Source organism: Cavia porcellus, unplaced genomic scaffold (genome assembly GCF_034190915.1).
Source record: "Cavia porcellus strain 051 isolate PalLab524CR breed Dunkin Hartley unplaced genomic scaffold, mCavPor4.1 scaffold_25, whole genome shotgun sequence".
Lineage (NCBI taxonomy): Eukaryota > Metazoa > Chordata > Mammalia > Rodentia > Caviidae > Cavia > Cavia porcellus.
Genome location: NW_026947508.1, coordinates 20,205,445 through 20,347,709, shown reverse-complemented (window position 1 = coordinate 20,347,709; position 142,265 = coordinate 20,205,445). Strand labels below are relative to the sequence as shown.

Genomic DNA, 142,265 nt, shown 5'->3' with positions numbered 1-142,265 from the left:
CTTAGAGATTAGCCTATTTAAGGAAGTGAAAGATCTCAACAATGAAAACTACAGTACTCTGAAAAAGAAGGAAAAGGATATCAGAAAATCCAAAGAGACCCTGTTCCTCGATAGGCAGAACCACTATAGTCAAAATGGCCATATTTCCAAAACTGTTATACAGGTTTAACACAAATACCAATCAAAATATTAATAGTATTCTTTTTTTGTACCAGGGATCAAATTCATGACCTTGCACTTGCCAGGCAGGCACTTGTGCCACTGAGATAAATCCCTTGCCTCAATAGTATTCTTCACAGAAGTAGAGAAAGCAATCCTGACATTCACACAGAACCAGAAGAGACCTAGAATAACAAAAACAATTCTGAGCCAGAAGGGCAAGGCAGCGGATATCACAATACATTTCAAAGTGATTGTGAAGTGATATCACAATATCACTTCAAGTTATATTACAAAGCTACAGTGATAAAAACAGTATAGACCAGGCATGGTGATGCATGCCTGTAATCCCAGCACTCAGGAGATTGAGGTAGGAGGATTGCTATGAGTCCCAGGCCATCCTATAACTACAACAGCAAGTTTAAGACCAGCCTACACAATATAGCAAGACACTCAAAAAAACAAAAACAGGGGCTGGGGATTTAGCTCAGTGGCATAAGCGCCTGCCTTGCAAGCAGGCAGTTGTGAGTTCAATCCCCGGTACCGATAAAAAGGAAAAAGACAAAAAGAAAAAACCAGACCAAAAAACAAACAAACAAACAAACAACAACAAAAACTCCACAGCTCGGTATTAGGGAAAAAACTCCAGAAACAAAAAAATGAACAAAGAGACTTGTGGACCAATGGAACAGAATAGAGGGTGCAGAAACAACCCCTGATCAAGGGGTCAAATACTTTCAGTAGAGGAAGCCAGCCTCTTTAACAAATAGTGCTGGGAAAACTGACTATCCAACTAATCCTAGACCTATATCTCTCACCATGCACTAAACAAAAATAAAAATGGATCAAAGGGGCTGGGGATTTAGCTCAGCGGCATAAGCACCTGCCTTGTAAGCAGGCAGTCATGAGTTTGATTCCTGGTACCGATTAAAAAAAATCAATAAATAATACTGAAAGGGCTTCAGGGAAAAAGTAACCTTTCTTCATTGTTGGTGGGCTTGTAAAACGGTAAAAGTATAGAAATCAGTCGTAGGAAAGCCTCAAAAAATTAAAAATAGTAGCCATGCTATTATTATGGGCACATGCCCATGATCCCAGCACTCAGGAGGCTGATGCAGGAGAATGTCTGAGAGTTCAAGGACAGCCTAGGGTAGTGAGTTCAAAGCCAGTCTAAACTATAAAACAAGACCCTGTCTAAAAAATCCAAATAAATAAGTAAATATTCCATCAGTTATTTCTCTTCTAAGTATCTTCCTGAAAAAGTTAAAAATATCATATTACAGCAACACATGCATACCCATGTTTATAGCAGCACAGTATATAACAGTTAAATCTTCAAAGCAGTTTACATGTCCATCAACAGATGAACAGATAAAGAAAGTGTGGTATTTATATATAATGGAGTACCACTCTTCTGCAAAGAAAAACTTGAGTCATTTGTAGAAAAATGGATGTACCTGGAGACCATAATGTCAAGTGAAGTAAATCAGACACATATGCTTAAATATGGCATGATTTCTCTTACATGAGAAACTTAATATATACACACAGTGCAAAATAATAGAAAATAGGAAAAAATAAAGAAAAAGGTAAAAAGTTATTGTAATCTGGCATAGACAATGTATTTTTCTTTAATAATAAATCAACCATAGTTTTCATACTTTTTAAACTTTTAAAACTTTTTGGTTCCGGGCTGGGGATTTAGCTCAGCGGCATAAGCACTTACCTTGCAAGCAGGCAGTCGTGAGTTCGATCCCTGGTACCGATAAAAAGGAAAAAGACCAAAAAAAAAAAAAAACCTTTTTGGTTCTTTTATAATACCACAGCTTAAAGCAAACAAACAGTGCAACTACACAAAAATTTTTTCTTTATATCCTTATGCTAGGCTGGATGTGGTGGCACATGCCTATAGTCTCAGCATTTAGGAGGCAGAAGCAGGAAGATCTCTACAAATTCAAGGCTAGCCTGGATTACATAGTGAATTCAAGGTCAGCTTGAACTATATAATAAGACCCTGTCTCAAAAAACATTAAATAAATAAAATAAGTATATCATATACCCTTATTCTATAATTTTTTCAATTTTTAATTTTTCTACTTTTTTTTGTACCTACAGTTGAATGTGTGACCTCATGCTTGCTGGGCAGGTTCTGTTCTCCTAAGCTATACCCACAACCCTCTAGAATTTTTTTTTTTTTTTTTTTTTTTTTTTTTTTTTTTTTTTTTTTTTTTGGTACCAGGGATCAAACTCACGACCTTGCACTTGCCAGGCAAGTGTTTATATTGCTGAGCTAAATCCCCGGCCCTAGAATTTTTTAATTAAAAACTAAGACACACATATATACTCACAAACCTAAGACACAAACACACACATACATATTAGCCTAGCTTTTACAGGGTCAAGATAATTAAAATGTCTTCCATTTCCACATCTTGTCCCATTGAGAAGCTCCAGGGGGGAGCTGTCACCTCCTATAAAAACAGTACCTTCTTCTGGACTTTCCCCAAGGGACGTACCTGAGGCTCTTCTTGTCATCCTTCTCACAAGCACATCCACAGTGGTTTGCTTGATGTGGGGTTTTTTTGTCATAATATATATATTTTTTTAATTTATTTATTTTTTAAATTTTATTTAAGGAGAAAAAGAAAAAAAAGCAGAAAAAGGGTACAAGGTATACAGAATTTCAGAAAAAAACAGTAGGAAATCACTAGTTAATGGATTACATATTGTCATCTTAGAAATATTTGTTCATGTTACAGAATTAAAGTATATAAAGTGGACATTCAAACGGTGAGACTGCAAACAGTTCTGTTCAATGATCCAACAAAACTCAGTAATATCATTGTCTATCTTATACACTTAAATATACATGCAGTTATATCGTTTAGAGCACTTTCTTTTCCTCTCTTTTGTACAATGACTATTACACATTTTGGGTTCCATTACTCCCACAGTTCTTATTACTTTCCTTGAAAGAGAGTAAAACCAAATGTTACATAACAGAACAGAGTCAGTCAAATCAAAAGGGTGGACATAATAGATAATGTAAAAACATAATACAAGGTGATCAACAATGGTTACCATAATGCCTCTTGCTATCTTAAAAGAATTGCCTATATCATCAGTTATAATAAAATTGAACAAAATAGTAAAGAACGAAACAACAAAACCAAAACATTGGAGACATTGCAGGTCTTCAAAAGTAGGTAATAGTCAACCAGAATGGGCATCATAATGAATCCCACTATCTTCACAGCTGTTGCCTAAACTTTCGAACCTGGTACTATCAAGCAAAACAGAATAGAGGAACATCAGTCAAAACAAGATGGTGAGAGCAATACAGGGCTTCAAATCAAGTTAATAGAAAATCAAAGTGGGTTACTATAATATATCCTGCTATTTTTTATTTATTTTTCCCTTAATTAAAAGGATAAAAATAAAAAAGTAAATAATAAAATGGAGATTGAGATAAAAGAGGGCATAACAACAAAACAGCGCAGATCAAAACATAACCATTTAAGCAAAATAGTGTTTCACCACAAGAAAAACCTGACATAAAAGTAATTACCATATTGTCTCCTTCCTTGAAATCTTTGAGTATAACTTCGTATACTGTAGCATCAAATATATCAAAACAATGTAAAACCATTCAAGAGAATGACAGTATTACAGGGTATTTAGAATCAACTAACAGAAAATGAACAATGGTTTCTGTATAATCTTCTTGTCTATAAAAGTTATTGTGTACATTATCACATATAATAAAATCCAATAAGATACAACATGTTAAGACCTATGGAGACAGAAGAACAAAAGCTTGATGGGACTTCAAAACAAGATGATATTAAATCGGCATTACCTATTATGACGTCATTTTCTCCAAAATAGCTGTTCCTACCATCCAATCTTTTCTGCCTCATTTCTGTTGAGATATTTTTCTGTCATTAGTTGTCAGTTTGTCTTCTTCATTTTGTTTTCTGTTCCATTCATTGTGGCTTCTCTGCCACTATTTCTGGAATCTTGGTATTTTTTTTAGAATATCCTGCAGTATTCTCTGTAAAGTTGAATTGGTGGTTGCATATTCCCTTAGTTCCTCTTTATCCTGGAAGCACCTTGTTTTTCCATCAATTTCTAGGGATAGTTGTGCAGGATATATCAATCTTGGCTGGAGGTTATCATATTTCAAAGCTTGAATTATTTCCCCCTGCGCTCTTCGTGATTTGATGGCTTGTGCCGAGAAGTCTGCTGTAATTCTGATGGGTGTTCCCTTGGAAGTGATTTGTTTCTTGTCTCTGATGGCTTTTAATATTTGGTTCTTATATTGGATTTCTGGCATTTTGATTATTACATGCCTGGGTGTAGCTCTGTTTGGGTTGTAGGTGGCTGGGGTCCTGTATGCTTCATACATCTGAGTATCTTTACCTTTTGCTAAATTAGGGAAATTCTCCTGGATTATTTCTGCGAGTTGCTTTTGTAGTTCATTTGTTTGTGTCCCTACCTCTTCTTTCATGTTCTTAATTCTTAAGTTATAGATCCTCTTATCATCTTCTAGCCTTTGTATTATTGTTGTTTGTTTTTGTTATTTTTAAGAAGTTTTTCATTTCATGCTCCCATATTACAAATCTGCTCTCCAGTTCAGATAATCCATCCTTAGTGTCTTTCAAGCTGTTATGCCAGTTTTCAATAGAGTTTTTAGTTTCCTGATAATCTCTTTGAACCTGCTTCACGTATTCTATGTTTTCTCTATTTTCTTGATCAAAGAATTCTGCCCATTTTTTCTGTTCTTCCATTCTACCATCTGTTTTTTCTTGGGTGGTGCTTAGCATTTCTCTAACTATTCTGCTTATGTCTTGCTTCAGGTCATTAATAATTTCATTCCTGAATTTGTCTATGAGGCTCTGGAGATAGTGCTTTATGTCTATTGGTGCTGTGTCTGCTATTGCATGTTTCTCAGGATTGGGGGCCGAAGAGCCTTTCTTGTTGCTCCCTCTTCCCATATTCTTTGTTCCTTATATACAAGCATATATAGGAGGCCCAGCTTCCTTCCCTGTCAGCCACAGTCTGTTTGAATTGTGCTGGCTAGGTTTTCCGGCCCACCGGAGCATACCAGGGAGATACAGACCAGGCAGCCTATGTGGGGCCTGCCCCTCCAAATCAACCTACCAAACGCTTCACTGCTAGGGTGCACCTCCAGGCGCTGGGACCTGGGTTGTGCTAGCCTACTGGGTCTCAGCCAGCGGCATCACGCAGCTAGGCACTGCCCACCAATCCCGCTTGAGAGGGGGATATGTGACTGAAGTCACTGCAGCACCCTGTTTCGGCAAGTCTGCCTGGTCCCAGAATGTCCTCTGTTGGAGCCTCCTAGACCGTGGAAGTGTCCCCATTTCCCTCACTCACTGCAGGTCGATGCACAGCTCCCCACCTGTCCTGCTCTCAACTCTGTTCACTGATTCCCGTTCTCAGAGTTTTCACGCGTCTCTCTTCCTGCTGAGCCAATTCAGATGCAGCAGCAGCAGGAAACCCAAATCGCTGCTTCCAATGGCATGGGCTCCAGCTTCCATGCTGAGGCTTTATCTGTTCCTGTTTCAGCCCCAGGATTGCATTCCCAGTTGGTTTCTCTCAGCCCAGTTCATTATGGGTCAGCAGGGTATATCTCCTCTTGCTTAGGATTCCTCACTCTGCACCATTCCTGGATTCTAAGCTGGGTCTTTCAGAGAGCCTCCGTAGCTGCTGCTATCTGTCTGCCATGTTCTCCCGGAAATTGTCATACTACATTTAATATCAGCAGATAATGCATTGTGAATATTCTTTTCCATTAATGAAAACCTTTCAGTATAAGTGTCCATGTTTTTAAGCTTTTTTTTAAAAAAATCCATTTTATTCAAACATAAAATCAAAGAAAAAAAACTACAACAGACTTTTATTTATTTTTTTTTATTTTTTAATTTTTTTTTTAATACAACAGACTTTTAAAGTACATCAATCTGGGGTTAACAATGGTACATACATTGCACATTGTCATCCCCAAATCATTCACACAGAGTACAAGACATCTGCCTTCAATTGTCCAAATAATACCAGTACAAATCTTTCTCTTCAGTGAACTCAGAGAAATCTGTAGTATAACTATTTTAACTATTTTTATGTACATGTTTTTTCTTTCATTTTGTCACTTTAATGAAACAATACAATGTTTGCACATGTGTGTTTTATTTCACTAATGAGTATGTTCTCAAGATGCATCCATTTACCTATAAAAGCAACCAGTTTATCATTCTTTAGGGATGGATAGTACTCTATTGTATAAAAATACTACATCTTTTTTATCCATTCCTCAGTCAATGGGCATTTAGGTTGTTTCCAAGATCTGGCTATTATAAACTGTGCTGCTATAAACATAGGTGCACACATATCACTCTGGTATGATGTTTTTAATTCTTTTGGGAAGATACCCAGAAGGGGAAACACTAGGTCGAATGAGACCTCAAATCCTACTTTTTTGAGGAATTCCCACACTGATTTCCACAATGGTTGCACCAGTCTGCATTCCCACCAGTAGTGGAGGAGGGTTCCTTTTTCCCCACAGCCCCTCTAGCATTTGTTATTTGTCGATTTCTTAATACTAGCCATTCTTTTCTGGAGTGTGGTGAAATCTCAGTGTTGTTTTAATTTGCATCTCTCAAATGACCAGTGCTGTTGAATATTTTTTCACGTATGTATTTGCTGCTTGTACTTTTTGATACGGGAAGTGGGTGTTCATCCCAGATGCCCATTTTTGTATTGTGTCTTTCAATCTGGGGGGATTGATTTTTTTTAGTTCTTCATACATTCTTGATATCAATTCTTTATCTGAGGAACAGCTGGCAAACATTTTCTCCCACATTGTGGGTTGTTTCTCTACTCTGTTGGTGGTTTCTCTTGCTGTGCTTTTCAGTAGGATGAGATCCCATGTGTTGATTCTTTGTGATAAGTCTTGTGCAATCTGAGTTTTATTTACAAAATCTTTGCTTACACCAGTGTCTTCAAGTGTTTTACCTACTCTATCTTCCAGCAGATTTAAGTTTTCTGTTTTAATATTAAGATCTTTAATCCATTCTGATTTTAGCTTAGTACATGGTAAAAGATATGGGTCCAGTTTTAATCTTTGGCATGTGGAAAGCCAGTTTCTCCAATACCATTAATTAAAGAGACTATCTTTCTTCTAGTGAATGTGGTTGGCACCTTTGTCAAACATAAGGTAGCTTAGTGTGTCTGCAGTTATTTTTGTATCTTTTAATCTATTCCATTGATCTTTTCGGTTTTGGTGCCGGGATCAAACTTACAACCTAGCATTTGCCAAGCAGGCATTTACACCATTGAGCTAAACCACCAGCCTTCATGTCTTTTTTTTTTCCCAGTATCACCCTGTTTTTTTTTATCATAGTAGGTTTATAGAATAATTTCAAGTCAGGGATTGTAATGCCCACTGTCTTGTCCTTGTTGCCCAGCATCACATTTGCTATTCCATCACATTTGCTATCACAAATGCTATTCCATTTGTTCTTCTGATTCCAGATGAATTTTAGGATTGTTTTCTCTAATTCTGTGAGATATGCTATTGAAATTTTGATTGGAATTGCATTGAAACTGTGTAACAGTTTTGGAAGTATGGCCATTTTCACTATATTGGTTTTTCCCATCCAAGAGCACAGGATATCTCTCTATTTTCTAATATCCTCTGTAATCTCCTTTTTCAGAGTACTATAGTTTTCAATGTAAAGGTCTTTTACATCTTTCATTAGATTGATTCTTAGGTATTTCATTTTATGGGATGCTATTGTAGAAGGTATTGTTTCACTGTTTTCTCTCTCAGTGAGTTTGTTATTCATGTACAAGAAGGCTACTGGTTTTTGAGTGTTGTCTTTGTAACCAGCTACATTACTAAATTTGCTTTTTTAAAAAAATTTTTGCTTATTAAGTCTAGAAGTATTTTGGTGGGAGTTTTTGGGATCTTCTAAATAAAGTATTATGTCATCTGTAAATAATGATAGTTTAACTTTTTCTTTCCTATCTTTATTACTTTTACTTCTTTCTCTGTTGAGTTGTTCTGGCTAAAGTTTCCAGGACTATGTTGAGTAAGACTGGAGATTGGGGACATCCTTGTCTTGTTTCTGATTTCAGAGTGAAAGCTTTCAGTTTTTGTCCATTTAGTAGGATGTTAGCCAAACATAGGTGGTTTATCATAGATGGCTTTTATCAGATTGAGATAAAGACTATCTATTTCAATTTTCTGCTAGGGTTTTATCATGAATAGGTTCTGGACTTTGTCAAAAGCTTTTTCTGCATCTGTTGAGATGATCATATGATTATTCTTCTTGGCTCTGTTAATATGATGTATTACATTTATGGACTTATGTATGTTGAACCATTGCTGCATCCCTGGGATGAATCCACTTGATCAGGTTTGACAATTTGCTGCAGTCTGTTTGCCAGTGTCTTACTGAGGATTTCTGCGCCAATGGTCATTAGAGATTCTATTCTCCATTCTATTTATTAGTTGGGTTCTTCTCTGGTTTTGGAAATCAGAGTAGTAATGCTTGCTTACAGGAATAAATTTGGGAGTATTGCTTCCCTTGCAATTTCATTAAAGAGTTTGACAAGTAGGGGTGTTAGGTCTTCACTAAATTTCTTGTAGCATTTAGTAGTGAATCCATCAGGGCTTGGGCTTTTCTTTGTTGACAGGTTTTTAAATACATCTTTAATTTCATTTATTGATATTTGGTTATTTAGGATTTTTATATCTTGTTGATTCAGCTTTAGTAATTCATATGTATCTAGGAATCTGTCCATATCTTCTGTATTTTCCATCTTATTAGAATACAAGTTTTCGGGGGCTGGGGATTTGGCTCAGCGGCATAAGTGCCTGCCTTGCAAGCAGGCAGTCGTGAGTTCGATCCCTGGTACCGATAAAAAGGAAAAAGACCAAAAAAAAAAGTACAAACAGAATACAAGTTTTCAAAGTAGGCATAGATGATCTGCTGGATTTCTTACACTTTTTTTTCTTTTTATTGGTACCGGGGATCGAACTCACGACCGCCTGCTTGCAAGGCAGGTGCTTATGTCGCTGAGCTAAATCCCTAGCCCCAATCTGCTGGATTTCTACAGGGTCTGTTGTGATTTCACCCTTTTCATTCCTAATTGCATGGATTTGAGTCTTTTCTTTTTTTTCTTTCTTTTTTTGGTAAGGTTGGCTAAGGGTTTGTCAAATTTAGTTAAACTTTCAAAGAACTAGCTCTTTGATTCATTGATTCTCTGTATTGTTTTTTAGTCTCCAGTGTGTTAATTTCTGCTTTGAGCTTTATAATTTCCTCCCTTGTATGAGCTTTTGGGTTAGCCTGCTCTTCTTTTTTCTAGAAGCTCGAGGTTCAACATTAAGTTATTTATATGCACTTGATCTGTTTTCCTGATATGGGCATTTACTGCTATTAATTTCCCTCTTAAGATTGCTTTCATTGAGTTCCACAAGTTCCAATATGTTGTACTGTCATTATCATTCAACTGTAAAAACTGTCTCATTCCTTCTTGAATTTCATCTGTGACTCATTGGTTTGTTCAGTAGCATGCTATTTAATTTCCATGAGTTTATGAAGTTCTTGTGTTTTTTTTTTTTTTTTTTTTTTGCATGGCTTTCCAATTTCACTGCACTGTGGTCTGACAGTATGCATGGGGTAATTTCAATTCCTTTACGTTTACTTAAGCATGTTCTATCAGTACATGGTCTATTTTGAACAATGTCCCATGTGCAGCTGAGAAGAACATGTATTATGATATTGTGGGGTGGAACACTCTATAGACATCTACTAGTCCATTTGCTCAAAAGTTTGATTTAGTTCTATTTCATTATTGACTTCTTGTCTAGTTGATCTGTCTTTTGTGAGAGTGAGGTATTGAGGTCTTCCAATACAATTGTATTAGGGCTTATATGATTTTTCATGGATGAACTGGTATTTGTTGCATATATATTTATGATTGTTATCTCCTCTTCATGGATTTTTCCCTTTACAAGGATGTAGTGACCTTCTTTATCTCTCTTAATGAGGCTTGGCTTTAAATTCACTTTGCTAACAGAATAGCTACTCCTTCTTTTTTCTGGATTCCTGTTGCAGGGAGTATTGCATCCTTTGACTTTCAGTCTATGAATTTCTTTTTTTAATTAAGTGTGTTTCTTATATGCAGCATATTGTTGGATCTTGCTTCTTGGTCCATTCTGCCAGTCTGTGTCTTTCAACTGGTGAATTAACATTGGGCTGGGGGTTCCTAGAAAGCACAAGGTCATGAGTTTGTTTCCTAGTACAAAAAAAAAAAAAAGAGCTCATAAACATTGATGGTTAAAAATGATATGTATTGACTTATCCTTGTCATGTTATTTTCCTGTTGATGGTGCTCCCTCTTTTTTTCCTTCCCTCTAATTGTTTGCCTTTCCTTGTGGATTCCTTCTGTTAGGATTCATGGAGCTGTAGTCCTTATTATCTCTTCTAGAATGTCCTTCAGAACATTTTTGGAGTTTGGTGTCATAAATTTCCTTAGATGATCTTTGTCATGGAAGTATCTTATCCCTTCATCAAGTTTGAAAGATAGTTTTGTGAGGTGCATCAATCTGAGTTGAAAGTTGTTTTCCTTTAGAATTTGGAGTACTTTACTCCAAGTTCTCCTTGATCTGAGAGTTTGTGCTGAGAAGTCAGCTGTGATTCTGATGGCTTTCCTTTGTAGGTAACTTGCTTCTTTTCCCTAACAGCTTTTAAGATTTTATTCTTGTGCTGAATTTCTGGAATCTTAACTATGATATGCCTGGCTATAGATCTTTTTTGATCATTGCTAACTGGAGTTCTATACGCCTCACTTATTTGTGTGTCAACTTCTTTTTCTCTACCAGGAAAGTTTTCTGTCACAATGTCTGTGAAGATGTTTTTAATGTCATTTGTGGTATCTCCTGCTTGTTCATTGACTCCAGTGAATCTTAAGTTATTATTCTTTGTATTATCTGGCAGCTTCTGGATTGATATCTCTTGTTCCCTTGCTACTTTTTTTTTTTTTTTTTTGGTCTTTTTCCTTTTTTTTATCAGTAACCGGGATCGACCTCATGACTGCCTGCTTGCAAGGCAGGCGCTTATGCCGCTGAGCTAAATCCCCAGCCCCTCCCTTGCTACTTTTAAGAAATCTTTTTCCTAGTCACTAACTGCAAGCTTGTCTTCAATATCTGAGATCTGTTCTCACATTGGCCTAATCTGCTTCAAATACTTTCAATGGAGCTTTAACTCTCCTGTATATCTGCTTGAATCTGCTTTATGGATTCCATTTGTTTCCTATGCTGTACTTCCATAATTTATTTTCTACTTTTTTGTCTGTGTCTGCTGTAATATGGCCAAGCATGGTGTGTATTTTGGTCATCTCTGTAGTTATCTGAGAGACTGTTTCTGATTTCATTTTTTTCATTTTCATTCAATTGCTTTGTTGTTATCACTTCAGAAGGATCTAGAGGGGGGCTTTCAGATTGTCCTACCTCATTGACCCCTGGGTTTGCCCTTGGGGAACTGGATGTCTGGGGTTGCACCTTTTTTTTTTTTTTTGGCTTTTTCTTTTTTTAATCGGTACCAGGGATCAAACTCACGACCACCTGCTTGCAAGGCAGGTGCTTATGCTGCTGAGCTAAATCCCCAGTCCCTGTACCTTCTTTAAGTGCCTTCTCATTTCTTTCTTTCTTTCTTTTTTTTTTTTTTTTTTGTTTTTTTTGTTTTTGGTACCAGAGATGGAATTCACAACCTTGCGCTTGCCAGGCAAGCACTTGTGCCGCTGAGCTAAATCCCTGGACGCGCCTTCTCATTTCTTTTCTTGTTTAGTTTAATTCCTGGGGTGGTGCTTGTTAAGTTGCCTATGGTGGGTTACTTTATTGGTAGTATTTAGGACACTTAGGTGATGATTACTTCTCTGAGATATATTCCAGGTATAGCTGTTGGAAGATCTTATCTCTTCAGTTTGTTGGAGATGAGAAGTGTTTGCTCATTTGGCATAGTCCCTGGTTCTTGGCACTGTGTCACAGTATTTTCTGTGACCCTTAGTTAATCTCAGCCATGGAATATCAGGGCCAACAACTGTTTAGAACAATTATGTCAATTTTGGCTGTAGTGATACCAACAGCGTCAAATGCAGGCTAAAAACAATAAATTGAGCTAATCCTTAATTTGCTACTTTTAACCATATGAACTAGATTTGTGATTATACAACAAAATGTAAAACCAACCAGATAATTATATGCAATATGTAAGTCTGTAATGTGCCAATTTTGCCTTTGGGGTTGAAAATTTAAAATGGATTAAGGAGATAAAGAGAAGTGGGAAAAGAGAAAGATTACAAGTAAGGTTAGAGAGCAAAGTTGGGTCCTACCAACTTGGGGAAATGGGTGCAGAAGACTGAAGGAAAGAAAAGAAAGGTAGAAGAAATAAAAGGTAGAACAAAATAGAACCACACCCACAAAACGGTTAGGAACCACTCTCACATTCATTTAAAAAAAGAGAGAAAGAGAAAAAAAAAAAACTGAACAACAACAAAATAAAATAAAATAAAATAATCCATTTCCAGGATTTTCTCTGGGTTCACTAGTAGCCTGTGGAGACAGAGTCCCAAATCATGCCACTGTATTTCAACAAGCCAGCAGTTGCTTTATGGTGGAGCAGTAGATGGCCTTAGCAGGCCTGTTCCAAGACCAGACTCACTGGGCTCACTGCAGTTCAAGCAATTTCCACAGGTTTGTGCCCAACTAGGAGATGCCTGAAGAAGCTGGCAACAGTTTTGGTTCCAGGGCTATCCAGCCCGACTCCAAAATGGCTCCTGGCCAATCACTCTCTCCCGCAGGAGGGCTGACTCTTCTGCCCTCACCCCCAACCAGTGCAATCCTCCAGGTCCTCAGCTCCCCTCCACTGCTGTATCTCTCTGCAGAGGCCTTTGAGGTCACCAACCGCCACCATTACCATGACCGTGTGTCCTCAGGTTCCAAGAGCTCCTCTTGCGCAGTGAGTCTGGCTCCAGACAAGGTGCTGCCAGCTACTGTGGCCTTCCTGTTCGTTGAAGTTTAACTCTCTCTGTAGGCTTCAATTCACTTTTCAGATTGTTCCTTGGTCCAGGGGACCCACTTCCTTCCTTTTTGTCTTCCTCACAGTGCTCTATTCCGGCGTCTGGACGGTGACTCACAGAAAGGCTGTTTACTCTGATGCTTACCATTCCGCCATCTTCCCAGAAGTCCGGTTTTAAAACTTTTTAAGGGGTTTGTTGAGGTCTGCAAAAATTTCTACCAACTCCTTCACTGAATTTTTGGATTGGGTTCTTTTCAACTTCTTAAGTTTCCTTTCTTTTGCCTCTTCAACTATGAGGACATGACCTCATTGTTATGCTCTATGTTTATCGCCCTAGTAACCATGTACCTGGAGCACCACCACACTGTTATAAATTTGTTATAAATTAACTGACTGGTCGTCATGTATGCATCGTTCCCCGCCCCCGCCCCCTCCACTTAGTAACCTGTTTGCTGTCAACTTTTGTTCCCCTTGTAAGAGACAAATGATGGTGTGTCAACCATTGTTCCCTTTATGAGAGACAAATGTTCCTGGAATTGGCAGACCAAGGGCTATGCTAATGTTTTCTTTTTCTTTCTTTCTTTTTTTTTTTGGTGCCGGGGATTGAACTCATGACCTTGCACTTGCCAGGCAGGTGCTTATGCTGCTGAACTAAATCCCCGGCCAGACCAAGGGCTATGAATTGGCTAACCACCCACTGTGAAATGCCTCTGACCTCAAGCAAAAGAGAACAAAGGCTCACCTTGTTTCTGTTTCTCATCACTATGTACTTAATGATCAATGAGCTAATCATAAATAAACTATAAAAATCAGTCAAAATTCTAACTCAGTTTGCAAATTCCATCTGCACTGTGTCGCTGGGCCAGCTAAACAAAAAGCGCTTCTATTAAAAAAGAAGTCGTCTTGCCCTATTTATCATGGGGGGGGGGCTTGCCCCGTTTTTCATCATGGGGCCTTGTTTTTTGGGGGGGAGGGGTTACAACATTCATCCACACCTCAAAGCTGTTTGCCATCTCAATCACAGTCTTGATTTTTGCAAACTTCTCATCCTTGGCAAATCTCTGAAGTCTTGGATGAACCCTTGGAGTGCCTTTTTCCAGATATACTTGGTAACATTACCCCAAACCCAGGCAAGATTATTTACAATCATGCATGTTATATTCCTTCCAGAATGTGGTTAGCATCTTTCCAGTATCTCTCTCAGTTGTAACAACCTGGGCAAAGGTCCTCTTTGGGCATAAAAACTGCTCTAACTCCTTGATTCATTGGGTGGACCAGAGACATAGGAAGAATATAATTTTAATATTGGGATAAAGATCACCCATAAAAGGAGGATATACAGAAATAGTATCAACAAGAAGCAGACCTTGGGCGGGGACATAGCTCAATGGTACAGTGCTTTCTTAGCCATACTAAAAAAATTAAAAAGATGTAAAGTATATTATTTCACTGGCCTTGTTTTCTTTTATTCTTTCGTTTTGCTTTGAGGCAGTCTCGATATGTAGTCCAGGCTGGCCTTGAACTCATGGTGATTCTCCTGCCTCAGACTTCGGAGCGCTGTGATTAAAGGCATGTGGCACCAGGCCCAGCTCTTTCTTGGTTTTTATGTTAGCTGTTTCTGCTCTTTCCTCTCAGCAGCAGTTAGCTACTGTATACTCTGCATGGTATGCAATGATCCCAGTTTAGCTTGTCCTTTGGGGACCTCCTGTCCTCTGGTTTAGATCTACAGTAGAGTCTGTACAGCCTAATGCTGTTTCTACCATACCTAGTTTGAAGGGAAAGTGAGATGGGGATGGGATTTTTAATAATTAAAAGATAAAGCCCGGCTGGTGGTGGACACCTGTAATCCTAGCACTGAGGAGGCTGACGGTTGCCATGAGTTCAAGGCCAGCCTGGACTGCATAGCAAGACCCTATCTCAGAAAAACAAAATATAAATGAATAAATAAAGAAAAAATAAAACTTTTTTGTTATGGGACTTGTAGGAGTTGCAAAATAATTTTATTTATTTATTTTTTTGACACAAGGTCTTACTATATAATGCAGCTGATCTTGAACTCTCTTATGTAGTCCAGGCTATAGCCTCAAATTCTCAGTGATCTTTCTGCCTCAGCCTCCCAAGTACTGAGATTACAGGTGTGTGCCACCATACTTAGCTTGTAAGATTTTTTAAATTATGTATTATTATGTTACAGAAAGGTATTGCAGTACTTTACTTTTTAAATTTAGTTTAAATGTAATAGTTTTATTTAATGTTCTAATCAAAGAATTCTATAAAACGTAAGGACAAAATACACAGTACATAGGCTATAGCAACCCTTAAAAGCCTACATTGTTTGTATGTCTGTCTGTTCTGATTCTAGAAAGGATTTACAGACAATCCTCTATAGCAGAGTTCTCAAACTTTGAGAAAAGGTGTAAAATATAATAAGAAATACAAAAGGGGGGCTGGGGATTTAGCTCAGTGGCATAAGCACCTGCCTTGCAAGCAGGCAGTCGTGAGTTCGATCCCTGGTACCGATAAAAAAGGAAAAAGACAAAAAAAAAAAAAAGAAAGAAAGAAATACAAAAGCAGGGTATGACAAATGTAAACTGGAATAGAACATCAAGACTAAGGACCTACCTGAATGACTGAACTAAAATTTTGGCTTTGAGCTCCCTTGTGGCAAAGTGAAAAAGGGTTTAGTCAGTTAATTCTTTTTTTTTTTTTTTGTCTTTTTCCTTTTTATCAGTACCAGGGATCGAACTCATGACTGCCTGCTTGCAAGGCAGGTGCTTATGCTGCTGAGCTAAATCCCCAGCCCAGCTTTAGTATCTCTAAAAGGAATAGTTGATGCAGGTGAGTTGTTACCTGTGAACAATATTTTCTTTTCTCTTTTTTTTTTTTTGAGACATGGTCTACGTAGCCCAGACTGGCCTCAAACTCATGGCAACCCTATTGCCTCAGCCTCCTGAGTGCTGGGTTTACAAGCAAGTAGCACAGATTTCTATGTCTTAGTCACTTTCCCATCACTGAGACACAATGTCTGACAACCACAACATAAAGAGAAGACTTTTATTTTGGCTCATAGTTTCAGCCCATGGTCAGCTAGTTCCAAAGCAGAGGGACATGGCAGAGGAAAAGGTGTTCAACTCCAGGCAGCTATGAGAAAGAAGGAGCCATAACCTTTCAGGTCACATCCCCAGTGACCCACCTCTTCTACCCAGGCTCCAGCTCCTGAGAGCACTTTCAGCTACAATGAATACAATGCCTCAGGATCCAACCATCTTTCAAAACCCCACCTGTGAACACATGAGATGGGGCGGGGGCAGAATTCTAGATCTAAACCATAACAGTCTATATCAGGAAAACCTTGTAAACATTAGTGTGTAAAGTATTTTCTTACAAATCAGACTTTGTATCTGCCCTCTTGTATAGTGCTGAGACTAGGTCCTAGTGATGATCCGGTTGCAGCAAAGGATGGTCTGGGTGAAAGGAGAAGGGTGAGTTTTTGCATGGTGTATCTTCTGTTGCATGGGAGTATTATGTGTTTTTCAAGCAAAAACAAGCTGATCTCCTCATAAAAAGAGGATGAAATGCTCCCTCTAGCATGGGAAGCTAAGATGAAGTCAAAGATTTTCATCTTTGTTTGAGACAAATCAGGTGTCTCTACTTCAAGTTTCAGGGTCCTATTCCTTCACAATCATAGGAAAGACTGGACTCAACTGATGTAATTCTGCAGTAGGCCCAATTTTTCTGTTTTATTCATAGCAAGAAATTAGAGGGGGTTTGTTTTTGTTTTTATTTTATGGATAGCACAGAAGCTCTGAGTCCTCTGACCATGACTTAAGCTGAGAATCTAAAGATCTGAGCTTGTCATTTTCTTTCTGCAAGGTCTTTGATGTAACCAGAAGAATCTACCCTATATCATAGCCCTACTGTTACTGTTATTGCTTTAACAGGCAAGTGCAACAACCACCTGGGCCCCCAAGGCACTTGCTTTAGTTAGCAGTTCATTGTAAGCAACCACAGGCGGTGATCTGATTATGATGCTGCAACATTCCCTGAATTGATAGTATTATACTTCTCATTGGCAAGGAGCTCAACACATTCAATCCAGTGACACAACAAAGCCAATTTCCTAATCTTGTCTTTTGGAGTCTCTTTCTCACTACTCCTAATACCAAATTCTGTATTGGTCAGGGTCTAATCAATATGACAGAAACCATACAAATTATTGAGAGATAATTTAATATAAAGAATAGTTAAACTGAGTGTGGTGATGCACACTTGTAATCCTAGCACTCAAGAAGCCTGAGGCAAAAGGACTGCATATTTGAGACCAGCTTGGGTAATTTAGCAATCTCTGGAAACTCTATCTCAAAAAACAGTGCTGGGGATTAGCTCAATGTGAAGGCTTGAGTTCAACCTCAGTGGGGGTCCCACCACCACCATGATGGTTAATTAGGTGGATGTTATGACCCATATCTATAATCCCAGCTACTCAGGAGGCTGAGGCAGGAGGACTGAAAGTTGAGGCCAGCCTGGGCAACTTATTGAGACCCTATTCCAAAATAGAAAATAAGAAGGGCTCGGGTACATAGCTTAGTGGTACAGCCTCTGAGTTCAATTTCCAATACCAAAGGCGGGGGGGGGGGGGAGGATTGGTTAACTAAGCGTAAAGTTGTTAACAATAACACATAATTAGAAGGGTAAAAATTCCTGAATATTCTGGAGGTAGTAGACTGCAAAAAGCATTTGTAATTCCTTGGCCTAGGAGAATGACAGAAAGGTTTTAAAATTAGTAAAACTACAAAACCTAGGGAGACTCAGCAGAGCTGACACTCAAACCTGAGTCTGGGGCTAGGGTTTAGTATCTCAGAGCTTGGAGGTAGAACCAGACATCTGAGGACCAGATGGTACCCAGCTGGTGTCTCTGAGTGGAGAGTGATGCAGCTGGTTCTGCAACTGGAAAATAAACTTTAAAAGTGTTTTTTTCTGCTGCTAAAAGCAGGACCTGCCAGTGTGCAGGGGTGTTACTAAGGCAGTTCTCACAGGAACAGGAAACAAACTGGTCTCTTCCTCCTCTGGCTACACTACTTCCCTCTAGTGGCGCTGCTGACTCATAACGCCTAACACAAAGTCAGTTTGAGAGCAGAAATACGATGTGCACAGTTTCAGCTCCAGTATGGGTGGGTTTGGAGCTCAGAGAGAAAAACTTAACAATTAGCAAAGATATATTTATAAAGTAGTCCAAAGAAGAGTTGAGTTTAGGTGAAAATTAGCTAGTTTTGAAGCAGAGATGGCAGGGGAATAGGAAAAAGTCCAGAGATCATGGGTTTTTCAGGGTTGAAAAAGCTGACTGCTTCTAGGAGACAGCAGATAGTATAAGACTGAAAAGGTCTAGAAAAATATGAGTTGATCTGAGTATGGTGGCACAGGCCTGTAATCCCAGCACTCAGGAGGCTGAGGTAGGAGGATCACTGTGAGTTTGAAGCCAGCCTGGACTATATAGTGAAACCTTATCTAAAATAAAAACAAGAAAGCCTGAAAGAAAATAAGGGCCTATCCTGAACTACAGTGATAACCTGTGTCCAACAAGACAGACAGACAGACAGACAGACAGACAGAATCTACATAGTGAGACTCTGTCTCACAAAGCCAAAGAAAGATAGATTTCAGACTGAATTTGGGCCATGTGTATCCTGACCATGAACTCTACCACTAAGCTTCACCCCAGCCACTGTGAACACATTTTTTAGATGATGATAAACATTTAAATCAGTAGACAATAGAAAAATGACCAACTTTTCCATAAAAATAAGATAATTCTGCTAGCAGAGGGCCTTTTTTTTTTTTTTTTTTTGGTCTTTTTCCTTCTTATCAATACTGGGGATTGAACTCAAAAGTGCCTGCTGGCAAGGCAGGCACTTTTGCCACTGAGCTAAATCCCCAGCCCCTAGCAGAGGGCCTTTAACTGCAACATTATCTCTTCCATAGGTCTCTATAGATTTTGACTTGTCAGCCTAATCATGCAAGCCAATTCCTTAAAATTATTCTCTTCATATATTTTCTTTCTCTCTCTCTCATTTTTTCCTTTCTTTCATATGGAACCTCAAGGGACTCCAAAACAGTAAACACAATTTTAAACAAAAAGAATGGTTAGAGATTTCTCACTTTCTGATTTCAAAACTTACTACTAAGCTAAATTAATCAAAATGGTGTGATAGGCAGGCATAGTGGTGCTGAAGAGCTAAAACATAAGCAAAGGGCTGGAGATGTCACTTAGTGTGAAGGCCCTAAATTCAATCCCCAGTCCCCAAAACAAACCAAACAAAAACTGCGATACTAGCACACAGACTATTTATTTAGTAGTTCTGAGGATTGAACCCAGTGCTTACACACTAGTATTTTAATAAATGATTATTTTTAGACAGAGTCTCACCAAGTTACTGAATTGCCCAAGATGGGGTTGAACTGGTGATCCTCCTCCTCAGTCTCCCAGAGTGCTAAGATTACAGGTGTGCAACACCACACTTGGCTATTTTTGTTGCTACTGGAGATTAAACTCAGGGACTTGAGCATGTTAGGCAACTGTTCTAACAATGAACACTATTTTGTTTTTATATATCATTTAAAAAATACTTTAAAAGGATAGCCATCTAGGCCAATAGAAAAGAGAGCTGGGAAAACAGGTATCTACCAGTAAAAGGATGAAACCGGACCCTTTATACCATACACAAAATGGATCAGAGACCTAATTTGTTTTTTGAGGTTAAGAATAGGAAAATTAGGGGCTGGGGATTTAGCTCAGTGGCATAAGTGCCTGCCTTGGAAGCAGGCAGTCGTGAGTTTCATCCCTGGTACCAATAAAAAGGAAAAGGACAAAAAAAAAAAAAAGGAAAATTTATTTGAAAATAGGAATGGGGAGTAGGAACTAGAAACCCCTCCTGAGAGACAGGAGGGGTCCTAAATGGGTTGCCCCAAAGATTTTAAAAAAAATTTTTTTTTCCTTTTTATCGGTACCGGGGATCAAACTCACGACTGCCTGCTTATAAGGCAGGCGCTTATGCTGCTGAGCTAAATCCCCAGCTCCCAAAGATTTAAATTTAAGAGCTAAAATTATAACAATTTTTGCATATGCCTGTGATACTACCCTTGGCAGACTGAAGCAGGAGGATCACCATGAGTTCAAATACAGCCTGGGCTATATAACTGAGTTCAAAGCCAGGCAAGGTGATACACATCTGTAATCCCAGAATTTGGGAGGCTGAGGCAGGAGGAGTTGAAGGCCAGCCTGAGCTACATAGTGAGTTCAGAGTGCATCTGAGCTATACCGTGAGACCCTGTCTCAAAAACAAACAAAAAATAATTTGATTTCAAAACAAGCCTGATCTACATAGTGAGACTCTGTCTCACAGAGCCAAACAAACAAATAATAAAATTATAAAAATTTTAGAAGAAAAACTTCATGACACTGGACTTGGCAATGATTCTTGACTATGACACCAAAATGTATATAACAAAAGAGAAGTAGGTTGACCTGTGGACTGTGGGGGAAGAAAACAAGAAGTCACCAAGAAGCAAGCCTGCCCTGTGAATCAGCGCCATGCATGGACCATTGTGGGAACAGCCAGATTCCCGTCCCTTCTGGCACGTGGGCTAGGAAACAACAGTTAACCACCCCATCCCCATCCCCCTGCTGTAAGTGACCCAGCTGATCTGGAGAAACACAGGTGGTGATGATGGCTATTGTAAAATGTAATTTGATGCTTGTAGTATTTAGTTTTTCACTGACATTGCAGGACTAAAGCTGGTAGTGTGATCATCTATTCAGAGGATAACACTATGCAATGGAGCATCTACGGGGATCTCCTGAAGGTGGCAGTCATTGTTAGTTCCCTATTATCTTGTTTTGAAGTCCTGTATCATTTTCATTGTTTTGTTGGGTTGGGTTTTATTCTGTTTTGATTTTTTTAATATCTGATGGCACAGGCATTTATTTCAAAGATAACAAGATATATTATGGTAGCCATTTTGAATTTACTATTATCTTGTTTTGAAATACTTTTTTGCATGGTTTTGTTTTTATTGCCTCTATTCTGTTCTGTTTTGCTTGGTTTTTACTATGTCTGAAAGTATCTGCAGCTATTTTGAAGATGAGACATTATAGTAACCATTGTTGATTTCCTATTGTTTTAAAGTCCTGTGTCACACTGGTTTGTTTTGAACTGCTTTATTCTGTTTTATTTTGCTTTGTTTTATTCTCTTTAAAATAAAAAAAAAAAAGGAAAAAGAAAAGTAGGTAAATTGCACTTTATCAAAACTAGAATCTGGCAGGGGGTTTATCTCAGCAGTATAAGCACCTACCTGGCAAGCGTGAGGTCGTGAGTTCGATCCCTGGTACCAACAAAACAAAAACAAACAAATAAACCCTAGAATCTGGGTAAGGTAGCAAATCCTTGTAATTCCAGCACCCAGGAGGCTAAGACAGGAGAATTGTCATGAGTTTAAGACCAGTTTGGGCTACACAGTGAATTTAAGGCCAGCCTGGACTACATAGTGAGACCCTGTCTCAAAAAAATAAATAAGGGCTAGGGGTTTAGCTCAGCAGCACATATGCACGAGGTTATGTGTTTAATCCCTAATACCAAAAAAGAAGAAGGAAGAGGAGCAAAAGGAGGAGAAAGAGGAAGAACAGGAGAAGGAGCAGGAGGAGGAAGAGAAAATAAACAAAAACTAGAAAATTTAGGTCGATGATGTAGCTAGGCAGAAGACTGCCTAGCATGTGCAAGGCCTGGGTTCAATCCCTAGTACCACACATGCACACACAAAAAAATACATAAAAAATAAAAATTGGGCTGGGGATTTAGCTCAGCAGCATACGCACCTACCTGACAAGCATGAGGTCGTGAGTTCAATCCCCAGTACCAATAAATAAATAAATAAATAAATAAATAAAAAGTAAAAATAAAAATTGAAGAAGGTAATTTCTTAGGTAATTTCTGTCTTAGGTAATTTCTTATCACTGGGATGCAATACCCAACATCCTAACAGCAAGTCAGCTATAAACTCAGCAGTCAACTAATCAACTGATGATTATTACACCCCTATGATCCAGTCACCCACCCAAAGATCCACCTATGAGTGTATGAAGCTTTAGAGGAACACCTAGATATAAATCATAACACTGGTTTTGGGAACTTAATGAGATCCTGTCTCAACATAAAAAATAAAAAGAGCTCAATGGTAGGGCACCCTGATCCCAGTGTCAGTGTGATCCCAGTTCCATTCTCAGTACCATAGGAAGAAACAAAAGAAAAGAACTGAAAACAAGGACACTATAACCAGAGTGAAAAGGCAACCCATAGAATGAGAAAAAATAGGTATGGGGATGTAGCTCAGTGGTAATGCACTTGCCTAGCATGCACTGGCCGTAGGTTCAATCTCCCATTCTTCAGAAAGCATGGGAGAAAATATTTGCAAATAGTATATCTGAGGAGGGATTAATATCCAAAATATATTTAAAAAAATGCCAGCAACCCAACAAAAAAGTAATTCCAAAAAATGAGCACCAAACAGGTTATTTCTCCAACAATATACAAATGATTGATAAAACCATGAAAAAGGAGCTGGAGATTTAGCTCAGTGGCATAAGCGCCTGCCTTGCAAGCAGGCAGTCATGAGTTCGATCCCTGGTACCAATAAAAAAATATAAAATAAAAAAATAAAACCATGAAAAGATGCTCAATAAAACTAATCATTTGGGAAATGCAAATCACAACCAAAACTAGCAGCTACTCAGAGGGTGGGACAGGAGGACTGCAAATTCAATGTCTGCGTGGGCAACTTAGGGAAACCTTGTCTCAAAATTTGAAAAAAAAAATTTATTTATAACTAGACATGGCAGCACAAGTCATTAACCCCAGTACTCTAGGAGGCTGAGGCAGGACTTTGTGGGTTAGTAACTTAGCAAGACATGATCTCAAAAATAAAAAGGGCTAGAGATGCAGCTCTATGTGACCCCCTAGGTTCAATTGCCCATACCACAAAACAAATATCACTCTCTCCAAAATGTGAAACCACTTCAGACCTGCTAGAATGACCAGGAAGAAACAAAACAAGAGCTAGCTGTGGTGGTGCATGCATGTAATACCAGTACCAGGGAGGTAGAGGTAGAAGGATTGCCATGAGTTGGAGACCAGTCTGAGCTACATAGTGAGTTCAAGGCCAACCTGAGTTACATAGCAAGACCCTTTTTCAAAAAAATTAAACCAAACCAAACCAAGAAAACCTAGAAAATAGCCAAGTGTTGGCAAGCATATAAATCAGCACCCATGTGTGCTGCTGGTAGAAATATAAAAAGATGTGGAAAATAATATGACAATTCCTCAAAATAATTAGAGTTATCATATGATTCACAAATTCTATTTCTGGATATCTATCTATATCAGGCATTCAGATACAGTAAGTCTCTGACTTACAAATGAGTTCCATTCTGGAAGAACGTTTATAAGTTTGAAAACTGAGTCTTAACCACCTTTGACCCAAATATACAATGTATATTGCTTTGCACTTCCTAGCAGTGCCCCCCATACCACTGCTTTTCCTCTTGCTTGTAGACATCCTGGGCTCTGACTGAGCACTGCACAGTAAGCGACACGGCAGCACAACTTGACAACACCAAGCAGACACGTGAAGTACTCCCGTAATGTTTGCTTCTATCAGTATTTTCAATGTAGCATCATGTGAGTCTGTGAAAAGTTGCAACTTGAGGAATGTTTATAAGACAGGGATTTACTGTTATTTGTATTTCTATGTTTATAATAGCATTACTCATAATAGTCATAAGATGGAGGCTACCAAAATGTTTACTTACAGATAAACAGATAAGCAAAATATGTTACAATGGAATTTCATTTACCCTTAAAAAGAAATTCTGGGTCACACTGGGGCAGAGAGAAGAAAACAAAAAAATATGGATGAAACTTGCAGATATTATGCTAAGTGAAATTATGCTAAGTGAAAAGGAACAAATATTCTACAGTACCACTTATATGAGATACCTAGAGTAGACAAATTTATAAAGTGGACTGATGCTTGTCAGAGGTCAGGAGGAGAATAAGTTATTGTTGAATGAGTATGGAGTTTCAGTCTGTGAAGATGAAAAGTTTGGGAGATGAACAGTGGTGAGGGCTGCCCAAAAATGTGAAAGTACTTCATGCCACAGAACTATAGAATGATTAAAATGGTAAATTTTATGTTATGTGTATTTTAACATACAAAATCTTAGACTGACTGAAACTTATATCATGGTAGGTCCATGCTTTCATGGCAAAAGCTTAACATTCTCCAAGGAAGCCACAATCTCCAAAGTCCCTCTCCAGTGAGGCAATGAAGGGAAATCAAAAAATGGCCAGGGATATAGCTCAGCAGCATAAGCGCCTGCCTGAAAAGTGCAAGGTCTTGAGTTTGATTCCCAGTACCAAAAACAAAAACAAAAAGCAACAACAAAAAAACAAAGAACAAGAACTTCCCAGAAGGCACATCCTGGAGCCTTGGAGAACAATAGAGTAAGAAGTCTTTCCCGTAACAAAAGCCAGGTCATTAAGAAATCTTTTCCCAGTTCCACAGAATAGGTTGACCATGCCTGATCAGTTGGAATTCAGAAGGGTTTCAGATCACACTGGTGTATGTTACCCCCATTCCTTTTCCAAATGTGAGTCTGGTTTTTTTGTCTACTGAGTGTATTTGTGAAGTGCAGATACTTTGTTTTCTTAATGCATAAATCACAAGAAACCATATCTGAAGGTGACTGAGAGACTTCAAGCTGAATATAATGACTAGATGAGATTTGATGTTATTTTCCCTGGGAATGAACAAATGTTTCTAAGAGGGGACACAGGTATGTGGCTCCTGAAGTCATGCTAAGATATATAAATATCTGTATTCTTGTCTTTCTGAACTCACAGCAAGACTTCACTCCCCAGTAGGGCTGTCAGATTTAATAAATAAAAATAAGGATTCCTGGGGCTGAGGATTTAGCTCAGCAAGCATAAGCACCTGCCTTGCAAGCAGGCAGTCGTGAGTTCGATCCCTGGTACCGATTAAAAAAAAAAAAAAAAAGTCAGGAAAAATAAGGATTCCCAGTACCATTCGAATTCCATATAAATGAAGACTTTCTTAGCATAAGTAATGTCAAAATATCTGGGACAGAATTATATGAAAAATTGTGAGAACCCTATTCTCTCCTACCTTGGAGTAGATGTGGCCACCTGACTTGAGTTCTAGCCAGTACAATGTAAATGGTGAGTAGGCTGACTTCTTAGTGCTCTTCAGGAGTCACGAAATGTAGACTAGGTCCCCAGTGACTGGAAAGAATGGGCCTTCCTTCCCAAACTTATAAAAGAGCTCTTCTGATTAAGCCACTGAGCTTTGGGAGGTGTTATAGCAGTCAACCTACCTTGAAATATATGCCCAAATTCATAGGGTTTTTTTTTTCCCTCCTAGTGCTGGGAGTCCATGGTCTTGGGCACACTAAGCATGTGCTATACACTAAGTACATTCCCAGATCCTTTTTTTTTTTTTTTAAGACAAGATTTCACTATGTAGTCAAGGCTGGCCTCAAATTTGTGGCAGTCCTCCCCCCTCAGCCTTCACAATGCTGAGATTACAAGCTTGCACAATTATGCCCTGCACACAACCCATTTCTCTCTCCTCTACAAGTTTTCTTTTGGTTCTCCAATCCTATGGTGTGGCTGCTTTAACAACCCTATGGGTGGATGGTTCCCTAACCCCTTTTCTTGTGTCCAGGCCCACTCTTCCTGGCATATAAATGTACTCATGGTAAACCCAGAATGTCTAAATTGCATCTATTCCTTTGTTATCACTGTTACACTTTTTTTTTTTTTTCCGGTGGTACTGTGGATTGAACCCAGGGAATACTGATCTATATCACCAACCCTTTTTATTATTTTGAGAGAGGGTTTCACTAAGTCATCCAGCCAGGTGTTTATGCCACTGAGCTAGCTATATCTCTGGCCCCTCACTAAGTCACCCAGACTGGCTGCATACTTGTGATTCTCCTGCCTCAGTTTCCCAAGTAGCTAAACACTTTTAATGTAGTGAAACTTAATTTCTACAATGATCCTCTGAGACGTTATTTACATCTGTGGGATGCATAGTGCAGTTGTTATTAGATAGGTACAGAGACTGGTTCCAGGACTCTTGAAGTAATCAAAAATACATGGATGCACAAGTCTCTTATATAAAATCCTAGTATGAGTTTTTGCATATAATCTAAGTACTTCATCCCATATACTTCATTTATTATGTTTTCTGGTACCACGGATTGAACTCACAACCTCACACTTTTCAGGTAGGCCTTTGTGCCCCTGGCCTCATCCCATATACTTTAAATCACCTTTAAATTACCCGTAATACCTAATATGATAAAAATGCCATGTAAATAGTTATTATATGAGATATCGTTTAGGGAATAATGACAAGAAATACAATTATTTTTTTCAAATATTTTCAACTCTAAGGTGAATTTACAGATGTGGAACTTGTAGATATGGAAGGCCAGACTCAGCATCTGACTCAAATTTACATATCTAGAACACAGTAGGGCTGGGATTGGGGATTTCAAAGCCTGAGAGCCTTCAGATCTCAACAATACTTCATTTCTATTCAAACTGGTCTCTTGGTTCCTGTTCCACAGCCTGCCTTTTATGCTTATTCTCTACTTTTAACTTTCAAATCCTACCCATCTTTCAAAGACAGTTCAACTGCCATTTATTTCTCCACGAAGTCTTTTCAGGTACTCCAAATGAGAAGCAATCTATTTTGCATGAATTTATAGAGTATTTGCTCTTTTTCCTAAGTGTATAATTAAAATTTTAATTCATTTTCATCATAAAAAGTTTAAGGCCAGGCATAATGACATGCAACTGTAATCCAAGTACTCAGAAGGCTGAGTTGGGAAGATCAAACTTCAGCCCAACTTGGGCAACTTAATGACTGAGACTGTCTCAGAATAAAACAATAACCCCCTATGCAACCAGTGGGTTTGGGGGACAGGCTGAGTTGATAGCAACTAAGGTACATAAATCAACTAAATGCTTGTATTGTTTGGTTTCATTATGCAGACCTGGGATCAGTGGTCTGAGCATCTCTTGGGAGGATGGTACTATGCAATACTGCAAATACGAGGGATCTCCTTCTATCTTATCTTTGAAGTCCAATATTGTTCTGTTTTGCTTTGTTCTCTAATTGTCTTGCTTTATTTAATATTCTGCTTTGATTGGTTTTATTCTGTTTTGTTTTTTATTTGATTTTGCTAAACCTAATGGGATGGACAACTATTGTGAAGATAACAAGATATATCATTAGAGGCTGGGTATTTAGCTCAGTGGCATAAGCGCCTGCCTTGCAAGCACATGGTCGTGAGTTCAATCCCCAGTACTGATAAAAAAAAAAAAAAAAAGATACGTTAGCTATTGTTGTTTTCGTAGTATCCTGCTTTGAAGTTCTGTATCAATTTTGCTGCTTTGTTTTGATTGGCTTTGTTCTGTTTTGTTGGATTTTATTATCTTTAAAATAAAAAAAAAAATTAGCCAGGCATGGTGGTACACACTTATAATCCTAGACTTGGGAAGCTGAGGCAGAAAGACTGCTGTGAGTTCAAGCCCAGCCTGAACACATAGTGAAACCTTGATCAAAAATAAAATAAGTAAAATAAAAATTTTTTAAAAGGGCCAGGGATATACCTCAGCAGCATAGCACCTGCCTGGCAAGTGCAAGGTCCTGAGTTCAATTCCTGATATCAAAAAACCAAAAAATAAATGAACAAACAGAAAAACAGGCTGGGAATAGGAATATATATCACTGTGAAAGCATGTGCATATGTGTGCATATGTGCGCACACACACATATAAACACACAGAGTTCTTTTTTTTTTTTTTTTTTTTTTTTTTGGTCTTTTTCATTTTTATCGGTACCGGGGATTGAACTCACGACCGCCTGCTTGCAAGGCAGGTGCTTATGCCGCTGAGCTAAACCCCTAGCCCAACACACAGAGTTCAAACTGCTGGATGTCATGGCACACACCATTTATTTGAAAGGCAAGAAGGTTGTTAAATTTGAGGCTAGTCGGGGGCTGTGGATTTAGCTCAGTGGCATAAGTGCCTGCCTTGCAAGCAGGCAGTCATGAGTTTGATCCCCGGTACCGATAAAAAGACAAATTAAAAAAAAAATTTGAGGCTAGACTGGACAACTTCAAAAAAAAAGAGCTGAAGGTATAATCCCGTGGTATAGTACTTGCCTAAGATGTGAAGGCCCTGAGTTCAATCCCTAGGATGAAAGACAGAGAGAAAGGGAAAGAGAACACTGTTAAGAATTATTCAATTCCAATTTCTTAATCCTGTATATGTTATACTTTTAGATGAAGGTAAGAGGGTCTGTTAAAAAAAAAGTGACCTCTTTTCTCCTAGGGCGACTCGTAAAGACATGCCAAACCCTCCCTCTCCTCCCATCTTCATTAAAGAACAAAACAAGCATCTACTTCTAGGTACATGAAGCTTGTCTGGTTTCTGTTTTAGCAGGGTCTCAGAAGGAAATGACTTTTCTCTGAAATTGTAGACGCCCAACCCAGCTGTGGTATTGTTAGTCCTCAGGGTAAACAAGAAGCTTCCTGTCTTGGGCTCTTCATGTCCTTCTTCCAGACTATTAAAGACTGTTAATAGGATGGTAAAAGCACAGCTGCTGGCCATAAAACCAGCCCATTCCTTAGATCCTTACAGAACAGCAATCAGACCTCTCTCCAAGGTCAGGGAGTCCAGGTCGTACCAAGTGTGTGTACCTACTCAGGGTCTTCAGGCATATGGTTTTTGGCAGTGATGAGATCCAGTGTGACAGTTACTCTGAGACAACTGGAGCTGGAGTCACATATTCAACTCCAGCAGGGAAAATCAATCCTGATTATCCTCTAAAAGGCAAAGAAAAGCCAGGAGTAAAAGACCTAGTGCTCTGAGCTGGGCAATAAAGAGTTGAAACAGGACCCTAACTCCTCCTGCACACAGGGTGGAAGTCCCTGGATTTGCAGCTGCTGGTGAGAAGTTTCTGCCAGCTGGAAGGACACTAGGGCAGGGGTGATCATCATTTGCCAAGGAGGGCACTCGGTGTCTTGGCAGAAGGCAGAGGACTGCCCTGATCTGTGTACATTTTCAGAAGCATTTGATTCCAGACCAAACACTAGGCTGTGTTAGTGCTGCGATGATGGGTGGGAATGCTTATTGGCCAGGCTGGCCAGAGGCTCCACAGAGGGTGCTGGGCCTCAGCCAGGAGCTTCCCTTCAGCTGGCAAATTTAGCTTTCTGTCATGGTCAGAGGGAGTGTGTCCAAATTCCAACTCAGGGCTCTCCAGAAGCTGCTGTTGATTACCCATCTGTTTGGAGTTTTTGCTTACTGGAATTTTTGGCTCAAATGGTCAGTAAGAGGGATGATGATATAGAGCCAAACTCTAACCTGGCTCAAGGAATGGGCAAAAACTGCTCTCCAGGGTCAGTGATTTTACTACCATTAGTGATATGACATAACTAAAAGCAGGGGAAATATCATTTCAGACTCAGACTTACCTACAGTTTACTCTTTCAAGCTGCTGGGTTGGCTTCTCTAATCCAAGTCTACCAAGCAAGCAAGAATAGTTACTTGGGAATGGCAAAAAAACTAGTCACTGCCGGTCAGTTTATGCACAACAAGGAGCTTTATGTGGCAAGTGTCACTGTTCTCCCTTGTTCAAAGAAAAGATCACTGCAGTTACTTCTCAGAGTTGCACCCAGGAGTGGAGTAGTTTCTTCTAAAAGCTGAAAGCAAAAGAAATGGAGATACTTTCTTCTAAAATTATGTTTGAGCATCCACATAAGTTGTTAGATTCGAGTGATTCTGTTGTTTAGGGCACTTCTCAAAATCTTAGTGCTGGTCCCTTACGGAAGTATATAAAAACTAAACTAAAATAAAAAGACCTTGAAGCTTACAACCTTCTCCTCCCCTAGAAATGACATCAAAGCATCTCCCCTAGTTCAGAGGCTATAACAAAGGTTCTGAAACTTGCCCAAGGTCACAGATCTGGGGTTGTATTGAGGGAACCAGAATCCAGGGCTCTTGCCACAGTTTTGTTTTTTATGCTACTAGGGATTAAATCCAGGGCCTTCACACTAAGCTACACTCCCAACAGACTGGATCCCTGGGGTACAGAATAGGCCCCTGTGGGTCAAGACAAAAGGACCTTCTGCAAGAGCTCTGAGGTCTGCTGAGTTGGGTGTCCTACTAAAGTACAGTCCCTACACATGGCCAATAGTATATACAAATATGCTCAGTATTGCTGGTCACTAGAGAAATGCAAATTAAAGTAACCCTGAGATTCCGCATTACCTCTGAAAGGAAAAAATGGAAACAAAACTGTTGTAAATAAGGAGAGAAGAGGGATTACAGGGAAGGGAGGAGAATGGGGGTAAAAAGCAAGATATACCATACACGGGTACAAATTCCCTATAAGAATGTTATCATTATGTATATCTAAAATGTGCCAATGTAATTTTATTTTAAAGGGATAAAACAAACAATAAAATGGAACAAAACAGTGAGAATATTGGATTTTAAAAACAAGACAAAGAAATCTCCCATAGTTGCTATATTGCATACTGTTATCCTCTAAACAGATGCTCAGACTACTGACCCTAAGACTGCAAAGTCAATCAATCGATATAAGCATTAAGTTGTTTTTGTACCTCAGTTGCTATGATCCTAGCCCGTGTTCCTCCAAATCAGCTGGTTGCCTACATGAAGGGTAGGGAGGAGTGGGGGTGGCAGGGTATATCTTCTTGTCTCCCAGCCCATGTACTGGCTTACACATGGGAAAGGCAGGATGACTTCCTGGTTCTTTTCTTGGTCCATGGCCATACAATTTTTAAAATAATAAATTTTTTGAAGGCAGGCACAGTGGCATATACCTGTAATCGCAATACGTAGGAGGCTGAGGTAGGAGGACTGTCATGAGTTTGAGGCCAGCCTGGACTACACAATGAATTCAAGGCCAGCCTGAGCTATATATTGAGACCCTGTTTAAAAAAAAAAAAAAAAAAAGATGGTGATTTAAAAGGGTTCTAATTGACAAAACAATGATTCTAGAGCAGCTTGGGTAGCATTAATATGTCTTTTAACCTTCAGATCTTGGGTTAAGTCAGCTTCCAGCTTCCAGCCTGTCCCTGAAGACTCCAGGTCATGTCCAAGGCAGGAAGTTGCAATGTAGTAGTAGTCCCAGGAGCCAGTAAGTCAGGAAGTAGCCTAGAATGTATCGTGTGACTGGAGAACAGGTTTTCCAATTGTACAAAAGTCCCATGATAGAATTTCTGGGAACCTTTTGTCTTGATGGGGAGTCTTCCACAAGAGGTTTCCAAGGCATTGTCCCTAGGGATCTCAACAGTAGCTCTTGATCCTGAAGTAAGTAAGCCGGAAACCAGTATACAACAGGAGTGGAGGAAGCTAAAAACCTGGTGAGAACCTAGAAATGATAAGAGGGAAAGGCCACACATTTATGGAAGGTCCCTGATGCAACATGGATCAGCCTGGGGTTCTTTGCTCCTGGGTGAACTATGGTTCAATGACTAGAATCACATTGCATTGGAAAACCAATTCAACAAAGTGGGTATGGTGGGGTATGCCTGTAATCCCAATACTTGGAAGGCTGAGGTAAGAGGATCCTTATGACTTCAAGATTAGACTAGGCTACATAAATGAGTTCAAGGGCAGCCTGTACTACTTGGGGAGACAGTATTTAAAAAAAAAAAAAAAAAAAAAAAAAGGAAAGAAGGAAGGAAGGAAGAAAGAAAGAAAGAGAGAAACAAACAGACAATTCAGTCAAGGATGCTGGGGATTTAGTTCCGTGGTTTAAGTGCTTGCTTAGTAAGCTCAAGGTTGTGAATTCAATCCCTGGTACGAAAAACAAAACAAAAAATATTCAGTCAAGGACATACCTCAGGGGCACAGCGCCTACCTGGCAACATGCAAGGTTGTGAGCTCAATCCCCAGTACCAAAAAAACCCAAAAAACAAAAACAAAAAAACACAATTCAGCAAAGTTGAGGATGTATCTTACAAATACAGGATCAGACTATTTACAATAACGGGATAATCAATGTTAAAAACTCTATGTAGGGCTGGGGATTCAGCTCAACGGCTTAAGTTCCTACCTTGCAAGCACATGGTCGTGAGTTCGATCTCTCATTCAATTTAAAAAAAAAAAAAACAACTCTATGTGATCTAATTTTAACCAAGACCTGGACTCTAAACTCTGGGCTATGACCCAAGGTTTGGGCAATTAAGGAAGCTCCCTTACCTCACAGGAATCACAAAACACAGGGAAACAGGCTGGAGATCCTGTGTTCAACTTTCTACTCTTCCAGGATTTTAGAGCCAAGTCTTCAAGTGGCCTCCTCCACTTGCCCTGGAAACTGAGCTTGGCTGAGATGCCACTCTACCAGCCAATCCAGTCACAAACACATAATGCTACTTTCTTTCCCCTGTATCTACTATCCTCACAGCTTAAGAGAATCTTGCAAATAGCCAACACATGCCTTCAAGATACAGACGCTGCTAGGGGAGAGTTCATCCTAGAGACAGTACTTCCCAGGAAATGCTGAAACTAGGGCCGGCCACAGCCAAGAACAAAAATGGGACATAAAATCAACCCCCTCCTAATACTTCTGTATTGTCACCACCACCCTGCAACAGATAAGATATATCTTCTGAAAACAGCATCTGCCTGGGCTCAGACTTATTTCTAGAAGCTAACATTCGGTGTACATGGGGGGAAGGTACCCAAGACATCCTCCATGTTTATTCCTTTATCTCAGTTGAATCATGTCCTTTCACAACCTTCGCGTTGTACACATGCCCTTCCTTGCCTTAGATGTTTCTCCTTTGCTTTTTATGGAAAACTTCTTTTTCTTCAGGATGCATCTTCAATATGGTGATGCCTTCCTCAACTCTTCAATAAGTTAGCTGTCACTATTTTTCCTCAATATTTTGAAGTTTTAAAAAAGTATTTTGTATCTCAAAACAGCAAGCCCTATTCCATCTCACTACACTATAATTTTATCTGTGCAATGTCTGTCTCCCTTTTTATAACACAAAACTTAACTCAGGCAGCAATTTTATTTACTTGTATTCCATCCTGATGTCTGACTCAGGGTCTGGCACAAAGAAAACCCCCAAATGATTCCTGAACATACAGATCAGATATCAGTCACTCAAATGGCAGAAGTTAGTCTGCCTTCTACCTGGGAGTTTTGCTTATATTCACATTCTTACCCAGAGCAGAAATTTGCCTCACCTGAACATGCATGCACAGGCCTCCAAACAGCAGCAGAAATACAGCATGGACCAGGTAAACGAACACCTGCGGACTGAGGAAGCCAGGATTGGACTTCTCTATGGTCTTACTGTTCTTGTTCCTTCGAAGACCAAGTGTAAGGCAGAGCCAAGGGTGTGTGGTCATGTAGGTCCAAGTTGCCCAGAAAACCAATATAGCCACTGGTGCAGCCAGCAGAAAATTGGGCACCTGCTTGAGCTCATAGTATCTCAGAAAGCCAACATTCCAGTAGACATCTTGGATATAGCTGTATATTAGAGGAAGATCCCAGGAGCACCATGGTGGCTTATTCTCTCCTACAATCCGATAGCCCCTGTCCACAGCTAACTGCACCAAGGGCTCAGGAATGGAGCGGGCTGGGCCTGGCAGACAGAACTGGGTATATGCATAATACTGAAAGAGGGCAAAAGGAATGCTGAGTGTGAGCACTGACAGGCACACAGAGGCTACCAGCTTAAAGAACTGTTTCAGTGGGTTCAACACTACAAGAGAAGTAAAAAAGCCTTGGCACTGAGAATGCAGGAGGAAGCCAACACAGACTAGCCCGTTGGAGCGCACCCCAGTGGCAAGAGCAAAGAGGAACCCACTAGTCCAGCCTCGGCCTCTCTCTAGCTGCCCCATAGCACTGAATGTCAGGAAGGTAAACAAAGCTTCTGAGTAACCAGCTGTCAGGAAAACATTCGCAGGGCTGAGGCAGAAGAGCAGTGCTGCATAAAAAGCCTGGCGGGGACAATGCAAAACCAGACAACTCAGGTCATGAAGTGCTACTGCAGCAAGCACAGAGAATAAGGAGTTGAGTGATGCTACTGAAATTAGCAGGCAACTGCGCTGACTCAGTAGCCCCCGAAAGGGTCTCAATAGTTCAGTCCCTATCAGCAAAGCCAAGGGGAAGCCTGGGAAGAAGGCAAAGTTGTGTTCATAGAGGTAGCCATGTTCAGCAATGAACAGGAAGTGTTCGGCATCCCAGCGAGAGAGGCCACCCAGCAGACCTTCCACAAGCTGATCCACACAGCCTGAGGGAGCCAGACGGGGGGGAGAAAAGGCTTCTGCATGATGATCTGGGATGATGGCATTGAAGAAAGCCTGTGGGTAAATAAAAATCAGAATTTTAGTTGAGTACGTGAGGAAAAGAATTATCACTTAATAAAATGAGGAAGAACAGGACTGGAAATGCAGCCAGCATTACAAAAGCAAATAAATGAGGAAGACACTTGCAGGAAATCAGCAGCGCAGTTTTGGATTAGTTAATTCTAAATTGAACACTGTAGTACAAGTCAGCTGGGCATGATAGTGCATGCCTATAATGTCAGCACCCAGGAGGCTGAGGAAGGAGGATCTCAATGAGTCTATGGCCAGCCTGGGCTACATATTAAGTTCAAGACCAGATACAATGAGATCTTGTTTCAAATAAATAAATGAAACAAAAAAGGACAAAAGCCTGAACTACATAATACCAAAACCCTGTCTCAAAAACAAAAAGCAAAAAAACCCAAAACTTTTGTGAGATGTTTTGAATTTATGAATAAAAATTGGAGCTACAGCGGCATAAGCACCTGCCTTGCAAGCGGGCAGTCATGAGTTCGATCCCTGGTACCGATAAAAAGGAAAAAGACCAAAAAAAATTAGAGCTACAGATATAAACTGAAGATGGAATTATATGGACGCACACATGGTATTTACAGGTGTAAGACTGAAGGCGAGTCCTTCCACTGCAGAAAGGAAACATCTGAGAGTAGAGCCCTGTTAAATTAAGAAGTTTGAAAGGAGGTAAAGGTCCAGCATGAATATAAAGAAGGAACAGTGAGGTGGGGGAAACCCAAGATAGCAATGCTTTCTTAGAATCAAGTGAACAGGAGGAAGAAACTATTTTGAATGGTGCTGACAGGTCAGATATGATGGGGATTGGACTCATTAATGTGAAGTTACTGCAAGGTTAACTTGAGCTATTTCAATGAGTGGAGGAGAAAAAAGCCTCTCCAGAATAGGCTTATCAGAGAATGAGTGAAAGAAATCTGATTTCAAGAGTTTTGCTAGCCAGGCATGGTGGTGAATACTTGTAATCCCAGTACTCTGGAGGCTGAGGCAGGAGGACTATTGCAAGTTCGAGACTAGCCTGTGCTACGAAGTGAGCTCAGAGCCAGCTTAAACTGCATTTCAAGACCCTATCTCAAAAAGACACCACCCCCTAAATAAACAAACAAATAAAATTTTAAAAAAAGAGTTTGCCATAAAGGGGAGAAGAGAAACGGGGTAGTAGGTATATGACAATGTGAGATCAAGAGAAAAAGTTTTTTGTTTTTTTTTTTAAGACTAGTCAAGTGCAGTAGTGAGAAGGGGGAAAAGAGTAGAACAAGGAGTTCAATCTGTACTGACTGTGAACAATCAACTGAGATAACTCACTACCTTCGGACCAGCTGAGAAAAAGTTTTTTAAAAGTAGGATGACACTGCAAATAACCAGTGAAAAAGAAACTACTGAATATGCAAAACAAAGAGGAAGCTGGGCATATAACACACACCTGTAATCCCAGCACTCAGGAGGCTGAGGTAGAAGGATCACAAGTCTGATGCCAGCCTGGGCTGCACAGTGAGTTCAAGGCCAGCCTGAGCTACACAGTGAGTTCAAGACCAGCCTGAATCACATAATACCAAAACTCTGTCTCAAAAACAAAAAGAAAAAAGAAAAAAAAAAAGGGGGGGGGGCTGGGGATTTAGCTCAGTGGCATAAGCGCCTGCCTTGCAAGCCAGCAGTCAAGAGTTCGATCCCTGGTACCAATAAAAACGAAAAAGACCAAAAAAAAACAAACAAACAAAACAACGATTGGATAGGTATTAAGGGATGGAATCTACTAGCCAAGTAGAGGAGCTAGCCTTAGAGAGGTTCATCCAAACAGTGAAGGCACACAGGTGCAGATGTAGATAAGGTGATGGATATGGTGGGAACATGGAAAAGATCTCTTCCAATGCCTTATTTTTGAGTTTTCACTCCAGAAAACAAATTATTAACAAAGTACTGGAAAAGTTTGTTAGAGATTTGAGGAAAAAGGAAAACATGTAAAATAAATTACCTATTGGCCAGGCATGGTATTCATGCCTGTAACACGAGCATTTGGGAGGCTGAGGCAGGAGGATTGCCACAAGTTCAAGACCAGTCTACACCACAAAGCGAGCTCAAGGCCAGCCTGAACTGCATAGTGAATAGTGAGAGTCTGTCTCAAAAAAAAAAAAATTACCTATAACCTTCAGTTTCAAAATAGTCTGTGCTCTGAAATCATGAGAGTTTAAAAAAATACTGATTCCTAAGGGATCCCAGGTGATTCTGATGTGAAGAAATTTTTGAGTGAATGGGAGTAGATGGGTAAAGAAAAATACACCAAGGTTAACAGGTGGCACTTATGTTTCACTTGAGTTAGTGATCATGCATAATATGATTTATTAATACAACTACGTGTTTCCTTTGGCTAAATGGAGACACGGAAGAGGAAGAAAGTTGGATCTAGCCAACATTAGACTTTTGTCTTATAAATAAACCATAGGGAGATGAGAACAGGAGAGTTCAATGGGTATGCACAGAAATGATTCTGAGAGACCACTGAATCTCAAAAAAAAAGAGAGCTGAACCTATTAGATGGATGAGGGCTAGGGAAACAGTGGGAGGTCAATGAATTGTATTTAAATCCTGAGAGGGTGGAACAATCATTAGAAATAGGGTAACAGGACTCAGCTGGAGAGACAGGGGACAGTAGTTACAGAATGGGATGTTTAAAACAGATTATTTGGCAAGGGAGACAGGGCATTAGAGAGAGAGTGATGAGGCCAAGATCATTAGAAGAGAACAGAACAAGAAAGTGAGAGACCAGGATACTGGATGTATCAAAATTAATACTGAAACCACAAAGATATTAATAGAACCAGTGCTAGATAGTGAACAATGAGTTAAACCTTCAAGGAATAATGTCATTTATAGAGATGACAGGATATTATTCTATCTGATAGAATATGCTTTAAAGCTAGAAATGGTGGGAGGGAGAGGGAAGAGATAATAAAATGGCATTTTTTTCTTTGAGACAGGGTCTTGCTAGATAGTTCAGGGTAGCCTTGAACTTGCAGGAATCCTTTTGCCTCAGCCTTCTGAGTGCTGGGATCCGAGTGCTGTGATTACAGGGATTACAGGTATGTACCACCATGCCTGGCTCTCACTTTTATTGTTAAATGTCATTTTCTTAAGAGAAAAGAGCCAGTTTTGTTTTGTTTTGTTTTTGTGCTTGTTTTAGTAGTGGGAAGTGAACACGGGTACTCTACCATTGAACTACATAATCCTATCCCATTTTACTTTTTATTTTGAGAGAGCGTCTAAGTTGCCCAGGCAGAACTCAAACTTGCAATCTGTTTGACTTATCCTCCTTTGGTGCTGAGATTACAGAGATGTGCCACTATACCCTGCAAAGATATGACTTTTTTGTACTTACCACCTAGCAGTTCTTAGAATACAGTAGATACCTAATGAAATTTTAGTGGTTAAATGAACTTCAGGAATTGAGGAATTTACTGTTTCCAAAATCTCCAACTGAATTAGAATCCAGCTGTCCTGTTCCTTGTTCTAGATGCAGACTTGTAGTATTGCTTTTTTTTTTTTTTGGTACCAGGGATTGAACTCACAATCTTGTGCTTGCCAGGCAGGCGCTTATGCCACTGAGCTAAATCCCCAACCTAGTATTGTTCTTTTGGTTCTGCCAAAAACTCAGCTGATACTGGTTCAGAGACACTGAGTCAGTCTCCCCAGCCTAGCAATAGGAGCATAACCCTATTTTAAAGGTTCTCTTTTTCATCAGACTTTTTAAATCAGGCCACATCAAACACTGTAAACAAATGGGATAGGAGTGACAGTCACAGAAAGCGGCCCTGTACTGCAAGCTAAAAATATTTTAATTAACATCAGCTGCCTGGCAAGTACAAGGTCCTGAGTTTGATTCCTGGTACCAACACACACAAACACCCCCCTCCCCCATCACTTTAACTCAATGTGGAGCCCAGCAGAGCCTGGGAGGGGAAAGTTAAAGAGCTTTCCAACAAGGAATCAGCCTGGAGCCTCAGAGAATAGCAGTGGTGATATAAAAAGCACATATATTAATGTTAAATATAATATCTCTGGAGTGTTGGCACACATTCAACAATATTTACTCACTTATGAGAATATGCTGAGGACCACCAAGCACTGGACACTGTGTTAGACACCGAATAATTCACTATATACATATACTTTTTTATATATTTGTGAAATTTGATTAAAGTATGTATCAGCGGCAGTCACTGGAGTTGCAAAAGGGCAGATGCACTAAGAAGTGTCTGTGGGTGAGGCAACAAGGGGAGACACTTGGGCAAAGAGAAGTCATTACTGATAAATAAATATACATAGGTGGTCTCAGAACTTGCGCAGTGTCACCTTTTTCCCTCACCTGGCTGACACCATGTTCTGTCTACTTTCAGCTGTCACATCTTAAAATCATCAATGCTGGAAAGACCATCAAATAAATCATTAAAGTCTGTTAGAAAGAGGACTACCTTGTGAAATAAACCTGGGGTCTAACCTTGGCCCTTCTCTAATTTGCTGGATAACTGTGGGAAGTTGTTTTACCTTTCTGGTCTGTGCTTTTTCATCTGTAAAATAGGATTAATACTATTTCTAAGATTGCTGTCTACTTTTTTACTATAAAGCATATCTTTATAACTTTCCACATGGAGGGGAACACCTGGGAGGCAGAAAGGATAGAAACTAATCTCTGTGCCTGGCCCAGTCATGTAGCAAAAGTACACTCAAGGTAAAGGACATGAGACTGACCTGTAGTATCAGAGTCAGGACACGGCAGCTGATAGCAAATCTCACCACCTCTTTCCGGGACGGATCCAAGGGCCACATTGCCTCACCACTAGGAATTCAGGTGTTCTGTTACTAGATCTTCCTTGTATCTCTAAACTCCAAAACCCAAGAAGCAAAATATCACACATAGGCTAAAAGTAAATGGTTGAAAACATTCTTCATAGGGAGCACCAGCCCTTCAGCATCATTATGGCAAGCTTAACCACCTAACTTCCCAGAGGCAGGAAGACTTGTCTTGAGGGCAGATGGAACCACAATGGCACTTGAAAGCACCCTATTCAGTTCCATACAGAAAAGTATGGAGCTAGAAAACCAAGGTAACAGAAAATTTTTTAAAAACCTATTGAGTACTCCTATGCAGGCACCAAAGGCAGGGGTTCAAGTTTTAACTATCAAAAAAATTTTAGTCTCTTTAAGCCTCAGTTCTGATAAAATCAGAATATCTTTTTCTCTCTCTCATAAAATTGTCATAATGGTGAAATGGCCTAACGGATGAAGTGCTACACAAACCTATGTTGTGGTCGCTATTATTTGGTGTATACCATTTTTCTCATGCTCAGAATAACACACTAGCTCTCAAATTAGAGTCCCAAAAATGGGGCACAGAACCATAGTGGAAGACCATAATGACTACACATGCCAGCTTAGTTCTCTGTTGTGTGTTCAGCTGGTCTGTAAAACTAAATGGAGAAGGAAAAGAAAACCACCACTCAGCAGGACTTCAGCCAGCTCCCACTGCTAAAACAAACTTAGGATGAAAACAGTTTACTACAAGGGATGAAGAAAAACTTATTTCCTATTTCTTTGTTCAAGTGGCAGCAACATGTAAACAACTGAAAGACCCTCTGAGGTAAAGAACGCACTTTAAGGCATTTATAATTCTTGGGGTTAACAGTAGCAACGGTTCCTGTAGAACTCTGAAACACCAGCCTAGGAAACTAGAGAAGATGACAAGAGTGTCAGAAGTAGCTCACTGATCTGGGCTGAACTATGCCTGAAAGAAAAAATATAAAGCGGGGCATGGTGGCACACACATGTAATCCCAGCACTTGGGTGGTGGAGGCAGAAGGATCATTGCAAGTTTGAAGCCAATCTGGACTACAGAATGAGATCATGTCTCAAAAAAATAAATAAAAATAAAAATTTAAAATTTAATTAAGGAGGGTAAAGGGGTCTCTTTATTCCTCTTTCTGGCCAATACCTACCAAATCTTTAGGTTTCAGCTGTTTCTGGAATTTTCGTATTCTCTCAATATAATGTGCCATGCCTCACAGGCCAGTGCCTCTCTAAAACTTATTTTGTAGTAACTGCGATTTAACCCAGGGCCTTTGCACTGAACTACATCCCCAGCCCTTTCTTGTATTTTTTATTTTGAGGCAGGGTCTTGCTAAATCATCCAGGCTGATCAAACTTTTAATCTTCCTGTATCAGCCTCCTAGAGTGCTGGGAATACACGTGGGTGTTATCATTCCCCGACTGCTGTCACTTTTTTAGTTTGTCTGTAGTCAGGGGCTTCATATCATAACTGTATTCCCGGAGAGTAACATTAACCACAGGATTCTATGTGTGCACTAGAGAACTGATGTACTCTATCACTGAGCTACACACATCCCAGCCCTTTCAAAAATGAGACATGGCCAGGTGTGGTGGTTCACGCCTGTAATCCCAGCACTCAGGGGGCTGAGGCAGGAGGATCGTTTCCAGTTCGAGACCAGCCTGGGCTACAAAGTGAGCTCAGGGCCAGCCTGAACTGCATAGACAGACTGTCTCAAAAAGACAAAAAAAAAAAAACCATTATTTTTGAGACAGGTTCTTGATAAATTTCCTAGACTGGGCTTGAACTTGTAATCCTCCTGCCTGTTTCCCCAGTGGGTGAGATTACAGGTGTATGCCACCATGCCCAGCTTCAAACAAGCACCTTAAACAGAACTGGCAGAGATAAAATACAGCACCACCAGTTCGCTGACTAGATGTAAAGCCTCTGCTCCAAGTATTCCTCCCGTCATATCTCATGTAAAGAGCAAAATGACAAAGTAACAGAAGCTCCCAGAAAATAAATTTCTCCAAAGGCAGCAAGGTTGGCCATAAAGCAGCCATATTCTTTCTATGGCACAAGGGGGCGCCTGCTGCTTATTCCATCACCAGGAGGTCAGGAGGAAGGGAGGGGCCATAACTCCAAAGCAGTTTGGCTCATGAAAATTCAGTTTAAAGTCAAAACTCCAGAGGGCAGCGCTGGAATTTTGTGATTCTACCCAATTATCTCCAATATCTGACTCGCAGATCAACAGCATGTTTACAGAAACAAGCACCCTCGACCTGACACACTGATCCTCTATTCTAAGGTGAATTCACTATTTTCCCTTCCTTGGCTTCCACCCACATGCAAAGAGAAGTTGGGTAGAGAAAAGTGCTTAACCCACCTCTGCCTCGTGACCAGACTTGCATTCTTCCTTTCCAGAGTCAAACCCTGGCCTCAGCAACCAGATTTGTGTCCCAATCTTAGTTTAAGATAAACCAAATAAAAGCCAGTCAATTCTCTCTTCCAGCTATTTGCCAATCTCACTTTTCATCAAGCCCCTTGCCAAGTCAAACTCTCTTAATGGGAAGGCATTTGCGGATCAACTAGTTTCACTCTTATTTTCCCATGAGATAAATAGGATCCAAAGATCTCATTAGAGACTGTAAGGACAGTATAATTACCAGTGCCGTTTTATGGATGTGGAAACTGAGGCTCACTGGGATCAGGTGACACACCCGAGACTACTTGACCCTCATATACTCTACCTCTGAAACATCATCCGCAGCCGAAGGGTATTATGTGCTCTACCCAAGATAGGATTATAACCGAGGTCCAAGCCCTAGCCCAGTACTTCCTCCAATGACAGAGAGCATGCTCTTGCTGTATGCTTACAATATGCCTCGAGAATTTGGAAAAGCCTACTAACTAGAACCTTAGACCCTCTGAGTAAGGCATCTTCGATGAGGTGACGTCGCTCTGACCCAGCGTCCTCAGGACCAAAGGCCTCGCGGGCCGTCTCGAGCCAGAAGTCGCCTTCGGCCCGCCAGGCCGTGTCTGGACCCCGTGCTAGCCTGCTTCTTTTGGACGGTCCCTATCGGGGCCAGAGCCCCGATTCTCATCCCAAAGGAAGCACGGCCCACGAGATACTCCCGAGGGAGTCGCCGGAGTCCAGACTGGAAACAGGGCCGGAAGCAGGCGAGGGCGGGAGGCCGTAAAGGAAGAGGCGGTGCCCAAAGACGTTATGGCGGAGAGGCGGGGCTCCACGCTTCTCCACAGCCTCCGTCTCATTTCTCTAGGCCTCCGTTTGATAGATTTCTTCCCTCCCAGAACTCCAAGGCTAGAGAACTTGTGCCCCAGTCTTCTGTGCTGATCCACCCCAACTGCCTCGGCGAGAACCGATCCGCAGCACCTCCATCCGGGGACTGAGCTGCCCACGCCTGCGCGCTGGTTCCGCCGACGGCGGCTCCACCCCGCTCCTGCCCGAACTCCCAGTTGTTCGTCCCCCCCCCCCCCGTGGCGGCCATGTTGACTCCGAGCGAGCGGGGCGGGTACCACGGCTCAGCACTGCCCTTCACAGCTCTGTCGAGCATCTTGGTGTCACCTGAGGAATTTTTTCTAGCACTTTGCCTTTCTCCCAGCCCCCTCCCTCACCTTCAAATTGCTGAGGCTATAGTCTAAGAGTCAGTTCTCTTGCCAGTCCCATCTTGCTCCTTTCACTGAGTTCCCAAGGGTCTTGGCTGTTATACTTGAGGGCTGCCCCGCTGCCTCTTCACAGAAGTAAAAGTCTCACATTCCCTACTGTCAGGCAACAACAGCTCAGCACAGGGCCTGACACACAATAGGTTTTTTTCTGAACAATCAAAAGCCTTTTTGGGGTTTCTGTGGCCACCAGTGGCACCCTGCATCCTGAGTGTGAAGAAAGTGGGGGATCCCCTTGACTTTCCCCTCATAGCTACCAGGAACCTTATCTTGTTGCAGTCCTTAGACCCGTCTCAGGTGGCTCAGGAGGACGGGAAAAGAAACCTCAGAGACTCCCCCAGGACTCCTTTCTCCCCTCACTCAAGCAGTTTCTGTCATAGGAAATAAGACCAAATAAAAGGAAGCTAACTCCAAAAAACCGTCTGTTAGGGAGGCGCGGCCAGTTGGTGCCCTGTAACGGAAACTGTTAAGAACAGGTTTGCACTCTCCTTAAAGGAAACAGATAATAAATCCTTCTCCGTTGGTGGATTTCGCGTTTCTCAGGATTCCAAAGCCGCCTGTGGTTTCAGTTATCTGCGTTCCAAAACGAAGCTAGGCTCTGGGTTACCCTTTGGCTGCAGCCTTACCTGAGGGAGGGGTTTATCTTCTCTAACCGTCACTAATGCGGGTGGGAACAAAGAGATGGCTGCTATCTCTCCAAGCAAAGAAAACTGCCCCATTTGGGGGTGGGGGTAGGGAGACTGTGTCTGTGGATTCTTTATGACGCCTTTCAGGACCCAACACCTAAACTGCTTCCCAGGTGTTTGCTGTGTGTAAATTGAATAAGACACAAAGCACGTTTTAGTGGTCTTGTGGTAAAGGGATAAAATGAAGTTTAGAGGGCCTCTCCTCCTGGGTTTTTCAATGGCATGCATTTTTTCAACTCCAGAGGCCTGTGAGTAAAATGGCAAAGTCTCTGGGCACTCTTGTGACTGGGACCCAAGGTTGTGACTTGAATCTCCAGAAGTTTATGTGGCTCCAAGCAGCACTCTTATTTACAGAGATAAAATTGAGAAATGCATTGTCCTTGTACTGCGAATTTACAAAGGAAAAAAAAACCCATGTATTCTCAGGGTTCTGTGCACACGATTCCCTCAAAAATCTGTGTGTAAAAAGGCAGGGATGTTTTGTGACAAGTCAATGTTTTCTAAAATCTCAACTGTCACTATTCTAGAGGTAAGACTTTGGACAGATCTTCAGCTCCACTTTCCTGCAATTTCTCTTTTTTTCCTTCTTTGCTACCCAACCCCCCACCTCTTCCGCTCTGTTTCCTGTTTCATTTTCTGGCTCCTGCTCCGACAGGAAAACAAGGAGGCTGAATTTTGTGTTCTCAAAACTCTAGCACCGGTGGCTCTTCAGGTTCAAAGGTGGCTAGGTGGGAATGGAAGGGATCCGGGGCTCTACAGTTATGAGAGGTGAAAGTGGCAGCTCTCCTCAGTAGGCTTTTAGAGGCAGCCAAAATGGAGGCTGCATCAATATAAGGAGCCAGCTGAGCTACTAGGATCTGTGAAAAGTAAGCGAGACAGCCTTACCTCAGGACTTCAAACTCTACACCTCCCAGCCACTTCCATTAAGACCAGATATCCCAGACCACCAAGAGATAGTCTCATAATACAAATCTCTAAACAAAGCAGTGTACCACTGATCCTAGAATTCAAAAAGGTTACATCATTTCTGTTCCCTGAACTCGCATGGCTCTGCTCTTGCTATTACTCCTGTTTGAAACAGTCTACCAAAAAACAAAAAGAAAAGAAAAGAAAAGAAAAAAAAAAAAAAAACATTCTACCTCTAGGCCAGCCCACTCTATTTGAGTCTTGGTATCACCTGCTCAGTGCAGGTTTCTCTGATTACCCAGCCATAAGTACCTCCCTGTGTTAGCCCATCACTCTCCTATTTTCTACATAGCATTGAACACCATTTGCTTATCCTATTGTGAATTTCAGTTGTTCACTGTCTTTTCTCTCTATTGGAGCATAAGCTTCTTGATAAAATGGAAGAGCAGGACACTTGCTCAGCAGTATATTCCCAGTGCTTAGGACAGGGCCTTGAAGATTGTATCTCTTCAGATCTAGTGAATAATTGGATTTAACTTGATACCTATTTTTTATGGATGAGAGAACTAAACCTTGCAAAGTGAAAATGACTAGACTAAATCATACAGTGAGTGGCAGATATGGGACTTGAATTCAGATCTCTAGCCTACTGGGATGGTGGTTTGGGTTGTTTTATTTTGTTTTGAATTTGAGAGGGTCTTGAATACATAGTTCAGACTGGTCTTGATCTCAATATGTATCCCAGGCTCAGTCTCCTGAGTGCTGGAATTACAGGGGAACATACTACACCCAGCTCTCCTGGGCTGGTTCTATTGCTCTACATTATTTTAATTTTTCCCAAGTTTACTCCTTTCCCTCTCTTCTTTTTACCCCACACAGCTAAAGAGTCTACTAAAAATCCTATGCTAAGACTCCTATATGGGGCATTCCAAATCTTACCATTACTGCTTCCTTCTCCTGCTTAATCTTCGCCCCAGGCAAATTCCCATCTTTTTTTTTTTTTTTTTTTTTAATCGGTACAGGGGATTGAACTCACGACTGCCTGCTTGCAAGGCAGGCACTTATGCCGCTGAGCTAAATCCCTAGCCCCACAAATTCCCATCTAACCTACTTGATTTCAACATTATTGGTGTATCTACTATGTGACAAGGGGTAACAATACACCACTGAGCAAGACAGACATAGTCCTTGCCCTCATGGAGATATCTACCTCACAGGATTTGTAGGGTTTGTTAAAAAGTACTCAACAGGCCAGGGATGGTGGCGGTGCATGCCTGCAATCTCAGCACAGAGGCAGAAGGATTGCCATCAGTTTTGAGGCCATTCTGAGCTACATACTGAGTTCTAGGCCAGCCTGCACTATGCAATGAAAAAAAGTTTTCTTTTTTCTTTTTTCTTTTTTTGAAAAAAAGTTTTCAATAAAGATGGGCTGTTACAACTCCCTAACCAAGAAATCGAGCAATCTTTCTGCTGAAGAAGTAGAGGAAGTTAGGGATTTGTCAACTTATTCCTCTCTAGCTGCTTTGCTTGCTCCTGACTCCACATCTGGAGATGGTCTTGGCCTCAGGGTGGATATATATTGACGCCCTAGTAGCTCAGTTTCTTGACACTAAACTTCCCACAACCCCTATCCATGGACTGGAGTTTTGTTTTTTTGGTGCTGGAGTTTGAACTCACAGCCTTGTGTTTGCCAAACAGGTACTTACACTGCTGAGCTACCCCCCCCCCCCCCCCGCCCCAGCCCTGGGTTGATTTACCCTGATACGCTGGTCTAAAATGCTGGCTTCCACTGTGGGGCAAGTGACAAGAGTGGCCCGAATCCTGTCACTATCAAGTGTTAAAAGGCAGGGTTGACTCACCAGAACTTTATGCTACTTCTATTAAAGTAAAAGCATATTCATTGGCAGCTTCCACATTGTGTCTGGGTGACATAGTCATCCTGACATCTGGGGTCATACCAGTCTTGTACATTTACATTTTTGACTTCTGCTGGACCACTTGACTATGTCCATCCACTCCAGGTCAAAGACCTCATCATGCCTCTAGTCGTGGGAGCCAACACTGATGCTTCAAAGACCATAAACACTTTTCACCCTTTCTTCAGTGTTTGTTTTTTAATAGAAAACCTTGATTCTACTGGGAAGCCTGGTGGGAAGGCCTTAGCCATTTGGGGGTGGCAGTGGTTGCAAGGCGAAAGAGCCAATGAGGTTGAGTGTATTGTTTAGGCTAGACTTGGCTGCTGTCCAGCTATGGGAGAAGGTTAAGGTCATTTGGGGGGTGAGAAGGGAGGAGCCTGGGAAAAGAACTATTGGCCACACCCCTAAGTTCTCTACAGGCAAGGTTCTATTTACTTCTCAAAAGCAAATTATTCACAGCTCAGTGATTAGCAGTTCTGTTGGCTGTAGTAGCTCTAGGCAGAAACTGGAGACCAGGGTAGGCCCCCACTGCATTGCAGGGGCGCAGATAAAAGGAACCCAGGAAACCAAACTCCTAGGTAATGCTTCTTGTACAGCCCAGAAATGCACTTTCTAGATTTAAAAGTGGAGCTCAAGAGACCAAGAGCAAAAAATATCTATTTCCGCTATTACTTACCAAAATATAGATGTGAAAAACTTCCCATTTTTTTCCCAGACAAGTCCTAGGAAGGATCTTGGTTGACAAAAAATATTTTTCTGTCAAAAAATATTCTAGCTGGGGATTTAGCTCAGTGGCTTAAGTGCCTGCCTGGCAAGGTCATGAGTTCGATCCCCAGTACCAAAAAGAAAAAGAAAAAAAAAAAAAAAAAAAATTTTGGTCCCTGTCCCAAACGGCTACACTTCAATGCACACTTGATTGAAATTCTGAACAATTTTACCTCATTCCAGATCCAAAAAACACCAAATCTTGCTTGCAGTGCACAACTAGATTGTTATGCCTACTGTCCCCTATATAGAGCGGAAGTATCACTGTGTGGTGATACTTTGGGAAGAGCATTTGCTTAGCACTTAGACTTGACTAGCAGGGTTCACTTTCCTCAGCCTCCATACCAACCTCACAGGCACAAGGCTACTGTGGATTGTGATGTACTGCCTCCACCCCAAGTCTCACTTTGAAACATTCAGTCATCTATTGTCTGATTTCTCCTCAAACCTGAACTTGAACTTTCTCTCTTGATTCCCTTAGGGGATGAATGGAAAAGCTGTATCTGGTGACATTAACCTCATAAAAAACAATCACAGGGCCAGGGATTTATCTCAGCGGCGTAAGCACCTGCCTGGCAAGGGCAAGGTCATGGGTTCAATACGTGGTACAGAAACAAAACAAAACAAAACCACCAAAAAACCAATTGCATTCAGCCAACTCCTATATTATCACTCAACCTTTTTTTTTTCCAACTATTTTTCCCCCTCTGATAATCTTGGATCTCAGCCAACTATTTCTTAAATAGGTACCATGTGCCTAGGCATGTTAGGACAGGGATATAGCAGGAAACTAAACTTTCCTGCCTTAGGGTTAGGGTTAGGAACTGTACAGCTTAAATACAATACACAGTAGACCAGATGGTAACAAGTACTGTAAGAAAAGGCAGAGAAACAAAAACAAGGTAGGGATGCAGAAATCAACATTGGGGGAAGGTAAGTGCTGATTCATCCCAAGGCCTTGTGCATGCTAAATACAAGCTTTTACTGAGCTACACTCACAGTCCTTAAAATCTGAAAGATCCTCAAAGATCTGAAGGAGATAAGGGCTTCAGAGTATATAGTTTGAGGTTCAACTAGGCAATGTAGAAGTGGAAACAGTGTGGAAAGTAATGTATGATGTAGGAAAGAGCCACACATGATACACATATACATAAGCATGTGGGAGGCTTGAGGCAGGATTTCCCAGCGTTTGGGACCATCTTGGGCTACAGTGAGGTCAAGACCAGCCAAAACTACATAATGAAACACCCTATTTTAAAAAAATATTCAGGAAGGACATGATAGTGCCTTGAATCTCAAATAGTGGCTGGATTGAGGATTTTGGATGAAGGTCTCACTATGCAGGTTCACGCTGGCTTTGAACTCATAGCAATCCCAAAAGCCTCAGCCTCCCAAATTTTGGGAGCACAGGCATGCACCAGCTATCATGCATGGTTGAGGATTATTTTCTGAAAGCAAACAGGATTTTCAAGGATTTTTTTTTTCTGAAATGATGAAAATCCAACTGGCTATTTACTGAGAAAACGAGAGAAGTAGGCTTCTTGGGAGGACAATGGGCATTTTAGCCTTCACATATTCCAATCAAATTTCTAGCAGAGATGTCAGAGCAGACTCTAGTCTGTAGTCAAAGGAAAGAGACAGCCAAGAGACAGAAGTTATTAAGATGGAGTTTGCATTCAGGAAAATAGATTGCCTTAGTGTTAGAAATTTCTAAGAAAAGCTGAGAATGGTTGGTGGCACATGCCTGTAATTTCAAGTCATGCTAGCAAATTGGGAGGCTGAGGCAGGAGGACTAATTTGAACCCAGCCTGGAGAGTTCAAAGCAGAAATGGAGACTCTCCCTCAGACATAAACAAGAAAACAAAAACTAAGAAAACAGAGATCTTCTCTTTGCTATTTCCAATTTTTCCCCCCCTTACACTATCAATACTTTGGTTAAGCCTGATTTATTTCAAGGAACTAGTGTGCTCTACTTGCCCAGAATTTCCTCTTGCAGACTCAATCATCTTGTTTTCAGTACTAAGGATGGAATCCAGGGCCTTTGCACTGACTTACATCTTCAACCCTCTCTTAATTTTTCATTGAGGCAAGATCTAAGTTGCCCAGGCTCGTCTTGAACTTGTAGCCTTCTGCCTCATCAGTTTTCTTAAACATGGACTTACACTGTGGAGGTTTAAAGCAGAATATGGAAGACATGACAGGGTCCAGGATGCCACCACTTAATAGAGAGAGCACACTAAGGGCTGTTTGTGAGAACAGGACAAGTAGTTCCTACTCCCCACACAAAAGGTTAATCTTTATTTTTTTTTTTTAAATTTTTGTCTTTTTCGTTTTTATTGGTACCAGGGATTGAATTCAAGACTGCCTGCTTGCAAGGCAGGTGCTTATGCCGCTGAGCTAAATCCCCAGCCCCGGTTAATCTTTATAGTAGCATGAAAACAGTAAAAGTCTCACAAGTCTTACCAAGATTTAATGTACATTTATTCTTAACACGTGGAACATATAGTATAAAGATTTCATACTGAATAAATGATATTCATTAAGCCAAAAAAGGAAAAAAAGGAGGAATTTACATCAAGTTTTAGCTACATTGTTGAAATACAAATATGCAGATTTTATCACTGAAAAAATTTTAATTGTGTTTCTTCATCAGGAACTTCAACTGAACCTAGAACTTTTTCACACCTCGATTAGAAAGAAAATAAAACAAAACAAAAACCCAGAAAAAAAAAATAAACTATAAGTTGATTGGCTGCTGAGACAGCAAGGACTTTTTACAGAGACCTGTACAGCATCACACCAAGAGGGGTGATGTCTGGCAAGAGATTAAATAGCTGTGTCTCGCTTTGTGCAGGTCACCAACTTGTTAACTCGTCATACTATAAAGGGGTAACTGGAAAGGGGACCAAACTGTGGGGATCCAAGGGTATGTGCAATGTACAACGTCATATATATACACACGTGGCAGCATAGCCGCTGCAGCTAAAGGTTAAAACCAGTTCTAAGAGGTGATCTCAGGGTTATTCATACAATCAAGGAGGAGAGAAAGAGGTCAGGGTGTTGTAGGTTCACACATGATACTTTGGGGGAAAAGCCTTTTTTTTTTCTCCTCAACGTTTAACTAAAAACATTTTAAAAACTACAGCTTGCTGCTGACCCAGCGTCTTCTCTCGTTTCCAGGTGAGACATTATTATTACAGTATGTTTACAGTATCAGGTGTACAGTACAGTACATGAAAGGGTCTACACTCTACTGCACAGGCCTCTCCAGTGAACAGGGTCTGCTCACAACTGCGAACTTCTTGGTTCCTGCAAGATTGTGAATGTACAACAATAAACCACACACAGTTCAGCAGTCACCTTTTTGTCCTTCAGGTTTTTTTTGTATTTTTTTCTTTTTTTTCTTTTTTACCATTAAAAACAGTTATGAAATGTGGCATCCCGCTGATGCAAGGATCGGGAAAGCCATTTTTATTTTTTTTCCCCAAACTCACTGTAAACAACAGTAACTTTGGTTAAAATAAAAAAAAAGTCTTCTATTTAGGCAGAGCTTTGTCTTTTCAAATAGTGGGGTCCTGAGGGAAGTAAGGTGAGGACAGGAACAGAAAGGTGTGAGGAGGACGGGGAGGAGGAGGAAAGAGAAACAGGAGAGACTTTTTTCCCCAAGGGAGAAGCTGGACAGCACAGGGTAAACTGGATTCTGAGGTGGTTTTGCATAAATAAAGGGCAACAGTCAGTTTCTAAGTTCTCCACACACGCACACACACACAGGGGGGGAAGATGTCCCACGGCTGTCATGACTGGCCAATTAAAAACAGTACATCACAAATGACTTGTGAAACCAATGAGTTCATCAACGGTGACACCGAGATGTCCAACAGCCGTGACTCGTACAGAGTGAACTCTGAGTGGTTCTCATCCACCTTGGCCAGGGCAAGCAGCGCGCGAGCAGCCCGCCGCATCATGTCCACACTAGTTGGCTCAAAGGGTGGGTTCTGCATGTGGAGGAGGCTGGCCTGACTCTGTTGGAACTGTGTGGCAGCAAGGCTGTCCTCGAGGAAGCCCAGGAGATTGCCAATGCTGCCCTTCTGCACTGCAATGGCACGGGCTGCCAAGCTATCCCCCTGTGCCAGGTTGGCCAGCAGTACCACCGCCATCTCCCGGCATACTGGGTTCTTTCGGTCACTGAGGAAGCGCACCATGGTGCTGTACAACTTCTCCAAGCGGCTGAAGGGGGGAGTGGCCAGAATTAGGTCCACATTGTTGTCCTGGATACTGAGTTTGCTGAGGGTTTCCAAGACCAATCTCTGAGGGGAGAGGACGGCATTGGGACCCAGGGTGGAGAAAGGGTCCTGGGCTTCCGCTGAAGGGCAAACTGCCCAGTGCAGGAGTCCATCCAGAACAGGTAGGCAAATGCTCTCAGGGTATGGGGAGAGGTCTAACTGCCCTGAGATGTTGGCGAGTGTGACCAAGGTGTTTTCCCGGAGCATCTCCAAGCAGTCCCACCACCACTCCACTTTGTTACAGCTCACCCCTTGGTCCTGTTCCTCCTCCTTCTCATAAGTCAGTGGGGCCTGCTTCCGTTCCGGATGCTTGTGGTGCAGCAGGATCAGCTTACCCAGGATGAGCAGCAGCCCTGGGTGTTTGGACATCTCAAAGTCGTTGCCTGGCACGAATGACAGGCTTCGGATGGTATTGGAGACACAGATGCAGCGCTTGGCAAGTGAATCCTGCCAGTCCAGGAGGGTACACAATGGGGTCTCATCCTTACTATGGGGTTCATCCTCTAGGATCTTGATGTTCCGGTGGCTCTGTGCTGGGCTAATGCCAAATGGAAACTTGCTGCTTTCCTTAGCGGCCTCTGCATTCTTAGCTCCCTCCTCAGTCAATGTGCTAGACCGAGTAGACAACATGTCATCCATAGTGGCTGTGATCCGTTTTTCTGGAAGGCCATCAGGTGGGGGTCCCTCCTGTTCTGTCGTCCTCCCCGCTGTACCCTCTACTGTTACGACATGTTTCCGGGGGGCTGTTGAGCAGGGCACAGGAGACCGGGAAGGCAGCAGCTCTGTCTTGCTTTCAAAGTGGGTCTGGATATGCTCAGTGGTATCCCCCCCACCAATCCGCCAGTGCAGCAGGCCACTATCAAACTCCTGCACACGCCCAAGCTTATCTGAACAGTCCACCACAAATGGATCATTCTTCTGTACAATCTTTACTGGAAGTTTGTCAAACTTACTGATTAGTTTCTCCTCACTATTCTCTAATGCTGGCTTGTCCTTACCCAAAAAGGCCATCTCTTCATCATTTTCAACTATTTCTTCTTCTTCTTCTTCTTCTTCTTCCTCCTTTAGTTTAGGACTCAGAAGTTCTTCTTCTTCCTCACCCTCTGTTGGAGTTGGACTAGACACCTTGCTGAATCTCCCAGGGTCCAGAAGTGTTCTCTGTCCTGGGTCACCCACCTCATATTCCTTTAAAATGCCAAAGATCTCAATCAAGCATCGTCGGAAGTATTCTACAAGAAGCTCTAGCAACCCTGGGAGCTGAAAAAGAAAACAAAGAAAGTAAATTTAGGGAGGAAAAATTGCAAAAAAGACAATCCTTGATTTGAGACCTCCCAAATTCTATCCATATACCCGCCAACCAGAGGGCCTTGTGACGGCTAGGCAATTGCTCTGATTGAGCTAGCCATGCCTATCCAATCTTCCCTTTCCTTCTAGTCAGACACTCAGTATCAACTTGGTAGAGGTAGCCACTCACTTCCCAAAGCTTCTGCAGAGCAAACTGCTCATCTTCATCTTTCTTCCTTCTACAAAACAATCATCCCATAAGCCTGTCCTTAGTAGGAAGTATGAACTTGATACCTTGGCCACAAGTGCCTCTCATCTCTCAGCCTTCTCTTTCTCAACAATCTGCTTTTTCTTCACCAGGCCAGTTTCTTACCTGTTGGTCATTGCCAGTCTTCTAGGTAACTCTACATCCCATTAGTAAGTGCAGCTCAAGTCTAAGCCTGGAGACATGCTCCCTTTCCAACATGAGCACAGGGGATGGAATATGGACAGATTTTCATCTGCCCTCTTTTCCAAGCTCTACAACATTCCAGGACGCTGGACCTCTATGAATATTTTAGCCTGAGTGGGTCAAAGCTTTGACTCTCTAAACAATGATCCAAGTAAAAAAATCAGAAGACCCAACACAGCTTGGATCTCTATAGGCTATATATATTTCTAGAACAAACTATTGTACTGTTCTTAAACTTTTGGTTCAACAGCATAGCAGAACAGAAAAGAGAAGGGAGAAGGAAGGAGAAGAGAGACAAGACTAAAGAAAAAAAAAAAAAGAAAGAAAAGAAGAATTACAGTGCTACCTCAGTTCAGGAACTTAATTCTCTTTATGATTCTGGTCACAGACTGAGCTGGATGAGAAGCATCAAATTTCACCGTAAGGTCAACATTGAACCTAACCATAAAATATGTAGTTTGCTACAAATTCAGACTATGTAGTTCTGGTTCCCTTTGAGATCATTATGTAGTTGAGGCAGGCTTCAAACTCACAGTGATCCTCTTCTGTCTCAGCCTCCTCACTGTTGGAGTTACAGGCATGCACCAGCACACCTGGCACCTAACCAATAAATTTGATCGGTTCTCAACCAGAATCATGCAAAGAATTGAGTTTGTAAACTGAGTTAACACTGTAATAGACTCTGAAAGATCTAGGCTTGAATTCTGGTTTTTTTTTTTTTTAAAGGACCTAGCTATGTAAAATGGTACAACTTTGTCAACTTTAACAGGACTATTCTGAGGTCTGGACAGAATACATCAGATGTCTACACATGGAAATTGCTCAATCAAAATTTGTTCTTTTACTTTCTCATGTGAGATAATATTATGCAATGGAAACAGCAAGGTTTTAGAACTAGAAAGATAGTACTGACAGCTGTGTGAACTTGAGCAGGGAGTAAACTCTATTTCTCATCTCTAAATGGCCACAACTCCTGTAGGGATTGTGGTCCTGCTGTGTCCAAAGGATGATCAAAACAAAGTAGGACAGTGGAGCACAAATTCTTCCCAGGTATTTGGGAAAACTCAAGGTATACCTTCTGGGGAGAATGGGGTAGGAGAATGAGGTTTATAAGAAAACAATAAAAAAGACAACCAAAATCTCCCATCCATTTGATATTCAAAGAAACTGGGACGAACAAAGTACCACTCAAATTAGAAGAAAGGGAAAAGTAAATTGCTGATAGAAACATCACAGGTTCTTTTAAAAACTATGGTGTTTTAAGTAACAATAGTTCTATGCCTCTTTCTTCCTTTCTTTTTGGTGGTAGTAGAGACTGAACCCAGGGTTTTATGTATCTAACCGCTCTACCACTACAACTACATCCCCACCCTCAATCCCTCCCCCTGCTCACCTGTTACCTACATATCAGGCTGGCCTCCAATTTGAGATCCTCCTGCCTTAGCCTCTTCAATGCTGGGATTACGAGTAGAAACCACCATGCCTTATTTTTTTGACATGGTCATCTCACTAAATTGCTTGTAATCCTAACTACAGTACTTGGAACCAGAGGTGGGAAATTTGGGGGCAGGGGTGAATCTTGAATTGGAGGAGACTAGCCTGTCATATGGTGGTGGTCTAGTTCCAGGCTTTGAACTTGATTCCTCTGCTTTTGGCTCCTAAGAACTGTAGTTAGAATTATAGGCATGTGTCACTGTGTATGACTGTATTTTTTACCGATATCAAAAGACTTCTTTAAAATAAAATTTCCTTTAAAGTAATTCTGGGGCTAGGGATATAGCTCAGCAGCATAGCCCCTCCCCGGCAAGCAAGAGGTCATGAGTTCAATCCTCAGTACCAAAAATAAATAACTTAATTCTCTACTAAGGCACCTACATGAAAACGTATATAAGTTATTACTATGCTCAATATCCTGGTTCCATGCTCAGTGGCAAAAGAAGCCAAGTAAGGCACAGAAAGAAAAGACAATGTTAGTTGAAGATGACTTGGATTCCCTGTATCATTTAGTACTGTCTACGTTAAGATAATCCCATGTCTTCCCAATCTGTCCCAGGAACCTGTAACTCACCTGACTGAGATTGAAGGTCATGATGCTGTTGTCATCATATAGTAGGATGTTAATGGTGTCTAACGCCCACGTGCTCTCTGCCAGGAGCCCAGACTTGAGGGACATCATTACCCGCCATGCCTCCGGGGTTCCTGAAATAAACCTCTGTGTTGTCCATCCACCAAGCCCAGGTTAGCTGGAGGCACACCCAGGCCTCCCCATCAGTAAGTCTACTCTGAAGATAATATAAGGTGGAAGGCAGAAGGCCTAGTTCCTATCTGGGACATAACACATACCTGCCCCTTATGGCTTCTAAGCTCTCCAGGATATCACTGCATGGCAGTGTCTTAAAGAAAAATCTTAAATCCGTTTATTTCTTCTTTCCCCCAAAGTTCCTCGGCTCTATTTTAGATAATGCTGAACCATATTTAACCTCATTCAGATCATCAGGATGGAGGGAGCAAGGTATAAGGTGAAAAAAAGAGGTAGAATAAGAAACCCAATGAAGGAGGTCTCCTTACCAATGTCTTTCATTGTGAGCCGCCTTCTCTGCTTCAACACAGGTTGTGTGGCTTCAACAGAGCCAGGTGGGAAGGTGATATCCCGCCGAATCATAGGGGGCTGCACAGGGGTAGGTGCTATGTGCGAAGCAGGTACTGGTGGACCCGCTTTTTGCATTTTCATCCCAGAGTGCAGGAATGGAGACTTGCTAGGAGAGGTGCGATTCTCCATTGGCCGGGGCAAGGGAGCGGGGCTTGATACCTGAGGAATGTGATTCTGCATGCTTGGCGGGGGCTGGTAGTTAGATGGAGGAGGCCTTGTCATGGGAGGTACGGGGGCAGAGGGACCATACGGAGGCTGGCGTGAACCGTGAGAAGGCCATGGGCCTTCGTGGTTGGCCCTCTGATCCGTGTGCAGCATTTCATCTGTTCGGTTCACACCATGATATGTGGGACCCTGTGGGGCAGAGCCCGTGCTCTGTCTGTTGGCATAATTATAGGTCATGTCATTACGCCCCTGCCACATGGTGCCTTGCTGAGCAACCTCAGCTGATGCCTGTATGGGGCCGCCCATCATCTGTGGTGGCATGTTCTGCTGGGCATTGGAGCCAGGGGGTGCAGAGACACGGTCTCGGCCAAACTGGAATGGAAATTGGTTCTGGGGACCGCCTGCTGGTCGGCGCTCAGTAGCAGCAGTGGCAGTAGCAGGATAGGCATTGCCATACTGGTTGTACACATCTTGCTGAGGGGAAGGCTGGGCAGCTTGCTGTTGGCTGGCAGACTGAGACTGGGCTGGGGGTAACTGCTGCTGAGGCTGCCCTTGCCCAGTGCTATATGGCACGCTGTACATCTCCCCTTCATGCCGCTTGGCAGGAGGGCCATATGTGCCATCCATTGGCCGCTTGTAATTCTAAAACAGAGATAAGGAGAGGGGAAATGAAATAAATACACTCAGAGACCCAAAACAGGCCTACAAATACCAAGATGGCAACAGACACTTGCTTGTTGTACTTCTAACTCTTTGCAAGAGAGGACACAGGTGCCAAGAAAACACGCTTATTAATTATCTTTTGAGGTTATTTCAGAGGGTAGCTACTGTTTTCTACTCCCTATCCCCACCCATGGTACTGGGGATTGGACCCATAGCTTCTGCACTGAGGTATATTCCCAGTTCTTTCTTATTTTTTATTTGAGACAGGGTCTTGCTAAGTTGTACAGGCTGGCTTCAACTTGTGATCCTTGTGCCTCAGCTTCTAAGTACTGGAATTAAAGATGCAGACCATCATGCCCACCTTTATCCTCCCCCTTGTGATAAGCAGAAAATGTATCAAAAGGCTGATGCAGGAGGATCACTTTAAGTTCGAGGCCATCTTGGGCTACATGGCTATACAGTGAGTTCTAGACCAGCATGAACTATAAAACTCCAAGGAAAAGGGATGGGGCAAGCAAAACAAAATAAAAATTAAAATAAGATTTGTTTCTATCCCTTTTAGAGAACTAGGGAGACTGAATTACATTCTAGAAAAGAGAATAAGAATGTGGATCTTGGGGTTGGGGATTTAGCTCAGCGGCAAAAGCACCTGCCTTGCAAGCAGGCGGTCGTGAGTTCAATCCCCGGTACGGATTAAAAAAAACAAGAAGAAGAAGAAGAAAAAAAAAAAAAAAAAAAAGAATGTGGATCTTCAGGTGGAATTGCTTAGCCAGGTCAGAAAAGAACAGTGTAGTTCCTAAAGTAAGATTCTTAAGACTGCCACAGACTAGATTAGGTCACTCACTGCTTTTCACAGGGATCCTGTGTGTCAGTTAATTCCCAGATACCCTCCTTACCTGCTGCTGCTGCTGATACATTGTGGTCTGCTGGCTGGGGAAGGGATTGCCAGAAGGGGTGCCTTGGGTGGAGAACTGATTGCCATAGGAATCATGTCTACACAGGAGGAGAAATAGAGGATGAGGGTGGGGAATGGCCAAGCCTCAGCCACAGTCACACTGGGACCAGGATTTACTCACCGTTGCTGCTGTTGCTGCTGCTGCTGCGGGGGGTAGCGGCTAGGAGAATACATCCCCGAGTCTGGGGTGGAAGGCATGAGATTCTGCTGGGGAGCCCCAGTGCCCATGTTTCCCTCAGGTCCTATTCCAGGCTCCGTCCTAAACAAATTTAGAGAATTCAATTGATTCCACTATAGCTGCAAGTGCCAGAGGTGAGGTAAGAGCAGAGCAGAGGACATGCTTACCTCACTCTGTCATAAGGACCTCCATAGGGATAGTGCTGTCGTGGTCCCATAGACACATTTCCGAGCCCAGGGCCAGCAGTACGACTATAGGGGTCGCCCATCCCGCTGCCGTTGGGGCCTTGCCCTGAGGACATGAAAGGATCACTTCCTGGAGCTGGGTGAAAAAAATAAAACAGTAAGCACAGTGACAGGTAGGTAAGCTCGGCAATCTTGCTTACTCCAAAGCCGCAGGCTCTCTGTCTTTAGAGCTTGCATTTGTTATCAGTGTTTTCCTGACAGGTTTAAAACAGATATCTACAAGGCCTCAACCAACAAAAGTTGCCAAAGTCGTTACAAGGCAAGTGCAGGAGATAAAAAAGTAGGAATGAAGAGGGTAGTTAGGTCAGGTGGTTACATCTAGACATGACAGCTTGACAAGAACTCTAAGCCACTGAAGATACCCCCTCAAGTCTCTCCTATTTCTCTGGCTCTATCTTCATGAGCACAAGGTTAGTGGCAACCGGTCACCTTTCCTCATGCTGCCATAAGGATCCTTATTTGGCTCGTAGGACATGCGCCCCATCATGTCAGAGGTATTCATACTGGGCTGGTACCCAGGATTTGGAGTCATGGAATTCCGCTTTTGGAATGTGGGGTCACTTCCATCAGGAAAGGTATCCTGGATCCCAACTGAATTGCTCCTGCTCCAAAGTGAGAAAAAGCAATTAAAAGTCAGAGTAAGTCTCCTGCTAAAGGGCAAAACATAAGAGACTGGCTAGATAGGCAGAAGAGCTGGGATCACCCTTGGGCTGAACAGAAATTGCCATGCACTTGTCCAAGGTTCCCCAAACCTCCAGTCCCATTCCTACCCTTACCTCATGCCTGGCAGAGGGGGAATCTGGCTGTGCGGTGTGGATGCTGGAGTTGGTGGCTTTAGATCTCCTCCTTCTGCCATGGAACTGCTGGTTGACTGAGGAGTCTGGGGCCCCTGCATAGACCCTGATCCTGCTGTAGACACAGATGAAAGGTGAGCGGCTTGCTTGGGGAAAGTGTTTGGTTCTTACAGAAACACAGAAATGCATAGGATCTCGTTGTAATAACCTCCTAACCCTTTTCATAGTAGGTCATCCACAAGGCCAGATTATAAAGAGAGGAACAGGCTGTGTCACTCTTGCTTTTGTAAACATTTAAAGTGACATGGTCATGGTGTCACCAACCAGGTAATTTCTTGAGCTACTGGCAGCTTCCCTGATTATCTGTCTTTATTACTCCAAAGGAATCCAATGAACATTGTAATGTTGATATGCATACTCCCAAGCAGTGCCCACAATATCTAGTGAGGAAAGGTTCAACTTGCTCCCAACCTGTGGTACATTTTAGAGTCTTTGATACTTCTGTTCTCATGCACCCAGCATAATGTCATCCTCAGGTTCCAATGTTCCCCACTAAACCAATGAAACCAGAACACCTAACAGTAATCAATGTTTCCATGAGGCACCATTCCCAGCAGCAGATATCCCACTGCTGAGACCTCCCCAGCTGATGAGTCATCATCTTAGGCACTCATTACACCCACAGAGGTCAACACCAGAGCACATGTGTTTACACCCACCTTCAGTGCCCTGGCCTCCTTCTCCCCATGCCTGCCTAGGGCCTCCTCTGAGAAAGCAGGGTGAGCAGAAGCACTCCCAGAAAGTTCCATTCATTACCCCACCCAGCCCCTCCTTACCATTCATTACCCTCTCAGTTCCTTGGGGAATTCAGGGCTCTTGTCTGGGCTGCATTGTAAGGCACTGACATCAGTGGGTCAAAGCTCCCAGATGGCTTTGCTTCACTGGTATTTGTTAGTTTTCTCCTCTGGTGTCTTTACCACTCACTAGTTTACAAACATCTGGCAAGATGCCAGGCACATAATGAAAATTAAAACTTAAGAGCTATTATCTCCTAAGGGAATCACCACTGTCCGCTCTTTAGTTTGCCAGCTTGTTAAATAAGCATTGAAATAGGGCAGGACAGTGCACATGCCCCTGGCATCTGCTTTGCTACCTGGAGGGAGGCAACACTGAGAGTCAAGGGGTCCCTGTCCTTTGTGGGGCTGCTTTACCCCTTCCTTACCAGGAGATGGAGGCTGGATCTTGGGCTGAGACTTCTTGGAATCTGCAGCTGCAAAGATGTCTGGGGGAGGGTCTTCTCCCCGTTCAATCTTACACTCAAAGGCATAGAGACACTGGATATACTGCTTTTTCAAGGAGCTGGCAGCACTGCTTGATGTGCCCACATTGAGGTTGGTCGCAAGTTCCCGCCATTTTTTGTTCTTGTTGACCTGCAATAACCAAAAGAGTTGGGAAACATCTCATGCTTGGTATTCCTGCCCATAAGCCCCAAACCTTCAGAGAATGCTACAAAGTACTCATTTTTTTGTAGCATAGGTTCTTAGGTAACTAAAAAGTGAACCTTACAGCTTGGTAGACAGCCCTTAAGAAATGTTAAATCTGTAGTTGGCTTCACAGTATGCTATACTATAAGTACAGCATACTGTAGTATGTAAGTATAGCATATCAGACAATTCTTATTCAAAACATCAAGGTTCATATCACTATTAGAAATCAGAGTTCGTCTGTGCTTAATTTTAAGCAAGTATACTGCTGAAATGGTGCACAAATCACATCAGATCCAAATCATATGTTTATGGTGTTTTTGCTTTTTTGTTTTCAGCACCAGGAATCAAACCCAGGACCTTACACTTGCCAGGCAATTGCTTATGTCGCTGAGCTATATCCTACTTTTAAAATCTATTTGTTTTGTAGTGCTGGGGAGCGCATAGTCCAGGACTTTATACATGTTAAGACAAGTGTTTTACAATTAAGCTATAGCCTAAGTCCCAATCCTTTCTTTTTTATGATACTGGGAATTGAACCTACAATCTTTGCAACAGGGTTTCCCTAACATTGCTAAATTGCTTGGGCTGACCTCAAGCTTGTAATCCTCCAACCACCCAAGGAGCTGGGATTACATGTGGATGCCATGGCGCCAAATCCTGTTTTTTTCAATTATTTATTTTTGGAGATAGGTTTTCACTATACAGTTCAGGCTGGCTTTGAACTCACTATGTGGCTCCAGCAGGCCTTGAACTTCTGGCAATCCTCCTGCCTCAGCTTCTAAAATATTGAGAATCACAAGTGTGCAGTACCAGACTTAGCCCAAATCCTTTTTTTTTTTTCTTTTATTTTGCGGTACCAGGGATTGAACTTACAACCTCAAGCTTGCCAGGCAGACACTTATACCACTGAGCTAAATCCCTGGTCCTCCAAACCCTATTTTGAGTGCACAGTAAAAACATTTTATAACTAGGGATGGTGGCAGTCAACTGTAATGTCAGCACTTGGGAGGGTGAGGCAGGAAGATTTCCCTGAGTTTGGAGACCAGCCTGGGTTACTTAGTGAGTTAAGGCCAACCTGAACAATGTAGTAACATCCTCTCTTGAAAAACAAACAAAATACCCCAAACCCTACAATTTATAAAACGGTAATATTTTATTTTGTCACACTGGGGTGTTTTTATGTGTTTTTTCTTTTGTCCATGGGGAAGGAGGGATTATCCCCCTGCAAATTTAACATTTTTATGCTACTGATCCTTTACATCATAAGGATATATAACTAGCAGCCCTTTTCCCTCACCCACTGTCTTGATTTTCTCAGGTTCAGCACCTTGGGACTTCTTGTGTACTTCCCCAGTAGCCAGGCTACAGTTCTGTATCCATTCTTCAGCCTCAGGCACAGTGACCAAGACCACTCCTCAAAACTTCCTACAATTAATTAGTCTTTCTGCACTAACCAGGTAGCTCTAAGCCTTGTTCTTGTTTTTATTCATACGCCAAACAATAAGCTCACTTCCCACGGGTTGAGAACACTGGCACTGTAGTCCTAGTTTACAGGGAAGTTCAACAGATTATGATGCCTTTTAGTTTGGTACCTGTGATATCAGAGAAGAGTTTATGAACGCACACATAGGGACAACTAGACAAATGACCAAGAATACTCTAAGAGTGAGGATGAACACCTGAGTTGCCTTAAAGTTGCAGATGGCCAGGGTGGATGACAGTCCAGATTCTCTATGATCTCCATGCCATCTGGACCAACTGCTCCCTGTAAATTTTACTACTCCTTTAGAAAAATTAAGACTCATCTTTTGCCTTCCTGGAACCCTCACATATTAGCACTCTTTCCTTTGAATTCTCAGTTTCTTTAGAATTTAATTGTATCACAGCATTAAAAGGTTTCCATCCTTTTACCAGTTGGAATTCAGCCCCAGGCTTTGGGATTCTCTCTGTACTTCATCTTAGTTTCAGTGAATCTAAAAGCCCACCAATCAGAAGAACACCAATCTTAACACAATGCCATCTTTTGCTATAGGTAGGAGAGGCATGACTATGAGAAGTCAGTATCAAAAAAAGTATAAAATACACCCAGGGTCACCTCAAAAGCCTTCTGTGGCTTTACTTCCCATACCAGTTATGTGGCAGTATGCATGCGTCTTTTCTTGTTTTGTTTTTCTTTGTGGGGGAAGGGAATAAGGCCTGAAGGGAGAAGGAATTCATAATTGACTGTTGTTTGGCTTCATTCCAATCACTTTCTTTTCTGCTGGTGACAGCTATTTTCCTCTTTTGATTTAGAAGGTTTGGAGTAAGTCTTTCCCTGCCACACCTCCCTCAGAGACTGTCTACAAACTCTGATCTAAGAGCTGTTTCCGGTCTGGAGACTACAAAACACATCATGAGCAAAATGTGCAAGGCAATGTGCTGTATGTCTGGCAGGATGGCCTCACTTGTTTGCCTGCTGAACTGAGTCTATAACAAACCTATAAGATATCAGAGAAGGGACAAGATTCTGGGTGACATCAGAGGTTTTCAGTAAGGAATGACCCATTCATTTAAGTCTCTCGCTTACAGTAACTAGACATACACTATTTCTATTAAGCAACTCCTGAAATTCTTCTGCACTGGGAAGCTTTCTAGATTTAGAGAGTCAACAACTACTCTACTGGCACTGTACCGTCTTGCAGATCAATTTGTACATCAGAAACCTTGGTTAACAGCCAAGCATGGTGGTGCACATCCGTAATCTCAGCACTTGGGAGGGTGAGGTAGGAGGATTACTGCTAATGTGAGGCCAGCCAGGACTACATAGTTTAACATTACCAGCAACAGCCAGGTGTGGTGGCTCACGCCTGGGCTCATCCCAGCACTCAGGAGGCTGAGGCAGGAGAATTGTTGTGAGTTTGAGACCAGCCTGGGCTACAAAGTGAGTTCAAGGCCAGCCTGAACTACATAGAGACCGTCTCAAAAAGACCAAAATAAATAAATAAATAAATAAATAAATAAATAAAAGACTACCATGAAATACAAAGTTAGAAAGAGAAAGAGAAAAGGGAGGGCTGGGGATTTAGCTCAGCGGCATAAGCGCCTGCCTTGCAAGCAGGCAGTTGTGAATTCAATCCCTGGTACCGATAAAACAAAAAACAAAAAAGAAAATTAAGGTTCTGAGTAATATACAGACCTTGATTAAGGCCACTATGCTGTAAGCAGCCAAGAAAACCTTCAAAACTAGGCCCATCTCTTTCTAAACCCTATACCTGCTACTCTGTTAATTATCTCTATGGAATGCTCACACATTTTCTTAGTCTGTATGCCAATGGGACCTCAGTAATAAGGCAATAATTTGCTTATACAACCAGAGATATTGTAGTCTCTTGCTTTTGTCTCGTCTCTGGAAGCCTTATGCTCCTGGTTTGTCAGTGGTACATTACGCATGGGGAGTCAGTGAATAATGAGAAGAATGGAAACCACAAAGGAAGTCAACTATCAGGCACTCACCTGAGTCAATCCACCAATCTCCTTCACAGACACATACAGGCGATAGAGGTCTAGAGGTTTCCTACCCACCGCAGGCAGGTTTGTCATGCCCATGGCCTTCTCTTCTGTGAAGGCCAGGTAACGGTCCACCCACATCTTCCTCTCAGGCTCTCCACCCAACTCATATAATTTGGTGATCTTTTCATTGGTTGTAGTAGAGGAACTGGATTTCTGGAAGGGATAGGTCAAAATTAAGCCAATGTTAAGGATCTCAAAAATCTCTGGATAAGGGCAGTAGTAAAGTTTCTTAGTCTAGGATGGTTGCTAACAGCTGCTCTGTCTTTACAATAAGCCACAGTTCCTTACTGGAAAGAAAACAAGCTGATACTGACTATGTGTTATATATTAAATCTTGAGACAGTCTTCCTAATTATATAGGCAGGTTTCAAGCTTATAATCATCCTGTCTCAGAATTTAGAGAAGCAAAGCAATTTATTATTATTATTATTTTTTTTTTTTTTTTTTAGACAGACTCTTGCTCATCTGACACCAAAGCTACTACAACTCTCACTACTTTCCAGGGGCCTGGACACACTTATACTGTTCAAGATCCTCAAAACATCTTGAGACAATGGGTTAGACTAAAATGAAAAGAAATATTTCCTTCTCTCAAGAAAGGATGGGTCTCTTATCTACTTGACCGGTTTTAGATATTACCCTGCCTAGGATCAGAGTGTGCCCAAGAGGATTGGGAGCCACATACGAAACACAGGAGAAGGGAAGATGTAATTTTTATTTCTTCCTATACTGATAGGGAGAGTGAGGTATTATCAAAGCCAGAAATGTTTTAAAATGGCCCAAATGTTGCCAGGCATGGTGGTACAGGCCTGTAAACCCAGCACTCCAAAGGCTGAGGCAGGAAGACTGCCAAAAGTTCAAGGCCAGAGTGGGCTACAAAGTGAGTTCAAGGCCAGCATGAACAGCTTAGTGAAACCTTGTCTCAAAAAGACCTAAATAAATAAAGGGGCCCAAATGCTAAGCAGGTCGCAGGGCTATCACACGGCCTAACAAAGAGGACCAGGACCAATCCAGAGAGCCCAAAGATAATCCCATCTACCTCATTTCCTGCTTTACACAACACAGGCTACCAACTATTCACATTGCTATATGACTCAGGGAAAAAAAGAAAACTAGTTGTCCACTGCAAGCATTATCTTATTAGTGCCTGAGTAGAAAACTTAAATTTCACAGAGGTATGAGCCAAACAGTATAGAGGATTTTATGCTGTAAGGACAGGCATTACTACTATACCATATAGCATTAAGACTGTGATATTATCTATTATTTACATCAGGATCCCCTAGGTTCACTAAAACTTAATTCACTGAGCAACTATTCTGGGATCCTTTGTGACAAAAAGAGGCAACAAATGCTTTTTCAGACTAGTCGGTGTCATAAAAGGCTAAAGTCTTGTTACTTTCTTTTCCTTTCCTAATACTGAAAAGAATAGGACACAAAGTTGAAAGGAATATAAACAAAAACTATTACCTTGGATTTGGATTCTGTCTTAGGTGTCCCGTCTGCCTTGTTATTCATTTTGGTGGCTGGAGTTAATTTGACATCACCAAGACCCATCATTTCTGGGCTGGCTGCCATGCCTGTAAGCGAGAAAAACAAATTCTCAAGTTCAACAGGTTTAGTTGTGACTTGAGCACTTTTGGGGTGGGAGATTCACATTGAGCTGTATCTCTAGCCCCCTCCCTTTTAAATTTTTAGATACTTTCCTGCCTCAGCCTTTCAGAGTATGGGATTATGGCCCAGGTAGCTCTTAACATCTCTAAGGTGGGCAATGACTAGGATTTACCTGAATTGTTGGCCATGGTTCCACCCATAGGATATGGGGGTCCCTGAGGGTTGATCATGCCAGCCATACTATTAATTCCTTGTCCATAGGGAGGTCCAGTTCCCATCATTCCCCCTTGATTCATATTGGGGTAGCCTGGTGGTCTGAGGAAGAAGAAAAGTAAGACACAAAGTTAGAGACAGTAGGTTTTCAGATCTAGACTTGAGCTACACAAAGTTATGCAATTTTCAAGTTAGGCTTAAAAGGAAAAAATTCACAGGCTCCTCAAATCAGAACTATACAACATCTAGATATTTTTATCTTTTACTTCCCACAGAGATCTAAAGAGTTTGAGCCAATATTAACTCACTTCTAAGCTGTCTCATTTCTTGAAGAATACAGTCTTACTATATAGTCCTCCTAAGCATGGTCTTCCTTCAAGCCAACTCCAAAGTCAAGGTGTATTTCTAAATGAGATTTCATTATGGAAAAAGGCCTAAATGAAATGCTCAAGCATTCCCCTCTGTTATACTAAACCCTAACTACTCTGGATTCCTCAGCACAGCATTGTTTCTTTTTTGAGATGGGGGTCTATGTTGCCCAGGCAGGATTCAAATACACTAGTTCAAGTGATCCTCCAGCTTTAGCCTCCCAAGTTGCTGGTGCTATGTGACTCCACACCTAGTTTTTATAAAGTTCTTCACATACAACACTTAGTCATTCGAAATTTGACACCAATCTAAAACTACTGACTTGTTATATTTATCTTTATGCTTCAAACCACTTACTAAAGAACTCCTGATAAAAATATACTTACTAGTCATACATATATAAACACACACATACAAATGAATTTTGCACTGACATCCTATTCATGTCCCATACCTTACCTGTTTTGGATAGAGTTGGCAGCAACATGCATTGCAACAGCAGATTCTTGAGTTTTCCGATTCATGCTCCCTGGTGGGGGACACATCCCTGACCCAACTTGAGGTGGCATATTGGCCATATTAGGGCCATAAGGCCTGTTGCCCATGGAGGCATGACTCATTCTCCCTGGGGGGAGTGTGCCATAAGGTGGGATGCCAGGCTGCCCATGCATTTGACCTCCAGCACCCATAGGGTTCATGCTTCCAGCCATGCCTGCACTGGGATAGTTGGCATTGGGCAAGGCATTATAATTTGGCTGCCTGGGGTAACCTCCTGGGAGGGAAGGGAGAGAAAACATGACTTGGTTACTAACTTGTTAGCAACTCACTTAATACTTCTCAACTCTAAAAACCACATTAAGAATCATTTAGTATTTTCATTAAGGGGATCAACTTTATGGTATCCTTTACCCTCATGGGAAAAAACGGAAAACTGAGAACATACAAAGGCAGGCCTCAGTTGTCCATGCATCTATCCATCCATTCACTCGTTTATCTACCCTCCCACCCATGTATCCACATGTGCACACCTGCCTGCCTGCCTCCTATCCTCCAACCCCATGCCACAGTGTTGCTCTGGAGTTCAGGCTGGCCTTTAACTTGCGATCCTCCGGCCAACTGCCATCTTTTTGGTGGTGCTGGAAATCAAGCTCCTGGCTTTATGTATGGTAGGGAAATGTTCCACCTCTAACACACACCCCCCAGCTATCCCCTCATATTAAAGACAGCACAGATCAAGGCTGGCTTTACCACTATCTAGGCCCTTCAATTCACACATGAACTCTTTGTTCAACATTCATCTTGCTTTGTATCTCATAGTATGTACAAGATAATCAGCTTTCAATCTAATTAGGGGCTAATTTTAAGGAAAGAGCTATTCTAGTAGGACACAGTAACTTAAAAAAAAAAGTTATAATCATCAAGTTACCCTTTTTTGTGGCATTGGGAATTGAACCCAGACTTATCACACTCAATTACATCCTCAGCCCATTTTATTTTATTTTTTTTTTGGTACCAGGAATGAAACTCATGACCTCATGCTTGCTGGGCAGGTGCTGTGCTGCTGAGCTATATCCCCCGCTATTTTATTTGTATTTTGAGACAGTGTCTCTCTATTTCACCAAGTTGTTCAGGCTAGCCTCCAACTTGTGCTTCTGCATCTGCCCCCCCAGAATGCTGGGATTCTAAGTGTGTGCCATCATACCTGGGTAATAGTTATCATTTATTAAGTGTCTGTTGCTCAGTTGTAAACTAAACACTTTATCTCCATTTTACCAATGAAAGAGGCTTAGGGACTTTAAAAAACTTTGCCATGGTGACACAGTTTGGTGAAGACAAGCTGGGACCCCTACTTGCCCTATTTCAAGGCCTGGGCTAAGTAGATTTAAGGGAAAGGACAGTCCAACTTTAATAACCCATAGGTCAGCACATCAGACAAAAAACTGTTTTCTGTTCTCACATCTATCTATTCCTATTTCGGTAGTATACTTACCTTGTGGGCCATATTGACCCCCCTGGGGACCATAGCTCCCCATGGAATTCTGCTGGTAGGAACCCATGCCTGTGTGCATCTGTCCTCCAGAAGGCTGACGTGGAGATAAGGCCGAGCCGGGCTGGGGCGAACTATACTGGGGCATCTGGGGGTTCCTCTGCATATAACCTATTTGTGAAAGTGTTCATATAGTTATTTGTTCAACACTACGGAAACAATGTTTTTTCTTCTCTTGGGATAGCATTTATATTTTTTTAATATTTATATGGAATCTCAGTCTGATTGGGCCCTTTAAGGCAACTCAAAAGTGACACTGCTAACAGAGGACATGCCAGCTGTTGACACTAAAGGAACATTTGAAAAAACAAACAGCAATGACAAAAAAAAAGTGGCTAGTGATTTAATGGATGAAGACTCAATGCTGAATCTCTATCAAATGCAGACAAAATTAGGCATTACGTAGAGAAACAGCTGGACACTGAGAAATGAGTGACTACTGGGGAATGCATTTCAAGAGCTATAGACATAGTCAAAACCACACTTAACACTGTGCTGTTGAGGCTATCCTAAGCTTCATGGTCAAAGTTACCCAAAAGCTATTATTAGCTAAGGTACTTTAGTATCTGCTGTAGCCCTGTGCACCTATTTTAAAGCCCAGGCTCTTACCTCGATCTTGAGCAATGCTTGATTGGTTCATAGAAGGGTGCATTATGCTGTCTGACTGGCCACTGGGTGGCCGAGGTGGCATCTGGTTACCTGCTCCAGAGAAAGAAAGTAAACCATGGCTAAGCCTTAGATTTCTAGCTAGGAGATGACTTAAAGCTGAAATGGCTCCTAGAGAGACCACACACCTCCCAGGTACACAGCAGTATTCAGTCAAGGGCTATCTTTCTACAAATGCTAAAGCGAAACTATACAGACACAAACAAGGGCTCCTTATCTCTGGGACCAGTCACCTTCCCTCTTCCCAAAGACCAGCACTGGTGGATACCTGGCACTGCAGCAGGCGAAAGTGGTCCTGAGCGAGACTGAGCAACACTGGCAGGAGAGCCAACAGGGGACGGGGAGGGGCCTCGAATGCCAGGCAGGTGAGGGGAAGTATGAGGAGAGAAAGGAGACTGAGCTGGATTACTCTGCTCTCCTTGGCTGCTGGAAATCCCTGATGTGCTCACTCCAGGACTCAGAGCTCCTTCTGTTCCCATGGGGAGATCGTCTATTGAACCAGACAGATCCTGAAAAATCACATACAAGAACAAAGATTAGTAATATATGGCAGAAAGATCGTTAGTTGTTTTTGTTCTTCTGAGACAAGGTCTTGCTATGTAGTTCAGGTTGGCCTTGAATTTGCAGCCATCTTCTGGCCTTAGTCTCCCACATGCAGGGGCTACAGGCATGTGCTACCAAGTCTAACTCCACCTCAAGACTCTTCTTTAACAACCTTACTACAAGCTTCAAATTTTCCTTAAATGACCAAGGGCAATACACTATGTATGTCATCATTAGTCATGATATTATAGTTTATACATAGCAAATTTTGTTAAGCATCAGGTATAAAATGTATTAATTTTTTTTTTTTTTTTGAGACAGGTTCTCGATATGTAGTCTTGGCTGGCTTTGAACTCACTATGGTTGGCTTCAAACTCATGGTGATCCTTCTGCCTCAGTTTTCTTAGTGTTGGGATTATAGGTGTGCATCACTATTCCTGCTAAATATTTCAGACATTGTCAGTTGTACAGCCTTTGTCAAAACTATACAATTCTGCCACTGTATTATAAAAGTGACTACAAATAAACACTGAAAATCACTGCAGCTGAGTGCCAATACAAGTTTACAAATAAAAACAGCAGAACCACAAGTTATAATTGCCCCTCAGATCTAGTACTTTCGTTTATTTTCTGCTTATAACTTCTCTAGTCTTAAGAGAGTAGCTATCCCAATGAACATTAGTTCTTTTCCAGTGGAGAAACTTCAAAATATTTCCAGGATAGCACCAAGAGCTACAAAAGAATGCTAACAAATCAGGCACAGTGGTCCATGCATGCAATGCCAGCACTAAGGAGGCTGAGGCAGGACCAGGCAGAACATAGCTAGCCTGGACTACATAGTGAGTGTAAACCTTCTTAGCAAAACACTGCGAAAAGAAAAGAAAGAAAAGAGAGACAGATGGGAAAAAAAGGAAAGGAGGGAAGCGAGAGAAAAAAACAGGAGAGATAGTTAATTAACAAGATTGGGCAACATTTACAGGTTGCTGCTTCCTCAGATTAGTATACTCTCATGCACCAAGGACCCCATCCCTTCAAGTTACTATACAGTACTTTGCAACATAAGGGGTAGGAGGTGACAATGGGATACAACTGCATGGGAAAGAATTTCCTAATAGCTAAGAAAGTTTGGGACTATATTTGGTAACACCTGGTGTATTAGAGATGAACAAATGTTTGCCAACTGAACAAATTCAGATTTCCCCCCAGCTTTCAGTTTTTCAATGAGAAGCTGGTATTTGAGAGCTTTGCTTGTCTTGAATTAATCAGTAGAGAGTTCACTTTGGGTCAATAAACTCCAAGATTAGCAATCAAGAGTTCAGTATGAAAAATATTCATCCTAGGAAATATACTCCAAATCCCATCACATGTTTATAGTCTAGCAAAACCACTCCATAGCTAGTGGGAACTAGCTATACACTGAAGAATGGATGAACACCTTGATATGTTAATAGCTAAGAGACACATCCAAAAGAGATCCAAGCTGGCCTGATTTGAGTCTCTTCCAAATCACGTCAGTTGAGCTCATCTAAAAAAAGATCAGTTGAAAGTGAGTTTGACAATAATACTGGAGGTTAGAGGACCCCCTTAAGACACTCTCTCTTTCAAGTTTCCAAGGTGGTCAGATTTTCCATGAACCACTTGGCTGTTTAACATGGGTGGGATCATTTCTTTGGAGTTCTATGGGAATAAAGCTTGCTTTCAAGGCAAGGTAGGAGGCAGGTGCATTTGTATCTTTATCCAGCTCTCCATGTTAGCTGACAAGTCAGAAAATGCTAGCATTATTGCCACTAAGTGGTAGAACTGGTATATCATAATGTAGTTTTAAATTGCAATTAGGATAACTTCTAATGCAGAGAACTCAAGAGGCCAACTCAAGAAGCCAAGAGACCTCTTCCCTCTGAAAGGACTAAAGCACACTGAATTAAAAAGAGCTGGGGGGGGGGGGTCCATTTCACTGGAGAGGGATTCTATATTTTCATTCTCTCTCTCTTTCACTTGTACTGAGGATTAAACTCAGGACCTTTACACTCAGCTAGATCCCATCTCTTTTTTCATTTTTTGAGGTAGGGTTTCACTAAATCACTAAATTGCCCAGGCTGGAGTTAAACTTGTATATATCCTGTCTCAGCTTCTCAAGTGTGCTGGGATTACAGATGTGCAACTCTGTGTCTAGCTTCTACTCAACTCTTTCTTCCCTCTTTTTCTCCCTAACTCCCTCCCACCTTTTCTCTTCTGTCTTTTTGGAAACAGGGTTTCACTATGCAGTTCAGGAAGGCCTTCCACTCATTTGTAGCTTAGGCCGGTCTTGAATTTGCAGCGATCCTCTTGTCTCAGCCTCTGGAGTGCTGGGATTATAGGTGTGTACCACCACTTCCAGCCTCTATTCTGAAGGCTAAATTATACCAAGGATACCTGGCTTCAGAGCCAAAGAGCAAAATGCCGAGAAGCCAGCTGCATAGGGCAGAAACAGCCTCTAATGCACTTTATAGACCCCACAGTCTGCCTTGCCTTTCATGCCTTCCTTCTCATAGTCTCTGTTCCTTCCTAAGATGCCAGCTTCTACTAGTAAGATCTATTTGCTTACAGAAAAAAGAAATCAGTGTATTCTCAAACAAAATGAGTCAAGTGTCCATCCGTAAGACAAGAACCTGGCTGCCTTGTGGTTCTGAATGTTGTTTTGAGTATTTCTGTCTTTATAATGCAAAATATAAATAATCTTAGTAAAAACATTTTAGGAAAAGTGAACAAACAACATTTCGATTATTTAATCAAAGTCAAAATTCCCTTTCTTCTTTTGCTGACCTCAATAGAGGAATCTTTTTTTAATTTACTGTATATCTTCAGAGACCTACTGAGGAACTGAGAAAGCAGACAGATCAAAAACAGAACACAGAACACCAAAACCCACCAACCACTGCTTAGAGTCAGAGCAAGAACTGAGGAGACTGCTTTAACTATACTTTTGAAGTGGGCTCTGGATGTAGCTCAGTAGAGAAGTACTTCCCTAGCATGTGTGAGGCCCTGAGTTTGATCCTCGTATGGCAAAAAGGGGGGGGGGGTCATTTTGCTGGGCATAGTGGTACACTCATACAACTCCAGGTACTTGAGAGGCTAAAGCGGCAGGATTATCAAGGTGGTAGAGGACTCCTGGGCTCAATCCTCAGTACCAAAGGATAGAAAAAAACAGGGATCACCACAGATATATAAAGCAAATGCTAGTACGGCTGAGGGAACACAGGAGCCAAAACGAAATAACCACACACACACACACACACACACACACACACACAGCCTCCTTGCAGTTAATAGGGGTGAGGTAACAGGACTCTTACACGTCTGCAAATGACAAAGAGGTGCCTTTCTTTTTTTTTTTTTGGTCTTTTTTTCTGTACCAAGGATCGAACTCATGACTACCTGCTTGAGAGGCAGGCGCTTATGCTGCTGAGCTAAATCCCCAGCCCCAAGAGGACCTTTCTTGACAGAGGTCTTCTGAAGAGAGTGATCAGTTTTCAGTAAAGTGCCCTGATATCCTTGAAAAAGTGCTAAATAAACAATCAACAATACCCTAAGTGGGCTGGGATGTTAGGAACAGAATAATATTAGGGAAGGAAGCAGCATTAACCTTATCTTTTTTGATTTGATTGAGGCCAGTCTCTTACACTGTTACATTTTTATCAGATGGCAACTGGTCTGAAATAATTTAAGAACCAGAATGTTAGCACAGAAAACAGAAAATATAACAATAGCTATGATCTGACCAATTACCATGTCAAAAACACTTTGTGAAGTTATTTAATTTTCTAAAATTTTTGGTTGTAAGTATTACTACCACCATCTTGAAGATGAGGAAGAGGCTCAGAGAGACTAAGTTACAGCCCATGCAAAACAGAAGTAAGAGGCAGTCTGAACCCAAGCCTGCTTGGTCTCAAAGAACTAGGTTCATTCATACTCTTTCTGCCTTCATTATGCCCTTTTGATACTACACAAATTGAGAGGGAAAGCACCACATCATCCTTGAGCTATGAGACCAAGGTCTAGTTTTGTTTGTTTGCTTCTTAAGACAGAGTCTCACTATGTAGTTCAGGCTGAGCTTGAACTCACTGTTTGTAGCCCAGGCTGTTCTTAAGCTCATGGCTATCTTCCGGCCTCATAGCTTCCCTAGTACAGGGATTACAAAGCCCAGTTCTGACTATTACTTAGTTGTGACCTTGGGCTAGCTGGCAACAAGCTGGGCTTCACTTTTCTCACTGATAAAATGAGATGGCTATACAAATCTGTGACATTCCTGGGGCATGTGCATTAAGTGCACTGGCATCATATGGCTAGGGCCAAATGACCAGCAGCACTGCTTTGGAGTATAAAGATATGACATACAAGTAGTAAAAAAATAAGGCATTCTGATCAGTTTTGGGTGCTAATCACCATAAATATTTTCATTGGAGAATGAGAGGGATTGGTAACGGGAGAAGGCTCCAAAAAGTCTCACCCCCCCTCACTACACAAGCAGACACTGCTCTGAACTCTATGTCCTTCTATTGCACAGACACACCTCTGTTTTCTATCCTAAAAAAGCCAGTTTTTCAGGTCTTTTGTTCCACAGAAAGCCGGATGTCTGGTTGTTGAGTCAGACCTCAATGTGCCTAACAAGTTCAGTTTTCTACAACATAGTTATAAAGAACAAGATCAGTCCAACTCCCTATTCTCCCTGGTAGGGGCTGTTTTTGGCATTGCAGAACTTTTATAAAGTTTTCAGCTTTCCCAAAAGGGTCCACTCAACAGGTTTCTTCTGAGGTCATTGCCAAAAGAATTACAGCAATGTCCCTTTAGTGGAAAGTTCTCTTTTCCTGGGCAAAAAGTGCTCCAAATACAATCCTGCTCTCCTCCAAGTATAATCCTGCTGAGAGATGGGAGGTGGGGATCAGCCCACTCAGTGCCCTGCCAGTTCCAAGGAAGCAGCAGGGCCAGGAGAATTTCCTCACGTGTTTCCAACGTGTTTCACGCATTTTACTGCTCATCTACCATGCAGATCAAAAGCACTGGAGCAGGTCCAACTATTTCAGAGAATCTCACACTCCAGGCTGGCTACAGCCCCGAAAGCCTTCATTTCTTCACTTGAAATACTGCCCAATGTTATTTTGGGATGTGACCTGCTAGAAGAAGCCCATAGGGACTCCATGACGATGACTGTTCCAGCTGTGATTGGTTGCGGAGCCCCAGTGGGTGCCAGCATGGGTTTGTCAGGCTTTGCTGACAAACAGAACTCAGCAGCTAACACCTTCTCTTCACACCACAACAAAACCGTGCCTGGAATTACACAGTCCATACTTCATTTGGAGTTGGGGGAGGGTATGTGCTGGTGCTGTTAGATTCACAAGCTCTAACATGAACTAGCTGGATGGTGAAGCGTATTTTAAAGCAGGAAAATACTAGATCAGGGTTAGAGAAAGGGGTTTAAATGATCTCCCAATAAAAGCCACAGAGGATGACAGTTCATTCTGATGAGCAAATTAAATACTGTTAATAGGCAAGTCTAAATACCAGGATCATGGTAAGCTCCTAAGTTTTCTCATATACTTGGATGATTCCTTAAAGAACTTGATGGAATTCTTGCATCCACTTAGTTGCGAAGAGCTCTTCCCTAGTTCAGTTGATTATTGCCAAGTAAATCACTCAAAGTAAATCTCACACTATTTATAGTATGTGTGTGTGGTACTAACCTTACAACTCAGCCATACCTGTTTAAATGAAAACCTTTAAATGAAAAACCAAAACACATAACCTGAAATTATCTAATCTTATGCTACCAATATGCCAGGTCTCCTCTACCTCAGCCCAATCTCCCAGATCCTGAGACGCGTAAGGCAGATGCCATGCTGGAGATTGGGAGGAAATCCTAGAGAATATGAAAGAACCAGGGAAACACAACCCTTGAAAATAGAGAACAATAACAATAGCTTCAACAAATCCCAGGGAAAAACGACCAAGATACTTACTTAAGGCAAGTTGGTTTTGGAGATAGTACTCCATATTGGTTATTGGTAGGGATTGGTATGGATCCATAGTTAGAAATCCCCTGCAAAGCTGGTCCAAGGAGTGGTCTCCCTCTAAAAGATAAACCGCTATCTATGCCTAGAGAGCAGGCTAGCTGGTGCTGGTGAAATGCCAAGAACAAATCAAAACATAGAATAGTCTGCCTCTTGCTATCGTAGTATTGCAGGTTAGGGGATAAGCAGGTGTTAAGGAAGAGGGGAAAAAAAAAGTCTGAAGAGATTAGCACCATTCTTTTAATTTAGGACCAAGCACTATCTCCTACCCACCCAACACACTTGAAACAGCACAAATTGTTCCAGCAAAGGCTGAGAGAACTCTATTTGCTACTGGTCCCACCACATTTCCAAAAACTTGGTTTGTATCCTAGAAACCACCACATAGGATGAGACCCCCTACCAAACTCCCTCTTCACTTTTTCTACAATGGACTATTGTTCTGGGGATAATGGTTCATTCTTCCTGGTACCTTCTGGCTGCCTGGTGGGGAATACACAGCAGAGAAAGGTCAAACACTTTTTGTTTCCAGAATGGTATCAGGGACTCACTTCAAGAGGAAATCCCCTATATATGTCAGAATTCATAAAGCAAGCTCTGGGAGACCAGGCCTCCAAATTCAAAGGAAGCTGGAAAGAAGCTAATAAAATGAGTTTTTTTATATCACCTTTTTGTAAGGAAGTAGAATTGACATGAATATGTGACTATCATGTGTCTAACTGTAAGGTAAGGGCTTGACTCACATTTAATTTTCACAATTATCTTCTAATGTAGCTATCGCCCCTCCCCCGTTTTAACAAAGAAGCAGGTTCAGAAGTTAAATGACTTGCCCAAGGACAAAGAGCTATTAAACATAAGAAATGGAATTCCAACTGTATTACTCTGTACTCATTCCAGAAGGCAGAACTCTGACACTATCAACGGCTGGACTCCATGCTTCAACTGAAAGCAATCTGTCTTCAGATGTGCTGGGTAACCAGCCATGTGCCTTTGAACAGACTAATCTTACTACATCTCGCTTCACTCCTTTCCTGAAGGAAAGACTAAAAAAGTGCTACTCTACAATACTGTGTTTCCTCCCTTCTAACCATTTTTCTAACTTCTTTTTTATTTTTTATTTTTTTGGTGCCGGGGATCAAACTCATGACCTCGCACTTGCCAGGCAGGCGCTTAAACCACTGAGCTAAATCCCCAGCCCCTCTTCCATGGTTTATTTAAGAAACCCTTTCACCTGTCATCCTTTTAACTTATACTTTATTTATGCTAAAGGATTTTGGAGGGTTTTGTCTTGTAGACTGAACCTAAGTCCATCACAGTGAGGTATACTCCTAGCCATCCTTTCTTTTTTTTAAGTTTTGATTTTGTCTCATTAAGTTGCCAAACTGCCCAAGTTGGGCAAGCCTCCTGCTTCACCACCCCAGAGTACTAGGCTTATAGGTGTGCCATTATGCCTGTGTGTAAGCACCCCACCACAGATGCCCTGGATTTTCAGAATGGCATTTGTGTAAGGAAAGGATGACTTGGAATCTAAGGAAACAAAGTTAACTGCTATGAAGGTGAGAATCTGGTCTCTGCTAGGGATTCAAATTGAGTGTGTTCCCATCCTAATGATCAAGTACAAGGGCGTGGCTCAAGATATTTCTGGGTTTCAACCCCTCACACTTTCTTATCTAGCAATTCAAAGACACTTCCAAACTTCATGACAATTGGGCCTTGTTTAAGGACACCATTTTATGAGGTACAAAATGGGAAGGTTCCTTTCTGGAGATAGAAGACAAGCAACTTTCAATCCCCAAGCCACAGACATGCTCCAAGAACAGGTCAACTGTTCTTCTTTAACACAATTCAGGTTGGCTGATTTCCCAGCCATCAAGAACAGAACTGGATGGAACCAGTGGCTAAACTAAATGTACAAGTATAACTAAAATATTTTTTTAGCCATGGGAACTTCAAATATGAAGACAAAGTCAGATACAGTGGCATTAGGGAGGCTGAGGCAGGATTGTTTGAGATCAGGAGTCTGCAGCCAGCCTAGGCAACACAGTGAGACCTTGTCTTGAAATACACATGCACACAAGATGAAAACAGTTAGGAAGGGGTAGTGGAGAAATCAGAAACCTTCACACTCTTACTAAAAATCTACCAGTCATTCTGTTAAAACATCTGCTTTAAACAGAGCCACAGGATAAATTACCTGCCCCTCCCACACCCTTATTCCAGAGGCAGGGTCTGTAGTTCCTTCGAAGTTGTATACTCAGGGTTATAGGACTGATGGCCTTGTGCTCTCTTTGCCCTTTCTGCCAGCAGCCTACAGGTCCAGGGCAGGATCAGACTATTAGTGACCAAAAAATGAAAGTTAAAAAGAAAACAGGATGCTTGCTGGGTACAGTAGTACATGCCCATAACTCAGGTTTGTGGAAGGCTAACTAAGGCAGGAGGATTGAAATTTGAAAGCTACTTAGTGAGTTAAGTAAAATTTTAAATAATGGTTGGTAAGTAGGCATGGTGGCACAGCCTGTAATCATAGCAATCTGGAAGAATGAAGCTGGAGGACCTCAATTTTAAGTCCAGCCTGACCAACTTAAAACCTAATCTCAAACAAAAAGGGATCGAGATGTACCTCAGTGCAAAGGCTCTGGATCCTCAGTACTGGAGAGAAAAAGGAAGAGATACTGGGGATGTAATTTTGGAAGTTCACTAGCATGTGAGAAGCTGTGTGGTTCAGTCCCCAGAATTTTTTTTAAGACAGCATAATAAGGGGCTGGGGATTTAGCTCAGTGGCATAAGCGCCTGCCTTGCAAGTAGGCAGTCGTGAGTTTGATCCCTGGTACTGATAAAAACGAAAAAGACAAAAAAAGAAAAGACAGCATAATAAATACATGTTGTTTAATGAATAATCTCAAAAGCATACTCTTTTAAATTCAATCTCTATCAATCTTCTCTTTCATTTCCATTCCCCTCCTTCGATAGTTTCTGAACTCCAAGATTTCCACACAGGGAGAGGGGCTCCGTGCAGCTCCTGTTAAAGAGAACTGACTCTCTCACCTAAAAACTAGAGAATAATCCTGAATGAGCCTTGGCAACCTGAATGTTGCTAAAACTGCAGCAGAACAGAGAAGCAATGTTTGGGAAAAAAGGTTGTGGGGAGGTAGGGCTATGTCAATGAAGAAATTTAAATCTAATTGCAAAAAGACCCAAGAACCTGCTGTTCTAACCCACTTCAGCAAAATCTCTTGAGGTAGGTCTCATTCTCTGAGTGGAGGCCAAGCATGTTCCTGGGTGAGAAAGGAAAAGAAGAAACGATTCTGGGCTGCTTACATTCCTGCAGTGGGAGCCCTGCAAACAGCAGCTTGGCCACTGCAGCAGCCATTGATTTTTCAGGGGTCGATATTCTGCTCCCACAGATCTGCTCAGTTGGAGGTTTAATCACATTGAGTGTTTCTGCTCAACATCTCCCCTATATGCCTTCCCAACCAATAAACAAACACCCAACGTATGAGAGTTGGTTATGAGATGAGATGGTGCTCCCCACAGCTGTCCCTACCCTCAGAGAAATTTTAGGCACCAGCTTGCATGGAGTAAATACAGAAAAGGAGCCAAAGCTATGTAGTATAGTTCACAAGAAGCTGCAACCACAGAATCAGAGAATCTAATTCACTGTCCAACATATCTCTGAACAGACCAATGTAAACATTGGGAGGACTTTACATGAAAAATTCAGGCTCCCAAGTTCCTTAAAAAAATAAATAAAAGATGGCCAGGCGTGATGGTGCACATCTGTAATCCCAGCATTTGGGAGGCTGAGATAGGAGGATCAACAAGGACAGCCTAGGCTGCATTGTAAGTTCAAGGTCCATTTGTACTACATAGTGAGACCCTGTCTCAAAATGCAACAAGGTGATGACCCTGAAACTCCCATGGGGCACTAATTGGTTGAAACCCTACTCCACTTTATCAGCCTCCATGAGGCCTGTACACCAATTACTTGACCAGCATCCTCCATACATAAACCTGCCTCTCACAGTATTTACAGTTGGACCAGAAAAAAATGTTTTATCCAGCCAGTACCACTTCTTGGTCCCAGAAGGTAAAGCACTTGCCTAGTATGTATAAGGCCCAGGGTTTGATTCGAACTTCCACACCCCAAAAAGCAGTACTGAGTATTTTGAGGGTCACTAGTTAACAGAGTCAAATTGGGGAATAAAAAAAAAAAAAAAAAAAAAAAGAATCTGGGTCAGAGCTGGGCCTGAGTTAGAGCAGTGTGTATTTATGGAATAGGGCTGTTCTAATCCCAGCAGGAGACAAAAGCATTATAAAGCTATGAAAAGGCAAGAAGTCAAGAACCCCTACTTTTCTCAAAGTCAAACATCCCCTATTAGAAAGGGCAACACAGGGCCTGATCCATGATAAAGATCATCAGCTATAATCCTAGACCTTGAACAAGGTGGGTAGAAAAAGGGGAGCAAGCGTAAAGATCAGAGAAAAGCAAGCAGAGCTCTGCATATTACAAATGTAACAGGGAAGGGATGTTGCCTCAGGCTTCTGTTTGCTTTTGTTGTTGTTGTTGTCTTTTTCCTTTTTATCGGTACCAGGGATCGAACTCATGACTGCCTGCTTGCAAGGCAGGCACTTATGCCGCTGAGCTAAATCCCCAGCCCCTGCCTTAGGCTTCTGTATCATCAGGTTTCCCTCTCTATGGCAAACCTGGCTGCCCTCTGTTCACAAACTGCATCAGGTGACAAATACTGCTATGGCCATCTTTCCCAAACAAACACAAATGCAGCCATCTTTTTCAAAATCATAAAACAGATTAAGTTCGTAAAACAAGGTGTTACTGTAGATCCAGCCATGGTAGTGCAAGCCTATAATCCCAACAATTCAGGAGACTAATGCAAGACTGCGAGTTCAAAACCAATTTGAGCCATAAGACATGGGGGGAGATCTAAACATTCTTGATAATGCTTACTCTGAACACTGATCTCCTTTATTTGAAACGTGGGTTCTTTTTACCTTCCCCAAAAAGTCAGGAAAGTATCTTCACTCATCTCAGCAAAAATATTCAGTATTCAAAAAAAAAAAAAAAAAATCAGTATTCCTCTTATATCAAAGATGGACTTATGACAGGTTCGCTGCTTCTCACACTTGAGACTTATTTCCCACTTGCAGCAAGGCAGTTTCTTAGCTTGGTTGAAGTTATGTGAAATGGAAAGGAAACTAACAACTAACAACTAACAGAGATAAGCTCTGTTGCGTGGCTATCAGAGATTATGTCACAATGCTAGCCAATTCCATGCTGACACCAGGTGGGGAAGATGGGACAGGTTCATGCCCAGAAATGGATGACGATTGCCCAAGCTTGGGGTCCCCAATATTAATAGCATTGAACACATACAATTTCATTATGCTTTGAGGTAGGCTACCAAGTATCTTAGAAACACGAGAAAAAGAAAACAGAACTAATTCTTTTTCGTACTTGATATATCAGTTTTGTTAACAAAGTTCCATATATACATATTTGGACCATATCCTGCAACCAAATTTGATGGAACAGATTCTCAGCCTGGCTTAGGGGGCTGTAGTGATTTTTCCAAAGACAGTACTTCTTTTTTTTTTCTTTTTTGAGACAGGGTCTCACTATGCAGTTTAGGCTGACCTTGGGTTTACTCTGTAGCTCAGCCTAGTATCAAACTTGCAATGATCTTCCTGTCTTAGCCTTCTGAGTGCTGGGTTTACAGGAGTGCACCACCATGCCTGGATAAAGACAGCACTTTCAGGTATACTTGGCTTTATTTATTGTTCCAAAAACCCAAGTCCCCTAAGCATAAATAAAAACCAGTTTGGCAACTATATACCTTAGGCTTCTTTTCTGATTTTGACTGCTCTTTTCTGCAAACAGTAGAAGCCAGGGCATGTGCTTCAATGGGGCAATCTCTCAGACAACTCTGCAGAAGGTTATAGAAGCACTAACAGGATGCCCAGGACGGTGGCACACATCTGTAATTCCAGTACTCAGGACGCTGAAGCAAGAGGACTGCTGTGTTTGAGGCCAGTGTGGGATTCATAGTCAGTTCAAAGTCAGCCTGCACTACATAGCGAGACCTTGTCTCAAAAAAAATTAAAATAGAATAAAATAATAAATAAAAGCACCAAGAGGAAACAATATGGAAGACAGAAATGAGTAGAAGTAAACTACTATAACTAAGCCAACTGAGTCCATCCACACATGGACTCATGAATTTCCAAAAATCTTAGTTTTGGAGGATTTTTCTTTCAAAAGTAAATGCTTTTTCCTTTTTGGTTTTCTGAGACATTAGTGTAAAATGACCTTGAGCTCACTATATAACCCAGGTTGGCCTCAAACTCCACCATCCACCTGCCTCAGCTATCTCAGTCTCCCAAAGGCTGGGATTATAGGTGTGTACCACCACACCCAGCTCAAAATACAAACTTCTAAATCTTTCTGTGGGGCAGATCTAAAGCCAGAAGCTGTAGTATCCACTAATTCTGTCTAGAAATCACAATCTTATAGCCTTCAATATTGTATTTTTTTCCTCCAAAGAGAAGAAAATACAGAAAGCAAACTAGGCTCTTTCCCCCACTCTGGGTGTAAGGGATCGTCCCTAGGATCTGTTACATACTAAACTTTATAATGTTCTCCCACTGAGCTAACCACTGGTCTCTTTCCTCTCTAAGGATCTTTTGGCTCGTCCTAATAGGAAAGATCCTAACTGAAAGCCAACGAACCCAGTTTCCCTTTACTGAATTGCCCTGACCAAATTCCTTGCCCTTTTTGTGCCTTAAGTTCCTCATATGTAAAGTGGAAGGTGGAAGTGGAAGGGGGGGTGATACTGTAATTAATAATGTTAAACTGGCTCATACTGTCTGCACTGCACTCTTTCTGTAATTTTAAAAGTTGAAATGCTAAAAGCTGGCCAGATACGATGGTGTATACCTATAATCTCAAGACTCTTTTGAGAAGTGGAGGCAAAAGAAATGCCAAGTCTTGAGTCCCACATTTGGGGAATTTAGCGAGATCCTATCTAAAAAATTAAAGAGGGCTGGGTATATAGTTCAGTTAGCACCAAGTTTACTCCCCAGTATAACCACAGGACACTGGGAAGTGAAGAAAAAAAGCTAAAAACTGCATTTCAAATAAAGCTTTAAAGATGGGTTTTAGATACAATTCCAGTTCTGCTAATTAGAAGCAGAATCATGAGGTAATATCCAATTGTGGAAGAAACCATACTTCTTATCACCCTCATTTGCTTCTACAGGAACATTCTGGTTTCATCCTCTATTTAACTGAGTACTGGTTCTGCAAGCTTACTTTTTGCTTCTAGCTTACTGATCCCTGGATGGTAGATGTATGACTTGAAAGTAATCAGATACTGTCTCAGAGTGTGGGTCAAATCTAGGTCAAATATGGGTTCCGTTCCTGGAGACCAAACCTAGAGCATGTTCCCTCTGTACTTCCTTCGTGAAGCCCAAGTTCCCTATATTATAATCCTATTAATCCTACACAGGCTTAAGGTTTAGTATAAAAGTATTTTCTGATTTAGTACTACCAGGCAATACCAAAAGAGGTAGTTGTTAAGAGAAAAAGATAGTTTCACAAAGCATATTGTCTGCTACGTGAATGCTTTTCTTGGGGCAAATAGATAAGGAGGAAATTTGTATTTTTAAATATATTTGTGTAGCACAGCCTCCTGTATTTCTTCCCTTTTACAACCTCCCTGAACTTTCTATCTCCCACTGTAAGCTGGGGGTGGGGTAAGGGTGGGGCAGGGCATGCAGAGGTTGAATCGCTCACACAGGATGGAAGGTTGAGTCAGCACATGCTTTCTTTTCCATGTTCTCTGCAAGCTGTTATTCTGAAGATGGCATTACCAGCCCAGCCCAGCCCAAAATATCATCGGGGCTTTAGGAAAGCTGGGGTTAGATAGGAAAGCAAGTATCCTCACCAACAGGAGCCCTTTATTAGTTCCAGGGGAAAAATAATCACAGCACACCAGTTCTGACAAACCTGTGTGGCTAATGAGTGAGAATAAGTTTGACCCAACTTACATTGTTATACCAATTTCTTGTCTACAACTTTCTCATGCAGACTAGAGACAAACTGAAAAACAAGGTCCAACTCATGTAGTGTGCTTGGTGGTGAGGGGCTATTTCCCACCAGTCCTCTGTAGGACTGACTGACTCCAGGAACCCTCATACTAGAGATAAGGCTCTGCTGCTTTTCAGACTGAGGTTGTTCTAAAGGAAACAAAAGGTTCCAGCAAGAGGAATCTGTGTGAGACACACAGGCAGGAAGCAGAGCTGAGCTACCAGTGACTAGAATAGAAACAGGAAACAGGCCCAGGAACAAGCATACAATAATCTGCGGCAAGCACAGGCTCCAGCAGGCACTAGGCAGTATCAGGGCTGGAGCAGCGTGACTGAGATGGAGAAGCGGATTGGTCAGCCCTGCTACAGAACAAGCGTTCTAGAAAAAGGATAGCTATGTGCACAGGGTACGTGCTGCTCTGAGCAATGTGTGCAAATGTGCTAGAGGGGGTGGGGACTTCCTTCCTGAGACTACAATACCACCTGCACTTAATTCCAGGGGAGTAAGCACAGATACACAGTCAGATGTGAAGAAAACATCACCAACTTCAGAATACCTAACTCCTCTGATTACCAAAATTGCTAGTGGTATTTATTTATGTTACCGCTTAGAAAATAAACCGTCAAAATCCTAGGTAAAAACTGTTGGCAATCTCCTACCAAAACAGACAGCAGGAAACAAAAACTATGTAAGACAAGAATCATTCCAAGAGTACAATTTTCTATGCGTTCAGAGTTCTTCTATCACTCCTCTCAGTAAACCTAGATGTGAAAATCTGGCCTCCAAATTTTGTCAGGGGCCAAGGGGCAAGGGACAAGAATCTAGGGGCCAAGCAATAACAAAAGTTTAATGAGTATCTGTCTGTGCCAGGCACAGTATGGAGTCAGACAAAGTCCTGAGTGTTCAAGTATAGAAGTCATCAGTAGAATGCTATTCCAGTATGAAGAAAATGGGAAAGGATCCCCACAGAAAGTATATCAGAGGGTTCTGAAGCTAATTCTGTGTATGTTAAAAACAAAGAGAACGCCAGAGATACAGTCATCAAGCAAGAGGGACAGCAAAAGGGCTGAAACTGCAGAGGTATCCTGGGAGCTGTGGCTAGTTTCATGATGGACGCTGGACCACAGGCACAGGAAGCCAGGATTCTAACATGGCACCCACAAAAAGGCTGGTGATGATCCCCGACATTAAGAGATGTCATTAGACATATAAATCACTCAAGGGTCTTATTAAAAGTTTAAGGGGCTGAGAATGGCATTCCAACAAGTGCCAGGGTGATGTGACTGCTCTGATAATAGACCTAAGTTGATTAGCAAAGAGCTGATTAAAGACAGCATAACCAGAACATTGTGTTCTTAAAAGGGCCTACAGAACAAGGCTTGGTCCTATCCAACACAGGGAATCAAAGAACCAAACTCAAGACAACATTCCACTGCTTGAGGCCATCCTCAGTTGGTTAGTTCCTCCAAGCAAATCCTACAGGCCTGGCCAGCTTCCTCTCCCACCCAAGGTCCTCTTTTATATCTTGTCTCTGCCTCTAACATGAGGGGACCTGGAAAAAAAAGTGAAACGGAAATCCATTTATATTTCTATCTTTAAAGTTAAGTGTTAAATGTAAATCTTAAAAAGCAAAGAGTTGAAGCTTTTGTCTAAAAATGAGGATCAGATTGTTCAAGACTTTTCTCTATTGGATGGCATTTAACAGGAAATATTCCACCTGAAATATCAGAGCTAGGTTCAAATCCTGAATTTTTCTTTTCTTTTTTGAGACAGGCTTGCTATGCAGTGCCAGCTGGCCTTGAACTTGCTTATGTAGCCCAGGCTGGCCTCAAACTTATGTCAGTCCTCCTGCCTCAGCCTTTCAAATGCTGGGCTTACAGGCATGTGCCACTGCGCTGGCATCAAACCCTGATTCTAATCCTTGTTTTTTTTTTTTTTTTTTTCCACATGTAAAACACGGATGGGTGCTCAGAGCATTTCAATTCCTGTCCTCGCAGGACCACTACTGTTTTTGTTTTTTTTGTTTTTTTTTTGGTTTTTTTTTTGTCTTTTTTCCTTTTTATCGGTACCGGGGATCGAACTCACGACTGCTTGCTTGCAAGGCAGGCGCTTAAGCCGCTGAGCTAAATCCCCAATCCCCAGGACCACTACTGTTGACTGTAGCTTATTCCATGGCGTTATTTCTTACTGCTAAGATTCACACTCTATAGGAACAGAACCTCCCAACCCCCCAAGGTCTATTTCCTCTATCTAGACCAACGCAATCAAAGCCCTAGGGCCTCAGAAAATCATAAAAGTAAAACAAGCGCTAATAGCTGCTGTGTTGTTAAGTGAAATCCTAGAATGGCTTGGAAATCTGAGAGATAAAAAAGAGCACCTGACAGTTTATTTAATAGACATTAAAAATCCCAATACTATTCTCCATCTCATTCCCAACATCAATAATGTTCACTTCTACCGGTATATGCCTGTAATCCCTGCACTCCAGAAACTGATGCAGGAGGATCATAAATTTGGGCTAAGGAGTAAATCCCTGTCTCAACAAAACAAAATGAAACATTAGATGGGCATGGTAAGTAGCACACTCCTGTAACTCCAGCACTCTAAGGGCTAAGGCAGGATTGTGAGTTTCAGGCCAGTTTGGACTCTCACTGAATACAGTGAGACTGTCTCAGGAAAAAAGCATGATCCAGATAGTGAATCAGTTGAGGACTATCTTTATTCAGGAAAGAGGATAGTACCCATTATAAAATAATTGCACAGGTGCGTTTGACTTTTCTCCCTCCAAAAGATGCACCTGTTTATCCTGCCAGCATCTTCATCCTTCCCTCTATCTGCCTTAAAAAGCTAAGAGTCTTAAGATACAGCTGAAGAATTTCAACTGATCAACTACCTCTCCTTTCAAGAGTGTTCTTCATGGGCGTGGGGGGGCCTATCCCTATAATCCAAGTACTCTGGGAGGCTGAGGCAAGAGGACTGCAAAATCAAACCTAGCCTGAGCAACTCAGCAAGACCCTACCTCAAAATAAAATATGGTTAGGGATGTAGCTCAGTGTAAAGGCTCTGGGTTAAGCCCCAGTACCACACACACCCACCCTCAAAAAAACGAAAAACAAAAACAACAAAAAAAAAGAATGCTCTTTACCTTTCCCTTAACCTTCAGTAGCCAGGTGTAGTGGTGCACACCTATAATCTCAGCATGGAGGGAGGCTGAGGGAGGAGGATCACAAGTTCCGAGTCCCGCCTGGACAACTTAGCGAGACCCTGTCTCAAAATAAAAACAAAATGGGCTGGGAATGTAGCTCAGTGGTAGAGCACCCCTGGGTTTGATCCCCAGCACCACAAAAACTAGAAATCAGGCCTCTTCCCTAAATAAAAAGAGTCCCAATAAAAATGCATCATGTTAAATCTACTGTCTGTTTTCCTTGAAATATAAATTTGATGTGGACCATCTTCCCTTTTCTCTTTGCTTCCAAAAATATCACACAATCCTGGTCTTCCGCCGATTTCTCCAACTCTGTTGGCTGCTTCCCTCTGGTGACTGCAGGCATTGTTCAGGGCTCCATCTGGCTCTTCTCTCCATTTTCCAATCACAGCCTCTGAAGTCTAGTTCAGTCCATGGTTTAACTATTACCTTCCACACATACAATACTCCAACTCTATCCAGACTCAACTCTTGTTTTAGTTTTTCATCTCTGGTGATTAATATTTTACATCATAAAAATGGAACTTCTACTCAAAAATCAGTTTTCCCTATTAACCTGTTTCTGACAATGAGATTTTCTTTTTTTCTTGGTCTTCCCTAAAGCAGTCAGTCAAGAACTTTAAACTAATAGCTGGACAGGGAGGCTGAGGCAAGAGGGTTGTTATGGGTTCGAGACCAGCCTGGGCTACAAAGTAAGCTCAAGGCCAACCTGAACTGCATAAAGAGACTCTGTTTCAAAAAGATTTAAAAAAAAAAAAAAAAAAAAGACCTTTAAACTGGGTATGATGGCCCACATGTATAATTCCAGCATTCTGTCTCAAAACAAAAAATAAAAAGGGCTGGGAGTGGTAGCTGGGAAGGGGAAGGCCCTGGGTTCAATCCCTAGTACTGCAAGAGAAAAAAATAAAAAACAAAAACCACCAACAACCAATAAGCAAACAAAAATAACTTTAAATCATTCACCCAGTAGAATTCACTTATTCTCAGTTCTATAGATTCTGTCTCACCTCTTATATGCAAGTAAGATAGAAGGGGTAGAACTGTACACTCTTTTCCAGAATTAACAGTTTATTCTCTTGCTTTCAAATCTTTTCAAATCATACCAAATACTCAAAGATTATTTGGAAAAAACATATATTATCTGTAGGCTTGTGAGGTCAGGATAAAATGGGCTTACTTAGCTTACAAGGGTGTGTGAGCACCCCAGTGATGTAGCTTTCCTTCTTGCTATTCCCCACTAAGGAGGCTTGGCCAGCCCGCAGGTACTATATTCCATTCCCCATCCCTGCCTTGTCTCTGTTCAAACCACTCAAATATATTCATGTCTGTCTACCTCATACTCAACTTCTTCCACGATGACTTCCCTCAACAACTTAGACAAATGAATCACTGAGTTCATCAAACTTTGACAACACATATTACAACATTCAGGCACATATTCTGCTGGTGCATGTTGATTTCACTAATGAAAGAGGATCCTTGAAGATAGCAACCATGTCACAGTGATCCAAGTCAAATGTTTATCTAATGTCTTTTTTCCTTTTTATAATACCCATAGCAAAAAATATCCTAAGTTTTATTCCAGGGGCTGAAAACTTACCTACCTACATTTTAAATATCTCCATCTTCCAGACCACAAAGGAAATTACATAATGTCATGCCTTTAAATAAAAAAAAAAAAAAAAAAAAAAGCATGGGGTTTTAAAGGGATCATGTGACTTCACAATGATTGTTTTCTGGTGATTATGTTGAGGACTGACTTGGAAGTAAAAAGGGGAAGAAGAGAAACAGAAAAGCCTATGGCAAAATATCAGGTGAGAGATAATAGGGACCGAGGGAAAAAAGGCAGTGGGGGAATCAGACTTAAAAGCCATTTCTGAGGCAGACTAGGACTTGGTGATCAACTGAGTATGGCTCCACTAGTACAAACGATTCAGTGATGAGCACCACAGAGCAGAGGTGGCAAGCTCCCAATATAGTGCTGATACTACAAAAGTTGCCTTAACCCAGGAATGCTCAGAGGCAGTATCATTCCACGTCTCTTCTCAACCCACAGCCTATGTTCCACATCACCAAGAGTAAAACGAGAGTATGTAAGTTACGTGGGTTTTTTTTTTTCTTTCAGGACTACACAGCTCAAAAAAACCCAAGTGTGCTGGTGCACACATGTAATACCACAATACAGGCAGGTGAGGTAGGAAGACAGCTTTAAGTTTTTTTTTTTTTTGTTTTGTTTTGTTTTTGTGGAGCTGGGGATCAAACTCAGGCAAAGCAAGGACTCTAGCCATATGCCTAGCCTGATAGCTATAAGCTTGAGGCTAGCCTGGTTACAGTTCAAAGCCAGCCTGAACTACAGAGCAAGACTGTCAAAAAAAAAAAGACCACCTAGCTCAGTGTTATTCTACTTGTGGTCTTATGAACTGGCAGCTGCAGTACTACCCAAGAAACACAAATTCTGGGTCATACCTGACACTGAACCAGAATCTCTCAGGTAGAATTTAGTGTTTTAATTAATCTCCAAGTAATTCTTAATGTATGTTAAAGTTTAAGAAGCACTAACTTCTCCAGATCCATGTTTTAAATCCTGTACCCATTTTCTTCACTATCTCCATAGTATAGTACTTCCCAGCACATGTAAGACCATAGGTTTGATTCCCAAGAACTACAAAACAGATCTGGTAGATAAAGATAGCACTCCCCACTCCCTCTCAGATACCATTCAAAACCAAATGTCAATTTACAGATGTGTCTAAGAAAAAAACTAGGGAAGCATGCATTATTGTAGGGAAACCACATATTCCTGGATGAATAATTAAAAGGCTTTTATTATTTTTAAAATTTCTTAATTTGAGACAAGATCTTCTAGGGGAAATCAGATTCAAAAGCCTATGGGCTTGGGGGCTGGGGCTTAGCGTAGCGGCAAAAGTGCCGGCCTTGCAAGGACAAGGTAGTAAGTTCGATACTCGTACCAAAAAAAAAAAAAAAAAAAAAAAAGCCTATGGCTCAGCAGCACAGGTACCTGCCTGGCAAGCATGAGGTTGTGAGTCTGATCCCCAGTACCAAAAAAAACAAAACACAACAAGACTCTACAGATCCAAAAGGCATTTTTGAGGCAGAGTAGGCCTTAGATTGAACCCAGGGATGCTCTAACACTAAACTATATCCTCAGTCCTTTTGGTTTTTTATTCTGAGATAGGGTCTTACTAAGTTGCCCAGGTTGGCCTCCAACTTGTACTATTCCTGCCTCAGCATTCCAAGTAGCTAGAATTACATGCATGCACACACCACTGTGCCTAGAAAGTTTTGTTTTGTTCTTTTTGAGACAGGGTCTCACTATGCAGTTCGGGTTGGCCTTGAGCTCACTTTGTAGTCCAAACTGGTCTCGAATTTGCATCAATCCTCTTGCCTCAGCTTCCTGAGTACTGGGATTACAGGCATGTAGCACCATGCCCCATTGGAAAAAACATTCTTACCATGGAAATTTTATAAAATGGGTAACAAAACACATCCTCACCTCCTAAGGTCACTGTCAGGAGGAAAAGATAAATTAATCCATCCTCTAAAATGCAGTTTGGGTCTTTTCATAACAGTCTGTGATGCTCACCTTGCCCTAGCAATGTAAACAATTTGGTAACATGGTTTTGTCTCAATCAAACATATACTTCCTGCATGAACATTGTTAAAGATACTGCTCAGCGGGCAGGGATTTAGCTCAGCAGCATAAGCATCTGCCTTGCAAGCATATGGTCATGAGTTCGATCCCTGATACAAAAAAAATACTGCTCAGATTCATCTGCTCAGTGAGTGGGGAGCCTACAAGTGCCAGGCACTGTAATGGCAATATACAAGACCCAGCACATCAGCCTTCACTGAAGTTACTAAATTACAGTTGAACTAAGCACTGACAAGGATGTATGCCAAAAATCTATTAGACCAAAGGAACCCAATAAAATCTGGAGCAGTGGATTGCCACACCACAATCAGAACTTTTTTTTTTTTTTTAAAGACAGGGTTTCACTATGTAGTTCAAGCTAACCCTAAGCTCACTTTGTAGCCCAGGTTAGCCTTGAACTTGCTAGGATACTCCAGCCTCAGCCTCCCGGAGTGCTAGGATTACAGGTGTAAGCCATCTGCCTGGCTTCACAATAAGAACTCTTGAGAAACTTAGACATTGGTTTTTAAGGTTATCTATTCCTCCAGGTAGTTCTAACAGGCAGCCAAGGGTCAGTAACACAGCGCCTGCTCTCCAGGAACTTATCATTTGAGAAAGTAGGGGTTATCAGCAAAACAGTATCAACCTAAAGCAAAGAATTTCAAACACAAGATAGTACCTCTCTATGTATATATGGAAGGAAAAAGAGATCCTACGGGATTACAAGGCTTTTAACTGTGTAAGCGTGATTTGGTTTCTAAAGATGACTACTCTTACTAAATCATCACTTGTAGCTGTTTGCTTTAAAATATTGGAGGGCATTGTTAGGTAAAATAAAAACTGCCTTTGCTAGGCATGGTAGTACACACCTGTAATTCCAGCTGTTCAGTAGGTTGAGGCAGGAGAATCCCAAATTCAAGACCAGCCTCAGGAACATAGCAAGAGTCTGTCTCAAAATAAGTAAAAAAGGACTAGGGATGTATTTGAGCAGTGGAAACTTTAAGCTGAGCCTTGAAACTTGATTAGCAAAGTTTTCTGATGAAATGATCTAAGTGCTATCCCTGTATTAGAGCATCAGAATGACCCATGGAATTTGTTTTTGATGCCTAGGTATCAACTTAAAGAATTTTTAGAAAGGCTTTTTTAAAAGACCGGATCTCACTATGTATTCCAGGCTGGCCTTGAACCTGTGTGAGTTTTTCTGCTTCAGCTTCCAGAGTATTAGGATTACAGGCATCTACCACCACATCCAATTAGATTTTATTTTAAGGCTAATAAAATAATAATTCAGGTTTTAAGTACTAGGACACGTGATCAGGACAATAGTAGTTAAATGGTTTGACATTTACATAGCTAAGCAAAAGTTCCTCAGAATATGCCTTTAGAGCCAAAGTGAAGTGAAAGAGTGAAGAAGGAGACATGAAAATAGGAGTGCCAGGTGTGGTGTACATTTTAATCCCAGAACTCAGGAGACTAAGGCAGGAGAATTGCTGAGTTCAAGGACAGCTTGAACTGCGTAGTGAGATCCTGCCTCAAAAGACAAAAAGAAGGGCTGGGGATTTAGCTCAGTGGCACAAGCAAGTTTGATCTGCAGTACCAACAAAAAAAAAAAAAAAAAAAAAAAAGGAAAAGAAAAAGAAACAAGAAGGGTTGTCCCAGGCAACCCTATATCTGCTCTGGTGCTAAACTCAAGATGCCTCATAAGTCCCTGGGGTTTTATGTTTGGATGGGTTTTAGATCTTTTGTTGGAACAGCGTCTCGCTCTATAGTCCAGCATGGCCACAAACTCTCAACCTTCCTGCCTCATGATAAGCAAGTGCCACTGTGCCCTGTCAGTAGTTCTTATTTAGTGAAGGAATGCGCTGAGAAACTGAGGGATCCTTTAACATAACTTGCTAAGAAAGGAAAAGGGTCCTTGTTTGCAATCCTATTTCTCATTTCTTCAGATAGTATTACTTCTTAGCCTCACTAGGCAAATATAGTATTAATCCAAAATTTCAAAGAACCACCTTTTATTTCTTGATCAGAGTAGCAAAAAAATAAATAGCAATTCACAAGGAAGATGCTTTTTATCCAGCCAGCTTATCTCCCACACAGAGCTTCTACCACAGAACAAAAGATGCTTCTGGAAGAATCTACTGCAGAAGCCTAAACTTGGAAATGCTCCCTATTTTGGGGATTCCCAGGAACCACCTTTCCTGGGCCTACAAGGTTATCAATACTTTTGTTTCCAGTAGGTCAGATTAGCTCTTGCATTACCAATTCTTTTTTTTTTTTTTTTTTTTTTTGCATTACCAATTCTTTAGAAAATACGTGGCCTGCTTGTAAATTACCTTGCTCAGGAATGAGAATACCAATTTTATTTCCATTAAAAATGCTGTCATGAAAAGCAGGGCATGGTAACGCATCACTGTAATATCAGTATTCTGGGAGACTGAAGCAGGAGGATGACAAATTAAGACCCAGCCTGGACAACTGAATAACTGAACAGTTAAAACCTTATCTCAAAATAAAAATTAAAAAAAAAAAAAAAAAAAAAAAAGATGGGGATCTAATTCAGTACAAAGGTCCTGAGTTCATAGGTGCCACTGTTGCCCTGATTGACATGCTTTGAAATTTTGTTTTAGTTTTTTTTTCTTTTTATCCTTAAATAAAATGGACTAGGGGGGTGTCTTGAGTTCATCCCCAATTAAAAAAGAAAATATTTTGAAAAGGAGCAACTTACAGCACTAACAAAAATTCAGATTTGGGTTTCTTGCCAAAGTGGCATATCACCCAGATTTAGCCACAGACCATAGATGATGAGGGGGTGGCTACACATCTTTGACTGAATCAGGTTAAAGAGTATATTCCAGTGAAGTTAAAGATGCAGAAAAAGACTGCAACCGTTACTAATAACAAGGTAACAAAGAGTGATGACTTTATTCATAATTCTTCCCCCCAATTACTCAGTTGAGAAGGTCAATAGTCACAGAAGTCTCTTTCTGACAGTGGTTCTTGTCCTGGCTTCAGAAGGCAGTACTGAATCACAGCCTCTTCATACCTTGCCCAACTAAGATTATGTTCCACGGTCCTCAGGGGAAGCCATAGGTAGTTTCATCCCAAAGAAGGTTCCCATTTTAAATGTATCCCTTAAAGACCCAGAACCCATTTTCCTCTAAATCAGAATAAGTAAAAAAAAAAAAAAAAAGCCAAATTTCAACCCCAAAAAGACTCCAACCAACCAAGCACTAGGCCAAGGCAGGAAGATTGTGAGTAGAGGCCAGCCTGGGTATATAGTGAGTTCAAAGCCAGCCTGAGCTACAGAGTGAGACCCTGTCTCAAACAAACAAACAAAGAAACAGACCTCAACCCAGCAAGTGTGGCTTTGGTTTCCTAACCAAAGCAGGATTTATAATAAAAGATTTCTTACCTACCAACTGAACAGATTTCAGAATAGTCTATTTTATTGCTATTTTATACTAACTTTCATAGGCTGAGACTTTACCCACATGTAGTGGAAGAACTAGAGCTAAGAATTTGCATTCATATAATCAGCCTAGTATCAAATACTTGGTATTAACTGTCGAGCAGACTCTGTGTCCTATGAGATGATTATAATGTTTGGCTTGGAAGCACTTACCATATACCAAGCCTTTCTCTCTCCATTAACCTACTGAATGTTAATCACTACTCCATGAAATGGGTACATTTAGGTTCATTTTACAAATAATGAAAACTAAGGCAACAGAAATGTTAAATGACTTGCTCTAAGCTACGGAATTAGTAGCACAATCAAGATCTAGACCCAAGCACTCTGATTCATTCTGACTATATTGTCATTCTCAGGATATGTCCATTCCATAAATAAGCACTTGATTTCATTAGACACCTGGCCCATTATTATGCAAAAGCACCCATTCATACAAAACCACAATGAGAAAAGCCACTTTTATTCCACTCAAGTGCAGTCAGTGACAATTCATGCTATAATGTACCCAAGAATCCTACTTCCTAAACTCTAAGCCAAAATCCCAAAAGTTAAGCCCAGAAGAGTATGAGTTATAAACAAACAAATAAACAAACAAAAAATGGAGACTTTTCTCAACTTTGTTGGAGAGCAGGCAGTACTTCTAACATCTCCATCTCCTTTGTCTTTCATGTCTAAGAAGTTGGGTTTTTTTTTGTTTGTTTGTTTGTTTTGTTTTTGAGACTGAGTCTCACTATGCAGTTCAGGCTAGCTTTGAGCTCACTTTGTAGTCCATGTTCATCTCTAACTTACAATGGTCTTCCTGCCTCAGCCTCCTGGGTACTGGGATTACAGGCATGAGCCACCATGCCTGGTTAAGAAGTCTCAAGATTTTTATTCTACTGTATTTTTCTTTTTGTTTGTTTCTGTTTCTGAGACAGGGTCTCTCTATCTGTCTGACTGTCTGTCTGTCTGTCTCTCTCTCTCTCTCTCTTTCTTTCTTTATTTATTTCAGGCGGGCCTTGAACTAAGTAGCCCAGGCTGGCCTTGAACTCACAGCAATTATCCTATTTCAGCTTCCCAAGTGATAGGATTACAGCTATACATCAGCATGCCCAGCAATGCCAAGATTTTTAAAAAGAAAAAAAACACCCAACAATTCTCTGAGCTCACTGAAGAGAAAGAATTGTGCTAGTATTGTTCAGAAGATTAAATGCAGATGTCTTGTACTGAGTGACTGATTTGAAGATGACATGCGATACATATATCATTGTTATCCTCTATTAATCATGTTTTGAATTTTTCTCTTTAAAATAAAATAATATTAAAAAAAACACAACACTGAACAGATCACAGATCCATTTGCTGGGCAGATAGGCAGAACAGACATGCTCTAAGATCAGAATATGAATTCCTATTATAATTCTGAACCTGAATTCAAGGACTACTTTATTTTTCATTTAGCTCAATACCAAAAAACGCCTAGCCAGAAACTAGTTTTTGTTAGTATCTTCTCTGCCCTTTCACCTTTTGAGGGTTGCAAGAATACTTACAGGCAAGCTGGAGGGTCTTGACTGAAGGCTCAGGTTCATATCTTCTTGCCCTCCCTTACTGGAGGTCATTGAGGGGGCTGATGATGCCTGAGACCCAAATGAATCTTGAGAAAGTTCCTAAAAAGAAAAAGACAAAAGCCACGAAGGTCTGGAGGGTCTGGTAGTGATAAGTCAGACAAGTTTACTTCTTGACTGAAGAGCTACAGGCCTCTCTCATAGAAGTGAACTAGGTATCAGAGAAAACACAACTGTGGAGTAAGACCAATTAATTTTTTTAAATTTTTATTAGTACATTTTTCATGCAGTAAATTATGATTACATTCATTGTGAGAAGTTGGTACATGGACATAACACATCTTAATTCTAGGTCCTCTTCTGTTCCCCTTCTTCCTCCCTCCATCTCTGTTTTGTTTGTTTGTTACTGAGATGGTTTCTTCATATAGTCCAGGCTGGCTTCGAACACACAGCAATCCTTCTACCTCAGCCTCCAAATGCTAGGATTACAGATGTATGTTACCATCCTGCTGGCACACGCTCACTCTGTTTTCTTGTCTTTTTGAGACAGGGTTTCACTGTGCAATTCAGGCTAGCCCTTAACTTACTTTGTAGCCCAGGTGGCCTCAAATTCTCAGCAATCCTCCTGCCTCAGCCTCCCAAGTGTTAAGATTATAGATGTGCATCACTGCAACTGCTCTCTCCCTTGATGTCCTTCCTATATGAGAAAGGGCTAGTTCTCTGTCTCCTATTATTTATCCTTTATTTTGCTCCCGAATTAATTTTGAGGTTCTCATATAAGAGAAAGCACACAATATTTAAACTTGTGTGTCTTGGGCCAGAAAATTAGTTCAGTGGCATAAATGCCTGCTTGGCAAGCATGAAGTCATGAGTTTGATCCTTGGTAACAATAAACAAACAAACTTGTGTGTTTGATTTCACTTATGTTATGGTCTCAAGGTGCATCTATTTTCCTACAAATAACTCAAATTTATCTTTCTTTATACCATAGTAGTACTCCGTTATATATAAATAACCACATTTTCTTTATCTACTCATCTGTTGATAGACATACAGACCACTTCCAAAATTTAGCTATTATGAATTATGCTGCTAAAAACATGGGTATGCAGGTGTCACTGTAATAAGATGTCTTTAATTGAGACTAATTAATTTTTAAAAAAAAAAACTCATCTTAGAGCCTCAACATTAAATGAGTATTTCTTCCTTCAAAAACACGATTTTGAGACAAGAGATTTAGTGAACCTGTCAACACTCAGTCATTTCTTCTCTTTTTGCTCTACAAACAGTAATGTCCAACTTGCTATTTTTAGGTTTCATTACCTATGTTTTGTTCCCCAGACTTTTCTCTAAGTGAATTTTTATTATTTCCCAAAATCAAATCTACTCTCAAAAAATAAGAGTTGCTACCACCGAGAATAACATGATTTTAGCTCTAATGCCAATTTCAAATGAAGGGCCACAAAATATTTTGAGCAAAAGAATGGAACAGCAGTCAGAAAGACTTATAATACATACAGACTTCCAAAACTATTATTTTGAAAAAAGATGAAAGTCACTTAATGCTCAGGTTCTGATTAGAAGGTTTTGAAGAAGGAAAAAAAAAAGGAATAAAAAGTATATATAAGTCCTATTACCTTTAATTTCTTGTCTATGTAATTTTCCATTGCCCTGTTTCCTCATCAGTAAGGAGAGCTATGTCTTTATGAAGTTAAGGTTATGCCATTATTAGTCCAATCAATTCTGTTAACATGTTTACCCAGAGTTTAATTGGTTTTTAAGTGCACATCAGAGAAGCAATTTATATGGCAAAGTTCTTACAACACCAACTTCAAAGCTGTCTATGGTCACACACAGAGAAGGGCAAGAGGCAGGAGCACCTTACCTGTGGTGGAGGGAAGCGCTGCTGGGAGTAGGCAGTTTGCTGGGGCTGCTGAGACTGGGGCTGAGGATACGCAGCCTGCTGGGAGAGCGTCGAGGATGCTGGCTGCTGAGGTTGCTGCTGCTGGTAGGGAGACTGTGCCTGTGGCTGTGAGTAGGGAGGCTGGCTCTGGGGATGCTGCTGTGTTGTGGACTGCTGAGAAGGGTATGGAGTCGGGGACTGCTGATGTGGAGGCTGGGATGGCTGCTGGGAATATGGAGGTTGAGAGGACTGGAGTTGTGGTTGAGACTGCGGCTGCTGCTGATATGAAGACTGGGCGTGAGGGGTCTGGGATGGTGGTTGCTGGGAGTAGGGTGGCTGCTGTTGCTGGGGGTGAGGACTTTGCTGGTTGTAATATGGGGTCTGGCCCTGCTGACCATACCCACTGGGGCCTTGTTGTCCATAAGGAGGAATCTACAGGAAAGAAAAAGATACTTCTCTTAAAAAAACATAGGTGATATATTCAGTCAAAATTATGTCAAGCCCATCCTAAAAAGGCCCAGGAACAATGACAAAACGTGACTGTTAGTTGGTGTGTTCACATATGTACTGCATTCACCCACTGTAAATTTATACTATATAATATCTGCATAACTTACATGAGCTCAAGAACAGTAATTCTGATCAATGAGCTACTCTTTTCTCATAACTTAGAGAGTTTTTATAAGTGTCAAGAATTAATATCCCAGCCACAACAAAGACTCAAGAGCAGCCTGGCTCAGTCATCTGAAAACTTAGGGTTTACTAACTCATACCAAGAAAATTATTAAGCTACTTTGGTTCTCTCTTCATTTAGTCTTCAAATTTTAAAAATATTTGAGGCCCCACATGCTTACTTATCCCAGACACCATTTTAGGAATTGTGGATATATCTGTTAAGTTGTCCCATGTTCTCCACCTCAAAAATTCCAACCTGTCCCCTCAATTTTCTCACTGGAAAAAGGGGGGGGGGGATGAAAGGGGAGGAGAGGGAGGGAGAGGAGAGGGGAGGGGAAGGGAGAGGAAAAGGAGGGGGGGAGAGAAGGTAAAGGGAGAGGAGAGGAGGGGAGAAAGCAAGTAAACTTGGGGAACAGCTCAGCGGGAGAGTTCTTGCCAGTGTATGCTAAGCCCTGGGTTCTATTCCCAGCAGTGTAAAAACAAAAACAAAACAAGTAAAAGTATCTCATTTTCTATATTTAAGGGCATTCTTTGCTTTAGTCTTAAAAATAGTTTTAGGGTTTTATAGTCTTATGTCCCAACATTTTCAGTAAGAATATCAGAGATACAAATGGTAGAAAATTCTGTCAACATAAAAATGCAATAAAAAGACGATAATACAGGGATGAGGGTGTTGGTAGAGCACTTGCCAAGCAAGCATGATGCTCTGGATTTGATCTCCAGCATCATTTAAAAAAAAGAAAGACCCTGCTGTGGATGATCCGACAAAAAATGAGAGGAAATCCTGAAATCTCTAACAGCACTGTCAACATCATTATTGTTGTCTTTCCTTTTTCTTCCATTTCCATTCCTTCCTAAAATGTTTATTTTAACCTAGACAGCTGACATGTTAAAGGCCCTGAAAAACAAGAAGGGCCTCTTCTGTTCCCAGGGCACATGGCATGAATGGTTTTCTTTGTACTAGCAGTGGACAGGTGCTTAGCCACTGCCAATTCTTTCCTCCTGCCTCCTTCAGAGAACACTACTTGGTGGGTAATAAGCAGGCCAGTAAGTTCAAGAAAAAAATACAGGATAAGTATATGGAGTGCTAGAACATGTACTTAACACATAGAAGGCATGTTCTTTTTTTCTTCAATTTGGGGGGGGAGGTTCGATCCCCAACCCCCCCCAAAAAAGGATACATTCACAGGGTGTGGTGGCATACCCCAGTGATCCCAGCACTCAGGAGGCTGGGGCAGGAGGATCTCTGTGAGCCTGAGGCCAGTCTGGGCTACATAGTGAGTTTAAGCAAGCCTGAACTACACAGTGAGATTAAAGGCCGGAGGGGTAAAGGGGGGGTCCTCCTTCCCTCCTCCCTCTTTCTCCCTTTCTCCTTCTACTCCTCTCCCTCCCCACCTCCAACATGTAACAGCCTGCTGTGGCCAGGGAACTCTCTTCTTTGGACCTTACATAGGGTGGTGCTCCCATGATCTTGGCCCTTATTATTAACACATGTTACTAGCTCAACTAGCTGGCTGTGCTCCTATTAAGTTTAGAAGCCAAGGATATATTATGATTCTAATGCTCAACAAACCAGAACCTGAACAGAAACAAGGGTCAAAGTAATCAAGGTCATCATCTACCTGTTGTGCATAAGAGAGGCTGCCCATGGCACTCTGTGCCCGGCTCTGCATTGTCATTGGGTACCGCTGGGGAGTCTGGGACCCATATGGCTGTCCTGGATACCCATGCCCTTGCTGCGGTCCCGACGGAGGTCCCTGTTGTTGTGAGTATGGGTTAGTCCCGCCATATGGCTGAGGTCTCATCTTGCCCATCTGATCCATTGGACTGGATGGCTACAAAATAAAGAGCATTTCATTAACCTGAAGCTTTGACCACCACCGCTGTACAACATAAACATATAACCTAAGTACTGAAGTCTTTTGAAGTCTACATGCCCCAAAGGAAATGAAAAAGTACTATGAAAAAGTAATAGGATACACCTATGTAGCCACTGAAGTCACTTAATCCTCCCGAGAAATCTGATTTTATCATATGTAAAATAAAAATACCACCTGTTTGTGAAAGTATCTCATGAACTAAAAACTACTTTGTAAATGGAACTACTGAAGTTCAAGGGATAAGCCAGGTGTAGAACAATTAATATATATCCTCTATGGTACAGAAACCAGAAGAAGGGCCTTTCTGTTAGAGAGGATATAGCTGTTATGCACTGCTATGACCTTTTCAACATCAGAATTGATGCTTCAATACTATGACTGAAACTTCAGATACACAGGAGCCAGATGTTTCTAGTCTTCCAACAATGGAGTTTTCTTTGTCTTTGTACATTTCTGGCCTAAGTGCACTATGAAACAAATAGTTATGCTTTCTTCAAATAAGCATCAGGCTAAGTAAGTCATTGAGAGAATAGTAACCCTGATTTTAGAGCCAGTTCATCTCAGATAAAAAGTTCATTTCCTTTAATATGCAAGGATTTAAGGCCATAAGGAAGATAGGAGATAAAGAACAAGATACAGGGGCTGGGGATTTAGTTCAGCGGCATAAGCACCTGCCTTGCAAGCAGGCGGTCGTGAGTTCGATCCCTGATACCGATAAAAATGAAAAAGACAAAAAAAAAAAGAAGATACAGATAGCCAGGGACAGTACTGAATGCCTGTAACTCAGACACCTAGGGGACTGAGGCCTGAGGATTCCAAATGTGAGGCCAGTCTGGGCACCTCTGACTCTGTTTCAAAATACAAAATAAAAAGCAGCCAATCATGGTGGCACACACCTGTAATCTCAGCATGATCAAGGCTGAGGCAGGAGGATTACTGCAAGTTCAAGGCCAACCTAGGCTACAGAATGAGTTCAAGGCCCCCCTAACTACACAGCACAATACTGTCTCAAAAAACACAAAATAAAACAAAACAGGCTGGCTGGTGATACAGCTCAGTGGCAGAGTGTTTGCCTGGCATGCCAGAGACACTAGGTTCTCCTGGCACAAAAAACAAAACAAAACAGTACAGTACACCAATTGAAATTCAAAGTTCAAATCACTGGTCTATAAACATAGCTTTCTTCTCTGCTTTTTAATGGAACATTAATTCAATCAGCTCATCACTTTTGAATATACCTTTATCTATGATAGCTGCATGGGACAAAGCTCCAAAGCCACAGTACTTTCTTCTGCCAGAGACATCTGTATCTATTGGTGATGTGGATGGGTAGGGAGGACTTCCCTAAATACTTCTTCAATATACCCAGTCAGAGAGTAGGCTTGGGCCTGATATAAAACTTAAAAAACAATTTTTTACTTATGTGAAATGGAGTTGTTTATTTACTTATTTATTGGTACTAGTGATCTAACTCATAGATGCATTCCCAGTTCTTTATTTTGATACAGGGTCTTACTAAGTTGCCTAGGTGGGAGCTTAACTTGCAATTCTCCTGCCTCAGCCTCTCAAGTGCTGGGGTTATAGACTTACATCAATATGTCTGGTTGAAACTGATATTAAATTAGGGATGGAAGGGCTGGGGATTTAGCTCAGTGGCATAAGTGCCTGCCTGGAGAATCATGAGTTCAATCCCCAGTACCACAAAAAAAAAAAAAAAAAAAAAAAGGATGGAAGACAGATATAGTATTAGTACTATATTTCATATCATTAACTCAAGTGAAATTTAGTGGTTCTCAAATTTTGGTATTCATCGAAATCAACTGGAAGGCTTGCTAAACAGCTCTAAATTCAAGGCCTCTAAGACCACTCCCAGAGTTTCTGGATCGGTAGATTCAGGATGAGGCCTAACTCACCTGGATCAAGTTCCCAAGTGATGCTGATACCCCTGGTCCAGGGACCACACTTTTAAAGAATCACTGATCTACAATTCTATAATTTAAATGTGTAAGTTTTTTGTTTTTTGTTTTTTTTAAAATATGTGTACAAGACCTTAAGGAACAAAGAAACTTCCAAAATAAAGAAGGGTTGGGTATGGTGGTGCATGTCTGTAATCTCAGTGCTCAGGAGGCTGAGGAAAGAGTACTGGTGTGAATTTGAGGCCAGCCTGGACTACATAGTTCACGGTCAGACTAAACTACAAAGCAAGACCCTGTCTCAAAAAATAGTACAAATAAAGGAGAGAGCCATCCAAAGAATACTTTTGCTTGCTTAACATGTGCAAGGTCCTGGATTCAATCCCCAGCCCCACAATCTATCCCCTCCTCAAAGAAGACTAAGACCAAGCAGTCTATAATTCCATCACTCTGGGACACAGAAGCAAAAGTGTCCCAAATTCATGCCCAGACTGAGGCAATTTAGCAACTTACTGAGACCTTGTCTCAAATTTTAAAAGGCAGGGGACCAGGGCCCTCCAGATGTAGCTCAGTACAAAGGCCCTGGGTTCAATTTCCAGCACTGCCCCCTCAAAAAAAACAAAAACAAAAGAAACTAAGTCTTATAACAGAAATGTCATAAAAGAAAATGACTAAGATGTTACTCCATGATGGCTGTTTTTCCAAATATTAAGAGGAAAAGGAGACTGGAAGAATTTTAAACTACAATACAACTAAAATCTCAACCAAAATGATGATAATAATGATGAGAATACTCCCCTCCCTAACTGTAGAGAATCATAGTAAAACTGTACCAAATTACTAAACTGTCATAAGTTACTATTACTAAGGTCTATTTCCAATAATACAACTTTTAACCTAGTCTTGCATATCAGAGCTACCAATAACATATACTGCCTTCCCCAATATAGTTGGCAATGTAGCTCTGCAAAGAGCTTGAGCGCTTACATGGATGTATCACACCAAGATCCTCATCTCACACTGCAGCTTCTACTCATGTGGTGTCCAAGTAAAGATACATTTGCTGAACAGACAGACCAACCTGCATGGAGTATCTCTGTCAGTCTAGCCTCCTCACAACATGAGGGGCACTCATTACCATGGTTACTATGGAGCTTCTAGTGCAGTATCTATTAGCTGGAGCTACAGATAGAATATTCTGTGAAGCTTCACAAATGGCTGGGCCTCTCCCTAGAGATTCCAAGTATGGGTTTGGGAGCTCTTGGGCTTCTCTCTAGTTCTTCCATTAAAATTCTTGAATGATTCTGTTGTATACTGCTATCTAGAACCAGTGATCTAGAGAAGCACTGTTCATTAAATTTTCTATGATATGTATTAAGCACTTTAAATATAAAATAGGTACTGGGTCATTTTTATTTACCTTTAGTTAAATTCACAGTGGCTAGTGGCTATCATATTTGACAATGCAGTTCTAGAATAATGTTTTTAAGTCACTTTCATCATTCACTGCTCAATAGCTCCAAACTTCCTATTAAACCCTGTATAGTATCATAACAAAGAAAGAACAGCATAGTAATTTTGCTAAGACTTTTGTTCAAATCCTAACTCTTTCATTGATCCTGAATTACATCAGTTCTTCAATTTAACTGCTGAGCACTGTGGTACACACCTGTAATCCCAGCAGAAGGAAGCAGTAGGAAGGCTGAGGCAGAAGCAACACAGCTGAGTTCAAGGCCAGTCTAAATTACTATATATACCAAGACCCTATCTCAAAAACAACAACAACAAAAAAAGTACTAACTTTGTATATTGCTTGATATTTAAATACCCAATAAATGGTGGCTATTATCAATAATAAATTTTGTTTCTACCTGAGCGTTTCTACAGTGTGGTCCAGTTCTACGCACTTTTTTGGTGTCATTTTACTATCCACCAATATTATAAAAATGCCCAGGTGCATGCAATGGCACGTTGGCCAGCCCTCTTGCCAGTAATAGTAGAAGAAACTCAATCTTTCAATATGAAGCTACTTCACACAGTTTCAGCACACTTTGCTCTCTCACATTCTATTCCCACCCATTCTATTCCTACTGGGTATTGAACCCAGGGCCTTTAAACTATATCTCTGGCTTTATTTATCTATTTGTCTTTTGGAGACAGGGCCTCATTACACAGTTCAGGCTAGCCTTCAGTTCACTTTGTAGCCTAAGCTGGTCTCAAAATTGCAAATGATTTCCCTGCCTCAAATTCCCAAACACTGGGATTATAGGAGTGTACCACCACATCTGGCTTCTTTTTATATTTTGAGACAATGTCTCATTAAATTGCCTGCTTGGGCTCAAATTTGCGATCCTCCTGCCTCAGTGTCTCAGAGTGCTGGAATTATAGTGTGTGATACCATGCCCACACAACCTCACAATTCCAGCTAGCTAGTCCAACAAGCTGCATTTCTTTTAAAAGTCCTTAGGGACTTAGGGAAGGTGGGGGTGATGGGTTCTTGCTAAGTCTGTTGCCCAGACTGGCCTTGAATTCCTTTGTTAAAATCATCCTCCTACCCTGGCCCTAGGGTAGCTAGAAAATAAGCATACACCATGTTTCCTGGCTAAGACTAAGTTCTGGGAAGCCAGAGTCCAGATACTTTATCTTCAAAGTCCTTCTGAACACCTAAATGCAGAGCTACAGATCAGTTATTGTAAAAAATGGGTAAGAGACAGTATGCGGAGAAAGCCCATAAAAACATCCAGCCACAAGTCCAAAACCATTCCCTAAAGCTAACTCTAAAATAGTTTATCACTTCCAAGGACAGAAAAATATTATAATTAGGTACAGTGACACGTTTATAAAATGCCAGCTACTCAGTAGGCTAGGGCAGGAAGAATCTTGTTTGAAGCCATTCTAGACAACTAAGCAAGATTCTGTCTCAAAAAAATGGTGGGGGGGGGGGGGGATGGGACACTGAGGATGTAGTTTAGCAATCCCTGGATTTAATCTCATTAACACATACACAAAGAAAATCTGGACTGGACTCACACAGAAGAGGAGGAGATAGCAAGTCATGGGAGAACAAGTACATTTTAAGAATAGTACTACACTATACTACAGGGGATTTCCAAATTGCACAGGCACCTCCCAAACACTGCTTAAAAACAAAAGGATGAAGGCAAGGCAAAGTTTCTCTCACATCAGGGAGGCTATGGGCCCAAATGAACACAGCTACTTATCTGAGGGCTGTAAAGGATTCAAGAACTCTCCAGTCTCAACTTTTAGGAAATCTTTGCGGCCCAAAAATAAACGTCAGCCAAAGAAATTCTTTTTCTAAAAATAAGGACCTTTTTTTTTGGATATCAGATTTCTGATTCTAGCCTCTCACCAAAGGTTTATATAATCAAGAGAATATGTGGCTTATTTAGCAAACTAAAAAATATTCAGTTCAAACAATCACATTAACTTGATTGCATGTTAAAGTTAAGTATCTGCTCATATCAGAAGAGGAAGAGGTCAGGAACCTAACTCACACTTCTGACACTTAAAATCACTGTGGAAAATTTGTGATTTACAGTTATAGATGAAATGCCACCATGCAATCTCTCATAACACAGAAGGACCTTAAATTCTTTACTAATGACTTCTACTGGAAAGTAGCTGTTTTAGAATAGAAAAATCCCTACACTACATGCAAGACACAAAAGCTAGTATCAGCATTCTGCAAGCACAAGGCAGAGAGAGGATGGGGAACACCAAACACTAACTGCAAAGAGCCAAAGATTTCACTCTGGGAAAGACGGAGAGGAAATCCTTTCAATGGGAAACCACAGGAGTAGATTACTGTGATTACACTTCAAAAGCAAAGGCTCTGCCACAGAGACACATAATTGAGAGGAAAATGCTGCCTCTAGATCAGTGAAGTCAGGCCCCCTGCTATATACTCTCTGTATTCATAAAAAAAAATAAAAATAAAAAGAGGAAAAGAAAACTCCTCATCTCCATCTACCATTTATCTCCTTCCAGATCACTGGCCATGTTATAAAATGCCTGCCAAATGAAATGCATCAAAAGATGTTTAAGGACATCAAAGCAAGGATGCCTAGCAGGCTTGTCCCTCTGAATATATTCAGAACAAAACAGCTTGCAAACTCACCACTTGTATAGAGTTGCCCTGCTCCAAGCAAACAGAATTATAAGTTTCTCCCAACCAGTTAGCTGCTGGAATCCCTAACAATTTATTGTGCCAAGGAAAGCCACAATGACCTTTGGAGGCTACAGAGACTTAATAGACAAACTTTAAGGTGGACCCAGTCTAAGTGTCATATAACCAAAAGTGATTCATTTCTGGTCACTCACAGATAATGTACAGCTGCAAATCCTCCACTTAACCATGACTGACTGAGGAGAAAGCAGGGAAAAAGTTAAGCATGCAAACTTCCCAGCTGGATGTATTATTGCTCACCAAAGTATATGGTGTAGTAGTGGCAACATGAAAGAGAAACAGCCCAATAACAGTAAAAGAGAGAAAAGCCCTAGTCCTATTCCAAAGACACAAAAAGGAAGTGGTCAGGCAGCAACCTTAAGGGGGCAGATTTAGTATCTAACAATGCCAAGAACTGGGAAGAGTAAAAGAAGGATGAGGTAGGGGCTGCCAAAAAGGTGTCCAGAACAGAGAGTCTGAATCACAACTTAAATACTTACTCTATTACCCCTACCCTAATGCCAACTGGCTGGGGCCAGCATAAACCTAGAGGCATAACTTTGGATTTTGGACATTTAAAAATTATTTCTTACTCCTTATGCTTTTAATTTATCCCTGGCCAGATTTGTTGTATGACTTTTAATAATAACAATAAAAAAAACGCATCCCTGGCTCTTTAACCGAAAGAACCCCCTAATTGATTCCCACAGTAATTAACCTGCATTTTACCTCAGAGAGCAGTAGTTAAGGAAGTCGGCACTGCTATTTATAACTCATCTCAAATTGAGGGCAGACTGCCTAAAATCTAACACATCCCAGCTGTACTCCTGTTTGAACTGGGGCCAAGGGAATTTTTTAAAGCAATCTTGGCACGGAATGAATGACACCAACAGTATGAGAGCGCAAGTGGTTGTGTTGTGGTGACGTAGTATTGGAGGTGGAATGGAGGGGGGCAGTGTGCTGCGATCCCTCTCGTGCATGCCTGCTGCTTGCTGAGTCCCAGTACAGTAAGCTGGGAACTGCCCACTGAGAGCCAAACACAGGAAAAGCCTTTTCCTGTGGAACGCCTTGAAGTGAGAAACACATGGCTAATCTGCATAAACTCGAAGCCACACCGCCCCTGCCAGGAAGGTTAGTGCTTGTAATCTCTGGCCATGAAGCTGGCTGCCTGGGAGGACTTGGACAGGCGCCTGATAACCCAGAAAGAGCTGAGAGAACAGATGGGTAAGGACCCCAGCAGAAAACAGCCCCAGGTCACATGACTCGCCACATGGCCCCGCCAGCACAAACTATTGTCTGGCTCTGGATCTCCTATACAAAGGCACCCAGCCTCTGCTTCCTGTGATTCCAGAGACAGGCAGCAGCTGTTGATCCAGTTCCCTTAGAGCACCCTCCCCTATTAAGAGGCATTCCAGAGAGGGACAAATAAAAAAATTAAGGCCTCTCCCGACCAAAGAGCTTTCACTTTCCTGCCACGGGTCTCACATCTTAGAACAGAGTAGATGTCTACAAAAAGAACACTCTTCCTACCTCTAGTACACATGAGTTAACCAGCGTAAGTCATTCCCACTATCCCTCTTCTCTCTCCCAGCCACAAACATTGGTATCTAATAATTCCTTATCCTTTTACTTCTGTTCCTCCAACAGGTGATGGCTTTGAAGACTATTCAAAGATTCCTTTTCAATTGAAAAGAAACACTATAGAAACCTGCTTATTTTAAGTTTTATCCCCACTACCTACTGTCTCCTAAAATAAGCAGTCTAGTTTTTTTTTTTTTAACTGTTTATACATAACTGTTTATATGACCTAGGACAATAAGAGATAATCAACCTTTTATCTGGCCTCATAAAAGACAACAGTAAAGATTTTTTTTCTTGTACTGGGGATGGAATCCTTGCACAAAAACTTGTTTGGCAAGTATCCTACCAATGAGGAGATAGATCCCAGCCCTTCTTATTTCTTCTTTTGAGGTAGGGTCTCACTAAATTGGCCAGGCTAGCCTCTAAGGTGTGATCCTCCTGCCTCCACCTTCTGAGCAGCTGGGATTACAAGCATGTACCACTGGGCCTAAAGACTTCCTGCCAGGCATGGTGACATACACACTCGGGAGGCTGAAACAGGAGGATCCTTAGGATTTCAAGGCCAGGTTGGGTTACAAAGTGCCCTCAAGGCTAGCCTGAACTGCATAGTGAGACCCCTTTTGTCTGGAAAAGGCAAAAAATAAAAAGATAAAGACTTTCTGAAGCCAAATTGATGACAGGAAAATGAAAATTTCATCAGATATACTAACAACTGACCCAGCAAGCCAAATTCATTCAGCCTATGATTCTCATCACTCATAACCCAGGTACCACATCCCACATAACCTAGGTACCACATCATAACCTAGGTACCACATCCCAGTTTTCTACCTCACAAGAGACAGAAAAACAATTCCTTCATTCTAGTTCTACTTCATTCTAATTCTGAATGAGTCACTCTTTGGTTAGAAAAATTACTAACGACTTACTACCACCCCAAAATGATTCTTTAAAAACAATTCTTTCATACTTTCAAAAGCTTCCAAATTGAGTAAGAAGAGCCCATTTATAAGATATCACCTCAACCTGAAGGAATTCCCAACAGTGGCTGCAACCAGACCTCAGTGTCTGCCCTCCTGACACTATAACCAAAGTGCTACAGAAAGGCCCCCTTTGTGTCCTCGCTCAGGAGAGAACCTCTTGCGCTCTGTCCTTCCAGACCAGAAGATTAGGAAACTCATGAAGGTAAGGGGGGTGGGGGGTGGGGAGAAAGCGACTAAACAGCAAAGAAACATTGACAGGGGCTGGAGATTTAGCTCAGCGGCATAAGCGCCTGCCTTGTAAGCAGGCAGTCATGAGTTCGATCCCTGGTACCGATAAAAACGAAAAAGACAAAAAAAAAAAAAAAAAAAAAAAAAAAAAAGAAGCATTGACATCATCTAGCAAAACTCAGATTATGACGGCCAACTGAAATAACCACCTCACAGCTGTCCCCCTCAAAGTGGCATGTCAGAAAGACCACAACCAGGTGGTTGGTAGTTCTTTATTCCTGTTTAGCACCAGAAGCAGCTTTTCAAATAAAGCAGCTACATTACTAAACTACTGAATTTTTCAACAAAATCTTTCTTTTCACCCATAACATTTTCATTCACCACGTTGAAAGGAAAGGCTCTTTTTAAAGTGAAGATTACTTCTTTTCTAAAACTACATTTAGCTAATCAATTTCTCCCTATTACTTTTGGAGAGAAGTCCTCTTCAGATACTGCCTAATACCTAGATCTTGGGTTTAGGGATATAGCTCAGTGGCACAGTGCCTACCTGGCAAATGCAAGGTCCTGAGTTTGATTTTTGATACAAAACAACAACAACAAAACCACAAACCTAGAGCTATAAAAACAATAAGGCCCAATAAGACATTAAACAATGCCATCCGATAAAATAAAACATCCTCTTAACTTTCAAGAGTAAGGTGGATGGGTGTGGTGGTACATGTCTGTAATCACAGCACTGAGCGCTGAGGCAGGAGGATCTTACCAGATTTAAGGCCAGCCTGAACTGCATAGTAAAACCCTGTCTCAAAAAAGATAAAAGAGTAAGGCAGAGTACTAATCTAGGAAGAGTACTAATCGTTCCAATACTAATTATCAGACCACTGTCCCAGAAAAACAAGCAAAGCAGTGAACCTTGCTGTAATTTAACCTCGACTACCATAATCCAAGCCAATCTAGCCCTCCAGAGTATGTATGAATCAACAGCTTCAGCAGATGGGGCAAGTAAGCTGTGTGTATTTTTTTTTTTTTTTTTGGTCTTTTTCCTTTTTATTGGTACCAGGGATCGAACTCACGACCGCCTGCTTGCAAGGCAGGTGCTTATGCCACTGAGCTAAATCCCCAGCCCCAGCTGTGTGTATTTTTAATCTCAGAAGAAACTTGTGTCCAGTCTAGGAGATTTGGGCTACAAGGCCTCTCTCTAAGCCTTCTATGTGTAGAAGAGAGTAACTCTAGAACTCAGATGTATGTTCAGTTTCCTTAGCCCAGCAGTGGTCTGAAGAAGACAGTGGCTGGCCAGCAGAGGAAAATCTGGAATGTGGGGCTGGGGATTTAGCTCAGCGGCATAAGCGCCTGTCTTACAAGCAGGCAATCATGAATTCAATCCCTGGTACTGATTAAAAAAAAAAAAATCAGGAATGTGCCTCAGATTCCCAAATGTTCAACTGAGCAGCATTTTCAGTCAAAGCCAAGCTTTTTCAAATGTGCTCACCTGATCATGTAACACTAACACAGTGTACGCTTTATTTATTCCTTGTTTACTATCTTTGGCCTTGATGAGAAAACAAATATAAATTTCATGAAGACAGAGACGGGTATGCAAAAGAAACTTTCCTACTTTAAAAGCAGAAAAGGAAAAAATTTGGGCATGATGATCTCTGCCTGTAATCTAGCAATCAGAATGGTGAAGCAGAAAGATTGAGCATTAAGGCCAACCTGGGCAACATAGTGAAATTGTATCTTTAAAAAAAAAAAAAAAAAAAAAAAGCAGGACATGGTGGCACACTCCTGTAATGCCAGCACTCAGGAGGCTGAGGCAAGAAGATTGTTGCAAGTTTCAGACCAGCCCGGGCTACCTGAACTGCACAGCAAGACTGTCTCAAAAAGATAAAAGAAAAAAAAAAAAAAAAAAAAGGAAAAGGTAGAAGAGAATTATCATACAGAATGAAATGTTATAGGCTTTATAATTCTTAGCCCCATCCATGCTAAAAGGAAATGCTCTGGGGATATACAAGGCCAGTCCCAGGGGGTGGTTTAAACCCTTTCCCAAGCAGCGCCTTCCACTTTAAATTTTCTCATCAAGAAAATACAAGTAATATTACACTAAGCTTTCTTACCTGAAGCCACAGACAGTATCAAACTCTATGTTTTTTCCTATTCTATATACCTGAGCACATTTTAATTTGTACGGTAGGTACATTAAGAGATTAACAATAATAACAAAACATAAAAATTGCAATAAACTATAATTAAAGTTATGGGTAATAAAGTTATGTCTCTCAAAATACAGTTTTCAAAACAAAGGGTTTTCTGTCCATCTAATATTTTCAGACAGTTGGCTGCAGTTAACTGAAACTGAGGAAAGTGAAATCACAGATGGGTGGGTACCATAAAAGCACCTTCAAGGGTAAATGGAATAAGTTAGTAAGAAAAAGTACTTTTCCTCAATCTAGCTAGACATGCACTAGGCCCAGAGATTTTGAATTTACTGAGCTCTACACCTGAAGTATTTTTTCTTCCAAATTAGTATAGTTCAATCTTTCCTATCAATTATCACTTCAGTGTGGTCATTCTGGTGAATTCAACTAGCGTTGCTTGTTGTTTGTTTTTGAGAAAGGGTCTCACTATGCAGCACAGGCTGGCCTCAAACTCATGGTGATATCCTGCTTCAGCCTCCTGAATCCTGGGATTATAGGCATACACCAACACGACCAGCTTATCTGATTTTTAATACTGCGTGCTTCTATACTTGATGACTATGTAACTTTTCTCCTAAACAGTTTTCCTGCTTACCTTGTTTAATTAATGTCTGTGTCATAGATCAGAATACAAACTCTAAGAGTGCCCGTGTTTAAGTCACTGCTGCTTTGCCGTGTGTCCTATAACACTATTAGCTATCACCACTCCACACATCCCAAATTCTAGTAGTAAAGTTTACAAACCAGAACAATTAATATCTGTTCTCATACACTCAAGACCAAAAGCGCCAAGTAGTCAACTAGAGACTAACTGACAATCACATAAATGAAGGTTATGCCTCCACCCTGTATAGTATGGAGGGCTTTGGTGCATTCTAGGCAAGCACATACCACTGAGCTACATCTCCTACCGTTGTACTATCATACTGGTCAAGCTAAGGTTGTATGTTTCTTTTGTTTGTTGAGAGAGGGTGTTGCAATACATATAGTTCAAGCTGGCCTTCAACTCACTATGTAGCCCAAGGTGGCATGGAACTGGGAGTGATCCCCCTGCCTCAGCCTCCCAAGGTATTACAGAGAAATGCCACCTTATCTGGCTTTTGCTAGTTTGTTTTGTTTTTGAAACAAGGTCTTGGGGCTGGGGATTTAGCTCAGCGGCATAAGTGCCTGCCTTGCAAGCAGGCAGTCGTGAGTTCGATCCCTGGTACCGATAAAAAAGGAAAAAGACAAAAAAAAAAAAAAAAAAAAAAAAAAAGAAACAAGGTCTCACTATGTAGCTCAGGCAGGCCTGAAAGTTGTGACCTTTCTGCTGTAACTCCCTAGTTGCTGGAATTATAGAAGTGTATAACCACACTTACTAAGTATAGGGTTTGACATGCCTTTGTGACTTTTTTTTTTTCATCTTTTTGATACAGTTTGGCTACGCAGTTTAGGCTGGCCTTGAGCTCACTTTGTAGCCCAGGTTGGTCTTAAAATTGCTATGATCCACCTGCCTCAGTCTCCCAAGAGTGCTAGGATTACAGGTATATGCCACCATACCCAGCATTTGACAAGCATTTGAGCAAGTCACTTCATCCCATTACATTAGCACCACTTGTAAAACAGATTAAAACTATGTTTGCTGCTAGGTGTAATGGTTCACAACTATAAGCTCAATACTCAGGAGGCTCAGGCATGAGATTATATAAACTTGAGGCCAGCCTGAGCTACATAGTGAGTTCAAGGCCAGTCTGAATTATAGATCAAGACCCTGTTTCAACAAATAAGTAAATAAGTACAATAAATTTGTTTGCTAGGCACATACCTATAAATCCAGCTACTTAAAAGGTTGGGGCACAACCATAGCAAATTTAAGGCAACCCAAGGCAACTTAGTGAAACTATTTCAGAAACAGAATTAAAACGGAGCTGGAGATGTAGCTCAGTGTTAAAGTGCTTTTCTGAGGTCCAAAACCTAGTAATGTGAAGAAAAAAAATTTATCTTTAAGCAATGACGAGACAGTTTAAATGACAAGTACACTATATAAAATGCCAATTAATTTTACTCCATAAAGTACCCAACAGACATTACTTCCCTCTCTGCCTTAAAAGAAAATGCAGAATAGGATTGAGAGCAGTTACAAAATACCTAAAGAATACAAAAACACAAGGCAACACCAAAAATGCTGGGTCAGCCCAAGTCGCAAGCACCTCCTACTTCCAGTCTGTCCTAGAGAATTTCAGGAACTCCTTCCAAGAATTCTGACAGTACAGCCAATGGCTTTCATCCAGGGCAATACCAGCCACCAAGCAGTGTTTGGAAATAAATGTATGAAAATGCCTTTTTCGGGTGTTACAGCAGCTGTAGTGCTACTAGTATTTAGTACCTGGGGAGCAAGATGCCAAACATCCTGCAATGCAATTCCATACAAAAGAAAAGCCTTACTGAGAACAATGCACCTCAGATGCACCTCCATTACACCTCAGATAATTTTCTGTAACACTTAACTCCGAAGACAGTAGGAGTCAGAAATGATCAGAACCCCATGCATAAAAGCCACCCCAGCTAAGGTAAGCAAAAATAAAAATTTTTGTTTTAAACAGCAGCTGAAACATAATTTACTGAAGAAGTTATTTTTCCTCTAGTGCACTTAATATAATTTTAACCAGACAGTTGTTTGTTATAACTTGCTTACATATTTCTTTACAACTAGAAAGCACTTTATGGAGGCAGGAATGATAAAATCTACGTCCACGAAACACTTCTGCATAGCACTGCAGAAGTTCTGTAACTACCTGTTGCATTAATGTAAGCAACTAGTATATAGTAGTTACTCAAATTTTTCAAAAAATGATTTTGCCATTAAGACTTCTTACACTGGCAAGTTCCCAATTTTATGCTTTATTTGAGACAATTTCAGTACACTAGACAATAAGCATTTAAAAAGTGTTTATTCAATCTGTATAGGGAGACCCTATCTCAAAAAAAGATTTAAAAAAATCTGTTTATCCAAAGAATTCTTGAGAAATAGGCAATATGAGCAAAATCTAGGAAATCTTGATGGTACCTCTGGAACAAAAAAAAAAAAAACTAAACAGGTTGGTAAACAAAACAAAACAGGTTGGTACCCTGCATCTTAGCCTATGCTCAAAATTTAAAAATTCAGCCAGACATGGCTATAATACCAGCTCCTATAATCCCAGCACTCAGAAGGCTGAGGCAGGAAGATGGCAGTGAGTTCTAGGCCAGCCTAGGCTACATTGTAAATTCAAGACCACCCTAGACTACATAGTAAGAATTTTTTTGAATTAATGTTTATTTAATGAAAAATTTTCAGTAAAGATTTACAGAATGAAAATATTCACTTAACACACAACTCTTAATGACAAACTGTTTACATAAACTACAAGGTACCGGGGATATAGCTTAATGGCACAATGCCTGCAGTGAGTTTGATTCTTGGTACTGAAGGTAAAACAGAGCTCCCCTATTGAGTAGAGAGAGAAGGAAAAAGGAAAAGGATGGCAGAAAAGGAGGCAGAGAGCGCGATAGGGAGAGGGAGAAAGAGGGAGAAAAGAGAAAAACAAGAGAAAGAGAGGAAGGAGAAAGAAAGAGCTACATAGCAAGACTTAGCCTAAAAAACAAAAATCCCAACAACAACAAACCCTTTATTACCCACATGAGGGGATATGGGTTGACACAAACAAGACACTTCCTTCTGAACCATCCTCCAATGCTTCTATTAGGGAAAGGAGCTTGGTGTCTATGAACCATAAGCCTGACCAAGTATGGCAGTTCTCATGTCTTCTGTCCTACTTGGTTGTCATTATTTATCCTTAAATGACATGGCACACCTAAGGAATATATCAAGCAAGAATCAACAGTGCTGAGGATTTTAGCTCAGTGACACAAGCACCTGCCCAGCAAGCATGAGATTACAAGTTTGATCCCTGGTACCACACACACACACACACACACACACACACACACACACATACACATACATACAAATCAACTAACACAGTTCTACCTCCTGCTAATGTTCTCCTGTATTAAAAAAGATACCTGTGATACACCACTGAGATGTAGGAACTTAATTTACATGCAGATTCTTTTGTCATCATGCTTTTACATATTCTGATAAGACATCAAGAAACAGCAACACTGCCACTTTATTCATTTCATTAATTTTTAGAGCTTAGGGGCTAGGGATTTAGCTCAGCAGCATAAGCACCTGCCTTGCAAGCAGGTGGTCGAGTTCGATTCCCAGTACCGATTAAAAAAAAAAAAAGATTAAAAAAATTTTTAGAGCTTAGATCACGTTCCCCAAATGCCAGTCTTTCACTAGGATCAACTAAGTCACTCTGAACTATACCAGGCACAAGTACATAAGTACAGGTACAAGTACATAAGTAATGACCCAGCCTTAATAAGCCAACCTTTCTAAGATTACAGGTACCTCCAAATCCTCAGGATTTAAAGTTAGCAATTTGGTGAATGGAATTTCAGAGTCTTAAAAATTCTCCAGCTCTTTTCAAAGCTTGAAAAGTATGGTGGTATAAAATTTCCTCTACACTACTGCCCAGACAAATGTATACCAGAAACCTTGGCTTCGTGATTTACACCAGAATAGATGGGACGAGACCGAAGTTACCAGCTGTCTTCAGAAGCTTACTGTCTCTCTTCTTTATTTGTACTCTGGCCAGTATAATTACATTGGGATAGATACTTGGCATACTAAACTATGGAAATCTAGCCAACACCTAACCTTCTTTCCTCTCCCTCCCTCCCCCCTCTCTGGTCTACTTTGGCTCACACACTTTTTTTTTTTTTTTTTTTTTTTTTTTTTTTTTTTTTTCCTGACATACTGGCAATTGATCCCAGGAGGGCAACTGAACTGATCTACAATTCCCAGTCAACTACCCATCCCATCCCCAGTTCTTTTAAGACAGGATCTTGCTAAACCAGTTACATTGTCTGAGCTGGATTCAAATTTGTAATCTTGATAACTGAGCCTCCCAGAATGCTGCCATCACAAGCCAGGTTTCCTACACTCTTTTGAAATTACCTGATTCAAGTCACACAGAATTTGCCTTTGGAGTATGCATCTGGGGTAGGTGAATCCAAGTATCTCTGATTTTATTTTAACCCAAAATCCAAAATGAAACTACTATTGGTCACTTGAGGTTTTGTGTTGCGGTTTTAAAGAAACTAATTCAAATTTGCACTGGGAAAACAGAGGATTCAAATGACAAGTTGGGGGGCTGGGGATTTAGCTCAGCGGCGTAAGGGCCTGCCTTGCAAGCAGGCAGTTGTGAGTTCGATCCCCGGTACCGATAAAAAGGAAAAATATGAAAAAAAATAAAACAAATGCCAAGTTGGAAAGAAAAACAAGAACATTATAAATCTGGCCTGGGCCAACAGAAACCCAAAAACACATTAAGGAGAGGTAAGACTCTGTTTCCAGACCAAAGATAATGAAGTAAGAAACAAAAAGAGGTAGAAAACATTTAGGAATTTCTGTTTATTATTAGACAAAGGTACTTCCTATCTCTACCTAACCAGCCTTTCCAAGAGTTAAGAGGTAAGCAAATACTAGGAATCTTCACTGAAATAACTTTGTTCTGAAAATGCTATAAAATGGTACCTCAGGCCTTCTGCCTGCTCTTGATGGTAAAGTTACTAACGAGGGTTTCCATGTGCTTTGCATTCTAATAACACAGAGATAGACACTAAGTGAGACAGAGAAAAAGAAAACAAAATCAAGGATAGAGAACATAAATCTAAAAGTAGAAGGATAATAGAATTAAAAACACATAACATAATATATACATGACTCCCCCACTAAAGCATTCATCTATCTAGGCTGGGAGTGGTAGCACATGGATGTAATCCCAGCACTTAGGAAGTCAAGGCAGAAGGATCACCATGAAACAATGGGTTACATAGTAAATATAAGGCCAACTGAACTACATGGTGAGACCCTGTCCCAAAAACTAAATAAAGTATTCATCTGGACATACAAATATCAATTCACAGATCAAACTGCCACTATACTGCCTCCTGGAAACTACTACATCTTCAAGGCAGCTAGGCTATGTTCCTCAGGCAGGAAGGCAAAAATGGCCTAGTGGCAGGATATTTGGCTTTAATGGGAAGGATATAGAAACTACATTAGATTTTCAGAAAGTCCAACTAAACAAAAATACTACTCGGTTTGTTCATGTTTGCTACACCTGACAATTTCCCTAACTTCCATTTTTGTACCAAACACAGTCCTTACTCATTAAGTCACACAACTGAAGACAAGTCTTAGCTCCAATGTCTACTCCTTAGGTTTTTTCCCACTTCAGAGACAAGGGTAAATTTGGTACAACTTATTAACAAGGCAAACAAGGGGAACTGGAGATCATCACTGGATCACCAAATGCCCTGTTCTCAAATCAGGTGGCCAGCATCATGGCATTTAATTAGCTCCAACACCAGCTTTTAAGTGGTGTTTTCAGGAATCACTTTCTTGGGCAAAATTTATAGAATGGTCATCACAGTGGCCATCCTAAAATAATGTTTTCCAACATCAAACTCCCAGAATCACAGATGCAAATTACTCTCGGTCTGTTAATGTTTATTAACATGTTTATTACCTTCATGCTATCTTACCAAAGTACCTACAGAAAGAAAAATGGAGTGCAGGGAGACTCCAAGTCCTATAAATAACCACATCTTTTGTCACTAGTGTTTATCATCATTGCATAAGTACAAGATCCATCTGAAAAGCACTGTCTGCCATTATGGACTGAATGTTGCATCCTTAAAATTCCAATATTGAATTCATAATCACAAATGTGATAGTATTTGGAGGTGGAGCCTTTGGGATGTAATTAGGTTTAGATTAGATCATGTGGGTGAGTGAGATTGGTACTCACAAAAACAGGGCCCTCACCAAGAATCAAATTTTTTTTTTTTTCTTCCCCATACCAGGAATTGAACTCAGACCCTTGCTCTTGCTAGACAGGCATTTATGTTGCTGAGCTATATCCCGGCTCAAATCTGCTGACATCTTAATTTTACTCTTCTAACCCTCCAGAATTATGAAAAATGTCTACAGTTTAAGTCACCAAGTCTACAGTATTTACAGCAGCCCAAGCAAATTAATACAATCCTTACCCCAAACACTTTGTCTTTTCTGCACTCAGTAACACCTTCATCATAGAAGAGACTTTTCAGAAACACCAGTCTATAGTGAAATTAGAAGACCCTCAGGTAATTCAGACACAGCCTGAAGCCCACTTCAATGTAAATACATAAATCCAGTAGTTTTCAAACTTGAGTATGCATCAGAACAACTTGAGAGTTCTGAATTCAGTATGTCTAGGTTGAGAATTTCCATTTCTGAACAGGACCAAGGTAATTCAAGAAAACTTCCTACATGCTAAGACAGTATTCTACCACTGGGCTGAGCTCTCAGTCCCTGGAGTTAAAAAAAAGAAAAGAAAAGAAGACACATACAATGCAGATATAGCTAACAACAATTAAATAGTTTATAATTCAGTAAACCAACATTGTCTTGATTTTGGCTTTTTGAGACAGGATCTTGCTATGTAGTCCACACTTGTCTTGAACCCACACTATGTAGCCCAGGCTGGCCTCAAGTAAACAGCAATCCTCCTGTCTCTACCTCCAGAGGGCTGGGATTATAGGCATGGGCCGGCCAACACCCAGTCCTCAGCAATGTCCATTCAATTCTCTCAAGTGGGTCTCTATCAGCCAGGGATCATGTTAGAATTTTATTTGATTAATGGCACTTTCACATATCTTATTTGGTATTTACTACAGCCCATAATGTATTTTTCCTGATTATACAGTTCTGAACACAGAGAGGTGACTTGTCTAAAGTCACACAGCCTAAGGGAAATTTAAACTCAGGCTAGAGAGTTGGCTCTGTTATGAAACTCTGTATGTAGCACTCAACCTTATGTGTTCACTTTCCCCAAGTGGCAAATTAAGGCAATACCACTTTCTTCTCCAGCAAGTGTTCCAAGTTTCTGGAAAGCAAAGCTACTCTGCACACATTTTCCTAACACAGGTCACTCAGACCACAATAACTATCTTAGAGAGTCTAAATCCCACACCTACTCTCAAAGATCTCTTTTGAAGTAAGGAACTGGAGACCAAATGCTGCTAGTTCTCACCACTGGAATCACAAGTTATAAACCAAGTGTCATGCCCATTCATCAGAAGTCTACAATTTAAAAAAACCTAAATGGAAAGGATGGACAGGACTGACATCTAAATGTGATGTTAAATTGTTAACTATAGGATTTTCATTCTTTGATTGCATTTAAGAGATTCATACAACTACGAAAATGACTTCCCAATCAGTCTTGGTTCTTGAGTGATTTATTTTGGAGAAGTAAAATTAATATTTTAGGCTGGAGGTACAGTTCAGTGGTAGCACATTTGTCTACCATGAATAAGGCTCTAGGTTTGAGTCCCAGCACAAAAGGTAAGGGCAGTATTTTATAGTGTAATCACTTTGGAGAATCAGATTAACTCTGACTCAAATAAATTTCAGCTCCTGCTCAGTGTGGTGGTGCACACCTGTAATTCTAACACTCCAGAGGTTGAGGCAAGAGAATCCTAGCAAGTTCCTGGATACCTAGGCTACCTAGTAGTTCAAGATCAGCCTAAACTACATAGTGTCTCAAAACAAAACAAAAACATAAAACAAATTTTTTTTAACAAAACAAATTTCAACTCTTGTCCTAAACTAGCTATTTTCCTTAGAGCATATTTCTTAGGAATAACAGAACCCACCTCTTCTGAAAATTTAAATGGGGAAAGTCACACATAAGAGGATCGGAACAGTACTTAGGGCAAAGCATACACTCAAACACATAGTAGCAATCATGAATACTCAACTCCTATATACCGACATTTCAAAGTCAGAATCTCAATGAGAATTCCTGACCCAGGACCGCCACCTATAGAATCTCTGCCCAATCCTACTAGAATATAATTTGCATTGACAATCCAGATTTCTAAATAAATAAAAAATTAAAAATTTGGAGATGAAAAGCAAGCTATTCAAACTTGAATTACATTGGCTGGGGATTTAGCTCAGCGGCATAAGCGCCTGCCTTGCAAGCAGGCAGTCGTGAGTTCGGTCCCCGGTACCGATAAAAAGGAAAAAGACAAAAAAAAAAAAAAAACACCTTGAATTACAAAAAGTCTCAGAATTCTGAACTAATGCTGGACCAACCAACTCAGAAATTCCACAGGACCAGAACAGAATGTTGCCCAAAAGGTAAGTCAGCCAACCATCTGCAGTTGCCAAAGAAGACAGTAATAAACAGTAACTAATTCCCAGCATTTCTGCCCAGGTGACTTGCTCTCTAAGGACAATAGAAAGTTGTAATGTCTACCCAGGAGAAAGGGGAAATCACTGGGCAAGAAGAGCCCAAAGGCATGTCTATGTTCTCCAAAAAGTATCCACCCAGCACAATGTGGCCTTTAATCCTCTACTACATGGCCAAATTCACACTCTTCCTAAAGTATATCAGGCTGGAGTCAGTTGAGAGCAAACAGCTGGGCCCAAATGCCTTCACGCATGGCAAGCAAGCTGTGAGCTCAAGGAAAATAGGAGGAAAATAAAAACACCAAGCACACACAGCAAATACTTTTTTTTTTTAATAACTGATATCATGTCGACCCCAAACTCCCCTGCTGTTACCATAATGGTGCTAGAACTTGGGGGAAAGACAAGATTCCTTTTAACAGAGACACCCATAAACAAGCAAGCTGAAAGCTAACAAATTTAGGAGTAAAAATGCATACAAAAATCTTGGCTGCTGGTGATGAGCCACAGAGAATCATGAATGTGCCAGAGCCAAAGGAGGAGAAAGTCTAATATCTAGCATTGCAGGCTTGGGAACACAGAAGCAACAAAGCCATAAGGAAGCCCAAATGTGAATGAGAGGAAAAAAAGGTACATGGCACATTTCCTCCTCTTATGGGTGGCAAGTCTAGCAGTGCTCTGGGGCCTATAGCACACAGCCCAATACAGTATCCAAGGCCCCTTACTATTTAATATCAACACAACATCCTGGAGGGCGACAAAAATCTGTCCTGGATTACTGAGTGATTTCTAATATGTACCATAACCAACACTAAGTCAACATTTTAGGGATCAAATTTCCTACCGTGCAGCATGCTGGAATGTATTCTTGACATTATTCTTCCCATTTCAGCTTACCCCTAGAAATGCAGAAGCCACTGGGAAATAAAAACTTGACTTGTCCCAGGACAATCTTCTAGTTATGCACAAATGACTAACAAAAAACAAACTTACTCAGATGCCTTTTCACATTCAATAAAAAAAAAAAAAAAAAACCCTAATTTCATCCATTTAAATGAGAGAGTAAGAATTTCAGGGAAAAACAATCAAATTCAGTAAAGTCAACGTTCACCCTAACCTGCAGTACTCTAAAAGCCCAGGACCAAGGGTCTCATTGCAATGCACTGTACACCTACTGTGTACAGCAGATGAATATTCTCAATGTCGAGCTAGTAAAGGCCTGTCATTTTGCAAAATGACAAGGTAAAAAAAGAAGTTGAAATTAAAAAAAAGTTTAAAGAGATATTTTTATGCTAGATTCTGTATTCAAGGCTCCATATTTACAGTGTACAGCATGACCCATCCTTCTCTTTCAGGAGGAAGCACTGTCGTTGGCTGGCATTGAACTTCATCTGTTAAGCATGCACTGGATGGTCCTTGACAAGTGACAAAAATCACACAGACTAGCAGGTAAAGAGAAACCCAAATCACTATATTTCAGAGACTCTAATAAGGAATAAACATGTCTTTGCAGCATTTATGAGCTTCTTGGCCATAGCCAACATAATAAAAACAATATTAAAAGCCATTTAATATTGATGGGCAAACCACATTTGTATAGGTTTATCCAACCCATCAACCCTTACGTAAATTCTAATCCAAGCAACTCAGTTTGAGCACCACTCCCTGCTCTTCAGAAACAACAGCACTGTAAGAGTCCCAACAGGTACTTCGTGACTTATTTTGTTCAAAAAAGGTCAAATAACTCTGCCAAGAAATAAAATCCAGTCTCACGAACCAAAGTTGAAGCACTGTTACTGCAGAGCAGTCCCGAACACAAAACTCTGAGGAGGGACAGCCTCCCAAATTAGAATTAATACAAGAGTATCCCTGAACTAGTCAAAAACTTAGCAGGTTGTACCACAGGCTCTGTGTAGCCACAGGAAACAGTAAGACTCTGGAACTACTCTTTTTCAAAGAACTTTATGGTTCAGGGTCACTGAAACACTAAGACCACTAACAGGTCCTAGGACAGCTGTGCAATTTGCGTTCTACAAAACTCATCAAAGCAGGGCTGGGGATTTAGCTCAGCGGCATAAGCGCCTGCCTTGCAAGCAGGCAGTCGTGAGTTCGATCCCTGGTACCGATAAAAAGGAAAAAGACACACACACACACAAAAAAAAACCCTCAAAGCCAGATGTGGTGGCACACCTTGTCTCAAAATAAAAAATTTAAAAAGAGCTGGGGATGCAGCTCAATGCAAAAGCTGTGGTGGTATATGTCTGTAATTCCAGCTAATTGAGAGGCTGAGACAAGATCACAAGCTTGAGGCCAGTTTAGGCACCGCAAGACCCTGACTCAAAAAATAAAGAATAAAAACAGCCAGGCATGGTGGCACACACACCTGTAATCCCAGCACTTGGAAAGCTGAGGCAGAAGAATTGTTTTGAGTTTGAGGCTACCCTGAACTACACAGTAAATTCACAGCTTGCCTGAACTACATAGTGAGGCTCTGTCTCAAAAAACCTAAAGAAATAAATAAACAAGCTAGCAAGTTGGGGACGTAACTCAATGTACTTCCTGGGTTCACTCTCTAGTAAAACAAAACCCATGGAATTTAACAGTAGCACTATAGATAAAGGGCAAATTAAATTTCTCCTTCTTAAATATTTTAGCTTCACAAATACAATGTCTAAAGAGCTTGCTTCTTATTCTTGAATCTCTGCAACCCATACATTTAGGGCTTTCCAAGTTTTCCAGATGCCTACACATAAGCAACACTAAATTCCTGTGAAGCAAATATTGCCTCTAACTTTTAAATCCTTTACAGTATCTAATCAGTATAATTATACAGGGCTATTTCCCACCCCAGTGTAATCTCCAGAGCTCCCTCTCCTAGAAATAATGTTCCCAGCAACAACTCTAAAGTTTTAATACTCTTACCAACATCAGCTTTTTGGGAAAGGCCTTGGCAATACCAGGCAACCGATGTAACACTGACCCAAGTTTCTCTGGATTTTGGTTTTTTGGAGACACAATCTTGTTATATAGTTCAGGCCAGCCTTGAACTCAGAGCAATCCTCCTGCTTCAGCCTCCCAAGTGGTGGGATTGTATTTTGTCTTAAAATAAACTATTAGCCTTTGGTAAATTAGCTAAACCTAAAAATTATCATCAGGATCATAATTACTTTCACATTCCAAAAAAGATACTCGCTATAAAGAAAACTGATGTCAGGATCAGTGGAATTAGTTTTAAAAGAGACCAAGAAGATACAATGGTCACCTCACAAAGCTACCAAAACAGAAACAGTTAAAATGTTCACAGATTATTCTTTCTCCATAGAAAAAATGTCAATGAAGAAACCCAGAAACATTTTAAATTCTAAAATAGCAATTTCAAAAACAGAAACTAAATCTACTCACAAAACTTTTCAAACACGATCTAAAGAATCTTCAAGATTTGGACTTTGTACTGACCTAGTAACCAAGGAGCAATAATTGTAACATATGCAGGTGATGCAGAGAAGTCCACTAAACATTATGTAAATAAAATAAGATCAATCCTTGGGTTGTAGATAATGTTTTGTTTTCTTTTTTCTTTTTAGAGGAATAGTACTAGAGATTGAACCCAAGGCCTCTGTACCAAGCTATATTCCCAAATCCTATTTACTTTTTAAAATTTTGAGACCAGGGTCTCACTAAGTTGCTAAACTCTACATTGAACTAAAACATGCAGTCCTCTGCTTCAGCCTCATAAAAGTGCTGCGATCACAGATGTATACTACCAAACACAGCAGATAGGTAATGTGTTTAAAATCCTCAGAAGAATTAAGGGGTAAGGATGACAATGAAATTATATTACATTTTTCTCCTTTCAAGTACTTCCAGGCCAAATGTGGTGGCACTGGACTATAATTCCAGTACTCAGGAGGCAGAGGCAGGAGGCTAGCCTGGGCTACCCAGTATGTTCAAGGACAATCTGAACTGTATTAGCAAGAGGCTGTCTCAGGGGAAGAAAAGAAAAATCAAATCAAATTCTGTACACCAAAAACATAAACCCAATCCAAAAAAGCACACCAAACTATGAATCCTCTTTGAAAGGACAAGTTTTCAATTTTATTTAATTAATTTTTTTTGGTTTGAGATAGGGTCTCGCTATGTAGTGTAGGCTGACTTTAAACTCCATATGTAATCCAAGCTGACCTCAAACTAGAAGTCCTCCTGCCTCAGCCTCTCCAGTGCTAAGGCTACAGGCATGTTCCACCAGGTTAGTCTCATAAACCAAACTTTTAGAGCACATTTTCCTTACTATTGAAACTTTGGATCATCTTTCCAAATTTATGTATTTATTTTGGTATTGGGAATGGAACTCAGGAATGGAACTCACTTGCCGGGCTGGTGCTGCACCACTGAGCTATATCACTGGCTCCTTCTGTTTATTTTCATTATGTAATTACAACTGATTTTTAACAGGACTTCACATGCCCTGAGCTTAGCATGAAACCATGCTAAGCTCATTGAGGCCAGCATCCTTCTACTTCTAAGTTTCTTTTATATCACTTCTTCATATTTCTTTATATTCCCTGTCTCCTCACCCAACACTACTTTATGCCCAAGTGCTGTTCAACAGTGTTATTTTATTCTATCGCATGAGGGGACTGGCATTACCTTTGCTTGAAAACTGTTTATTAATTTGCCTGTCAAACATTCTATAGAGCCATTTACATCTTACTACAGAAACCTCCTGGGTACATATTGACAGCTCAGCAAGTATTTACACAAAGCTCTGAAACATTTGGTTCCTTTAGAGAAGAAGCTGCTGTGTCAAGCAGAGAATTATCAAATACCTTTCTTTCTACTTTCTCCCTCCTTTATAAAGAGGGGCTTCCCTCCAGCGTAACTCAAATATGCCTAAATTACATCCCTAAACTACTAAAAGCCAGGAGGAAAAAATCTAAATTCAGGTGTGTTGGAGAAAAGAATAGCATTTATAGGACCACATGCAAAACACACAATGTAGTTTTTAAATTGGTGTGAGGAGAGACAGATACGCCTATGAAACTGACTCTGAAGCACTCAGCTTTTCCTGTTCTAGGCTCCAGAACTTTTATTCCTCTCTCAGCAATACTTACAGGGCAAGTCCAGGCACTCAGATTACAACCAACTGCCCAAACTAGACCTAGACCTGCCCAAACACCAAAAAAGTCTTTAAGAGCTAAATTTACCTCCCCCACCTCCCTAATCCCAAACAAGAAGTGTTAAAATTAAATTTATGGAAATCAACCCTCCTTCCTATTCGCAAGCATAATGCCTCTTGCAGAACTTGAAGAAACTACTTTTCAAGTCTTGTTTCAATGAAGTTTGCCAAATTTTTCAATTAATATTTGGTGTTTTAAAGCCACCAGCCAGAAGGAATGACTAATGACAAACAAACTTACAGTTTTAAAACAAGGGGCTGGGGATTTAGCTCAGCGGCATAAGTGCCTGCCTTGCAAGCAGGCAGTCATTGAGTTCGAAAAAGACAAAAAAAAAAAAACCAGTTTTGAAACAACAATTTAAGGGCTTTTCTCTTTTTGGGGGATGAGTGATAAAGAGCCACAGATCACTGCAACACCCAACAGTTCAGAGTTTGTTCCTCTGAGTACTCAGGAGAAAACAGCCCCAGTTTCTGCTATGCACAAATCTTCCTTACACTCAGGAGAAGAAAGATGGTCAAGACCTCTACTGAAGTGCAGGAAGAAGATGCTCTTCTAACAAGCCTGTAAAGGAAGCACTGAAGGATGTGTAGCATCACCAAGTAACAAGGTCATGTACTCCCACCAACTTCATTTTACTGGTGAGAAAATAAACAGAGATGGCCAATGACTTGCTCCATGGCACACAGCTCAGTCTGGAGCTTCACATGGGAAGCCAAGCCTCTTCTCCTCCTTTGAGTCCTGTATTTTTAGCCCCTCACCACTATGCAAAACACACAACTCAATTTGTTTGAGTATGACAATGATAAATCTAAACAAGAAAAAATCCAGAGATAGAAGAATCTGGACTCCATTCCAGATCCCCAGGTATCATAGCACACTGGCAGGAAAGAACTATTCATCACCAATTTATTTTCAGTACCAGATTTTAACCATATTTACATGCTTCAGTTGCTTCTAGAACTGAGATTTGAGGCCTATCAATATAACCTTTAAGGGGATAGGAATTAAGAGAAGAATCAGTCCAACATGTTGTTAAAAAAATTAATTCCACTAGCTTCTTTGTGAAAGACCTACTGTTATAGGTATCACACCCTACAGGAGCCAATCCAACATATGAATGTTTAATGTAATCCAAGACATCTTGTTACAACAGGTGCTGCATGTCATGGTTACTTTGTGTCACACAAAGGAAGGAATCTAGGGGCTGGGGATTTAGCTCAGTGGCATAAGTGCCTGCCTTGCAAGCAGGCAGTCATGAGTTCGATCCCTGGTACCGATAAAAACGAAAAAGACAAAAAAAAAAAAAAAAGGAAGGAATCTAAAAAAACATCCTCATAGGGATCAATAAATAAGACACCAACTTTGTTGCTTGCTCTTTTCCCATACCACCATCCCCAACTAGCATCACCTCTACTTCTCTCATGAACAGCAGAGAAACAGGAAGCCCCTATAATGAAAGTGCCATCTCAGTGTGGTTTTCCTGGTCCCTCCTACTTGAGAGTGCTCCAAGAGTCCTGTATTTCAGCCAGCCCAGAATTTCTGCCAGAAGGCATTCCCATAATTTTGTATCTGTTTACTACGGATTAGAAATATCATTTGATATGCCCATAGCAGAAACTAACAGCCAAATCCAACTTGATTCTAAACTACATATTGTATATCATTTTTTTACCATGATAAACAGGTATTTCTCTGAAAGTATTGCTAATTATTGTAACTAAAACCTCACATTAAAGTCACTATCATGGGGGGCTAGGGATTTAGCTCAGCGGTATAAGTACCTGCCTTGGAAGCAGGCAGTCGTGGGTTCGATCCCTGGTACCGATAAAAGAGGAAAAAGGAAAAAGGAAAAAGGAAAAAGACAAAAAAAAAAAAAAATTTCACTATTATGAGTTATCAGGATCAGACACCTCAAGACAATACTACTTATGAAAAGGATAAAGAAGTTTTCCTGCTGAGACTCTCCTAACGCCTATGAAAAATACACACTTTACTAATTTTTATTTCATAAAGGCAGAGTCGAATTAGAACACCTTATCTATATCAAGAATGTGTTAAGGAAAAAAAATTTTTTTTGGCAGTACTGAGGTTTGAATCCAGGGCCTTTGCACTGAATTATATCCTTAGCCCTTTTTGTTTTGTTTTGTTTTGTTTTAACACAGAAGCTTACTAAATAGCTAAACTGTCCAAACTAGGATTCAGCTTTAGGACTTCCTACTTCAGCCTCCCAGAGTGCTGGGATTACAGATGTAATGGCTGAACTGGAAAATACACTTGACCTAAGACTGGACTACAGGACAATCAGAGCAGATCAAGACTGTATTATATAAGAACTGCTAAAAGCAGGGCATCATGGTGTGACAAGAGATTTGCCCTCAAGTAGATCACAAAGCAAAGTCTACCCTCCTACCATTTTCATCTAGATTACTGCCACACACCTGAAGAAGCTCACAAAACTAAAGCTGCACTTCTTTCCACAAGTGAATGCTCACCAGTCCATTTCCTGGATTTCAGGGAAGTAGGTAACAACCGAAATTGAATAGGAATCTAGTTTATACAGAGTACTGGACCTAGTGATATTAAAGCAGAATCAGGAAATTATCCCACAGTAGCACTGACAGGCTTCTCAACAAGGACAGTACCCATTTTCCTATCATATACTTAGGATGGAACAGAGAATACTATCTAAGCACATTAAAAAAAAAACACTATAAAGCAAAGGTTGGATTAAAACAAAACAGAACTCTGCCTAAATATTCCCAATCCAACAGAATTCAAATCATTTGCTTTTAAAATGATCCTCAACTTATTCCAAATTATTTCCTCTAACAGATTTCAATGCAAGTAAAATTTTTCAGCAAAACAGACAGGGGAAACAAGTGTAGGTTATAGAATGACCCAGAGACATGAACATAGTTTGTCTTCCAAGACAAATCTCACCCTCCAGGCAGCAGAAAAACATGTTAGCATTTCTCTATTTTTCACTCAAATGAAGAACATCAGAGAAGATATGGAGTCAAGACAGAGCTGTTTGCCCATGACAGTACTAACACCACTATTTTCAAAATCTCCAACTCCCTGGACAATAGAAAAGTAATTCTAGTATAGCAAGAAAATACAGCTATTTAATACCTTTGTCATAAATGAACGAAAATCTCCTAGCACAATGGTACAACTGCTGAGAATGGGGGTATGAGGGAGACTTCATGTCTTTGAAAACATACATGGCTCCATGGAATACCCAATATTTTTGACTAAAGCACTGAAGAAAAAACAAAAGTAAACACAAGTAAAATGAAACGTATTATGTTACCTAAAAATTCTAATTTCTAAGCCAATCATAAATATCATTGTAAATCATCTTTACATCTTATAAGACAGGAAAAAAGTGAATCAAACTTAAAAATGGAAATCGAAAAATTTGCCAATCTTATTTCAAAGCTCTAAAATGACTGATTATACATTAGAAAATTAGTCTTTTCGATACTACAGGCACAAACCACCGATTTCACCAAAAGAAGCCTTTGGAAGGACTGAGCTACTCTCCCAAGTTCAATTAACAAAAGAAAGTGTCAACAAGATTCAACATGTAAACAAAGAATGAAGCCAGCCCTGCTTACAAGGAACACTTGAACCTAATGTGAAATTCTCTCAGAAAGCTCCCCCGTTCGAAACAAATATAACAAAAAAGGTTTTCTCCCCCCATAGAGATTCCACATTTGCTACTCAATAAAAAGCCCAGTAAAATAATTTCAGCTCTGCAAAGTGAACAGTGTCAAAATTACTCAAGACAAACGCATCTTCAGAGCCATCAAAGAAGTCATTTATACCATCAGGAAAGTCACAAAACCAAAACAAACAGCAAACCCATTGTAGAGAAAAACTCAGCTACTGTTCTGACAACACAGAATCTATTTCAGGCAGCATAAAACACAACAAGCAAAATAAATCCAAGGTACAAGCAAAACGCCATTGCCTACTCTTTTGTTTCGGGCACAATGTAACAAGGGCAGCCTGTCTGGGGCTCTGCTCCTGCTGATACAGTATTGCTACTTAAACCTCCCTCCTCAAGGTCACAGCCAATTTCAGCTCTGAAATAAAAAGGCAGATAGTGGCACGATGGTTTGGGTTATCACTGGCAGAAAAGCAGAGTGTAAAAGTTTATGAGCTCATCAGGATTGTTGTACCATTACATCAGAGGCAATTATAAATGGCCAAGAGCAGGAGATGGGGAGCCAATCAGATCACAGATAGGATGTCAACCTAAGACCAACTGTCTCCTGGCTTTGACAGAAGGATTTTACCTCCATAATTCAAATCCCAAACCAAAGCAATCTGCACTTACTACTCCAATCACTCAGCTGTTTACCAGCACTTCCAGAGAGAAGCTCAGGCCACTGGGCCGGCAGAGACTAAGGCAGGAGACGGTACAGACGCTCTAGATGAAACCCTGCCGGCCTCTAGCTGCCCCCAAACAGGCCCCCGGCCTCCCTCGAGCCCGAGGGGCCCCTCTTTGAAAACACATACGGGGAGGGGGGCTCAAAGAAGGGGGAGAGGACAGAGAGGAGAAGCAAGTGAGCAAGGAAACATTTGCCCAACTCCCGGGCTACTAACGGTGCCTACACCCCTAACCCGACCCGAAAGCACCCCCTCGCCCAGGCCAGGCCCTTCCGGGCACTCTTGGCCCCGCAGCCCCCTGGAGTTGGAAAGGACTGGGGAAGAGGGAAAAACAGAGCAGACACCTACGAAGAAACCCCACACAAAGGCTGAAGGAGGGAAAGGGAGGAAGGCAGACAGGCAGCCATTTTAAGAGAGAAGAGCCAGACAATGGCAGCTCCCCGGCAGTGGGGGCCCGAGACCGAGGGGAGCCCAAGGCCGCGGCCCACTCCCCGAAGCCGCCCCCCTCCCCGGCCCGGCCCGGCGCCCTCCCCACCCGGCTCGGTACCTGCGGGGTCCGGGCGAGCGGCTGCCCCCCGCCGCCGCTGCTGCCGGGGCTCATGGGCGCGTGGTGGCTCCTTTGTTGGGCCCCTCCCGAGGCGGCGGCCGCAGCCGCCGCAGCCGCCGCCGCCGCGGCCCCCCAGCACTGCGAGGCCATGTCCGCCGGGCCCTTGCCCGCGCCCCCGTCCTGGGGCCCGCCGCCGTAGTCGCCAGCCGCGTAGCCCTGGTAGCCCCGGGCCGAGCTGGGCGACGTGAGCAGTTGGTTGAGGGTGGGGGTGGCGGTGGGCTGGGGGGTGCCCCCGCCGGCCGCGGAGGGGCCGCCACCCCCCATGGCCCCGAAGCGCTGCTGAGCGAAGGACGACGACGACGAGGAGGCGGAGGCGCTGGAGGAGGGAGGCGGCTTGGAGCCGGCGGCCGCCGCCGCGCCGGAGCCCGGAGTGCCGCCTCTCGGGGAGCTCAGCGCGTAGGCCTGGGGGGGCGGGGGGTAAGCGCTGCGGTTGGGGTAGTAGGAGTTGTACTGGTGGTTGGGAAAGCCGTGGTCGTGCGAGTTCTGCTGGGGCCCCGCGTATGGCTCCAGGCCCCCGCCGCCGCCGCTCTGCAGCGCTGCCAGGCCAGGGCTTTGTTGTCCGCCATGTTGTTGGTGGAAGACGGCGGCCGCGGCGGCGGCCACGGCGGACGGGCTCCGGCCGTAGGGCTGCCCGAAGCCGTAGGCAGGGGGCGGCAGGGCGGCCGCGGCCGAGTGAGGAGGCGCCCCCACCCCGTCGCTGCTGCCGCCGCCGCCGCCGCCGGGCGGCTCCGCGAGGTTATTGTTCAGGGCGGGCCTAGGGCCCGCGTTCCCGTTCGAGTTCTTCAGGTCCGGTTCCGCGCCCGGCCCGCCGCCGCCGGCTCCGCCACCCCCATTGCTCTCGGCCCCGTCCTGCAGCTCTTTTCCCAGCGGCTGCGGCGGCCCCACGGCGGGGCCCTCGCTCTCTTGCCCGGCGGCTGCCTTCATTTCCCCGCGCTCGGTCGCTACCGCCGCCGCCTCGCCCCCCGCCTCCTCCCGCTGCTGCTGCTGCTCGGCTTTCTTCAGTTCCGAGGGCGGCGGCGGCGGGTTGCCCAGGCTGCTGGCGGCGGCGGGGGCGACCTGCGCGGCCATGATCCCCGCTGTCTCGTCCGCGGAGAGACCCGGCCCTGTCTTCGTCTTCTCCCCCCCTCCCACCCCGCCCCGGGGCCGAGTCCCCCGGGCCGCCCTCCCCACCCGCCCGGACGGGCCTCGCGGGGCTCCGCCGCCGCTGCTGCGCTCGCTCGCTCCTCTCCCCCCCGCCCCGCCGGCTCAGGCTCCGGGCTGGCGGCGGCGGCGGAGGAGGAGGAGGCGGCGGCGGCCGAGGCGCCGGCGACTCAGCTGCTCCCGGCTCTGGCGGCTCGGGACCCGGCTCTCCCGGCTCATTCCCCCCAAGCCCTTGCCTGGGAATGAGGGGGGCGGTGGAGGCTCCGCTCCCCAGGGCCTGGCCCCGCTGTGACTCTCCGCTTTCTGCTGCCGGAGAAAGGAGGAGGGAGGAGGGAGGGAGCGGGGGGAGGGGGCGGGAGGGAAGGAGGGAGGGAGCGGGGGAGGGGGCCGGGACGGGCGGGCTGGAGGGCGCGCGGCGGCAGCCCCGGCGCCGGGAGGCAGAGTCCGGCCGGGCGGGAGCGGCGCCCTGCCTCCCCTCCCCGGCCGCGGCTCGGGCCGAGGCTGCTGCGCGGCCGCGGGCGGGCGAGCGAGCAGGCGGGCGGGCGGCCGAACTGAACGGCTAGAGCGCCCCACTCTCCTCCGAGTCCCCCTCACTCCGACACGAGGCTCAGCACTGCCATTTTACCCAGCGCCGTCGCGGCCGCCTGGAAAACCCGGAGTGGAGCGCGGAGCGGGCGCAGGCTGTGGAACGGACTCGCTCCCTTCCCCTCACAAAGGAGGAGGGGAGAGAACAAGCCACCGCGGGGGCAGGCCCTCAGCCGCTCTCGCTCGGCAGCGCCGCCGCCGAAGGTTTTGGGGAAAACCTGGCCCGGAGCTCTCGCCTCTCCGGAGCCCGCGCCGCCTCCTGCGCGGCGTTCCTATCCTGGCCTGTCCCCTCCCGGCCGCACCGAGAGGAGCGGGCTGCGTGAACTTTACCCGCGCCTGCAAAATTGGCCGGAGCCCGAGACCGCGGCCGCTTCGGCCCAAGTCTGACCCCTTGGCAGCGGGCCTGGCCTCTTGGCTGCTACTTAGCACCTCTAAGGCACTTTTCTTCAAAGCCTTTTGCAGCCCTGCTTTAAAGACCCTGCTTTTCACCCCCTTTGGCAAGCCCAAAGGAAGGACTGATCTTTGTTCAGACTACGGGTTTTCCCACTGCCCTGTCCCCGTTAGCCAGTCCGGAGAAGGCCCTGGGGGCAGGCGGTCCAGATTATCCCAATTTTACCGAATTGAAAGACAAAAGGGAGGGAATTGCCCAGGTTTCTTAAAGTCAGAGGAAAGACAGAAGAAAATAGCTATAAGTCTCCAAATCTGTCTCTTGTGTACTTAGTCTTAAAAAAAAGAAAAGAAAAGAAAAGCACTCAAGTTGTGAGCAAATCCAACAGTGAGCACAGAAAGGTTTGAAATCAAAGCTGGTCATCTCACCACCGACTTAAAATGGTAGCCTCTGAAACTTCTTTGGGGATGGCTTCAAGAAGGGCCCAAGTCAGTTTATCACTTCCTAAGAGAACTTAATCTGCAATGACTAGGCACCCATCTCCAAAGACAGGACCTTGAAGAGTGTAAACAGTTGGAGAAATGGCTCCATGGACTGATGGAACCTGAGTGTTTCAACAAACCATTTCAGCAGAGGGAATAAAAAAGAAAAGACATAGTCTAACAGGTCACACAGAAAGCAGAGACCACTCAGGCTACTCAGATTTGTTTTCTATCCTGCGGGTGGGTGTAAAGATTCTTTAAAGTTTACTTTCTAAGAGACCCTAAGGCCAGGTTTATCTGTAAAGGTAAAGGCATTCATAGAAAACCCCAGTGTTGTCGAGTTCTACAGATCCCACTGAATCCCAGCAGCAGTCTTTTCAACCTCAGGCTGACTTGGAATGCTCTGACTTGACAGTCTAGGAAAACCAGAGGGGATTTCAGCTTCTCTCCAGGCCCAAGGCTGCCATGGGAAAGGCCTAGACCAGCCTCAGTAGACACCAAAGGCCCAAAGTCTTTCTACTTAGCTTTTTGTTTTTGTTTTTTAATTTTCTTTGGAGGGGGGTATCTAAATTGGAGTCAGGCTCTACCACTAAGTTACATCCCTGTCCATTTTTTGTTTTGAGACAGGATTGCTCTAAATGGCCCAGACCAGCTTCAAACTCATGCTTCAGGCCCCCAGAGAACCCCCAGGGAATTCCAAGTGTGCCCTCAGTTTTCATAAACTTAAAACTTCATAGCCACAGACAACTATCTTAGAACTTCCATATTATCTGAGTCCTCTTTAAGAGTTCTGTGTCTCTGGTCAACATGAATAATTCCAAACTCCTGAATTTCTACCCCCTAAAAAAAATAAGAACACCCTACTCTACAAAGGCAAGACCTTTCTGCCAATGTAGAGCAGTGAGCTTCCCCCAGCCCAGAGCCAAACCAGTCTTCCCAGGAGATCCAACTGACTGGTATAGGCCAGTGCCCTCCTTTTACTCACAGCCCTCAGGGGCAACAACTCTCCTGGTGCATCAGGTCCTAGAAAAGCAAATTATAGGCTGCTTCATAAATGGAGCTTGGCTATTTAATCAACTGCCTCAGAGCTGGCAAACAGTCCAGAGTCCTGCACACAAACGAGGAATTTTTTTTACATGCAATTACCCTGCCATTTTCCTGAGAGCTGAGATGTAAGGAGAAACTTGGAGCCTAGTGAAAATCTGGAAAACAGAATGAGTTTATCCAAAGAATGCTTTCATCGCTTTCCTTCAACAGCTGTGAAGAATGGAAAGCGCCAAACTCCCTTTCCCTACACATGGGCATGGTGTTTTGAAGAAGAAAGTTATTTTAATCTCGAAATACGGTAAAAGTGCACAGAAATCTACCCACCTGGGTGGAAGGTGTTAACGTGGTATTTCTTTAACATTTTTTTCTAAGACATCAAATCCCTTAGGTATTCTCCCGCACCTATCTTTAGAGACCCACACCTTTGACTTAGGACTGCTGGGCTAAGGAACTTTCTCAGAAACTGGCCCATCCGCTTTCCCTAGGGGCACCGGAGACGCGGGAGGGGGAGGGGAGAAGCCGGGCACGTGGCTGGCCGGAGCAGCGAGACCCCGGCCGTGGGTCCTCCCCTCCGTGGAGTTTTTCTCCCCCAAGGCCCCTGCCTTTTAACCCCACACCCAGGCAGCTCAGGAATCCCGGCGCAGATCAGAGAACTAGGACTAGGACAGCGGCTCCCCTCGCGAAAGCGCCTCTGCCACCAACAGCCTGATGGCAAATATGGACTGAATCGTTGACATGGAAACCGGACTAAAGTCTTGTTCGCTCTTCCTCACTGGAGAGTTCTTATCACCAAGCCCGACCGCATGGCATCCGGCAAACGCGGACTGGATCTCTGGCCGCGCGGATCAGGTGGAGATTCGGGGCGCAGGAACTCTGTTGGCTGCTGCTACCGCCGAGGAAGGGGGCAGGGCTGCTGGGACCAAGCGGCTGAAAATGGCAGAGGATGTGCTCTCATTTGATCGGGCTGCACAGCGTGCTATGGATTAGGCCCAAACCTAAGGCAATGATCTATGAAAATCTCACATAGACAAGTGCAAAATGTTGAAGCCTCCTAAAGGCGGTTTTACTAGGAGAGGGGAGCGTTCGGAGGGAAGGACGACACTTCCTCTCTCGCCGTTCGTTTTCCCTTGACGTCTGAAATAACAAAAACGCAAACAAAAGCTTGGTGGTCGCCTCCCCAGATCCCCTCCTTCGTCTTAAGCCCAGGGACCCCCCAGACGGGCCGCGCTGGGCTCCAGTTGCGGTGTGGAGCGTTGGCGCGGCGCGGGACTGTGGTTCCCGCAGGCTCCCGCCGCGGCCCTCAGGCAGACACCCAGGCGAGCAAGCGCTCCCGAGTGCGAACTGGAGCTGCGAGTTTGAGCAAAAGGGCAACTGTGTCAGTTGACGGAAGCCAGAAGCAGAGTTCAAAGCCTGGCGTGGATTTCCGTCTGGAGCTGTTTCTTAAAGTTTGTAACTCCGTGTTAAGAAACAGCCCCAGCGGAGGCTTTGGGATCAGTGTGAAAGTCTAGCACTACCATCTGACAGCGAGCTGCAAAACTTTGGGCTGCATATTAAGCGAGGAAAGTGGATTGAAGCGCGAGTCAAGGCAATGCATTTTCTTCCCAGCTCCCAGGCACGAGCGGTAAGATACGAACTGGATCGGCACGGAGAAAAATGGAATGGAGTTGGAATGGCTCTCACCAGCTCTTCGCGGTAAAATTGTGCCTGGCGAGAATTTAGAATCCTATAGGAGAAAACCAGCGGGTCTCAAGTTTTGTGGGCGCACAACGGCAGCTTTTCTTGATTCCTTTTCCACTCATCAGAGAGTCTTAATAAACAAATTAAAGGAATGTGCATTTTAAATGATAATAAACCCATTTGGAGAAATGTTGAGTGAGACTTTTTTCATAAAGGCAATATGAAAAAATAGCTTATAGGCATAAGTCAACTAGCTAATATTTGTAGCGATATAAAATACGAATCACCCTTATCAATACCTCCCCCAAAATTAAAATAAAATAAGGTCAGTGGTAGAGCTCTCCTTTAGCATGCAGGAGTCCCTGGGCTTGATTCCCAACACTGCGAAAGTAGAATAAAGGTCCAGCTCTATCTGATTTGTGGCAGGTTTTAAAGCATGACACCCAGGGTCAATCCAACAAAAGGAAAAAGCCCCTCATGTTTCACACTCTTAATACTGTAGATACATTCTCTGCTGTTCACATATTTCACTGGTAAGCATTTGGTTTTTTTAAAAAATATTGAATAAAACTACTAACATAAAAGCAGAAAACTTTACTTGGCTTAGTGCCACATTCTTGTAATCCCAGCATTCTGGAGGCTGAGGCAAAAGGATTGTGAGTTTGAGGCCAGCCTGGACTACAAAGTGAGTTCGAGGCCAGCCTGAACTGTATAGCAAAACCTTGTCTCAAAAAGACAAATAAATAATAATTAGAAAACAAATATGAGACTGGAGCTTTCTGAAACCACTAGATAAATCAGGATTTTGAATTTTTCTTTTTTCTTTTTTCTTTTCTTTTCTTTTCTTTTTTTTTGGTACCTGGATCGAACTCACAGCCTTGTGCTTGCCAGGCAGGCACTTACATCACTGAGCTCAATCTCCTGCCCCAGGATGTCTCAGTTCTTGTGATACTCACTGAAAAATTTTGTACACCAAGTGATTAAAAAAATAGTACATAAAAAACTTAGTTGGAGGCTGAGGATAAACCTCAGTGGCAGAGGACTTACCTAGAATGTGAGACCCTGGCCTCACTCCTCAGTGCACCCCCTCCCAAAAAAAGAAATGAAGAAAAAAACCTGCATGCCTGCAAAGCTTGATAACCACTTTACACTCCATCAAAAGAAAAACTTGCATTGAGTGCACTGGCACATGCCTGTAATCCCAGGTACTCAAGAGGCTGCCTGGGCAATTTAGAGAACTGGCAAAAAACCCTGTTCTCAAAATGGGGAGTGAAAAAAAAGTGGTGGCGGGGATATAGTTCAGTTCAAAAGGCTCTGGGTTTAACTCCCTGGACAATAAACAAGCAAGAAAAATTTGGACTAAAGGTGTAGCTCAGTGGTGAAGAGCATACTTAGTTCACAACTCCCTGGTTTTACTCCCTAGCACCACATTTTGTACTTACAATTTGTAACACTAAGCTGTCTTTAGATTTGGGGGGTGGCTACTGGCAACAATATTAACAAACAAGCACCAGGGAAGGTAGTCACCAGTCTTAACACAGAAGGCTATTGCTCAGGAATAGGTAATCTGTTGTCCTTGACATCCCATACTAAACCAGCCCAGGTTGCTTTTGTTTTGTTTTGTTCTTTAAAATCAAACTATAAAAATTTCACACATAAAAGAGAATTGTAAAGGAAATTTTTGAAAATTAAGTATGGAGAACGAAATCAGAAGGAGAGTCAAATATTCTAGGTGGGTCTTTCTTTTAGACCTTGCTTGCATAAAGCTTTCTTAGCACTGCCATTTTACTGAGATGGGAAAGAGTCTGCAGGGAAGTTTCCCACAGCAACTCTGGAGTGGATCTGGAATGGAGTCTTTTGCTCCATCACAAATTCTGTGAAAGAGACTTGGAAAGAACATAGTTTGGTCACAGATAAAATGGAGAAAGGTAGGCATGCAATCCTGTGAAACAGGATAGGTGGCTAGCAAAGTAAATATGCTGCTTGTTCTCTGCAGCACAGCCTCCTCAAAAGAATCCTCCAGCATGATCATCCTAAGCTTTCTATGCAAGAATCAAAATCCAAAGGAATTTATTAGATCATAAGGCAGGGAAAGTGAATGGCTTCTAAAGGAAAGCGTTCTGACTAGCCTTAAAAGGATGTAAACCCATCTCTCCCTACAGAAAATGACTGCTTCCAAAGGAAAAAAAAAAGATGGGTCAAACATAAAAGTTAGTCTCATAGGGCTGGGGATTTAGCTCAGCAGCATAAGCGCCTGCCTTGCGAGCAGGCAGTTGTGAGTTCGATCCCCAGTACCGATAAAAAGGAAAAAGACACACACAAAAAAGTCTCATAACTGATTATTGTAGTAGTAGTAGTGGTAGGTATGATGTGGCATGCCACTCCAGGGAAATGAACAACTTACCAAAGATACCAAGAGAAAGCTACCAAAAAAAAAAAAAGAGAGAGAGAGAGAGAGAGAAAGCTACCAGGACACTGCAGAATTTGGGCCCTCTCATGCACTTCCTTTCACTTCAACAAAGCCTATCCAACAGACCATTTAAAAATAGCACGGAGGCCTGGTGTACTGTAACACAGCTCTAGGGTGGCTAAGGCAGGAAGACAGAAAGTTTCAGGCCAGCCTAGGCAATTTAGCAGTTGTATTAGTCACCTTTCCCATTGCTGGGACACAATACCCAACACCCACAACTTAAAGGAGGACAGGTTTAAATTGGCTCACAGTTTCAAGGGATTCAGTCCATGGTTTCCAAGGTAGAAACATCAGGGGGAAAGACCATGGCGGAACAAAGCTGCTTAGTTCATAGTGGCAGGAAGCTGAACAAGGGAACAGTGCCACAGAAGAAAGGGGCCAGAGACCCCATGTAGTACCCAAAGTCACACCTTCCTGACTGACTCACCCAGATATACCCAACAGAGTGCTCTACTAATCTGCAAGGCATTGCTTAATCCAATCAAACTGACATGCCAATTAACAATCACAGCAATTTAAATTTATTTTGAGGTCCTGTCTGAAAATAACAAATAAGAGGCCAGGTGTGATGGTGCACTCCTGTAACCCCAGCACTTGGGAGACTGAGGCAGGAGGATCATTGCAAGTTTGAGACCAGCCTGGGCTACAAAGTGAGCTCAAGGTCAGCCTGAAATGCATAGTGAGGCCCTGTCTCAAAGAGACAAAAAAATAAATAAAAATAAGGAATGAGCTGGATATACAACTCAGTGTGAAGGCCCCAGTACCATAAACACATAACAGTAATAAAACAATCATTCTTAGGTATATATATACACACACTATCACAATGTGCTTTTGCAATAGAGCCCATCCACAACTTTTTTTGTACCAGGGATCTAACTCATGACCTTGTGCTTGCCAGGTAGGTGCTTATGCCACTGAGCCAAATCCCCAGCCCCCCCATCCACAAATTAAAATTACACTTTTTTTTTTTTCACAAAGATGGGCACTCCCCATGTTGTACAAGATGGTCTTGAACTCAAACTCCTTCCAACTCAGCTTCCCAAGTAGCTGAAACTATAGGCTCACACCATCTTACCTGGCTCATATTACATTCTCAAACACTTGAATACAAAAGGCCATTCAATACTAGGCACTATTTTTTGCCTCAAACTCCAAGGACAAGATGTACAGTGAACGTTTTGTTTTGTTTTGTTTTGTTTTGTTTTGTTTTGTTTTGTTTTGTTTTGTTTTAAGATAGTGTCTCACTATGTATTGCAGGCTGGCCTTGAACTCACTTAATATAGCCCAGGCTGACCTCAAACTCATGGCAATCCTCCTGCCTCAGCCTTCGGAGTGCTGGGATTACAGAGATTGAACATTTTTAATGGTCCCTTTTGACCACAAAACAAGAAGCCAGGCATGTTGGTGCACTCCTGTGATCCTTGCATTCGGGAGGTTGAGGCAGAAGTATCACTGTGTGTTTGAGAGCAGCCTGGGCCACATAGTGAGTTCAAGGCCAGCCTGAACTGCATACCAAGACCCTGTCTCAAAAAGCAACAATAACAAGAAAAATGAAGTCCAAGATCTCATTTAAGTATTTGTCCCAACCCAACCAATAACAGATACCTTCTATCTAGCAAAGACTAGAATTTGTGGCTGGTATTTTTGCACCCTTAGCCTAGCTAAAGTTGAAAGTTCCAAGTGTTCTAGTAATGAGATGTTCTTTGACTCCCCACTTACCCTCTGATTTTTTATGCAGTAGCAGTCACTGTTTCCAAGATGGAATCACAAGGAAGTTGAGGTACCCCATGAAATATTCTCTAAGAAGAAGTTTAGCAATAAGGAAGTTACAACCTGATTGGCAATTGAGGATTTTTAGTAATGCATCCTTAGCAGTTTGCCAGTGATTATAAAGAGATTAGACAGAAATCACTATATAAGCATAACTGAGCACTATAGATCAAAGGCATGCATCCTCTACCCCAAATACTCCCTTTTGTGAGGAAGCAACTTTTCCTGCGCACCTGTTCATCTTCAGCAATCCTTGAGTTGCAGGTGGCATACTGACCCAATTTCCACCAAAATTGGTCTTCTACCGAGGCTCAGAAATCTTGTGAGCATGACATTCTTTCAACTAGAAGTTAAGATAACTACTGCTAATAATAAGATCATACCAAAGCCATATTTACAAACTTCGTTAAGGACCTTATTCCTCGCTTTAACTATCTCCTGGAATTAAGTTACTTATACATGCTGTAAAAATTTCATTTATTGCTATTTCTTGGCAGTAGAAATGCCTAAAACTGCAATAAAATTCACAGGAGAGCCCTGCAATAACAACAGCACTAAGACTAAATGCAATGGGAAACAGGAGAGTCATGCTGAGACACAACCATTCACTAACATCATCTTTTGACTGCCTGTCAGTGATTTATATCCTCAGTGATCTGCTTAACTGAAGATTAATTAATTTTGTAAGTGCTTCACCATTATACTATAGTAAGGCTCCCTCTCACCTCTACCACACGTATGTGTACCCAAATATATACCTCTGACATTATGTTTTGGTGTTTGATGCCAAAATATGAGAAAATTTTAACAGGAACATTTTGTAGCCCATTTTTAACAGGAGAAACATTTTCTAAACAACTAAAACTATAAACAGAATCTGGATAACAAGAAACATTTCAATTTTATTGAAGATTTTTACTTCTACACTTTTAACTCCTGAATATACTTACATAAACTACACTACACATACACACACACACACGTTGATACACTTTTTCAAAAAAAAAAAAAGGATTACAGATGCTGGGCAGGATTAAGGTTATATCAAACATATTCTACACTGCCATTTTCCAAAACTAAATGAACCATAGCAAAAACATGGAGAGGGAACTTACAGGAATGGAATAGCATAAAGATAGAAAAACTCTATGAAAATATTTTTATTAGAAGCACTGGGATGGGGAGACAAGAGTTGAAGGAGTTTGGCCTACCTAATATTCAAAGCCTATGGTTTAAGCTAGCTCCACATTTGAGAAAAATTTGTAGACTTTCATTCTGAGGTTTTGTAATGGTTACATCCATTTATAAACCACAATGACAGAGATTTCGAATAGATTCACAAAATCTAAATACATTGACTATGTATGCTCAGAAACGTCAGAACAGAGGTTCCGTTTGCATCAAATGACCATCTCTTCACTGTGATATTTTGAAACCAGTATGAGATTTTCCACTTTTTGATTCAAGATGTCACTTCTCTCATTCAGTTTACTACAAAAGAGATGTCTGCTTAAAAGATCCTCCTAAACAGTGTACCTCTTAAACTGTGTAAGTCTTTTTCATTCAAAATTTGTTTATAGGGCTGGGGGGATAAAGTCAGCAAAGGAGCACTTACATAGCATGCTCAAATGGTTGAATCCACAGCACTTAAAAAAAGGAAAAAAATGATTATTTATAAGTCCCTAGCACTTTGATCAAGAGCCCTCATATTCAAGGAGAACTAATGAACAAAGAGACAAGAAAAAAGTGAAGATGTAGAAATGTCCATTCTATAGGAATTTAAAGAGATTTTAGTTAGTAGAAGACTAGTATTGTGAGATAACTGGCATAATCATCAAAGGTATTATTATTAATGTTGTTGCTCTTATAATTAGGTTTATAGTTTAGTCTCTTCTCTCCCCAAAGAAGAGAATTAAAGCTAC

The 142,265-nt window shown here is 41.7% G+C and overlaps 2 protein-coding genes across 27 annotated transcripts; both read right to left on the bottom strand.

The window, feature by feature from the left end:
- Positions 1-30,810: 30,810 nt before the first annotated feature.
- On the bottom strand, positions 30,811-43,043 carry Pigv (phosphatidylinositol glycan anchor biosynthesis class V). Of its 21 annotated transcripts, none has more exons than XR_010043033.1 (5): positions 42,979-42,999; positions 41,971-42,048; positions 33,635-34,756; positions 31,466-31,805; positions 30,811-31,362 (listed from the first exon to the last, which is right to left on the bottom strand). XR_010043033.1 is itself a non-coding variant. In XM_063235828.1 (5 exons), exons 3-5 carry the CDS (start codon positions 39,587-39,589, stop codon positions 31,524-31,526), a joined length of 1,482 nt encoding a protein of 493 aa, XP_063091898.1. In that variant the 5' UTR covers positions 39,590-39,646; positions 41,971-42,048; positions 42,251-42,972; the 3' UTR covers positions 30,811-31,523. The 21 variants fall into 21 exon arrangements, 20 of the variants coding, with proteins under 20 accessions (XP_063091898.1, XP_063091897.1, XP_063091900.1 ...); XM_063235828.1 differs by lacking the exon at positions 42,979-42,999 and adding exons at positions 39,512-39,646; positions 42,251-42,972 and having other exon boundaries at positions 30,811-31,805; XM_063235827.1 differs by lacking the exon at positions 42,979-42,999 and adding exons at positions 39,512-39,641; positions 42,251-42,972 and having other exon boundaries at positions 30,811-31,805.
- Positions 43,044-50,000: 6,957 nt separating this feature from the next.
- On the bottom strand, positions 50,001-132,292 carry Arid1a (AT-rich interaction domain 1A). Of its 6 annotated transcripts, none has more exons than XM_063235824.1 (20): positions 132,158-132,292; positions 99,919-100,131; positions 97,604-98,053; positions 95,704-95,820; positions 69,423-69,663; positions 69,098-69,190; positions 68,432-68,599; positions 66,901-67,213; positions 66,032-66,174; positions 65,716-65,825; positions 64,189-64,398; positions 60,432-60,639; positions 59,192-59,324; positions 58,845-59,020; positions 58,338-58,491; positions 58,114-58,251; positions 57,934-58,030; positions 56,128-57,016; positions 55,628-55,758; positions 50,001-53,081 (listed from the first exon to the last, which is right to left on the bottom strand). In XM_063235824.1, exons 2-20 carry the CDS (start codon positions 100,117-100,119, stop codon positions 51,336-51,338), a joined length of 5,718 nt encoding a protein of 1,905 aa, XP_063091894.1. In that variant the 5' UTR covers positions 100,120-100,131; positions 132,158-132,292; the 3' UTR covers positions 50,001-51,335. The 6 variants fall into 6 exon arrangements, with proteins under 6 accessions (XP_063091894.1, XP_063091889.1, XP_063091891.1 ...); XM_063235819.1 differs by lacking the exon at positions 132,158-132,292 and adding an exon at positions 130,722-131,914; XM_063235821.1 differs by lacking the exon at positions 132,158-132,292 and adding an exon at positions 130,722-131,914 and having other exon boundaries at positions 58,845-59,017.
- Between the last annotated feature and the right edge of the window lie 9,973 nt (positions 132,293-142,265).

Excerpts from the sequence above, each read along its gene's own strand:
- Pigv (XM_063235825.1), bottom strand. Across the intron at positions 34,757-41,970 it reads AGTCTGGTCACGAGGCAGAG|GCTTTCTTCAATGCCATCAT; the intron begins GTGGGTTAAGCA and ends ATTTACCCACAG. Across the intron at positions 31,806-33,634 it reads GCCTGTGCATGCATGTTCAG|GTTCTCACCAGGTTTTTAGC; the intron begins GTGAGGCAAATT and ends TATCATTTCTAG.
- Arid1a (XM_063235819.1), bottom strand. The coding sequence starts at position 131,849 with ATGGCCGCGCAGGTCGCCCCCGCCGCCGCCAGCAGCCTGGGCAACCCG. Across the intron at positions 95,821-97,603 it reads AGCGCTTCCCTCCACCACAG|GAACTTTCTCAAGATTCATT; the intron begins GTAAGGTGCTCC and ends TTTTCTTTTTAG. Across the intron at positions 69,664-95,703 it reads CAAGACCCTCCAGCTTGCCT|GATCTGTCTGGTTCAATAGA; the intron begins GTAAGTATTCTT and ends GTGATTTTTCAG.